The sequence below is a fragment of the Rana temporaria genome, chromosome 1, assembly GCF_905171775.1.
Source record: "Rana temporaria chromosome 1, aRanTem1.1, whole genome shotgun sequence".
NCBI classification, from domain to species: domain Eukaryota; kingdom Metazoa; phylum Chordata; class Amphibia; order Anura; family Ranidae; genus Rana; species Rana temporaria.
The window spans coordinates 406,325,435-406,469,613 of NC_053489.1; the positions used below are offsets into that span (position 1 = coordinate 406,325,435).

The 144,179-nt window shown below is 44.9% G+C and overlaps 2 protein-coding genes across 3 annotated transcripts; one reads left to right on the forward strand and one right to left on the reverse strand.

Annotated features, from left to right (window-relative positions):
- Positions 1-20,812: 20,812 nt before the first annotated feature.
- On the forward strand, positions 20,813-43,991 carry LOC120913708 (CACN subunit beta associated regulatory protein). Of its 2 annotated transcripts, none has more exons than XM_040323876.1 (10): positions 20,813-20,954; positions 26,750-26,807; positions 38,980-39,122; positions 39,205-39,266; positions 39,350-39,512; positions 39,606-39,801; positions 39,896-40,051; positions 40,159-40,351; positions 41,270-41,429; positions 41,567-43,991. In XM_040323876.1, the coding sequence occupies exons 2-10, from the start codon at positions 26,760-26,762 to the stop codon at positions 42,642-42,644; spliced, it is 2,199 nt and encodes a 732-aa protein (XP_040179810.1). In that variant the 5' UTR covers positions 20,813-20,954; positions 26,750-26,759; the 3' UTR covers positions 42,645-43,991. The 2 variants fall into 2 exon arrangements, with proteins under 2 accessions (XP_040179810.1, XP_040179802.1); XM_040323868.1 differs by lacking the exon at positions 20,813-20,954 and adding an exon at positions 21,172-21,236.
- STK11 (serine/threonine kinase 11) lies at positions 43,469-118,530 on the reverse strand. Its single transcript, XM_040323890.1, has 10 exons — positions 117,594-118,530; positions 102,296-102,379; positions 98,486-98,575; positions 92,664-92,796; positions 92,435-92,571; positions 92,139-92,266; positions 58,682-58,739; positions 55,154-55,341; positions 53,933-54,135; positions 43,469-43,890 (listed from the first exon to the last, which is right to left on the reverse strand). Exons 1-9 carry the CDS (start codon positions 117,872-117,874, stop codon positions 53,954-53,956), a joined length of 1,281 nt encoding a protein of 426 aa, XP_040179824.1. The 5' UTR covers positions 117,875-118,530; the 3' UTR covers positions 43,469-43,890; positions 53,933-53,953.
- Positions 118,531-144,179: the final 25,649 nt, after the last annotated feature.

Sequence of the window (144,179 nt, forward strand, 5' to 3'; positions counted from 1 at the left end):
TGGCACCGACCAGGAAAGCCCAAAAGGCCGCAAAAGCCTCCCAATGCGCTGCCGCCCAGCTCCATCAGCCTGCAGCTTCCCTGATTCCCTCCCCAGGGTCGGTGAATGAATCTGTCCCCCCATCTCCCCTGGCTCCATGGTATCCCCAGACAGCGGCTCTGATGCCCTAGTCCCACTGGGGGATGAAGACAATAAGGGCCATATCTGGTCACTCCCTACCAGGGAGGAACTGGAATGCTTTGCTGACAGGGTACAGCGTAAAAGGGATCGACAACGTCCCCCATCTGGTTCCTTGTCAGGCCCAGCTACCTCCAGAGACTTACACGGCGAGTCTTCATGATTGAACCGTTTTTGTCGGGGGGTGTCCCTGCTGTTGTGCTTTTGACCCCCCTGTGCCACCCAGGCTGGTTCTTGAATGATTTCACATATTGCTCAGACACCCTCCGGTGGAGTCTTGGGTTACCCACAAAGCGTGCAGACCCACCCTGATACAGTTTTTTTGTTTTCGGTCGTTTCTTGCTGATGCTGTATATGTTTGAGCTCCGAATACACTAATCTTATCTTGCCTAGTTTGAACCACAGCCTGCGGGCAGTGAGTATTGAGATAGATTCCTCCCCCTTCTTCACCTATGGCACCTCGATAGATGCGGTGGAGGGAGATGGAGATTCCTTACCCCCCCATGTTGGCACACCTTCCCCACGTAGGCCACCCTTTATTGAGTACTGATCCCTATTGGGACCCTGGGTCAGGGCTTGAGATCTTTCACCCTAGAGGGCGGGGCCCCGAACGTGACCCACAGATGTTCAGAATGTTACTATGGTTTTTGCCATACTGTTATGTCTGTTATGTTTTTACTGCTAACTTTACATGTTTGTTCTTTTTCTCCCTGTCCCCTTCTCTTTTCTCCTCTTCTTCTCCCAGTAGCGGCCTCGGTTTATTGGGCCTTTCCATATTCTTTGCAGGATTAATCTAGTGGCTTACGTGTTAGACCTTACTTCTGTTTGGTCTTCAACCGATTTACCACCTCTGTGCCACATTCTCACCCTATACAGGTTTAGAACCATGAGGAGTATGAAGCACAGTCCATTGTTGACTCCTGTAGGTTCCGTGGGCACATACTATACCTGGTGCATTGAAAAGGGTACAGACCGGAGGAATGCTCTTGAGTCTCATCCTCTGATGTACATGCCCATGTCCTCCTCTGTGATTTCCATAGATGTTTTCCCATCAAGCCTGGTGGTCCTTCAAGGGGAGGGATTGTTGAGGAGGGGGTACTGTCAGGGCTGGGCTCAGCCCCTCCTTCTCTGAGCTGGCTGTTCAGCTGTCAGCTAATTGCCAGCTCCAATCTCTCTACAGTGACTCACCTGTTGATGATGTCCTGCTCGTCAGTCCTGCCTACTTAAGCCGCCCAGCACAGATGATCTCTGCCTTCGCCTTGGTCAACATCACAGAGACTATCTCCTGCGTTTCTGTTAAAGACTTGCTTGGCTGACATTCCTTCTGGCTCCAGATCCTGCTTGATTTTCCACTACGCTGATCCCTGGCTTCCTGACTTTCTGGCTTGTCTGACTGTCCGTTCCGTTACCAAACTTTGGCTATGTTTTGACTATGTTTGTTCTATTTATGTTTATTATTAAATTTGTGTGATTTAACTGTGCTTCGGTCTTGGTCTGATTCATGGTTTCTGACACCAACCCATTTTATCACAGGTGGGAAAGCTAGGGATAACTCTCTTAGAGCAATCCAACTTATTCACCAGGCCCGTACCTGCCACGATCCTCGACCCTATATAATATTATCGACAGACGCTGAAAAAGCTTTCCTCCGTGTTGATTAGTCCTATCTGAAAGTGGTTCTAGAGACCCTGGAGCTGGGACCACGTATATTGACATCAATCATGACCTTATATTCTACTCCCTGTGCACAGGTTAAGGTGAATTACATTTTCTCCCCCTGATTCCCGGTCAGGAACAGCATGAGACAGGAGTGACCCCTTTCACCCCTCCTTTTCGCATTGGTGCTGGAGCCACTTCTAGGCGTGGTACGAGCAAGCAAGGACATTAAGGGCCTGCAGGTTGGCAATACTGAACATAAGCTGTCGCTTATGCTGGTGATGTGTTATTTCACCTCTTGGACCCCCTGATTTTGTTGCCAACCTGATGAAGGAACTCAAACATTTTGGATAGCTTTCCAACTTTAAGATTAATTACACAGTCAGAAATCCTACCTATCCAATTGACTCCCTATTTAACAAATAGCCTTCAGACTGCCTTCCCTTTCACCTGGGCTAAGTCTTCCCTTAGATATTTAGGCATACAGCTCACGGACCGCTTTGACACTCTATATGCTGCCAACTTTCCCCCGTTACTCAATGCGGTTAAATGAGACCTTTCACAATAAACGCAGACTTCTTTCACATGGCTAGGATGGGTAAATATCATAAAAAGGATCCTCAACTGACATTTTCATACTGATTCCAAGCTGTGGGTCTCCCTGGAAAAGTGCTTGGCGGGCAGTAATTTATCCTATGCAACCTCCCCATTGATGGCCCACGCTCTTTCAGTCTGGGATAGGATTAACCCAATTCTGAAAGGGGGCCCCCCTGTGTCCCTGTTGGCTCCATTGGGTGGGTTCCTGTGGTTTCCTCCTGGTGAGCAAATGGCCTTCTTTTGGACCTGGGTAGACAATGGCAATGCCAGTTGCGGTAAGCTCAAGAAGGATGGTAAGCTCTTAAATTGTGACACCCTGCAGGCTAGATATAAGGGTTCACAAATGAACTTTTGGAGATATAGAGAACTTTTTCGAGATACCTGGCGACTCAATCAGGAATCTTTTCTCCCTCACGCCTTTTTGTAGATGAAGACCTGATACCTCATATGGTATCTGAATTTTACCGACTACTGGACTCCTCCACACACGAATCTAAGTCTACATATATTCAGGTTTGGGAAAGAGATCTGGGGCGTGAACTTACCTAGACCCAATTAACCCACCTAAACCAGCTTACCCACTCATGCTCTATTGACTCTAAAACCCAGGAAATTAATTATAAGACAATGTCCCGCTGGTATCGAGTGCCAACAGATTTTGCGCGTATTTAACCCTCCATGTCTGAGCTATGCTGGTGGTGCTGTGGACACTGGGGCACACTTTTCCACATATGGTGGGAATGCCCCTTAATTAAGCCTTTTTGGAACGATATTAAGGGCCCAATAAAAGATATACTAGGGCTAGACGTCCCTCTATCCCCGATTCACTTCCTCCTGTATATCCCTCTAATTCCGATCAGTTATTACAAAAAGCGCACACTGCCTCATTTACTGAATGCAGCACAGCGCTTGCTTCCTACCTACTGGTAGCAGCCTAGAGTTCCTACCGGGGAGGAGTGGATTAGCAGGGTGAGTGACATCCAGCAAGCGGAAGACTGGACAGCGGCATGTAGGGGTTCTCGAGACCGCTTCGACGGTGTCCGGACACCCTGGATAGAATACATTTCCGACCCTGGACACGTGCCCTCTAGCTTAGACATAGCTTTGTTGGAGTTGGCAGAACCGTCCCTTCAAACCTGCATACCGCCAGGAACCTAGGGGGCCGAGAGACACTCTTCGCCGCTAAGCAACTCTCCAAGTTCCAATAGGTCACCTATTTCAATCAAGAACAGGGTGCTTAGTGTGGGCATGACAAAGGCTTCTCACAAGACTCCAGGTATGATTCGTCATCTCCTCTTTCTTTTCTTTACTATACTTTTCAGAAATTGTGTACATCCCATTATGTGGATTGTGGCTTATGTATTTCACATCATGCAATTGATGGACATAAAGCCCCAGTGCCTCATTGCTAGAGGGGAAGCCCCCTCCCTCAAGGGTGGCACTGTTTATCCCCTCGAGCATTTAGCATTAGCCTCAGGTACCCCTGGCTTATGTGGAGGGCCGAGGGAGGTCAGTTGGAGGCTATTTAGACCCCCCTTCCCCCGGTACCTAGCGCTGGCTAGGTGACCCTGTATTCACTGAGAACTTATTGATAGCACCCGCTGGCTTAGCGCTAGCGGCTGGGCTATCACGAGGAGGTTCTTTTATACACATTTCTATATGCATACAGAATATGTTCACTGTGATTATTTCCACTGAGGCTTCCCTAAATCCCTAACGGGGACAGCCCCTCGGTTATTTCGCAAAATATTCACCATTGTATTTCCTTCCTTTTCCTGTTTAGTTTGATTGTATATAATGTATATGTGATACATGTCCATTTGGATTCAAGACTTTATTCAGATACAACTGTTGAACATGACATGTTAATTGTTTTATATAAATAAAGATTATACAAAAAAATAAGGTATGTTGCAGGGCCATTTTAAAAAAAAACACAGCTACTGCACATTAGATCTACATGTAAGGAAGGGAATTACAAAGTTACATAGTTACATATTGTAGTTAGTCAGGTTAAAACAAGACACAAGTGGGTAGAGGTCTTTGGGAAGGGAGGTGGGGTTGGGCAGGGATGGGGGGGGGGGGGGGTTGGTAGATATTGTGTTTTGAGTTACTCATTTATGTATGTTTATATATGTTGAAGATGAAAAGAAAAAACTATTTTATAGTAAAGATGTTGTGTATGGAAACATTTTATAAAGAAAGTCCATCTAGTTTAACCATAAAAATAAATAAAAAATAATATAATGCAATCCCATATACCCAATCCTAGAATAGATAACACATATATATGAGTTGTTGGTGCTGCACACCCCGATTTGTAGAATTGAATGGAAGATCCCTCAAGGTTTTTTTTAGCAGCGAGATTGTATTAGAAACAAGTAACAATTCATTTCTATAAAAATGTTGTATTTATTGTATCACAATATCAAAAAAGTATATAGGCATAGATACATAGGAGTCGTAAAAAGAAATTCTGGCCATCACATAAAAAACATAACTCATCAGTAATAGGAAAAATACACATGAACTCAAATTGTAAAGGCAAGGAACTTATGTGAAATTTCACATGATTCCCTACGTGTTTTGACAAGTTTGGTTAACGGTCTTCTTCAGGGAGATTTATTTTATGTGAAAAAGAAAATAATTTTTAAATTATACTGTCAAAAAAAACATTGTTATTTATTTTTACATGGTCATTCTATTCTAATTGTAATAAAGTTGAATGTGTTTACTAGTTCCCGACGAGAAAGTTGCATTCCATGGCCAAACAAATTGCTGCTCATCTAAAAGCACACCAAGCCTTGACGATCCCGGAGTGTCCCCACATGGTTCTCTCATCCCCCACGGAGGGAGCCCCACCTCCGCACAACTTGCAAGAAATCACCCCCTTATAGGACTGGGGAAAGAGGGTTGGGGAGCGGGAAGAGGTGACTCAAAGACCACCCCCAGTTTTCTAAATTATAGAATTTGAAAAGATTTTATTTAGTTTGTTTTAACCCTCAAGGTAGTTTACAGACAGACCATTCAAGGCCTCAAGATGTATGTGCAAAAATAGGATTTTTGTACTCACCGTAAAATCCATTTCTCTGAGTTCATAGATGGACACAGCAGCAATTGACCTTAGGGTATTATCCTCCTTTCTAGGAGATTGACTAGGCAGAAAAACAGCATGTTAAGTGTTAGACACTCCACACAGTATTGTACCTCCCAGGGGGTGGTTCATGGACAGACACAGCAGCAATTGACCTTAGGGACGTCCCCAAGCAGTGTAAAAAAATCGAGGGGTGGGAAAACACAGCAAACCAACTTCACCCCAAACAAACCAGAGCTCCTCAACGGAGGAACTTCAACCTTAAACAGCCGCCTGCAAGACCTTGAGGCCGAAAGAGGCATCAGAAGATGCACTCACATCCACCTTGTAAAACTTTGAGAAGGTGTGGACTGACGACCAGGTCGCTGCCTTACACACCTGTAAAACAGACGCTTGATGGCGGAAAGCCCAAGAGGCACCAATTGCCCTGGTCGAATGTGCAGTAACCGGGAAGGGGAGCGCCCACCCCTTTAGGGCATAGGCCTGAAGCACGAACTGCCTGATCCACCTAGAAATGGTGGCCGACGAGACCGCCAGACCCTTCTTAGAACCAGTCACCGACACGAACAGTGAATCCGACCTCCGAAACTGAGCCGTAGAAGACAGGAGCCCCTTCCACAGGCAACGTGGTCGCCTTGTTCAGTCTGGACACAGGGGGGTCCACTGATGTAGGAGAGGTCTACTTCTTCAGGAAGTCCTCCTCAAAAGGATAACGGACCACAAAGCATTTTGAAACAGCAAAAACTTTTCGCGTCCGATCCCATTCCTTGTACAATTTTTTTCCAGATAAGGAACACAAGGAAACACTTTCGCAGTGCGGGCCGGCTTGCGGAACCCAAAAGGGACCGACACCTCTGATGTCTCCGCCGAATCCTCAACTTTCTGAGTATCCCGCACCGCAGTGATAAGAGCAGCCACTAGCGCCCTATCACGCGCCGACCCTGAAGCAGAGTCATTCTCACTGTCCGTGTGGACTAGGCCTGCATCCTCTGACACCTCAGAACCAGGGTCGGGAGCAGTAGCTGGGCCCGATTCCGTGTCAGAGGCATCCCCAGAAGAAGGCGGGGGGAGGGGGCGCTTTTTACCCCCCCTCTGGCCACGCACCGCTTCAATCCTGGCAAAAAACACCTCTAGGACTGCCGTCATAGCATCCACAGAAGGTACAGGCACTAAGGGTTAACTCTGGCATGTCTGGGGGAGAAGCATCCGATTCGGACGCCATGCTGACCCACCTTTTTGCCACCCTTGGAGTGCAAGGCAAGACCCACAGGCCACCCTCCCAGCCGCAGCAGAGAACAGGGGGCCCACCACCCGACCAGGCCTGTACTGCTGCTGTCTGCCCCAGAGCGCTGCTCCGTGCTGTGCCGTCCCTCAGTAAGTGTGCTGGAGCCGTTCGCGCCGTTATTTTAGCAACTAGAGGCAAAAACCCCTTCCAAAATGGCCACCGACATGCTAAAAGAGCATGTGGGCTTTAGGAAAATGGCCACGAACTCTAAAAAAGGCGCCCGGCGCCGCCAAAATGGAGGCCACGATGCACAGTAAAAAACACACACATACAGTGAACACAGTGAAAACACCCGGGACCTCCGGGCAGGCCCCCCCCGCACACACGGCAGCAATACAGCACCCCCAAGCAGACACAGCCCCCAGCCACTGGATGGAGCCCCCCAGGCGGACCCCCCACCTCACGGCCGACCCCCTCACCCAGAACGTAGGGGAAAGAGGGAGAGGAAGGGAGAGAGGAAGGGAGAGAGGAAAGCAGGGCGGACCCCCAGAAATGCACCAGCCGCACCACCCTGCCAAAGCAAGGGGACTGCTACTTACCCGTCCTGCGACCACCAGCTGGAGGCATTCCAGACAGAACCAACGTCCACGCAGTAACGGCATGGCTGTCGGCCCAGCACACTGTGACACAGACATAGAGCCCATTCATATGTGTGCCCTGGAGCGTATAGCTCACCGGCCACCCTTGGAGCAACGGGGCATGTCGTGGATGGCCCAGCGCGTAGTTAAAGGCCAGCACACGCTCAATGGCCAAACTTGGGGGGACTACAAGGATCGAGGATCCAGCCTGTCACCCAGTCGGCAGTTGATTGTAGATCTCAGGATCCAAAAATGCAGGAAAACAAAAAGAAAATAGTAAAAAAATCCCCAGAGTACATGGGCCCAGAGGAGCCATGTCATCTCCTTTGCTAGGCAGAAAAAAACTGAGGCTGCAGAGCAGAGAATGGGGGATGTACCCAGGGGAACCGCCCCCTGGGAGTTACTATACTGTGTGGAGTGTTTAACACTTAACATGCTGTTTTTCTACCTAATCAATCTCCTAGAAAGGAGGATAATACCCTAAGGTCAATTGCTGCTGTGTGCGTCCATGAATGGAAGAGAAAATAGCGATATGATATCTAATTAGAAACCTTATAGGCATATAACCAATATGTGTATATACATGCACACACATGACTTGGGGATCATTTTTTATTTTATATGTATGTGTACAATGTATATTAGTTATATAAATCTATATCAATGTATTGTATTAAAAATGTATCAAAAAACGATTAAAATTAATATAGGTGGATTAAACATAGATATCAATTCAATATGTAACCTGTAATGGAACGTCCCACACTCCGCTTGAGTGCTTCCGTCATATGCCACTTCCTATCAGTCTGGATATAGATATCAGATATTCCAGCTGCTCACAAGCACACGAGACGAGACTTGTTTGTCTGCTGAACATGGAGTGTTTAATAGAACCAAGAATACAACTTTATATACAGTTAGAGGAGGTAACCAGAACATAAATTAACATGAGCTAATTAACTAATCATTTACCGAGACTAGGCAACTAGATATGACCTTTCAGGGTAGACGTCACGTCTCCTGCTATACAATACACATTATCATAAGTGTAAACACAGGACATCTTCACACAATAGCAGGGTTAATTAGCACAAAAAACAGACAGATGGCTGGAGGTGATGGCATTAGCATCCAACAGTATGTGTCCCAACAGTATGAATGAGTCACTCTTACAATTAACCTGTTGAGTTCAGAATCAACAAACATTAAATAGTTCTTTAGATATCCTGGAATATATTGTGTATAATAATTACATAATAATCCCATCTCAGGTAGTCCAAGATATTATTTCTCAGTCATCCTATGCCCCTAATGGACATAGGACATTAGGGAGGAAGCTGAAATCATGAGGGCCCCCTTAACCCTGTTGAGGGCTACAGCTTCATACATTGCAAACGAGCTGCAACAAATTGAGCAGCGACAAAGGGGCCTGGCCCAGGATCTGATAGCATCTGTGATACAGAGGGGGAAGAAGGGGCCTGCTGACTGAGACCACACAATTCAGTGACCCGGCCCAGTCTCCTCCTCCTCCTGCTGCCACATTTCCACCACCTGCAGGGGGCCGTGGAAGGAAGGCTGCAAGGAAGACCAGAATGTGATTCCCTGGCTTCAATATGATTTGCCATAAAAATGAGGTTGTTGTAGTACCACAGCTTGGGGTCATGTATGACATCTGCTGCTGCTTCTGATATCTGGGATTTGGGGAGCACAGTGTGACCCAAATTAGAGGGACTCCTGATGTTATTGATTTTGTTGTTTATCATGGTGGAATGTGCCTTGGGTGTCCAAAGTCTGCATATATTTGTCTATTGAAAAAGGTTTGGTGTTGAAGTGGTTAAACGTTCCTAATTTACATACAGAAGTCTATTCCTTTTAATGTAAAAGTCAAATTGATACAATGTTTAGACTTAACATTCCACTGATAGAATGTTTTCAAAACTTGTCAGACTGGCCAGACTTTGACTTTTGTCTGAGAGCAGAGAGAAAATTATTTGCATACCAAAGATTGTGAAACCCTGTGTCAAGATTGCAACAGGAAAAACATTGCGATAATGATTCTTGACGATTAATTGTGCAGCTCTACTCAGGGGTAAAATAAACTCTATGTAAGAATTTCGTCTGCACAAGCTTATCGCCCGCGGAGACAACCAATTTGGGGGCACGCTCCAGACATTCCTCCCAGTCCTCCCTCTCCAGAGCCGGAATGTCTGACTTCCAGGAGTACCAGAGCCTATTCATTTTAAGGGAGTCAATTGGAAGAAATACACCATATAGAGCAGAGAGAGGTTTTGACAGGGCACTACAAGACAAGAGTTCCTCCACCGGGTCCAACCTAAGCTCCAGAGGGGCGGCAAATTGGGCCCTAGCAGAGTGGCGAAGCTGGGCATACCGGGAAAACATCCAGCCGGGTAACTTATAAGTCTGGGTCAATTGTGAGAATGACAGCAAAGTACCCGACGGCATGATATCTTTTAAGATCTGAATACCAAATCTCGCCCAGACCAGAGGGTTAGGTATGGACCGAAAATGAGGCAGGTTAGGATTTCCCCATAAAGGTTGTACCGGGGACCAACACCCCTCCCGAAAGAACCTACGTCGCGCCGCCACCCACACCCTAATCGGGTCCGGAAGACCCTCATAGGCCCTTAAACCTCTATAGGCCAAGTTCTGCAGCGCCTGCAGGGAGCCCAGCCAAGCTGCCTCCACACAAACCGTGGCATTAGAGCGCTTGGCCTCAAACCACCAGTACACTGTGACCAACATTGCAGCCCAGGAGTAGATTTTAAAGTTTGGAAGCGCCAGACCCCCAAGGTGCGTAGGGAGATGCAGCGTGGATTTTGCCAATCGGGGGACAGATAAAGGAGACAATGCACTTATCTACCTCCCGAAAGAAGGCCGCCGGGATCCAAGCCGGGCTGTTCTGAAAAGTAAGTTTAGGCAAGAGAATCATCTTTAAGATGTTAATTCGACCAATTAAGTTCAACGGAAGGCCGGACCAGGATTGACAGCGTTCCCTGAGGAGCTGGAGCAGGGGGAGCACATTAAGTGTGTAGTATTGGCAGGGGGACCTAGCCACCCTAACCCCGAGATACTTGAACTCTGTAACCCATTGCAGCGATGTGGGGGTGGACAGGGCAACAGTTTGTGGATCCAAAGGGAAAAGGACCGATTTCGACCAATTGATACCAGACAGGGATCCAAACTTATCAAACAAATCCAGAGCAGCAGATAGGGATGGGCCCGCATTATTCAAATATAGTAGGGTATCATCGGCGTAGAGGGATATCCTCTCCTCCAGTCCACCAATCTGCATACCCCGGACCTCCAGAGACTCCTGGACTAAAATCGCCAGGGGCTCCAGTGCCAGGGCAAACAGACCAGGGGACAGAGGGCACCCTTGACGCGTGCCCCTGTGGAGGTGGAAGGATTAAGAAACCCAGTCATTAGTACGTACCCTAGCCCTCGGCGCCCGATACAACAGCCGAACCCACCGGAAGAAACCAGGACCAAAACCAAAGTCCCGCAGCACCCCCCAAAGATAGTCCCATTCCACCAAGTCAAATGCCTTCTACTCTTCTCCCTTCCTGGTTACGCCATCAAAGCCACGCCCTGACGCGTTTCATCACTTTTTTTTCTATATATCAGTTTCATTTATTTATTAAAAAAATTTCTGTCATTTTTCTCTTCTTCCATTTATATATTTAATTATATATGGCAAATACCTGTTTATTTTTACTTATTATTTGACTATTGTTAGTATTTGGTAGTGATAAACGGTTTATTCCGGCATTTTCTTACCTATACCTTGATAGCTGATGCCTTCACCTGTTTTTTCCCATGTTGGGGATTCGTATTGACATTCTGTTGTTAAAACCTGGCCGATACTGAATACAACGTTTTCAGTCAGGCATTACTTATGCAAAAGAGGATCTTTTGTATGTATTGTTTTGGATGAACTTGATTGAAGTACGATCATGTGCCTTATTATGTTGTTTAATGTTTATGTGCAGTTTTTACAGTTATTGTAAATATCCCTGTGACTTGACATGGCTGACTGTCTGTCTTCCGCTCTGAAATGCACCAATAGGAGCGGGTGGGCAGCGCCGTCTTATCCAATGGCCGTGGAGGAGGGATATTAAATACTCTGTAATGACGCAGAGTAGCCACGCCCTCTGTGGAAGTCGGAAGTGACAAAACGCGTCAGTGCGTGGCTACGACGGAGTAACCAGGAAGGGAGAAGAGTGCGTTCCACCGCCTGCCATATCGTAACCAGGAAAAGGTCTCTTCAGCACTGTGCTTACAGCACAAGCACGGCCCCTGTGTTCGGAGGACAGCGGTGATTAGTTGGGTAGGGGTATCTGGGAGGACATGCCTCTCATGCAGCTGGCTCACTGCATTTGGATTGGGAAGTTGGGCCACAGCGCCGTCTGGAAACAGAAAGGCTGTGATGATCTCTTCCTGAAATTTAAGGAAGGATCCCGTTCGTCCTGACGCTTTGTATAGCACATAAGCGTTCAGCAGAGCCAGTTGAAATAGGTATACAGACACTTTTTTGTACCAGCGCCTGGCCTTACGGGCAATTAAGGACTGCGCCATCAACTGGTCATTGAGGTCCACCCCACCCATATTAAAGCGGTGGTTCACCCTCCTTAACATCATTCTAGCATTACATTCGGCATCGTAGCGCGAGCTACAGTATGCCGGTCTTACATTTTTTATCCCCGTACTCACTGTGCTATTGCACATTGAAGATTCCGACTCCCGCGGGGAATGGGCGTGCCTATGGAGAGGGAGGATGATTGACGGCCGGCTCTGGCACGTCACGCTCCCCGAAGACAGCCGGAGTAGGTCTCGGCTCCTCACGGCGCCTGCGCACAGGCTATGCGCAGGCGCCGTGAAGAGCCAAGCCTATTTTGGCTATTTCCGGAGAAGCGTGACGTGCCAGGGCCGGCCGTCAATCACCTTCTCTCACCATAGGAACGCCCATTCCCCGGAATCTTCAATGTGGAATAGCACAGTGAGTACGGGGATAAAAAATGTAAGACCGGCATACTGTAGCTCGCGCTACGATGCCGAATGTAATGCTAGAATAAAAATTTTTTTTTTTTAATAGGGTGAACCCCCGCTTTAAGGTTGTATTCGTGGATACAATGAAAACATTCTGATTATTCCTCCACTTCACTGCAAGCAAAGTATTACTTCTCAAGCATGCTCTCTCTCCCAGGCTAAGATGGGAATCTACAAGCCACTGGGGTAAACCCTGGTGATTAGATCACACAGTGCCACATGCGCCAATTCCATGATCAAACAAGTGACTAAAAGTGACTAAAAAGTGGCACGCTTGTGTAATAATTGTCCACTTACAAGTGGTACCCCTTTCCGAATATTGGTGACACCAAGTCCCAAACAATCTTGCCAGCGTTCCCTATGTAGTCTGGGCAGTTCTCGGGCTCCACGTGACCATCTCTTCCCTCGTAAACAATAACTATATGTATAGCCTGTTGCCCTGTCACAGAGCTTATACATCCCATATCTGGCACGCTTGCTGGGAAGATACTGTTTAAATGACAAGCAGCCAGAACACGTAATCGGGGACTCATCAACGTATACAACTGCAAACTGTTGGTTAAAGTGGTTTACCAGGGGCCAAATTTTGTGGAGCCGATCGTATCCAGGGTCACCCCGAGGACGACAGAGTTCATTTTCATTAAAATGCATGAACCGCAAGATCTGCTCGTATCGTGTCCTGTTCATGGAGGCAGAGAACACGGGCATATGGTGAATTGGGTCAGTGGACCAATATGACAGCAACTCACTTTTTTTAGTTATGCCCATGCAGAGGGATAGGCCCAGGAAGGTCTTAAATTTAGAAACCGTGATAGGTTTCCAGTCTCTGGCAAGGGTCAACTGGGGATTAACGGCAATGAATTGACTAGCACACAAATTGCTTTGGTCCACAATCCGATTGGAGTTAGACCACTTGGCCTTCAGGAGAAAGATTAAAACCCATCTCTTCTGAGGTCAAGGGGTTCCTTACCCTGAGAATGGATACAGCGCCCAGAGGCGATTCAGTTCGCATGTGCTGCGCTATATAAGTTTTTCACTCACTCACTCACAATAGATCTATACAGATCTTCCGTGAAAATCAGGATTGGCAAATGCAGCGGGAAGGGCACTATGGGCTCGACGGGCCTGTGCTCGAACACTTGGTGGCTGCGAGACACTACTCGTGCTAGACACCACACCAGCTTGAACTGCACTTATGGGACTCGCGATGTTACCACGTGATACTGCAGTGCTGATGTACGACCAAGATGTACTAGGCAGCTGGTGCTTGCCAGTTCACCAGAAGGTTGAGCAGCACTAGTACTGGCTCTCTGCTCAATACAAGAGGCCTGCAGTTCTTGCACCGCAACAGAAGAAGAATGGGGTCGGGTACACCTGACCTTAGCAGGGACCACTACTCCATCGTCAGAGCTATCTGTCAGGGTGCCGCTACTGTTTACTGGTTCGTATGCTTAGTCTGAATCTGACAGATGGGTGATTTCCTCTTCACTCTGATCTGTCATGCTCAGAAATGTGTAGGCCTCTTCACTACTGTACCTCTGTCTGGACATTTTGGCCTCTAAATTTACAGGTACAGCTAGTGCGACTCACAGACAAAAAGAGCACCTGATTATCAGAGCCTGCTTCAATCGCTACCAAAAAAACTGATGCTGACCCTAACTGACGCTAAAACCTAACTGATGTCACCCGCCAGAGGATCAGGGGGTTAAAGCTTTATTGGGTAATATACGCCGATGCTATAAAAACAAACTAATTAACAAGCGTCACCCGTGACACTAATACAGTGATTACTGGTGACAAGGGGTGAAAGGGTTAACTAGGGGGCAATCAGTGGGGTTAAACCTTTATTAGGGGGGCACCCTAAAGCTACCTGGGCCTACTACTAACTGCCTTAAAGCTAATTAGGTTAACAAGTGACACCAGTACAGTGATCAGTGAAAAATCTGAAAACTGCACTTGGTGACACAGTGACAGGGAGTGGAGGGTTAACTGGGGGAGGGGGGGCGATCAGGGGGTGATTTGTGGTGAAAACTGTGCCTACGTGTACTGGTGTTAATGTAGTGTTGGTACAACTCACAGTTAGATGTCCTCTCTCCTCTCTCTGGAACCGAAAATAATTCCAGGAGGGGAGAGGACACCACTTCCCCTGTCTGTGTTTACACTTACAGGCAGGGGAAGCATTTATTTCACCAGAACCCATTAAGAAGGTCCAGGCCAGAAATCATTGGCCTGTCCCTGAAGATTGATCGATTTTGGAACAAATCCAAACATCGCAGGCGCACCCCCTGCCCGCAGCAGTGAGCGCTGTACGGGTACGGGTTTTCAGCCAGCGGTGCCATTCTGCCAACATATATCGGCGTGAGCCAACCGTGAACTGGGTAAAATGGCAATTAAAAGGTTAATTTCCCACATTTGTGGCTTTGTGTCTGTGTATAAATAGTCAATGAGTTTGTTAGCTCTCACATAGATGAACTAAGCAGGCTAGACCCTGAGCCACAAGGAGGTAGAAAAGAACAGTCAAAAGACCTGCGTAATGAAACGTTCCAAAGATGGAAAAGTATAAAAAAAGATAGTAATGGCCACCAAAAAGGCCACCTTCTGAGATAGTGTCAAGAGAGGAAACTCTCTGATGTTTCTAAAGGGAGGTTCCTGAAGAACCGAGAGCACCAGATTTAAATCCCATGGGGAAAGAGGTGGTTTAAGAGGGGGAAGTATATGACGAACCCCCTGCACAAAGGCACCCACCACAGAATAGGCTGCCAAAGGCCGCTGAAAGAACACAGCCAAGGCTGAAATCTGTCCCTTAATGGTGCTTAAAGAGGAGTTCCACCCAAATTTGAACTTCCGCTTATCCCACTCCTCACCCCCTTACATGCCACATTTGGCATGTAATTTTTTTGGGGGGGGGGAGTGGGGGCTTCAGGAAGAGTGGGACTTCCTGTCCCACTTCCTCCTTCCTGTAGGCGACTAAGCTTAATCGCCTACAGGAAGGGGCTGCTGACACGTCACAGGTCCTAGGCGATCTCCTGGCCAATTACACGGCGCAGCGCCGCTCACGCATGCGCAGTGCCGCTCGCGCAGTGGGTGCCCGGCCGTGAAGCTGAAAGCTGTCACGGCCGGGTGCCCACACTGAGAATGAAGACGCCGGCCGGGGAGGGGGGGAGAGGAGCGGAGCCCCGGCCGGCGCGTCGCTGGAGCAGGTAAGTGTCTGTTTATTAAAAGCCAGCAGCTACACTTTTTGTAGCTGCTGACTTTTAATAAACATACAAATTGGCTGGAACTCCCCTTTAAGGCAAGTTTCTGATCCACTCTACGCTGTAAAAAACAGCAGGACCCTGGACACCGAGTACGTCCGTGGACACCACCCCATCTCTTCGCACAAAGAGATGTAGGCCTTCCAGGTGCGATGGTAGATCTTCCTGGAAGAAAACTTCCGTGCCCTCAGCAAGGTTGAGATGACCGAGTCGGAAAGACCCCAGTCCCTCAATACCTGGCTTTCAATAGCCATGCCGTTAAAGCCAGCGACTGTAAAGCAGGATGAAGTATGGGACCTTGAGACAGAAGGTCCTCCCGCAATGACAGCCGCCAGGGCACATCTGCCACCAGGCGCACAAGATCGGCGTATAAAAGACGCTGAGGCCAATCTGGAACAATTAGAATCATCGGGATCCCCTTGGCCTCCATTCTGCGGAGCAGCCGAGGAAGCAACTTCAATGGGGGAAAGGCATAAAGTAGCCGATACTGACCCTACGGGGCCACCAACGCGTCTGCCCAGGGATCTCTAGACCTGGCCATGAACTTCGACACCTGCGGTTGAGACGAGAGGCCAGGAGATCCACATCCGGTGTGCCCCATTCCCTGCAAAGGAGTTGAAACACCGCCGGATGCAATGATCATTCCCCCTGATCCAGCATCTGGTGACTCAAACAGTCCGTCTGCCAGTTTTCCACGCCCGGAACGTAGACGGTCGACAGAGCCGGCATGCTTCTTTCTGCACATATTAGGATATGAGCGACCTCGGACGCTGCAGTCGAGCTCCGTGTTCCCCCCTGATGGTTGACATAAGCCACCGTTGTGGCGTTGTCCGACTGAATCCTGATCGGGTGACCTTGCAACCTCCTCGACCACGAGGATAGGCATAGCCTGATCGGCCGGAGTTCTAGGACATTGATCGGCAGACTGAATTCTTCTAGAGTCCATCGACCCTGGGAGGACTGGACCCCCCAGACGCCCCCCAACCCGTGAGGCTGGCAATTCAGAGAGACTCTGACAAGTTGGCATACCTGAATCTGACGATCCAGAGATATAGGAGATTTGTACCACTTGGACATTATATCCTTCTGCAAAACACGAGTGTGGACCTGGGCATACGGTACCGCCTCGAAAGAGGCAACCATCAGGCCCAGGACTCGCACGGAGAGACGACCATTTGCGAGATGCCAAAACCTTCACTGCAGACCGAAGAGTCAGCAACTTCTCCAGGGGAAGAAAAGACCTTTGCTTCCAGAGTCCAGAATCAACCCTAGGTACTCCAAATGCTGAGTCGTTACCAGGACCGACTTCTGAATGTTTAACACCCACCCGAATTCTTGGAGGGTCTGGCTGGCTATAGACACATCTTCCCCTAATTCTGAGCCAGAAGCTGCTCTCAGAAGAAGGCCGTCTAAGTAGCCTGTGATGGCAATGCCTCGCAGTCTCAGCAAAGCTAGGATCGGTGCGAGCACCCTGGTGACGCTGACGCTAGACCAAAAAGAAGGGCCACAAACTGATAGTGGTCCTCCCCTATCGCGAAATGCAGAAACCTCTGGTGACTTATGCAAATTGGGACATGCAAGCATGCGTCCTTGATGTCCAAGGACGCTAGAAGGTCCAGCGGATGGAGCGCAGCTACCACCGAACGAATGGATTCCATGCGGAACTTCCTTATTCTCACGAAGGCATTTAGGGCTTTGAGGTCCAAAATTGAACGGACCCCATCCTTCTTCGGGACCACAAACAGATTAGAATAAAAACCCTGAAACCTCTTGTCCTGCGGAACGGGTAAAATTACCCCGCAACTTAGCAAGTCCTGCACTGCCCCTAACAGGGCAGACCGACGAGCCGGAAGGAGAGGGAGACTTGAGGGAAAGAATCTGTTCGGTGGAGAGGAAAGGAACTCCAGCTTGTACCCCGAAGAGATCACCTCGCAGACCCACTGGTCGGAGAGCATGGAGGTCCTCTGAGCTGTGAACCTGCAAAGCAGTCTCCCCACCCATGAGTCGGGCGGGGGGCAAAACTTCATGCATTGGCGGGCTTTTGTGCCGGTTTGTTCAGCTTACGCACCCAGGGACGTTTCTGTCCCCCAGCAGAGCCTTTGTCGGCCTGGGAGGGTTTACCCGCGGGCCCTGACTGACGAAAAATACCGCCTCTGAGTGGGAAAAGAAGGACCCAGCTTACGGCGGGCTCCTTCTCCCTGGTGGACTGAGGGAGGAGAGTGCTCTTACCCCCAGTGACATCCTTGATAATGTCGTCCAGTGAGGTACCAAAAAGTCTCCCACCCCTGAAGGGTAAATCTGATAGGGCTTTTTTGGATGCTTGGTCAGCAGACCAGCATTTCAGCCAAATCAGACGGCGCAAAACCACTGCCGAAACAGAAGCTCTGGATATCAAGGGGGCCGCATCCAGTGTAGCATCACAGACATATACAAGGCCCTGGACCAGCTGGTCCGCCAGCCTAATAACCAGGGCCGGATTTCCCACAAGGCCACCCGAGGCCAGGCCTCGGGGCAGCAGTGGTGAAGGGGCGGCGCCGCTTCTGCGGCGACTTTTTGGCTTTCGCGCCCCCCCCCCCGCCGCCGAGTACTTTCCCCCCTCCCTTTACAGTAACATTTCACAGCGCCGCTCCGGGACTCCTTTGCTCCAGTCTGTCCCTCTGGAGCGGCGCTGTGTCTGTGTGTGAGTGCAGGGGGGGGGGGCGGGGGATGGGAGCATACGCTACGCCATAGCGCGACCACAACAAAATGGCCACCAATGGGAATTCACAATGTAACAGCAGACTACAAAAAAATGGCGGTGAACGTGGATGAGAAGGCCTAATGAGGCCTTTCTGAGTCAAACACCCCCCCACAGAAATACACAGGCCCAGACACCCCACAGTCCCCTGGTGGGAAAAGGAGCCCCCTCACAGGTCCACCCCAGCAGTGGCAGCAGAGCAACAGAGGGAAACATGACAGAGAGCAGGGAAAGGAAGCTAGGAGGACCCCCTCACCCCAGGAATGCCCAGCCATAAGACACACCGAGGCGGGAAGGACTGTACTTACCCGTCCATGCGAGGACTCTCTGACGCATTCCTGACAGGCATACTCATGTGAGTGAGACCATTAGTGTCAGTGAGTGAACCTGAGCCACCATTAGTGTCAGTGAGCGAAACTGAGCCACCATTAGTGTCAGTGAGCGAACCTGAGCCACCATTAGTGTCAGTGAGCGAACCTGAGCCACCATTAGTGTCAGTGAGCGAACCTGAGCCACCATTAGTGTCAGTGAGCGAACCTGAGCCACCATTAGTGTCAGTGAGCGGACCTGAGCCACCATTAGTGTCTGTGAGCGGACCTGAGCCACCATTAGTGTCTGTGAGTGAACCTGAGCCACCATTAGTGTCAGTGAGGGAACCTGAGCCACCATAGTGTCAGTTAGTGAACCAGACCCACCATTAGTGTCAGTGAGGGAAACTGAGCCACCATTAGTGTCAGCGAGGGAACCTAAGCCACCATTAGTGTCAGTGAGGGAACCTAAGCCACCATTAGTGTTAGTGAGTGAACCTGGGCCACCATTGGTGTCAGCAAGGGAACCTGAGCCACCATTCGTGTTAGTGAGGGAACCTGAGCCACCATAGTGTCAATGAGGGAACCTGAGCCACCATAGTGTCAATGAGGGAACCTGAGCCACCATAGTGTCAGTGAGGGAACCTAAGCCACCATTAGTGTCAGTGAGTGAACCTGGGCCACCATTGGTGTCAGCAAGGGAACCTGAGCCACCATTCGTGTTAATGAGGAAACCTGAGCCACCATAGTGTCAATGAGGGAACCTGAGCCACCATAGTGTCAATGAGGGAACCTGAGCCACCATAGTATCAATGAGGGAACCTGAGCCACCATAGTGTCAATGAGGGAACCTGAGCCACCATAGTGTCAGTGAGGGAACCTGAGCCACCATAGTGTCAGTGAGGGAACCTGGGCCACCATTGGTGTCAGCAAGGGAACCTGAGCCACCATTCGTGTTAGTGAGGGAACCTGAGCCACCATAGTGTCAATGAGGGAACCTGAGCCACCATAGTGTCAATGAGGGAACCTGAGCCACCATAGTGTCAGTGAGGGAACCTAAGCCACCATTAGTGTCAGTGAGTGAACCTGGGCCACCATTGGTGTCAGCAAGGGAACCTGAGCCACCATTCGTGTTAGTGAGGGAACCTGAGCCACCATAGTGTCAATGAGGGAACCTGAGCCACCATATTGTCAATGAGGGAACCTGAGCCACCATAGTGTCAATGAGGGAACCTGAGCCACCATAGTGTCAATGAGGGAACCTGAGCCACCATAGTGTCAGTGAGGGAACCTGAGCCACCATAGTGTCAGTGAGGGAACCTGGGCCACCATTGGTGTCAGCAAGGGAACCTGAGCCACCATTCGTGTTAGTGAGGGAACCTGAGCCACCATAGTGTCAATGAGGGAACCTGAGCCACCATAGTGTCAATGAGGGAACCTGAGCCACCATAGTGTCAATGAGGGAACCTGAGCCACCATAGTGTCAATGAGGGAACCTGAGCCACCATAGTGTCAGTGAGTGAACCTAAGCCACCATTAGTGTCAGTGAGTGAACCTGGGCCACCATTGGTGTCAGCAAGGGGACCTGAGCCACCATTCGTGTTAGTGAGGGAACCTGAGCCACCATAGTGTCAGTGAGGGAACCTGAGACACCTCCCTGTGCTGTGAGGTGCAGTTTTCTCTCATTCTCTCCCACTCACATCTCTCCCTGTATCCCCTTCTCCTTATTTGCCACAGCCTATAAATAATCACACACAGCTATGAGTCACTGTCCCCCGTGTCAGCCCCCTCCCCGCTCACTATACCTCACCGAGCTCAGGCTGAGCTATAACAGTGCCTATAGAACAAATCGTGCATTTAGCATCCTCGCCACCAAGCATAGTGCCCAATACCTCGTGTATAGACATACAACCCACACAGCCGTCCACCTCTACCCTATTCTAGAACGTTCCTCCCTGAGGGGAACCCGGTACATGCCTTCAGGTGCTCAGCTCCCCTTCTCCTGATATCTCCCACCACCTCCCCTGCCCGCAGCCTGGCGAGAGTCACGTGTGTTGGGGGTGGGCGGGGCCTCCCCTCCGAGCTTCATTCATAAATCCTGAGGCCGGTGACTGAGCCGCAGCTCGGAGCGGGAGGTGACGAATCGAGGCAAGCCAGGCAGGAGGGCATCGGCGACCGTCGCAGGGTGTGCACGGGACCCGGTAGGTTGAATGGTGGCCCGTTCGCCCCTTTTATTTGACAAGCTCCCCTCCCCCGAGCATCCTAGTGGGCACTCCCTGGGTATGTGTTGGGGCTAAAAATCCGCATTTCCTCCGTGCCAGCGGTGCTTGTTTGGGCATAGCATCCGCGGGGCTGGGATCATTAGCATACGGGTGTTTACTGGCTGATTGGGGGGGGGGGGGGGGGATCACCCAGGTGAGAGCCGGTACCCAGGCCGGGTTGGGAGGGTTCATGTCATACGGGCTGGATGGTGAGCCAAGCAGGTAGGTGGGGCATCGCTTTTCTACAGGCGATGGGTACTGCCCTATACCATAGCAGTCCATACATTGCATGCCATCGACACACTCGTCACCCATCGATCATCCATGTATTGCTGGATACTTTCCGATTGACATCTGTCATGTATCCAGTGTGGGATCTCATACACATTGACACAGAAAGGACCTGTGAGCACTCTATTGGTCTGATCTCCCCTCTTATTATGGGTGTATTGCTGGATCTGGCAGTATACTCCTCACTTTACAAAATCCATCTGTCATGTATCCAGTGTGGGATCTCATACACATCGAAACAGAGAGGACCTGTGAGCACTCTATTGGTCTGATCTCCCCTCTTATTATGGGTGTATTGCTGGATCTGGCAGTATACTCCTCACTTTACAAAATCCATCTGTCATGTATCCAGAGTCTGATCTACATACTGTATTTACAAAAAAAAGTATTATATGAGAACTCTCAGAATCCACTTACCCATTAACATGTGTCATGTATCCAGTGTAGGATCTCTTAAATATATATTTACACAAAGAAGTAACCTGTGAGTACTTCATTGATTGATCTCCCCTCTATTGAGGGATTTCCTGCTGTGTATGTATCCAGCAATATGCTCCTCATTTTGCAACTGTCATGTATCCAATACATATTTCCCAAAACAACTATCCTGTGAGCACCCTATTGATTTGATCTCCCCTCTTATCATGCTGGATCTGGCAGTATGCCCCTAACTTTCCAATATTCATATGTCATGTATCCTGTGTGATAATTCTTAAATACCTATTTGCACTTCATTGATTGATCTCCTCTCTAATGATGGATGTATTGCTGGATACGGTTATGTATCCAGCTATATGATCCTCTCTCTCCAATTGATATCTTTCTTCTATCCAGTGTGAGATCTCTTAAATACATATTTACACAAAAAGTAACCTGTGAGCATTCTATTGATTTGATCTTCCCTCTTATTATGGATGGATGCTGGATCTGGCAGCATGCTCTTTACTTTCCATCTTTCCATCTAACATCCCGTGTCTGATCTCTTAAATACATATTTACCAAAATAAGTAACCTGTGAGCACTTCATTGATTGATCTCCCCTCCAATGATGGATGTATTGCTGTCTGTTATGTATCCAGACATATGATCCTCACTTTCCAGTTCACAGTACAGGCATACCCACTTTTAAGTACACAATGGGGATTATTTACTATCACTGGAAAGTGCAAAATCAGGCTCACTTCTGCATAGAAACCAATGAGCTTCTAACCCTAGCTTGTTCAATTAAGCCTGGTAATAAAACCTGGAAGCTCATTGGTTTCTATGCAGAAGTGAGCCTGATGTTTCACTTTACAGTGATAGTAAATAAAGCCCATTGTGTACTTAAAAGTGGGGTATGTATATCCAGTATGTGATTTTTTTTTAAATACATATTTACAAACAAAAAAAGATAATCAGTGAGCACCTCACCTTCTCTGTAGTTCTGTATGTATTGCTTTATCTAGCAATATGGTCCTCACTTTCCAGTTGATATGTGTTGTGTATAGAATAGGATCTCCTTTTAAATAGTTCCAAAAAGAGTAATAAGTGTGAGCACTTCACTGATTTGATCTTCCCTCTAGTTATGGATGTCATGTATACTGTTATGTATGTATGCTTTTCACTTTCCAAATGACATCTGTCATGTAGCATATCCAGTATATGATCTGTTGAATACATATTTACACAAAGAGTAACCTATGAGGACCCCATTGACTGATCTTCCCTCTAAATATGGATGGATTGCTGTTTACTGTTTTATATCTGGTAGCATCATCTTTACATTCTGTTTACTGTTTTATATCTGGTAGCATCATCTTTACATTCCACTTGACATCTCTTATGTGTCCACTGGGCAATCTTTTAAATAGATATAATAATAATAATAATAATAAAAAAAAAGGAACCTGTGAGAAGATCATTGATTGATCTTCCCTCTAATATTGGATGTATTGATTGCTATATGTATCTGGCGATATGGTCCTCACTTTCCAAATGACATCTGTCATGTATCCAGCATATCTGGTATGAGATTTTATGCATAAATATTAACAAAATATCCTGTGAGCACTTCACTTGTTTGATCTTCCCTACAATGGAGATCTGCTGTATATTGTTATGTATTTGGAATATTATCCTTACTTTCCAAATTGACATCTGCCACGTATTCAGAGTGTGATCTCCTTAATATATATATATTTACAAAAAAAAAGTAACCTGTGAGCACTCTATTGATTTCCCTTCCCTCTAATGGAGATCTTGCTGTATACTGTTATGTATGTGCCAACATCATCCTGACTTTCCAGTTGACATCTGTCATGTTACGTATGCAACATATTAACAACAGCAACAAAAGAAACCTGTGAGCACTTCATTGATTGACCTTACCTCTAATTATGGATGCATTGCTGGATCCTGATATGTATCGGGCAATGTGGTCCTCACTTTCCATTTGACATCTGTCATGTATCCAATATGTGATCTTCCTTTGCATAAAGATTTACAAAAAAAAAGTAACCTGTGCAATGTGTTTACACAGCATGTCCACGATTAATGCATATTAGTGATTGTCTGCTTCTGTTTTAGAATGATGTATATGGTAAACCTGCAGAATATGGCTAGTTCTGCATCATATAGTATCTCCTTAAAATGCAGGACCTAATCTGACAGTATGGTGATCTCTTACACACTGGAGACAATGAGAGGAATTTATCAAAAGAGAAACAGGCAGAATCTGGAGCAGCTGTGTATAGAAACCTATCAGAGTCTAGCCTCAGCCTGTTCAGAAAATCAAAGATAGAAACTGATTGGTTGCTATGCACATCTGCCCCAGATTCTAGCTGCCCCAGTTTTGAGAAGTTCCACTCATTCGATTCCTCCAAATTTGTAGTGGTTAAATGATCCTATTTAGTTTAACAAATGTTGTTAGGCATTGGTAGGTTATGGTGGTTACACACTCTTCGTTTTTTTATTTTCTATCTGACCAATGTGCGATCCATTTAAAGGAATTGAACCTGCAAACAATCGAACAGCCATAACTTTCCTTCCGATCGATTTAAACCAGATTTTATAAAACAGAATCAGTCACCTAGGATGGAAAATTATCAGTCATTTTGCATTGATTGGCAGCACTGAGATACTTTGTTCATGAGTATGATTGTATTTTGATTGATTATATTATGAGAATGCATGGTGGAAACTGAGACGTGATCGATAATTTACATCTATCTTGCAACTATCAACCAAAATCCACTTACCTATTTGTTGCCCATTGGCCGAATGGGTTGAAAGAGATCAATTTAAAAAGAAATTGACCATTGTTTGACACATTTGTGGCCATTATTAGAATGATTAAAGTGTTTCTAAAAGCATTTTTTACCTTAAAGTGATTGTAAAGTTATTTTTATAGGAGAAAAAAAAAACACAACATGTCATACCTGCTCTGTTGCAGTAGATTTGCACAGAGCAGCCCAGATCCTCCTCTTCTCAGGTCCCTCTTCAGTGCTCCTGGACCCTCCCTTCTGTTCAGTGCCCCCAAAGCAAGCAGCTTGCTATGGGGGCACTCAAGCCCTGTGTCCATTCAGACACGGAACCCCAAACCCAGCCCTGCCCCCTCTCTCCCCTGATTGGCTAGCTCACTTCGTGGCAGCCAATGGCACTGCTGCTGTATCTCAGCCAATCAGGAGGGAGAATCTTGGACGACTGAGACACTGGTGGACATCGCTGGACAGAAAGGGATCTCAGGTTAGTGTTTAGGGGGCCTGCCGCACACAGAAGGCTATTTATCTTAATGCTTCAAGATTAAAAAAAATTCTGCCTTTTCAACCACTTTAAAGCATTTCTTCTTTAAAGTGATTGTAAATAATCAGTTTGTAAAACAACACATTCAGTTTAAAATATAAATGAAAGACAAAACATTTTTGTATAGATACAAAAAAAAAATATATATATATATATATAGATTCCATTTTCCTTTTTTTATTTATTTTTTAAAGTGAACACGTTCCCTCTGTTCTCAGTTGCATAAGATGTGGGGGAGAAGCAGCAGCAGACTGAGATTCCCAGTGAATAGCTGTGCAGCAGGGGCGTGTCAGGACAAGTCTAATCATTGGAGGAGAGTCCACTGAGTTCCCAACATAGCTAGAGAACTGACCAGAGTGTGCTCTCCTGCTTAGTGTGGTCAGTTTTTAGGAAAGCAAGGGAACTAGCAGAAACACCAGGGATTTCACATAAAGAAAGCAAAACAAAGAGAACAGGATACTTTCTAATACAAGTACATGGTACAACAGACACATCAGGAATATGAAGTCTGCGGTAACAAAGGTTTTAAGATAAAAAAATGTCACAGTAAGTGTATCGCTCACTCACCTTCCTATAAACGTCCCTGATTCCTATATGAATCCAGCGATGTGCTCGTCTGCAGCCATCTCTGCTCTCCCTCTTTACATAGGCACGGAGGCAGCAGCAGGAGCCATCCTGCGAGGAAGAAATGGGGCGGGGTTGAGCCGCACTGTGTGTGTCAATAGACGCACACAGTCCAGCTCGGAAGTGAGCCTGCAGGTGGACCCCCATAGCAAGCTTCCTATGGTTTCACACCAACAAGAGGAGGGGCCTAGAGCGCCAGGAGGAGAGGGGCAGAAAAAGAAGATCAGAGCCACTCTGTGCAATACAATTGCACAAAGAAGGTAAGTATAACATGTTTATTATTTAAGAAAAATATATGGAAGCCTTTACCATCACTTTAATGTGAGACCACTGCTTGCTTCATGTATGGGCCATACTGTCAGTGGAGTTTAGCAAAGCTTATTTTATTACTTGTAAAAATATATGTAATTCCACAATTCAGCCTTTCTCAACCAGGGTTCCTCTGGAGGCTTCTATGGGGTTCCATGAGTTTTGGCGAATTGACCTCCATTTTTTTGGTGCCTACATAGTTCCAGAGCAAACGTCAACTGTCAGAGCCAGCATATGTGACTCCAGGGACCTTTTTAGTGGTTTAAAAGGGTGGTGATTGGGCTACCACTATAAAGGTGGCACATACAGTTGGCGATCTTATCACTTTATCTCCTGTCCTACGACTGGATTTTCTGTCAAAACTGATAAGAATAATTTTGATTAAATGGTTTGGTTTTGTTCCAAAGCAATTGATGGCACCGGTATGTGTCTTTTCAGAATTCATAGATTCAGTCATATCCAATTTTGTGAAGAATAATGTGATCCGCTTGTTACATGTATGGCCAACATAAGTGGGGAATTCTTTCAACTGATCACCAGTGTAATATTCCCCAACAATACCCTATGAATTGGTTTTAGCAGGGGTTCCCAGAGACCGGGAAATAACTTAAAGAGATCCTATGTGGTAAAAAGGTTGAGAAAGGCTGCTATACCTGATCACATAAGCTTGATGTCCCCTTTGTCTTACTATTTTATCTGCTATAACACACTCCACTTTTCTGTTTCTGCAGGTGTCAGATCATGAGCAATGAGTCACCTCCATGGGAGAATATAACGGATAGCTCCACGGTGAGAAAAAGTGCAATATTACAGGAATCTAGAAATATAGGCGATAATCGTATACTAACATTAAGGAATATATTTACCCACAAGCAGGCATGACTTAGACCCCATACACGCTATTAGATTTACTTCAGATTTACCAAAACCATATAATACGAGGTCAAACCTTAAGAGTTTTAATTTGTATGCAATCAGACAGGCCCTTGCACTACATGGTTTTGGTAAATCTGAAGACAAAAATATGTAGAAAATCGAATAGTGTGTATGGCGCCTTATATCAGTAAGAGGCACAATAGTGTCCCATCATTGGTGTCAATGGAATGAATAGTGCCCCATTGTTGCGTTGGTGTCAGTGGGAGGATAAGTGTCCTATTACTGGTTTCAGTGGGAGAAATACTGCCCCGTTGTTGATGTCAGTGGAAAATATCTGGCCTTATTGCTGGTGTCAGTTGGGGAAATGGTGCCTTAGGGGCCAGTCAAAGTCAAGCAAAGGGCCGCAGTTTGGAGACCACTGCTCAAGGGTAAAAGAGAGGGAACTAGCAATGACAGTCTCTTCTTGTTTCTGTCATCCCAGGTTTTCTGTAATGCACATGCTTGCAATACTTGATGTACTTAAAGAAATGGACTTTAGTTCATGTGTATGTGTTAGTGTGTGCATTTTACAGTGACTCTATATTGCAAGACCTGGAACTATGATAGCATAAGGCCATTAGCATAAGTCATTTTAATGCTCTGCTGTATATGGCTTTAGGCTTGTACAGGGGAGTGCACTGTACTAAACAAGAGGTGCCTAAATTGCTGATTATCTAGGGTTACCTACAGGGAAAGTAGTAGAGGCCTTAGTTATTACCACCAATTTCTCATGTCATATGTAGGTTTTCCAAAATACAGAAAAAATCCAAACAAACTGCGCAGGTTACATGCCCAAATTTCACCTCCTTTACTGCTAATATATCAGTTCCATTGTCTTTATGTTGTTCTCTTTTACTGGACAAACTCTTTAAAATTAGACTATCCATTTTTTGTTTATCTTTAGAGTAGGTACAAGTTAGGCTCCATTCACACTTGTTCGACTTGTCATGCAACTTTGGACATCAAAGTTGCATGACAAGTCGTTCCCCATGTTTTCTTTAACCACTTGACACCCGCACGCCGTCATATGACGTCCAAAACGGGGACCTGTTATCCTGGGTGGACGTCATATGACGTGATGGGCTTTGCGGGGGGGATATCTCAATGATGCCTGCACCCGGAGGCATCATTGAGATATCATTTTTTAGCGGCGGCGATCCTGCGCACCGTAAGAACGATCATAGCGGCGGTTCCGCCGCTAGATCGTTCTTACAGGCGGCGGGAGGGGACATCCCCCCCCTCCCGCCGCCATCCGGTGCTTCTCCGGGCTCTCCCGTCCCACCGGGGGCCCGGAGAGATGATCGCCGTCCGCCGGATGTTTGCCATAGAGAAGACTGGTGACCATCTGGTCACCAGTCATCTCTATGACCGTCGGAGGCCCGGGCGCGATGTGATGACGTCACGCCCGGGTCCCCGTAAGTAAACAAACCGCAATTGCGGCTAGTTTGAATGAGATCTGTGAATTTTTTTTCACGATCTCATTCTTTCCAGCCTGCAGGAGAGATGTGGGGTCTTATTGACCCTGCATCTCTCCTTAAAGAGGACCTGTCATGCACATTCCTATTACAAGGGATGTTTACATTCCTTGTAATAGGAATAAAAGCGATTAAAAAAAAAAAAGTGTAAAAAATAAAGAAATAAGTAAAATAAAAAAGAAAAAATAATAATAAAAAAATTAAAATGCCCCTGTCCCCGGTAGCTCGCGCTCAGAAGCGTACGCACACGTAAGTCCCGCCCACGTATGTAAACGTCGTTCAAACCACACATGTGAGGTGTCGCCGCGTGCGTTAGAGCGTGTGCAACAATTCTAGCACTAGACCTCCTCTGTAACTCTAAACTGGCAACCTGTAAACATTTTAAAGTGTCGCCTATGGAGATTTTTAAGTAAGGAAGTTTGGCGCCATTCCATGAGTGTACGCAATTTTAAAGCGTGACATGTTAGGTATCTAGTTACTCGGCGTAACATCATCTTTCATATTTTACCAAAAAATTGGGCTAACGTTACTGTTTTGTTATTTTTTAATTTATGAAACCGTTTTTTTTACAAAAAAAAGCCGTTTAAAAAATTATTGCGCAAATACGGTGCAAGATAAAAAGTTGCAATGACCGCCATTTTATTCCCTAGGGTGTCTGCTAAAAAAACATATATAATGTTTGGGGGTTCTGAGTAATTTTCTAGCAAAAGAATGAGGATTTTTACATGTAGGAAAGAAGTGCCAGAATAGGCCCGGGAAGGAGGTGGGTTTTAAAGCCCGGTATTGAAGTGGTTAATAACCATATATGTGAGACTTAATGTTGCACCAACATCAAAATAGTTCATGCACTACTTTGGTCTGACGTGCATGCAACCGGAGGGCCATAGTCTTTAATATTAACCCTCAAAAGTTACATAAAAATCGTACCTGAATGTTTTACAATGCAACAGTTATCCATTCACTGGTCAAAGCCAAAGTCATATACAAGTTGCACCAATCCAAAGTTGCACTCCAAAGTTGGCACAACTTTGGAGTCATACAAGTGTGAATGTAGCCTTAAAGGAGAGAAGTCCAGACTGAGCTCTTTTGGCTTGGCTTCTCCTAAGGGTCACAGGAGTGCAATTAGTTTTGCACTTCTGTGACCTGTTTTCAGCAGAGTGCGGTCTGAAGTACACTCTTTGCTGACATCACAAAGTTCCATCCAGGTACCGCGCCATCCTGACTTCGGAAGTCTGGATCCGCCAGCTGCCTGTACTGGTGGCAGTCTCAGCCTCTCAGCAAGTCGCTGAGACAGCCGCTCCCCGCCCCTCCACAGCTCAGCTCTCCAGTGAACGTGGAGGAGCAAAGCAGCTGATTGACAGCAGCTCTCCTCGGATCGATGCTGCTTCCACCTATGCAAGTATGATAAGGGGAAAAACCCCCAAACCCGTACTTCTCCTTTAAAATATATGTTAGGTGTTTATTTAGGATAGTGACCCACCTAAGGTGATTTTTTTTCCCCTCACTTCTTGTTCATGTGAAAAAGGAGGTAGTGGCTGTCAATTGGGTAGCAAAGCACTGATGGCATTAAACATTGTCAAACGTTCTAACCCTTAGGTCAGTTTTTTGGACCTGATCGGACAGGCTGTTCATCCCTGTGGACTGGCAGGTTTCCGTTTACACCGGTCTACCTCTGATTTGCTAAAAACAAATGGAAGGGAATCTGTACTTCTCTGTGTAGGCATAACAGATCGGAGGGTAGTCGGGTGTAAACAAACAGCGGAGTCCATTTTCATCCAGCCGCCCATAGAGCAGAGCTTGCTCGGTCTGTGTCCATTCTGCATAAACTGAGTGGACACTGACCTGCCACCCTCCTCGTTCCACTCAGCAGGGGATCAGTGGACAGAACAGAAGGCACCCCTGTTAAAGGGGCCTTACTCTACTATCAGTGTGTTTTAGTAGGGACACAAACAACAATAAAATCATGAGTCAGGCTTTAACACTTCTGCACTGTACTCAAATAGCTCTCTCTAAAGGCCGGCGACACTGATCAAGCAGGGAAAATCCGACAGGCTGGTTGTACAGGTAGATCAACTTCTGCACAACCAGTCTGCCCATACATGGATCAAGATTCGGCCGGTCCCCACTGAATCAGCTAAAATTCGATCCATGTATGGCCAGCTTCGTTTGCTACAGGAGCATTAAATTGCAGTCCCTGGTGTGGGCTGTGACGTAAATACTGCCAGTGCACGAATTGCAATGCATCATATTTTTACCCGTTTTTATATAACTTTATTGAAAAGTTAAAATGACAGAGTATAAAAAAAGTAGGGCACGCCCTACTTTTTTTCAGCACCCACCACCACCACTTTGTGGTGGTGAACTGAACACATAGGCCACAAGGCAGTTTGTCTTGTTTATGCAGTGGTTTGTGGTGGGCAAAGTTGACCAGCACAGTGCAACACAGCCCATTATAGTGTGAACAGGCCCCTAAGAGGAGAAAGGATCTCTGACTGTAAATAAATGGTTTATGCTGCCAGACAATGAGGGTTACATGGGGCAGACGCTAGCAAGGTAGGTTATACTACAGATAACGATAATAAATATGTATTTATGTTAGTTCCTAGTATACTGTATATATTTATACTTTATTTAGTAAGCTATGCATTATTAAGTACAACACTTTTACATTTTGTTTTGCATTAAAACAGAGCCTTATCTCATTTAGCTAGAAACATTGATCTCTTTCATTGTTATTAAATGTACATAAATTATTTATAGAATATTGACAAAGCATAGATATAAATAGCCTGTTCATTTTACTATTTCTTACCTAGTGTAATCACACTAACCTCTAAATTGTATATTCATTTGCTGCCTGTAAGCAAAATACATAGGATACACTGTGGGGTCAATTTACTAAAGGCAAATAGGCTGTTCACTTTGTAAGGGGATTTTCCAGAGTTTAGTAATTGTGGTGAAAGTTCACTTTGCAAAAAATACCCAATCACGTACAAAGAACAACACAATGGCTTTCTTTTTGCCACTCTTCCATAAAGGCCAGATTTGTGGAGTGCACAACTGAGGCTGGGTTCACACTAGTGCAAATTGGATGCAGATTTCTTTGCATCCAATTTGCATGACAGGAGATTGTGACCGGCTCTCAATGGAGCCAGTTCACACATCTCAGTGGCGGGTCCTGTGCATCTTTGACTCAGTTTCAGGTCCAAATTCAGGCAAAAATTCAGGCCCGATTTGTCCCAGAAAGAGAAAACAGAGATGCATCAGACCCCTGCTGTGAGCCACATGCAATCTTATTGTGAACCCAGCCTAATAGTTGTCCTGTGGACAGATTCTCCCACCTGAGCTGTGGATCTCTGCACCTCCCCCAGAGTTTCAATGGGCCTCTTGGCTGCTTTTCCTATTAATTCTCTCCTTGCCCGGCCTGTCAGTTTAGGTGGACGGCAATGTCTTGGTAGGTTTGCAGTTGTGCCATACTCTCCATTTTTGGATGATGGACTGAACAGTGCTCCATGAGACGTTTATATTTTTTTCATAACCTTACCCTGTTTTAAACTTTTCCACAACTGTATTCCTGACCTGTCTGGTGTGTTCCTTGGTCTCCATAATGCTGTTTGTTTATGAAGGTTCCCTAACAAATCTCAGAGGGCTTCACAGAACAGCTGTATTTATACTTAGATTAAATTAAACACAGATGGACGCTATTTACTAATTAGGTGATTTCTGAAGGAAATTGGTTCCACTAGATTTTAGTTAGCGATATCAGAGTAAAAGGGGGCTGAATACAAATGCACGCCACACTTTTTAGATATTTACTTTGTAGAACATTTTGAAAATCATTTTTTCCTTCCACTTCACAGTTAGACCAAAACACAAAGTGGCACATATCTCATAAAATCCCAATAAAATACATTTACGTTTTTGATTGTAACATGACAAAATGTGGAAAATGTCAAGGCGTATGAACACTTTTTCAATGCACGGTAATATGTATTGCAGATATAAATCAGTTACTTGAAAGCATAAAACAATACTACCACCCATCTTTAGAAGCTGCCTATACTGTGTATATATAAGATTAGAGGTTAACGAACTGAATAGGTTGAATGGGAGATTTCTTTTTTTTTTTACAAAAGCCCATCCATTTGCTCACCTTTTTACAAAGGTACAAGACTGAGATTCAGGATAATGATATTCAGAATGAGGAGAAGCATATCAAAGTAAACCTACAGGATAGAAAAATAGAGGCTGCCATTGTTGACCTTCTTCTGAAATTGTTAGCTGACTGACTTCATGAAACCCCAAACAGGAACAAGGATGCAGCACATGAAGACAAAACTCAACATCTGCCTACTAGCAACACTGGACATTTAGGTGCAAGTGGAAGTCCCACAAGCATTGTTAAACCCTACTGCTGACAGCCTTCTTGTGTTCCAGGCATTGGTCCACAAACATTTGTATCGCTAGGTGTACCATCCAGCCACAGGAGCCGTCAGCCTCTTATAGCATTTTACAGGCTGCCAGGAACGGGGCTAGACAGTGCACCTGTGCCCTCCGTCTGCACCTAAACGCACACTGTGCAGAAGGCCATTAAGCTCGCCATACATTTTGTTTTTGTCTTGTTTTGTTTTTTTGTTCAGTCAGTGGGTTAAGCAGAAAAAAAAAACAGGTTCCTCCATCCACAGAAGTGAGGTGGATGGAGGAATCCCTCATCACACTGATTAACAGCTGCAGCTACTAATCAACAAATGTTTTCCAAGCAGGGACAGCCACAAACTAACTAAAATTTGTGAGGCTTTGCTCTGGATCATTTAAGCAAATGTTTTGAGCTGACTTCAACAGGCAGGTAATGAAGGAGATTGGTAATTACTGACTCGTTAGTTTTTTCCCAGTAGGTTTACTTCCAAAGGCCCACAGCTCCCAGGGTGGTTTAGTTAGTTTTGGGGGGCTAATGTATGCATGAAGGCATCCGCCAGAGACAATTGTCAATACTCAATCTGGTTTCGCTCTTGAAACTACTTTCCTGAAACTCACAAACTATTTATTAACAGCAAAAACCAATGGACACCATTCTATACTCCTACTTCTAGACCATTCATCTGCCTTTGATATGGTTGACCGCCCCCTCCTCCTCAAAAAATTTAACTCTTTGGCCGTACTCTTCATTGGTTCTGATCCTACCTATCCCACAACACAATCAGTGTCATTTACAATTCCACTTCCTCCTCTTCTTTCTCCATTGGGGTCCCCCAAGGTTCTCTTCTTGGTCCTCTTTGCTTCTCAACTTTCTCCTCCTCCCATGGCTTTCAAGATCATTTCTACGTGGAGGGTGCCCAAACCTATCTCTCTTCCCCTCAGCTCACAAACATCTACTCAACCATCACTAATTTACTGAATTTAGCATTCTGGATGTCACACCACTTCCTAAAACTCAATATATTAAAAATTGAGCTCATACAGTGCAATGCAATAGTATTCACCCTCCCTTAGCATTTTTCATGTTTTGTTGCCTCACAACCTGGAATTAACATTGATTGTTTGAAGATTTGCATTATTTAATTTACAGAACATGCCCACAACTTTGAAGATTTTTTTTTATTGTGAAGCAAACACAAAATAGGACAAAATAACAGAAAAGGACAATGTGCATAACTATTCACCCCCCCCCCCCCCCCCAAAGTCAATACTTTGTAGAGCCACCCTTTGCAGCTATCACAGCTATGTGCTGCCTCTCTGATTAATGCCCTCCTTGCCCGGTCTGGTGTGAAGCCGTCTCTTGGCGGGCTTGTTGTTGTGCCATGTTCTTTCCATTTGGTTATGATAAGATTTAATGGTGGTCCTAGGGATCATCAAAGATTTGGATATTTTTTTTTTTATAACCTAACCCTGATTTGTATTTCTCAACATTGTCCCTTACTTGTTTGGAGAGTTCGTTGGTCTTCATGGCAGTGTTTGGTTAAAGGTGCCTGTTGCTTAGGTGTTGCAGCCACTGGGGCCTTTCAAAAAGGTGTCTATATGTAAATGACAGATCATGTGACACTTAGATTGCACACAGGTGGACATCATTTCAATAATTATATGACTTCTGAAGGTAATTGGTTGCACCAGAGCTTTTTATGGGCTTCATAATAAAGGGGGTGAATACATACACATGCCAATTAAAACTATTTTTCAGAAATAAAAAACTGATATGTATATATTTTTCTAATTTTACTTCACCAACTTAGACTATTGTGTTCTGATCCATCGCATATAATTCAGATTAAAAAAAAACATTGAACTTTATTAAAGGCTGTAATGTAACAAAATACATAAAAAGCCAGAGGGTGAATACTTTTGCAAGGAACTTGACTATTTCCTCCTTCCCTACCTGCCCCTTCTCCATCAATATCAAATGGCACAGCCATCAACCCGTCCCCCATACCAGGGTTCTAGGTGTAATCCTGGACTCTGAACTCTTTCAGCCCCACATCCAAATCACTGTCCAAAGCTTACCACCTCAACATTTTAAAATTACACCCTTCCTAACCAATGACACTACAAAGCTCCTAGTTTACTCCCTGGTCATCTCTCGCCTTGACTACTGCAACTCCCTCCTCATTGGCTTACCGTTACATAGGCTATTCACCATTCAGTCCATCGTGAATGCTGCTGCCAGACTCAACCACCTTACCAACCGTTCAGTGTCTGCTACCCCTCTCTGCCAATCCCTTCACTGGATGCCATTCACCCAACAAGTAGTCATTTCAAAATACTAACAACTTACAAAGCCATCCACAACTTAGCCCCCAGCTACATCACTAACCCGGTCTCAAAATACCAACCAAATTGTGCTCTTTTGTTCCTCCCAAGAGCTCCTGCTCTCTCGCTCCCTGGTCACCTCTACCCATGCTCAGCTCCAGAATTTTTCCCAAGCCACTCCTATCCTGTGGAATTTCCTACTCCAATCTGTCTATCTCCTACTTGGTTTGCTTTAAACGATCCCCGAAAACCATTCTCCATCAGATCATCCCCCACAGTTATTGCCATTTGGATCACTTGACCCACCCTTTTAAAATGTTATGCTCCAACAAGCAGGGCCCTCTAATTCCTCCTGCATTGACCTATAACTGTACAGTCTGCGCTCGTGCTGTAATGCACCGCGCAAATGCTTGGTGCTATATAAATCCTGTATTATAACACCACTCACTGGCAGACCCTCCAGCATGCTAAAAATACAAAATAAAGCATTAGCAATGAGAGCGATGGAAAAAAAAAAAGTCTAATTGACTATGGACTTGTGTCTTGCAAATAGAACAGTTATTATTGTGGTGAATGCTTTTACACAATATACTCCAGAGCAATAAGCTCAGAAGCACTTGAACGACCATAAGAGCTGAGGCAACTACCTCTTGGGTTTCCAAGCTATAGCAGTGAATTACTTCACACATTAGAACCAAGTATCATGGGTTTTTAAAAAGCATGGAACAAAGCCTTGTGCGTTACGAATATGAGGATCACACGACAGAACTCAAGGTTCTCTACTGACAAGCATATACTGTATGGTTTGCCCAAAAGTCTGCCCCCATTCATATTAACTTGAGGTATACAGTGCCTTAAAAAAGTATTCATACCCCTTGAATTTTTGTCATTTTACAACCAAAAACGTAAATGTATTTTTAATTTTTTTTGTGATAGACCAACACAAAGTGGCACATAATTGTGGAAGTGGAAGGAAAATGATTAATGGTTTTATTTTTTTTTATAAATATCTGAAAAGTGTGGCGTGCATTTGTATTCAGCCCCCTTTACTCTGATACCCCTAACTAAAATCTAGTGGAACCAATTGTCTTCAGAAGTCCCCTAATTGGTAAATAGTATTTAATTTAGTATAAATACAGCTGTTCTGTGAAGCCCTCAGAGGTTTGTTAGAGAACCTTTGTGAACAAACTGCATCATGAAGGCCAAGGAACACACCAGACAGGTCAGGGATAAAGTTATGGAGACGTTTAAAGCAGGGTTAGGTTAAAAAACAAAATAACCCATGCTTTGTACATCTCACAGAGCACTGTTCAATCCATCATCCCAAAATGGAAAAAGTATGGCACAACTGCAAACCTACAAAGACATGGCCGTCCGTCTAAACTGACAGGCTGGGCAAGGAGAGCATTAATCAGAGAAGCAGCCAAGAGGTCCATGGTAGCTCTGGAGGAGCTGCAGAGATCCATAGCTCAGGTGGGAGAATCTGTCCACGGGACAACTATTCGTAAATAAATCTGGCCTTTATGGAAGAGTGGCAAGAAGAAAGCCATAAGAAGTCCCATTTGCAGTTTGCAAGAAGCCATGTGGGGGACACAGCAAACATGTGGAAGAAGGTACTTCGTCAGTTGTTGAGCAAAATTAACTGCACATCACCCTGAACACACCATCTCCACCGTGAAACATGGTGGTGGCAGCATCATGTTGTGGGGATGCTTTTCTTCAGCAGGGGCAGGGAAGCTGGTCAGAGTTGATGGGGGAAGATGGATGGAGCCAAATACAGGACAATCTTAGAAAAAAACTGCTAGAGTCTACAAGACTTGAGACTTCCAGCAGAACAACAACCCTAAACATACAGCCAGAGAGACAGTGGAATGGTTTAGGTCAACGCATATTCATGTGTTAGAATGGCCCAAAGTCCACACCTAAATCCAATTGAGAACCTGTGGCAAGACTTGTAAATTGCTGTTCCAGACGTTCATCTTCCAATCTGACAGAGCTTGTGCTATTTTGCAAAGAAGAATGGGCAAAAATGTTTACGCTCTAGATGTGCAAAGCTGGTAGAGACATTCCCAAAAAGACTTGCAGCTGTAATTGCAGCAAAAAGCAAAAAGGTGGTTCGGGGGGGGGGGGGGGGGGGGGGTCTGAATACAAATGCACGCCACACTTTTCACACATTTGTAAAAAATCTTGAAAACCATTTATAATTTTCCTTCCACTTCATGTTGGTCTATCACATAAAATACATTTACATTTTTAGTTGCAACATGACAAAATGTGGACATTTTCTGCTGTACAGTTGTAGATCTATAAACTTTTAGTAACCTTTTTTGGACAGGTCAAAGTTTTTTTTACCCATAAAGTCAGCATACAGATTACTATGTAGACAGCTGTACCTGCCAAAACAAAAAGGAGAACACGGCCTACATTTTTATTATTTCATGCAGTTATTATGGCACTACCCACTCCTTTTTGTTGGTAACCTGGTGATTTTTAAACCTTCTATTACAATACAAGAGTCATTTCCAAGTACACCAACTAAAGTCTTCAGAATGCATCTATATGGAAAGCCTAATGAAAAAATAAAAATTAAAATCTTGATCACAGTTACAGTGTTTGCTGCCCAGGAAACAGAAGGTTATTTACTAAAAGGCAAATCCACTTTGAAGTGCAGTCGCTGTAGATCCGAGGGAGACATGCAAGGAAAAAAAAAAAAAAACACACAGCATTTTAGCTTGCACATGATTGGATGATAAAATCAGCAGAGCTTCCCCCTCAGATCTTCAGTGACTGCACTTTCAAGTGCACTTGTAGTGCAAAATGCATTTGCCTTTAGTAAATAACCCCCCATAGTTTCACAATAGTGTATCGCTGTTTGCATACATTCAATATATTTAATGCTTCCTTTGAAGGTATAGTTAGGGGCAACAGCACAAGCTTTTTGCGATCTGCAAACAAAAATTAACTAATCACATGTTGTTTTGACTGACAAGCACACACTATCATAGTTTTTCCATACACAAAAGAGAAGTTAAGTTATAATCTAACAGAATATGTCTAGAGGCCTTTTATGTAGTAGCAGACCAAGTGCAGGAATGCACTGAAAAGCAAGAGACATGAACCCCCCCCCCCCCCCCACACACACACAAATGCATTTAGAATTGTAAATAGACAGTAGACTTCATTGCAAAATTAATGTATTATTGTATTCCTAAAGCTGAACTCCAAGTATAGATTGTATTGCAAAGTTACATTGGTCCAGCCTGGATGCATGCAAGTATGCATTCTCCATACCTGTGGAATTAAAGTACCATGGTACCGGCATAGACATTAAAGGGGGTCAATCACTTTACACAACTGCCATTTAGAGAACCCTGCAGGTCTTTTCAATAAATGCAAAACACTCTGATTGGATGAGGTGGAGAAGTGGTCCTATGACATCACAATCTCTACCTCACCAAATCAAAGAACGTAAGAAAAATACAAGGAATTCTACGAATGGCATCCATGCCACACAGGCAGGCAACCCAAGGTGCACCAATGTAACCGTGAAATACAAACCATACCTGAAGTTCAGCTTTAAACAGAACAATCCTAAATATATAATAATTCGGTAAGCTATAAGAATTATCGCAAGGAGTTTTGGGAGGTATAGATTCCCCGCTTAAGCACTGAAGCTTTGACATCAGGCTCATTCAGCATTCCAATCTTAGTCTAGTCACAGTGAAGCATATTACAGATTATAGAATACAGAAGGGTGCATGTACAAGATAGAGATAAGAGCAAAGAAGTGTTTTTACTGTAAAGTGACATTTTACCATATAAATCTGCAGGCTGCTCCGGCTGCACCCAGTCACGATGGGTACGTCTTGCTCTTGGTCCTTCTGTCTATCTTCATCGGAGGAACACTGCTCTTACTTATCGGGGTCCTGATCCTTTGTAGACGCTGTTGTGATTCACATCTCAGGCTGTCCAGGTAAAAATCGCTACAACAAACTCCCCCAGACCCTGCCTATAATTTTTATTTTACAATTGTACTGCAATTTTTTTTTTTTTAGACCTAGCGATGATGCAGAGAAAACAAATACTTCCTATGTAGACGAGTCACAGCCAACACATGGTAAGAAGACTTCTTATTGTGAACCTTTTTCCATTAGATACAGATCTAGATATATAGCATCAAATGTCCCTTGGCCCACACAGATATCACCATCCGAATAGAAGATGCAGAATCGCTGTCCGCCTCAGGTCTTCGCGATGCAGAGTCTGAAAAGTTTTTGTGTACCGCATCCAGTGGTCGTCGCGTTTCATTCAATGAAGGAGCCTTATGTGGGCAAGAAAAAAGAGAACGTGAACGGGGAAGAAGGTGAGTGAAGAGAAAGAGAATCGCAAGGTAGAGGAGGCTAGTACAGGAAGACTATATAATGCTAATCGTCTTCTGGCTGCTGTACTTTTTCAGGTACACTTTGACTGAAGGAGATTTTCACTATCTGAAGAATGCACGGCTGACTCTCCCTCCGCTTCCCTCCCTACCGCCAACTGCTTTGCACATTCTGACCATACATGAAAGCGAAGGCGGGGAAAGTAGCAGCAGTGGAGGAGCATCTGAAACACATCACACTTCTCCCAGCAAGTCCAACATCTCTATATATCAGGTATATCATGTTTTTTTTTTTTACCTTTAAGCCTGTGACCCAGCACCATAATTTCAGATTTTAAATATGCTCTTTTTTTTCCAAATCCTGTTAGCCTCCTCGCAGTCCTCCTGCTCCACTAACTCGACTGTCGCTCAGTTTAACATCTGCGCTTCCTGGAGATGCATACAACTCTGTGGCAGATACAAGCTTTATGGGAACTCCAACCCATAGTCCTCACTCTTCAAGACAAAGCCCAGGCAAAGCTAGGGTGAGTTACAACAGAGTGGAAATAATGGGAATATGCTGGGAAACAGACAAATAGTATATAGGGTTATCATAGGTGCACCAGTTTCACACCATCCCTTCCTTCCCCAGTTTGACCACAGCAGTCATCTCCCTCCGGGTGGTGCCAGCTCTGATGTGGGTACCACCCGAAGTCATGGTGCAGTACTCCATTTCTTCAGCCGTCTACGGCGTCATGCAAGCTTGGAAGGAGCAAGCCCCTACCTAAAAATCAAGAAATGGAAACTGGGCAGTGTGCAGAGAGCAAGCAGCTTAGACACCAGAGGTGAGGGGGAGGATTGACCTGGATGCACAAGATGAAACAGAAGGAGTCTGTTACCCCAGCTATAAAGGAGGGTAAACTGGATATATAAAGTGATGAGAGGCATGCAATTTAGTTAGACTAGGAAGAGGGAAAAGCAATATATAGTAAGTTGGGACTGCATTTTGATGAGTCCACATTAATCATGGTGTTTCAGTTATGGGTGAACCTGGTGGGCTGTTTATTACCTACAGGTTTCCTATATGTCACAGGATTTCAGTGGTGAGAATTCTGTGTCATCTCTGGTCTCTGCAACCCTGGTCAATGAAGTTCTACTCCTCCAGCTGCATTATAAAATACAAAATCAGTTAAAGAATGAGATAGGGGGGAGTAATATCCCATGGAGTGGAACTGGCAAATTAAGTTTATTAATATTTCTGGAGCCAAGAGATAAGATTCAGCCTGTCACCACCTTTCAAGGCTGAAAAAATTATATATATTAAAATAGTTTTTTTTTTTTTTTAAATCAATCATTAACATTTATCTGTATAATTCTGAATATTTGAACAGGAAGTCAGCTGCGTGTAGAGAAAATATCTTTTATTTTTACTGCTCTGGAAAGTTCCATAACATTTTGAAAAATAGTTTTAAAATTCTGTTCAATTTTAATATAGGATCATACAGTAACTAACTATTTTGGGCTCATTGGTGTTAGACAGGTATGCTCTAAAACATCCATCTACCCATTGTATTCATAGGTGGGGACAAGAAGGCTAGATAAACAATCTGAATATGCAAGAGAGGGTTGTGTATTTAAAAAAAAAAAAAAAAAAATAAAAATGATATCGTAACAATAGACTTTTAGCTAAACTGATCAGACTCATGTAGTTATGCAGAAATCTGTCGATAGTTTCTGACATACTGTGTGCTTTCCTTTCACAGGTTCGCCAAAACGGCATCAGTTCCAGCGCCAGCGAGCAGCCAGTGAAAGTGCGGAGCGTGATGACATTATACAGTACATAGCACATACCCAAGAGTCCGCTTTTGCTTCAACTCAAGGATCTTACATACCACATGGAACACCATCACACTCTCTCGGCAGGTATTCTTCTATTGCCCAGTCCACATATTTCCAGACACACCTCCCAACAAATGTTTTATAATCCCTTTTTTCTCTTTGCCTATAGCCAATAAAAGGGTAGGGATCGTTTAATTAAAATTTTCTTATTTGGTTTACAGATTAGATCATGGGGAAGATGGATCGTTGGCTGATGTGGGAAGCACAGAACAGGGCCATCTCCCTCCCCAGTGTGACATTTGGAGCCTACGTGCATCATTAGAGCTTTGCGCCTCAGATCAAAGTAGTAGCAACAATGACCGGGACTCTGTTCGTAGTGATGCAGAAAGTGTGAGCTCCCTAAGTGGACTTCCTAACCTACCCTCCCAGGATCTGCCAGATGTTAGGCCTGGGAAGGGAACAGAACCAGAGTCTGGATCCCGAAAGCTCCTTCAGATGGACAGTGGCTATGCTTCTATTGAAGCCCCTTGCCGGCTACCAGAAGAATCAGCCAGCCCTCATAGGGACAAGACTGCTTCAGAAAAGCGCCTCTTTTTCACTCATGGTGGACGTAAAGGGACAGTATTTGAAAGTCTGGAGGGGCGTTTATACGAACAAGGTGCTGCAGGTGGAGAGGAAGAAACATGGTTTCCCCATCACACTCAAGCAATCAGTCCACAAGATGCTCGACGAGACTATAGCATTGATGAAAAGACAGATGCACTGTTTAATGAGTTCCTTAGGCATGATCCACAGTATGATGATTCTCCTGTGCGCATAAAGCATCGATCACGAGCACATTTGCGTAAACAATGGCAGAGGACAAAACAGTACAGTGATCCAGGCATCCGTTTCCCCCCTGCTTTAGACAGGCACCGTGCTTCCCCATTACGCAGAGGAGACAGCACTAGCTACCTTCCTGACACACGTTATCACAGTACATTACCACGTATTGCAAGCACTACAGATGAGGAAGGAGCAGACAGCTGTCCACTTAGCCCAGCTTCATTAACACCTGAAGACAAAATTCAGGCCATTGAAGAAGAACCATATGAACATGGGCCTGCTCCTGAGGAGCCCAGACCTCCAACAGAGAACCCAGATCAAGACTATGGTTATGGCCCTCAAACAACAGAGCTGCTGGATAAGATTGGAGCAGGGCTGGAGGAAAGATTGTATCCAATTGTGCAGAGGACAGCACGCAGCCCTGAGAGGCTCTGCACAGTGGCACATATCTCACCCGATCACAGTCCTGTGTAGTAGCAACATCAAGTCTCCAGCAGTTATCTAGGACAGTTAGGTGGGAATTAAAGACTGAGCAGATGTGCAACCCACTGTTCCTGGAAAGCACAGTGCCAAATAATACCCACTGTGGCACACTGTTATTTTACCCACTGCCACTTTATGTGCCATACGAAACACATGCATGACTGTAAATACATGCAACACATACACAGCACTCCAACATACAGCATGGACATACACACTGCATTATTCACAATACCTGTACAATTATCTTCCAAGCAATATAAAGTTTCTTCCTGAAGGCCCTTGGCAACTTTGCGTCAGGGAAAAGGGGGGGGGGGGCAAAGTGTGGATCCACTGGCTTTCAATGTGGCTGCTGCTGCAGATCTATGGCTCCCCATCCAAAACAGGACTTACAGGCACAAGGGATGTTTGGGGTTGGTTGGTGCAGGGTCCATTACCAGTGTGTGATGTTTATTTATTTAAATTATTTATTTAAGAAAGATGCTTTGTTCCTGGGAGATGGAGCCTTTGCTCTTGTATGTCAATGTAGCACGTGACGGGCAGGAGTTATTTGTGCTCTCCCCAAAACTGCTCTGCATTTTCCCTTATTAAAAGAAGACCGCATATTGTAATTGTCAGAGTCTGAGTGTACACTGTGTGTATGTAAGAGGGGGGAGCAAGTATACTTATGAGAAAAAATGCAAATGTTTTCATATCATTTTTTAACTTCATTTTTACATTTACAACAGACCACATATATACATGATATTTAACAGCTGCCAAAAAGCACTGCCCTGTCAGCGTATGGAGATTAAGCCAATGCTCAGAAACCAATCTAGTGGAAACCAAATAAACGTTTAATCACTAAGGAGAAAACAAACAACCTGTGATCATCAACACACAGCTTCTTTTCTCCTGATGCACACACAACAGCTGGGTTTGGTTGGAGGAGCTCCTTTTCCCTTCCCACTTTGCATTTCATTGTGTATGAGGGCTCAGATAGGGCTGATGACGGGACCTCCACCTCTTAAGTATATTACATGTAGTATACAGCCAGACAATGAAGTGGAGCCAGAATTAAGTTCAAGTCATAAAGTGCAGCAGATGCTGGACACTGCGCAAGTCCTAGAGGTCCAGAGGAGGAAGGGGGCAAAACAATTAAAAGGGCAGTTCCCTTTACTGCAGCAATTCGGCTGTAGCGTCTGTTGGGCAGAATCTCGCAGAACTGAGCCTGGGAGGAGCCTGCAGGACTGGGTCACTAGGAAAGAAAAAACAAAGACTACTTTAGTGTTATTGTTTACAAGACATGTGTACAACATATTTTTATGAAGCCACAATAAAAAGAGAGAATTAAATATTTCAAAGCTGTTTTTCTTAAACCGTGTGTCAGTAACATAGGGACCACAGACCCCCTCTGGTCCCCAACCTCATTACTCTTCCAGCAGCGTGTACTACATAGTGGTGCTTCTCCATGAGTCCCAGACTTTGGCCATAAAAGATCACATCACAAGACTGTACAAGGAAAGGTCAGCTCTGCGGTCTAGATACAAAGCAAAAGGCATCTCTAACACTACACCTTCTACGTGTTTAAAAATGGGTTTTGAAGGCTTGAGAACAATTGGTGCAGAAGAATATCTGAGCTAAATCTATAAATTTGTCTCAGCTGTTTAAATCTGGAGACATCCGACACCTTTCCTCAAATTTCTAAAATTATAATAATAAAAAAAAAAAAAAAAAAAATGCAATTCAAAACATGTAGCATGTCCAACAGAGATATCTTGAAATTAATGGGATTAATAAAAACACAACAAACATCACTGAATACAGAGTTTTGGTGAACAGATTTATTAGCAGTTAAACCCCAAAGCCAAAATGAATTATATTGCAGCTTACCAATAGTTAGATGCGGTGGCTACAAGAATTTTCTTTTAAATCTTGTTTCCTTTATTTTTAGCTGATGAACCAGCCAGTAAATCTGTTAATTTTCAACTTCCTATAGCAAACCTAGCTGTCCATCAAAATTGGAATACCTACAATGATCGGCTTTTATTCATTTATTTAAATTCTTCATATCAAAAAAGGAAACAAAAAATTGCTGTAACTGTTCAAAAAGTGTTAGCCGGAGTTACGCTTTAATTTGTTGGTCAAGTCCATCAAAATCTACTAGTGCAGTGATGGCGAACCTTGGCACCCCAGAGGTTTTGGAACTACAATTCACCTGATGCTCATGCAGTGTAGTTGAGCATAATGGAAAATGTAGTTCCAAAACATCTGGGGTGCCAAGGTTCGCCATCACTTTCCTAGTGCATCCAACATTACTCTCCACACAGATTGACAATGCTGCTGTCCAGATGCGTCTCTGCTGCTCCTCCATTCAGAGTGGAGACACCCCAAGACAGAAAGGGGGAGATTCGTTCATCAGCCTCAGTGGGTACCCGGAAACGGATACTGCGTCTGTTACAGAAAGTGAGATTAATAGACATTTGGCGAGTGACACATCCAGGAGAGCGAGATTATTCCTTTTATTCTATCCCTTATAAGATATACTCTCGTATAGACTATTATTTTATTCCACACAATCAGTTACATGCGGTTAAAGAGGTTGGAATAGGGGAAATTACATGGTCAGATCACGCACCAATCTCTCTGAAATATACATTATGGGGTTCTCGGCCTCCTGGTTGGGGAACCTGGAGGCTGAATGAGAGTCTGCTACAAGATGCTGGCGTATTGGAAGATGTACAGAGGGAAGTAAAGTGGTATTTTGAGACTAATGACACGCCGGACTGTGATTTAGGGGCGATCTGGGAGGCCCATAAGGCAGTGATAAGGGGTGTCCTGATGAAACACGGGGCAAGGATAAAGAGGGAAAGGGAATTAAAGCTAGCAACCCTTTTGACAGATATCTCACGTCTAGAAGTTATACATAAACAGAGTCCTAGCCCAGGGGTGGAAAGAGACCTCCTGGCGGCACGTAGACAAATTACAAAATTACTATTGTACAGAACGAAAAGGGCAATACAGACAGGTAGAAGGCAGAATTATGAATTTGGTAACAAATGTGGGAAGCAACTGGCTAGCTCGCTGAGGGAGCAACAAACAAGGACTTATATTCCAATGATTTTAGGGGCGGGAGGGGAGAAATTCAGTCTACCTAGAGAGATAGCACAGAGATTAGGAGACTTTTATAGCACCCTGTATAATTTACGAACAAGCTCTCAGGATCAATCTGCAACAGAAATGTATATAGCAATATCAGGGATTACGAGTCTGACGCTAGAGGTAAGGCAGGTAATGGAAAAGCCAATTACTATAGAAGAAATACAGGAAGCAGTGAAAAAAGAGGGAAGGGTGGAAAATCACCGGGCCCAGACGGGTTTACGATTCAATATTATAGACTTCTGCCGATTCTGGGGCCATTTATGGCAAAAATGTTTAATGGTCTGGGAGACACAAGTTCCTTTTATTTTGAATCCTTGAAAGTGGTGATAGCGGTTATACCCAAGGTAGGAAAGGATCCCTCCCAATGTGGGAGCTATGAACCGATATAATTACTGAATTTGGATCTGAAGCTCTTTTCTAAGATTTTGGCAACGCGGTTACAACAGCACATACCCGGCCTGGTTCATAAAGACCAGGTGGGATTTGTGTAGATGCGTGAAGCACACGACAATACAATTAAGACCCTGAACTTGGTCCATTTGGTTAACTCGTCCCGAACCCCATGTGTCTTTTTGGGGACAGATGCTGAAAAAGCATTTGATTGGATAAATTGGCAGTTTATGTTCACCGTATTGAGACACATGGGGTTCGGTGACAAGATCTCAAGTATTTATACCCATCCGACGGCCCAGGTCAGAGTGAATGGAATATTGTCTTTAGCTTTTAAGTTATGGGACAAGACAGGGGTGCCCGTTATCCCCACTTCTATTTGCTTTATCGGTGGAGCCTTTATTGAGTAGAAGGGAGGTATAGAATATAAGATTTCAGCATACGCGGATGATATGATGTATAGCCTGACTAACCCGATGGTATCCCTTCCTAATTTGCTCCAAGATCTAGAGACATATGGAGAGCTATCCAATTTTAGGATTAATTACATTAAGTCTGAAGCGATGGGGGTGGCGATTTCAGAGAAAGAACTGAAGATTTTGAAATCTAATTATAAATTTAAATGGTCAGATACAGCGCTGACATACTTGGGGACCTCCATCCCGGCGGACCCAACACAAGTGTATAAGCTCAACTTTGTACCATTATTAGCGAAAGTGCGGATCCTCCTGGATGGATGGATGGCAGAAGGGGTTTCATTCGTGGTTTGGGAGGGCTAATATCTTTAAAATTAATATCTTACCGAAATTTCTGTACCTCTTTCAGACACTCCCTATTGCAATACCGAAACCTTTTTTCAAGCAGACACAATCCTTGTTCAGCAGGTTTATATGGGCAAATAAACGTCCAAGAATTAAGGGACATATACTATCATTAGCCAAACGAGATGGAGGAGGAGTGGCAGCTCCAGATATCTATAAATATTATCAGGCGGCTACATTAAGCCAGCTGATTGATTGGAACAGACACACTGGAGAGAAAATATGGCCGTTTGGAGCAAGCTCAATGTAGCAGTATGCTCCAGCGAGCCGCATGGTGTTACAGGGAGCTGCCGACAGATATGAAAAGACATCCACCGATAGCCCATTTCCCATCCGGAGGGTAGTGCCTATTTGTGAAAGGGAAATTATCAACAATAGACTCACCTCTTTTTCCGATTTTGGGGAATCCACAGTTTGAACCAGGATTGATGAAGGGTCCGTTTAGCAGATTAATAGAACAAGGGCTGTTTCAAGCCTCTTTTTTTGAAGGCAGGAGTATGGCCTACGATTCAGGAGTTGATAACAGGAGGTACTCCACTCCAACTAGATTTATGGAGGGCACTGCAACTGCGACATTTTATGGACACTCCAAGTCTACCGAGTAGATACGAGCATAGGCTAACAAAGTTTGAGGGGTACTGTAGTGGGAGCGGGATGCTTCGGCATACCCTCTCTAAAATTAGTGATTTGTTGAACACTTCCGTGGAGGATTTTCGACTACCTTTTTTTTTTTAATAAGTGGGAGGCGGAGCTGGGCAGGACCTTTACAGAGGAGCAAAAGAATAAGATATTACGAAATGTATTTGAATCCTCAGTATGTGTAAAGGTACAAGAGATGAATTTCAAGATCCCATCACAGTGGTATCGTACCCCGGTAGTGTTAAAGAGATGTTACCCAGACATGTCAGATAGATGCTGGCAGTGTGGGAGAAAAGGAGGAACACTAATGCACATTTTTGGGGTCTGTCCCAAGATACAGTTTTTGGGAGAAGGTGCGGGAAATAGTGCAAAAGTTTAGTGAGGAGGAGCTACCGAGAGAGTGGACTTTTTACCTGTTACAGGAGTCGGATATATCGGTCAGGCGGTATAGGAAGTCAGTGGTTTGCCATTTATTGAATGCAGCAAGAGCCTGTATCCCAGCATTGTGGAAGCAGACCCATCCCCCGTCAGTAGGGATGTGGCTTAAACGAGTAGAGGATTTGAATAGAATCAAGGATTTGGTTTGGACTTCGCGGCAGAAAAGGGGGGTCTATTTGGAGACATGGGCGGAATGGAATAGTTACAAATACTCAGAGGAGGGGGAAGACCTTTATAGATGTAAATTGACTGATGTAGTGGAGTTGGGGGATGGAGAGTGCGGAGGAGAGGGAGGGGTTGGGGGGGGGGGGGGGGGTAGGGGGGTAAAAAGCAGAGGGAGATAGAATAAGAGAGGGATAGAAGTGTCCCCATCATCTCGAGGACAGAGGTTGCCGGGGGATCATATGCCCAATAATGGGTATTAGGGAACTAAAGGATTAAAAGGGGAAGTAATATGAATGGGAATGGGCCATTGATGGTTTATAATTTGAAGAGAGTTATGAGTATTTAGAGGGTAGGAGGGGTAACATGAAGTGTGAAGTATATAAACTGAATCTCTAAAGCTGGAATTGGTAAAGATATGTAATGTTTTGTTCCTCTGATGTTCCTTTTGTTATTTGTTGGTTTTAAGATCAAATGTGTGCTTCTCCTGTTTCTGTTACCTGTTTGCTTTCAAATCAAATAAAAGAAAATTAATGTAGAAAGGGGGAGATTCACTAAAACTGGTGCACGCAGAATTTGGTGCAGTTGTGCAAAGTAACCAATCGGCTTCTAATCTTAGATTGTTCATTTAAAACATGGGTGCTCAACCTGTGGTCCTCCAGCTATTACGGAACTACATGTCCCATGAGGCATTGCAAGCCACGGAAAGTTGCAAGCATGACTCCCAAAGGCAGAGGCGTGATGGGACTTCTAGTTCTGCAACAGCTGGAGGGCCACAGGTTGAGCACCCATGATTTAAAAGGTGAAGTACAGCCAAAGCTCCTGTGACCAGTTTTCAGCAGAGAGCAGGCAAAAGCTCGCCGTTGGCTGATATCACAGAGTCGGTCCAGGCTCAGGAAAGATTGTGACCATATGGTCGGAATCTGCCCACATGCCTGAACTGAGCGATCAGCGTTGTTTGATAGCTTGGTTCTCAGTCTTCGGGCTGGCGGGGGACTGATGCTGCATCCTCCTAGGTAAGAAGGATTAAAAAAATAAATAAAAAAATACAATAAAACACAGAAGCCGCCGATTGGCTACTGTGCACAGCTGCACCAATTTTAGTACATCTTCCCTGAGGTTATTAGCTGGATTACCATGTGATAAAGGGGTCTAAAAAAGTAAACGAATGCAGCCACCACATTTAAGGACTGATGAGCTGCAATACAATACAATACAGTACGGCTTTAGAAAGTCATTAAACAGCCATAGAAAAGCTAGCAGTTCATGCTGCTGCATATTGGCATCCTCTGACTAACATGTACTAATAATCAGGAGTTAAACCCGCAATGCTCCTGGTTATTAGCATTCACAAGGTCTTGGCAAATAGAGTTTTCAGTTAGGTAATGTACATGGACTGCTAAGGAAACGGAACCCAATATATATATGCACCTAGACAATAGGCATCTCTATGGAGGGGTGTTTGTTAAACTCCATGTATCCTTGGCAACAGGAAGACATGCACAAAGTAACTAACTTTAATGCATAGTAGTCTTCCATCTAAATGACCTGTTGAGGAAATATTAATGAATTAGCTGGAAGGTAGGCTGAAATAAAAATACTAAGGCCCCATGCACACGCAACGCACCTAGGAGGGACAATGCAGCATCCCACCACTGCAGGCAGCTGGTGAATGCTCTACAGAGTTGTTCCAGTGTTAGGAGCCCTGTGCATTCAGGGACAAGGTTCTGGAACACAGGTCTTCTGCATTTCTGAACTTAGTCTTGAATACACAGGGTACTAAACACTAATACCACTCAGTACAGCATTTAGAACTGCCGTAGTGGAGCTAGACGGTGCACTGTCCCTCACACTGGGGCGTTTTTCAGGCGCTTCTGGGCTTAAAATAGCACCTGTAAAATGCTTAAAAAACAGCTCCCCTGCAGTCTCAGTGTGAAAGCCTGAGGGCTTTCACACTGAGGCCATGATGCGCTGGCAGGACGTTTAAAAAAAAAAAACACTCCTGCAAGCAGCATCTTTGGAGCAGTGTGTACACCGCTCCTGCCCATTGAAATGAATGGGCAGCATGGCCAATCCGCCAGCAAAGAACCAGCAAAGCGCCGCTGCAGGCGGGCCGTTTTAACCCTTTTTTCGATCGTCAACGGGGGTTAAAAGCACCCCGCTAGCAGACGAAAACCTCAGCAAAAACAACGGTAAAGCGATGCTAAAAATAGCGGCGCTTTACCGCCGATGTCTCGGTGTGAAAGCAGCCTTAGGGACTTCAGTTATGTAATCTCTCTAGCACTAAACATCTGTTGTGCCAATTACACTGGGCACCTACTCTACCAGCTAGGTTTTCCATTAATTTTGTGATGGAGGTATAAAAATACCCATTTTGGAGTGACTCAAAATAAATTTATAGGTGCAGCTTAAGGCTCCATCAGGTCCTCTTATGTAGCAGCTTCTTGGTGTGAAGACGAGGACAGAGCTGGTCTCAACTCTAGACATCGAATGGAAAAGAAGGTGTACGATAGCCTCAGCCCGGGCTCCAACCAGGCCAATCCCCCAATGAGTTTCACTCTTCCCACAGAGCTTAGTCATTTCCCCTTGACTAAATTCAATGGGTGGAGTGAAACACATTGGGGTCGTGGCCTGGCTGGAGATGTATGAGGCTGCGATACATAAATCTTAAACTGCACAGCTTTGTAAAATGGTCATTTATTTTATTGTCATATCTGTAGGCCATTTGGGACTCCCTGTAAGCCTGGATAAAAAAACTCACAAATTTCAATCCTCATGTCTTGCCTTGTTGTCAAGTTTTAGAAACTGTTGGCTTTCAATCATGTATTGCTGGGAGTGACCGTCCAGCAGCTTCCAACAAAGCAGGAACACATGCCTACAGGCAAGACGATAATATTAACCCACATTTTAAAAAGCTGCACAGCTTTTTTTTTTTTTAATACCTGCTGGGGCCCCTTGAATACATAGACTGTTTTCTGGAAAAAGGTAAAGTTAGGCTTTAAAGCAGAACTCTTGGCAATTTTTTCTTCTTCCATGCAGTGGGACGGTGCCTGAACTGCATGGGGAAACTGCTCGTTTTTGTCTAGGGGATTGGAGAGCCAAGATATACTCATTTAATCCTCCAATCCTCCCAGTGCAAGATGGGGCCCCTGTGGTCGTCGTCCCGTTCCCCCACCGGCCAAGCAGTCTTGGGCGGTGGAATGTCCCTGAAGTCATCACGCCCATAGACCAACTCTGGACATGAAGACATCAGGAACAGTCCACCGCTGGGCATGGAGGTGGGGGGCGCCGCTTTACAGAGAATAGAAGGATCGGTTGAGTATAGGCTCAGTGTTCACCCCTAGACAAAACAAACTGTTACCCGTGCAGTGCGGTCACAATCCCACTGCATGGGAATTTTTTTTTTTTTTTTGATCGACTTGGGATTTAAATACCACACATACATATATACATACATACACATACACACACACACACATCTAAAAATGTTCTGCTGAAGTGGAAGGTAAATAGGCAGGTATTTCTTTTAAGTCTGAACCAGCTTTAACATATTTGTCAAGATAATTCCTAAAACAATGATTTTATGTATAAAAAAAAGGAGAAGGCAAAAAGTGGGAAGTAAACTCCTCTAGGTCTGGAGTCACAACGTAGCATTTTATATAACGAACCACTGAGATGGGAGAGAAGAGAAAAATCACATGAAATGGAAGTGAATATGCAGAGAGTCAGAGAAACTGCGGATGGAGGAGAATCAACGTCAGACAAGACCTGCTGTCATTGGCAAAAGCTATGACTCATTCCCTGCAGGATGTGAATGAAGACACCTCTTTATTCAGAGCTCATTATCTCTGCTGATGCCTCTCGATCCCCCTGCCGCCCACATGCTGTCTCTGTGTTGGGGCACACGATCAGACCCTCCCCCACACCATGAATCTCTTTACTGAAGCAGGCAAGGAGGTGCCATTACCCACTACATTTTAACCCATAGCTCATCGGAAAGAACTGCATTAGCTGGCAAACTGGAATATGAGCAAATGATGGCAGAAACATAGCAAATCATTTGCACGCTGACAATTTTAGAATGCATCATATACAATAAATCGTTTCCCTAATACAAAATTTTAGTACAATATAAAAACAAATGATTAACAGTGTTGTAGCCATGACCTCAAATGTTAGCATAGCCGAAATGACCATTTACTGCCTTGCTAAACTTAAGGGTCAGGATAAAAACACATTCTTAGCAGATTGTTCCATTGTTCCCCACACCCAAAATAAGCAACATATTTGGGGATCCTAATTGGTTTCAGATTTACCGATTTTTCATGTCTTATGTGTGAAAGCTCATAAAGGAATGATCAACGCTTCACTTTCAGTCTCCTTTGCGGGATTTGCAGCCATTCCTGTGCATTTCCTGCATCATATCACAATTACACTCTGTTTATGCCAACAGCTGTGGGTGTCAATGTTAAGTTAACGACACCCCAAATACGATTTGCAAAACGCAGTGCGATTGGCTGAATTGGATTCCATGGGTGTGTACACCCATGCGATCCGATTAATCTGCAGCAAAACAAGTTGCATCATCTTTTTCATGCGGGTGTGACGCAATTTGAGTCATACAAAATGAATGGTCTCAATTTGCACTGCAAAGATTTGCATGCAATTTAAACAGGAATGCGGTGCAATTCCTAGCTGAATCATATGCGGTTCCCTGTGGTGTGAACCTAGGCTAAAAGTAAAAACCACCTATCAGGGCTTTTTCCTTTCTTGGAAAAATCAAAGGTATGCTGTGGTACCTGGCAGCAAGCCTTCAGTAGCAAATGTTTTAAGTCCAGTAAATTTTGCAAGGCGCCCCTCCATGGATCTCACCAATTTCTCCAGCGCATCCCACAGATGCTTGATTGGATTCAGATCTAGAGAAAATGGAGGCCAAGTCATCATCTCAAACTCTTTGTTGTGTTCCTCAAACTATTTTAGAATATATCAGACCAATCCACCTTCTTCCATTGCTCCGCGGTCCAGTTCTAATGCTCATAGTAGGTGCTTTTGACTGTGGACCCGGATTCATTGGCACCCTGACCAGTCTGCGGCTACGCAGCTCCATACACAAACTGTAATGCACTGTGTGTTTTGAAAACTATCGAGGACATTCACTTTTTCAGCAATTTGAGCTACAGTAGCTCTTCTATTGGATAGCCTTTGCTCTCCATATGCATCAATGAGCCTAGGCCAGCCATGACCCCGTTGATGGTTTTTTTCTCTTGTAAACACATTTTTGTAGGTCATGACCACTGCAGACAGGGATATGGCACAAGAGCTACAGATTTGGAGTGCTCTGACCCAGTTGTCTACCCATTGTAGTTTGGCTCTTGTCAAAGTCACTCAAATCCTTACACTTGCACAATTGTTCTGCTTTCAACACATCAGTTTCAGGGGCAACATGTTAATTAGCTGCCAAATATAGCCTACCCACTTTTATGTAACATTATAACAAGATAAACATGTTATTCACTTTACCGGTCAGTGGCCATAATATCATGCATGATCCATTATATGATACAGTTTGATACATTTTTTTGTTACATATTCATATTATATGCAGGGATTGCCTTCAGATGGGGTGAGAATCTATTTTATGGCGCAGACCATTCACACTCATATTTCCTGAAGGTCATTTTAAACTACCTTGTAGAGAAGACTTTCAGGTCACTGTTGCTTGCAGGCCGACAGCTTGCGTACTTTGCCCCCCATTGTGCTGGCCTTACGCTGGGATGCAGAACTAACTCTTCTCTCTGCCTTGAGTTGATTCTCTGTGCCATTCATACACAGTTGTTTGGTAGTAGCACTGCCCTGTGTCTGTGCAAACATGTCCTCTTCAGGCACCTGCCCTGAGAAGGAGAACAAAGTACTTGTTAAGAGAGGGAACATGATTCCTCTATATGGGATGGATTATATTATCCTGAATGGCTCTTGGTTGGCATTCGCCATAAACGGGGAAGCACTAAACTTGAATAAACAAGAAAATCCTCCCTATTTTTTACAACTGCACCTTTGGTTTCACATCACAATAAATATGGTTTTGGCTTTTCAATAAACAACGGAAAGGAAAATGGCTAGCGAGAGTGTCCATGTTTGCATTAAAAAAATGTTTTCCTGTCAAACAACCCAAACCCTTTACTGTCAAAGTCAATGCTGCATGAACAATTGGGGATTTCTTCTTTTCATGAACATTTATCTAAATTAATTTCCAGTCTTGACTGTTAGAAAAGAAAAAAAAAAAAGGAGGGGGGGGGGGTCTTATCTCTAGCATTTGCAATTTTTTCTGCAATTACTTTCTCTTATTAATACATTAGCACTTTTTTGGAGGAGAGGACAGAATATGCGGGGGGGGGGGGGGGGAATGCGGGGGAAAAAAATCAAACCATAAAATACAAAAATAAAAATGTTGTTTTCTTTAAATAGCACTGAAGAAAGCTAGCACCCGTTATCTTTTTAATGCTGCTTATGCCCCTTTTGCGTTCTTCTCCACACTTCCTGTCTGGTGAGGAAGCATCTCTAAGCACTTTTGGTAGTAGTAAAAACCTGAAAAGGGCTTGTAACACTTTTATGCTCTATCCCAAAATTAAAACGCAAAACAAAATGTTTTAGCTGAAGTTGCATAATAAATACGACACTACAAAAAATCCTGGTAACATCGTGAAAAACTACAGACCCTAAATGGAGTACAAGTCCTTTGAAAAACCTCAATGTACCACTACCGTATGATCTTGTTCCTCTTGAGAAGGAATTTGAATTACTATTCAAACTATCTGGAAAAATATTCTGAAAATGACTGGCTTTCAGAAGAACCCCAACTACAATCTCCATTGGTGCTGGTGTCAAGGGTTGAGTGGAAGCCCGCTTTACCTGGAACTGTGAAATCTTGTGTGTAGATGATTTCATCCTCTAAGTCACAGAGGTCCTCATCTTCACTATACCCGTGTAGATCCTCCAGGTAAGGCACAACTGTCAGACTCCTCCAACGGTCCTTGGTTTCTGAAGTAGGGGGAATGGGTACAGGGGGATCCATCTGTGGATGCTTCTTTCGGAACCAGCTGCAATGTTAAATAATGTAAGATCATAAAATATGCTCATATAAATACACAGTAAAAATGGATAAGGCAGACACCCCACGCTATACATGAGTAGTTACTATTATCAATAAATTAATGATGCTCAGGATGCAAAACTATCTACAAGTGCCACACTCTACTCATATTCTCATTCCAACTTTAGTACGGTCTTTTGCATTCTTTTTTTTTTTGTTTTAATTCACCTCTTTTGCGGTCTTGTCCACATCTAATGTTTATTACCTTTTAATTTTTCTTATAATCACATATTGCTCACATCCACACAATTAACTATTTATAGTGTCTGCCTAAACCATCATATACTTTGCCAACTAGGTCAGCATTCAGCAAGCTAAGGGGCAATCTTATGCATAGTGGACAATACACAAAATCATACAAAAATGGATGTTGACAAAGCAGAAGCTGTGAAATATTGGAATGCCCTGCTCCTGAGAGCTGATCTAGAAACTCCCATGCCTTGTTCCTGGTTCTTTTCCCTCTGACGGCGTGCAGCACGCAGAGAGGTGACCCAGTTGCCGTGGCAACCAGCTGAGGATGGAGGGGGGGTTGCTGCTGTTACTCTGCACATCTTTCCACGCTCAGTAGATGAGTCACACAGTATCTTCTAAGCACCCTGTCACTAAAAAGGGGGGGGGGTGCTTGAAAGCAATAGAGGGAGGGTGAAAGTTTCAGCAGATAGAAGTATAAAGGAGAGATACATAAAAAAAAGCAAAGAGATGGAGAGAACCAAATCAAGAGAAGGCGATGCATGCGTATTCCATAGAGAAGCTGAGGAGGAGAGAGTAGTTATAAGTAAAAGACTTAATTAGGCCATTGTCACATGGGACTGAAAAGAAGTTAAATAAAAATGAAAAAGGCGTTGGGTATTAAAAAAATAAAAATAATAATTACATCCTAATCTGTACACGAACACCTTATGTAGAGTGCAGCAAGTTCTGCAGATCAATATTTGTTCAGATAATAAGTACTAAAGTCTAAACACCCAACTTTCCAATGGTTGACTATACACATGGCAAGTTGGAAGTTCTAAACTTTTTCAATCAGCTTTGGATTGCAGAAGAAAATCTTACAAATCAAGGTAACCTACCACCATCCCTGCCATATTTTATACATTTAAAGCGGAACTAAAAAGGCAGTTTATACTTACCTTTATTCCAATGGTCCTGTTCCTTCGCCAGCATCTTGACCCGTGTGCCGGTTTCCGGCCATCTTCATTAGCTGGCATGGGAAGACATCTACCCCCCTGCATATATGCTGGAGACCGTCATTGCTGGCACACAATGATGACTGGGCAGGCTGCTGTAAAGCAGAGCTGCACATGCACAGCTCAGTTTACGTGGCAGGGGATGCTGTAAACCGGCAGGTTAAGGGTGTGATTGCATGTCTCTTCTGCCCCCCCCCCCCCTGCCAGAACACTCTGGTTGGTGCTCAGTCATTGGCTGAGAGTGCTGATCGAGTGGCGGCAGGCTGCTGGTTTTCCTGACACGGGCCAAATGTCGGCCGGTTTTTATTGAACCAGCCAATGACTTTCAACATTTGGCCAGTGTTTACTAGGCATAACTGTTAACTTCTGCTGTATAAGCAGACATTAACAGTAAATTGGAAAAAACATTTCAACCTACTATGCTTCTGAGCCATTCTTCTCCCAATACAGTTGTTCATGCACAGTATGTATGTTCATATTGTTCAAAAATCCCAGTACAATACCTCATTCTGTCCCAATATCGCTGTTCATTTGCTTCAAAACGGGTTCTACATACTTAAACAAGTCTAAATAAATGCAACACTCACTTGATACAGGTCAAATGTAGGTTTACAAGAAGATCAAAATGCCCCCAATAGTGATATCTGAATGATCTAAGAAAAGTCTAAAACTTATACCATCAACACAAGCCCAAAGCTTGTGGACACAGGCTCTAATGCCTGGTACATGCAGGCAGATTTGTTTTGTTCAACCCAATGGGCTGAACAAAAAAAGACCTGAAGGGCTTGTTGTACTAACTGTGCGATGTTAGTATGGCAATTTCCTCTCTGTGTTTTGACAGTACAGCACTACCATTGGTGGTAAGCGCTGATCGGATGCCAATCAGTTGCTGGTTTCCAGCATGCCCATTCGACAAAGCTGGACGTTAGGCCAGCTTCTGTCGGAACGGCTGCTGTACACACTGGCTGAATGTCGGCTGGTTTCTGTTGAACTGGCCGATACTGGTAGATATTCAGCCCATGTGTAGGCTTAAATGTGTGTGCACAAATTGCTTTCATTGTCCTCCCAAAGGTACCAAGGGTGACCAAGGGAGTAAAAGCTCAGATGTCAATATCTTTCAATGCTGATAAGATTTTGCACAAATGAAAAATTAAGTATCTTTCCAAATGAAGACAAAAAAAATAAATGTATACTCACCTGGGGGATGCAGCATTGATCCGATGCTGCATCTGTCCCCTGCCGCCTCTGCACTGAGAACCGATAGCTCAAGTTCTCCCCTCCACTTTGAGCAGACAGCCATGACGATCAGTCACCAGCTCTCAGTTCAGCCCCTTCAGCACTCACTGGAGCACCAGGCTGTGCAAGGGTCAGGAGCAGCTGGCTCAGTCTCCCAGCCTTCTGGGTGGATCCCGAATGTAAAGTCGGGATCGATCCAGCATCTATACTGGCTGAGGGAAGCAAGCCGACAGAAAAATCTTCACTCCTCTGATCCATAGGAGAAGTAGGGCTAAAAAAAGCTTCGGCCATACTTTTCTTTCAATCTGACCCTTTGATGAACCTATCAAATATCAGGAATTAAGTGGAATCCTTAAAATTAACCACAACAATTTAAAGAGAATTTTTCACCAATGGAAAAAAAGGGGGGGGGGGGGATCCTGCAAATGAAGACCATTTATACTTACCTGTCCCAACATCATTTCTCTAATCTTCACTAATCTTCTGCCACTCATAATGACATAAAAACAGGTTAAAAAAAAAAAAAAAAGAAGGAAGAACAGGCAAAGGAAGGAAAATAATGAATGATGTAAAAATTATGACATGGTGAAAGGACATAATCAAGACCGGAATCATGGAGGCTTAAAGAAACCAAACGAAAATGGAAACAAACATGCATGGAGCATGAACTTAGAAATGCACTACTATCACTGTAGTAGTTAGCAAGAGAAGCTAAAGAGTTTTAAAATGCAAGCCAAGTATTCCCCCTTTAACCACTATCTGTTTAGTAGTCACACATGTCCATCATCATCCACTGACTCAGACCAAACATTTCTGTAACAATGAGGTGCTATAGTTCTGATGACAGCAAGAAATTGAACCCACTTGTGACGACGAATCTGCTGTATTGAAAACCTCTTGGTTGGGTCATATTCCAACATTCCTAGGGGAAAAGAAAAGAAAGAGTATGAATAATTAATCTATCAAAAGCATAGTTGGGGTATTGAACATCTGAAACAGCAGTTATGGTAAATGCTCTAAAAAATTAATGACAGTAAACTTTAAAAATATTTTGAAAATTTAGCTGGGCCTGAGATCTTACAATACAGATCAGTAAGCAGATCTTACAAAAAGGAGCAGTCAATGCACGCTGTGCAGCAAGCTGAACACGGCAGTTGGCAATCATGATCAGCACAGGCAGCCCTCGTGAGGCACGCGTTTGTCAATATTTTCTAGCGATTTGGTTTATAGTAAATCTTAATTTGCGATCCACACGCGGTTTAGTCTGGTAAATTACATCACACGTCTGGCCACCATCATATTACTAATACACTGCTTGATGAAGAATTGGAGAGAGGCCTCTCATACAAACTTGTATGTCCTGTAAACCGCATTACTACAAAATATTATGCAGCACTAAAATGGTTTTTAATTAGTTAAAAAAAAGGGGGGGGAGATCCTATACACATTCTCAATAACATACTCTGCAGTAAATACAGAACAGGAAAAATAATCCTGCCAGATTATTTCTGAACATCATACTATTACATTTCTAACATCTAAGGACCGGTTCATAATTCTGATGGGTTCCAGGCATGTTGTGGATTTTTGGGAGCATTGCCACTGAACTTTATGCAAGAGGTTGTGTGGGAAATCAGATCATAGATGAAGAAAACAGTCCTCTTTTCAACACAGTGCACCCACGACACACCTAGAACATGCAGCTATGAACACCGCCTACATCGGGGGTTGACATTACTCACTGAGCGTGGCAACAAAGCATAACTGAAGGCTAACTAAAAAGGTATTGTGAAGCCAATATTCATTTTAAAAGGTATATTGTGTCTTAAGGCTCCGTTCACACCATGGCGTTCAGGATCATGGGTAAACATGATGCGCTGCAGTTTGGGTGCTGTTGAAAGTAATGGGGATTGCAAATGTGTCCCGTGATCCGGAAAGCCATGGTGTGAATGGAGCCTTACTAGTAACTGTTCTGCCACTACTGTCATTCGCCCTAATACATGCAACAACTGTTCTCCCTCCAACTGTCATTGTGCTAGCTCCATATTGAGCAGATCTGTATTGGGAACACCATTACAGTAGTTCTTTTAGAGCACTGCACCGAGTAGTGCTCAATGTACTCAAAGTAATGCAGTAAAGAAGGGAGCTAAAAGGTGCACAGTACGTATAATTGGCCATGTCTCCTATGTAACAAATACCTGTTCGTTTTCAAGATAAAATTTGAAAAATCAGTTGAAACAGACCACTTTTCCACACTATACATGCAAGTTCCTTTCGGTTTTCCCAATTTACACACGGAAAATACTTAAAACCCTTTGGTTTAAATCGGCTCAATACGATTTCAGGTTTATCCAAACCAAGGGTGTGAAAAGTCTTTAGATTTTGTTGTTTTCTAGAGAAAGCATCTGCAGCTTGAGTAGAAAAGCCTGTGCCTAGACAGGATGCTGTTAAGGATTCTTGCACTGTGTGTGAAAGCAGTGGTCTCACTACAAAGGTCCACCAAACCATCCGCTGATTCAGAGCTAGAGCTCTCCAATCAGCACTTATGCTCCATGCTTATTGGCTAGTTCTGGCTGTAGCTGTCAGAAGAACTAAACAGGGTCCAATTGGATGCAGGCACTAAATCGGCTGGGAATTTGGCACTCACCTCTTTTGACAAAATTAAAAAATAAATGATATACACAGACACACATATATATATATATATATATATATATATATATATATACACATATACACACATACATACATACATACACATACATATACATACACACACACACACACACACACACACACACACACACACACACGCACACATACACATATATACATACATACACACACTTTTGTTCAGCTAGACAGTGCCAACAGGGCCACCCACAGAACAAAATTATGTCAGCAGAAAAATCACCCACAATTTGATCAGTGTATTAGAACTTTCCACCTGCAATGATTTAAAAAAAAAAAGTATTGATTGAAAGGTGTGGCACACAGGCAAGGAGAAAGCAACGAAATACAGCACTGTCAACAATGCACAAAATTCTGACTGTCATCAGTAAAAAGTGGCCAACGTCACAAACGGGTGTTTTACGAGAACCATATAAGAACTTCTGCTGGCTGCAGGCTCCGGCCACTGTTTGCTTGGCCATACTGCTGGGGGTAACGAAAAGAGGAAGGAAGCCAAGCCCAAAACTAGGCTAAGCTCAGTGAGAGCTATACAAAGCAACAGATTCCTCAGAAAATAAAAGTAGTGTCAGGGGTCTAACAGTATGAGGTAATAAGTGCAATTATTGTCAAATAAAATGGGGATGGGGGGTGAAGAGAGACAAGCATACAAGATGAGGGAAAGAGAAACCCAAAAGGCTACAATAATTGTCTAATTATGTAGGAAGGGCAAACATTTAGGAGAATCAAAAAACTTGATCCAAGAATACCACAAGTCCCTAAACTTAGTAAAGTTTTCCTTGGCTTTGGCCAATATCTTCTCCATGTGCATCATGTAGTTCAGTGATCTATTCCCGGACAGTAGGAGTCATGGGGGACTTCCAATGTTTAAGAATCAGAGCACGGCCCACCATAATTATGAATCAGAACAGATTCTTTTAATGTGCTTTATGCATCTGGGGAACATAGAAAACAGGGTTACTTCTGGAATGTTCTAAACGGGGGCACAGACAGCAAAACAAATTTTACAGGGGTGATAACCCTTCCCTATACTATCCAAAAAGCTTAAAAATCCTTTTTTTGGCTGGAGCTACACTTAATTTTTTTTTACCTGTTCCAACTTACAAACAGATTTAACTTAAGAACAAGCCTACAGTCCCCATCGTGTTTGTAACCCAGGACCCCTGGGACTCCGTTATATAAAAAAAGGATAAGTTTGGGTTATTTATAAAAACAAAAAAACAGCTATACTGCATAAACCGGTGTAATGCTACAGCTGTGTCCTGTTGGCTCTAAGACAAAAGAACTGAGTGATCACATGACTCCCGATTGCTCAGTTATAGGCTTTCTCAGAGCAGAGATCAGTGACCGTCAGTCACTGCTCTCCACTCTGCTCCTCCAGCACTCACTGGAGCAACAGGCTGGAGAGGGATGGGATCAATACAGTTGGGATCCTTCCAGAGCTTGTAGTGGCTATGGGGCACCTGCTGTCAGCTGATTCTGGGTCACAGGATAACAAATGAAAGTGCCTACTGTGACCCAGAAGTGAAATTTTGCAAAAAAAAATAAAGCTTTGGTCATACTTTCCATTCAACATGCCATCTTTCTGTTTTACTGTCTTTGAGAAATTATAACATATTTGTCTCTCTCCAGAGATGGACTAAAACTTTCTGACAAATGCTAAAATAGTTTAACATTTTGGCATCATATAAAATTGATTAGCAGAATTAGTACCACACAGCTACACTCACCAACTGACAGTACTATGAGCCACATTGCGACAGTATGACATTGACTAGAGCTCTCATTGTCTAAAGATTGATTGTGTGTGAGTAAAAATATATATAAATATAGTAAATCACTCTACCATTTTCCGCTTTAATTTTATAGCTTCTAGTGTCATCTGCTTGTTCACTTGATTATGAATCTGCAGCCTCATAGCATGGATTCATTGTCTAATGAACAAGCTGTAGACATAAAATGTGACACAGGAAGCTAAAAAACGGAACTAGGAATAGTGGAGTTCTCTTTCTGGCTGTACACTGTGGTAGAGGAATGTGAATCATAGGGGAAAAAAAACAAAAACATATGTATAGCCGCCGACCATCCTGTCCCCAGGATTTTGCTATCGAGTACTTTTGTGGAACACAGAAAATGGCAAGGGAGCAGGATGGGGGAAAAAAAAAATCTTGAATAAATTTCGAATGTGGTTTACATTCAGGAAATTACATTCATTCAAAAACCTTTTATCAAGTCATCACGAGGGTGAACGTTCATTTTGAAAAGCTACCAGTGAATGGCTAGCTTAACAAATCAAAGCTGAAGAGCAGTTTATGGTTTATGTAGGGTTTTTAGATGGAAACCGCAAAGCCCCTAAGCCCGGGTTCACAATGGTACGACATGGCAGTCATCCCACTTTTCCCGTGCGACAATCGGTCCTACTTCCATCTGACTTGAACAGGATAAGATTTTGCTCTGACTTTGAAATTGTCCTTAGAACAATCAAAACAGTCCCAGTGTAACAAATTCCTTTTCCTGTTGCTGCAATCACCATGTCGGATGTCACAAGTCGGATGGTTAGGACGAGGAGTCTACTTTGATCCGACTTCAGCGATATTAATTGGGCTGAAAATGGACCAAAGTAGTGCAGGAACCTTTTCTAAAGTCGGACCTACTTGTGTCAGACCAGTTAAGACGGCTCTTATTAGGGAACCATTGATTTGTACACATCATGAGACATATGCTCCCAAAGTCGGACTGTATGCCACACCAGTGTGAACCAGGCCTAAGGCTTCATTCACACTTGCAAATGGGGCCACTACTTATTACATGTGGAGGACCCAGCTGCAGGCAGCAGCCCCAAAGAAAGCTACAGGAGGGAGACTGCTTCCACAGTTAACTTTGGCCTCTCCTATGTAAACTGCTCATGGAGCAATTACCTTCAATGGTCAATCATCGCAGGTAATCACCCCATAAGCGATTACATGGGAGTGGCCATGATTAGCTGTGGGAGCAGTCAGCCCCCTGTTGCTTACAAAGGGGCTGCGGCCCACAACTACATTTCTAGGAGCCCACTCCATGTAAATTGGTAACAGGCCCATTCAAAACTGTTACAGGGGCCTATAGCTGGCTATACACCAACTGAAATCTTTCTGGAGCGGCCAAATTCAGTGTGTGGCCACCCCCCTTATGCTGCCGAGTGGTTGCAGCCACGGATCAGTACATCCTGACAGCAGCTGTCAGAATACAATGTCCCCAGGCAATTCTTATTTAGGAAGCAAAAGAACAGATTCACAAACAAGCCCCCCCATTTTCTTCATTCTGGGTGGTAGTTTGTAGGAAGCTCCTATTCTCACAACACTGATTATCTAATCACATAATCTCCACATTCGTTTTGGCAACCTTTTTTTTTTTTAAACAGTAAAAAAATGAAAAAATAAAATTCTAAACCTTTGTTTTCCAATCAACCATCTATACCATACAAGCTTACATAAGGTGTCCCTATATACTACATTCATACCCTAATTTCATTCTTAACACAGGTTACCATAATACCGCTTTAAACGTATTGCAAAGGCTGCCTTTTTTTATCCCTGCTTAAAATTCTCAAAGCAGAAAAAATGAATCAGTGATTACTCAGGGAACCTATTTAGATTCCACAAGCATACGGGCTTCTCTGAGACTCCAACCACTGCAAGCCAAGGCTCTCCTCCTTCCTATCCAATACACCCACACAAAGACACGCAGCTCTGCACCACTGAATGAAGGTTTACATTAATAACCTCTATGGAGTTTGCTATGAATGAAAAGACGTCAGAGCTGATCCTGTACAGACTGAGGAGGGGTGCTTCATCGCATATTAAACATTCAGGTACATCTTGGCGTGATAAGGCAGCTCCACACACTGTGCTGTATGGGTATTGCAGAACATCCAAAGTAAGCTTTAAAAAAATAAAATAAAAGCTGATACAGTTAATATATTTTAGATGAAGAATGCACCCAGAGCAGGGCTTTTGCAATGCAAAAAACACATAAGCAGCTAGTATAAGGGGACAGGTAAGCTCACCTGAAAGTTTACTGTTCCCTAAAAATGCTATGGTACTATTCGAAGGTCTACCTGCTGTTCTGGCATGTACTCCATCTTACAAAAATCTACGGTTCCCCAGCAGAGCAACCTTAAGTATGTTACCCCAACACTGCAGATTCTCGATATGTGCCTGCTGTACCATGTACTTGTATGAGATAGTATCCTGTTCTCTTTCTATTGCTTCCTTTGTGTAAAATCCCTGGTGCTCCCTCTGCTTTCTTAAAAACTGACCATGCAAGGCATGAGAGCACAACGCAGTCAGTTCTAGCTGTGCTGGGAACTTCGCCTGCTCTCCTCCAAAAGATCAGACTTGCCCGGACAAGTGCCCCATTGATGGCATTACTAAGGAAATGGGTGACCCATTGCAGGGGTCAGTGTTAGAAATTGTTTGTACCAGAGGAAGGAATAGTACCCCAAAGATCAGTTAAAGGCAAGCAAGAAAACTGCATCCAACCCATGGTCTCCAGTTTAGGAGACACCGATCTACATTATCACAGTTGATTCCATTTTTTGGTAACCAATCTGACATGTGGACCACACAATTTAAAGACAATTTTTTTTTTTTTTTTAAGGATATTTTAATTAGGTTTAAGACAAACCAACAAACAGAAAGAAACATACAAAAAAAACACCAGACAACCTGGTCATAAACGTTAGGCAATACACTCAAACATAGAAAAATAAACATTAGTTTAGTTAGTTAGTGCAAAATATAAAAGTAGGCACAGTGGTAAAAGCATCAGGTATAATACCGGGATACAGCAAAAGCAGAGGTCCAGACATTAGAGATCCATGAGGCACGGCCCATCAATGGTCAAGCATGAGTAGTACAATCAGTGCTGGGAGAGGGTTAGCTGACTAGCCAACCATCTAACCCAAATTTTGTGGAAGGTTTTGTTCCGTTTGCGGAGTTCAAAAGTAAGTTTATACAAGGGAATAGTGTCATTAATAAGTTTTAACCAGAGGGATTTCAGAGAGGTCTGGAGTACCAGCGATTGGGATCAGGAAGCGAGTATAGTTCCTGCAGATTAGGGTTTAACCACAGGGGGTTGTTGGGAGATTTCAGCCAGGTGTGCCTGGATACTTTTGGGACAATATAATGGAAAGAGGAAAGGGAAGTGGCAAGTAGGGAGGTTTTGGGGCGATCGGGGACCCGGCCTCTGTAGATAATACTATGTAGGGTTTCCAGAGAAGATGTGATGGCTCCCTCCGTGGGGGTACAGCCAATCGTGGATGTGCACCAACTGGGATGCCAAATAATATAGAAAGAAGTTGGGAAATGCCAGGCCTGCCAAGTGCGCTGGCAACCGTAGGGTTTCAAGTGCTACCTTGGGGGAGCCACCCTTCCACAGGAAAGTAGTACATATTAAATCTATGCGTTTAAAAATAGATTTAGGTATTATGTAAGGGGAATTGGCAAGGATATAGAGTAATCTCAGAAGGTAGATCATTTTGAGGACGTTGGCCCTCCCCATAAGATCCAGAAGCAGATCCATCCACTGCTTGGTCTGCTCCTGAAGGCGGACCAATAGAGGATCTAAGTTATTGGCGACATATAAAGATAAAGGGGTCTGCACCAGAACCCCAAGGTACCTAAAGGAGGAAACCACTTGAAGCTTGGAATCTGGGTGAATCAGGGGAGGCTCAGCCACATCTAGGAGGAAAAGACTAGACTTATCCCAATTCACCCGGAAGCCATAATAGTCTCCAAAGTTATTAATCTCCACCAACAGGGCCTGAAGTGATTCATTAGTATCAGCCAAATACACCAATGTGTCATCCGCATAAAGTGAAATGCGCTCCTCTATATTAGCAATTGTGAGTCCTTTAAATCGAGAGGGAGGAGCGAAACGGAACCGCAAGCGGCTCCATGGCCAGGGCAAACAAGAGGGGTGACAACGGGCACCCCTGTTGTGTGTCCCTAGTAATCGGAAAGGGGCCAGTGAAAGAGGAATTGACCCGTACCCGAGCTACAGGGGAGTAGAGCTGCACGATTCTGGTCAAAATGAGAATCGCGATTCTTTTGCTTAGACTAAAGATCACGATTCTCAAAAACTGAATGCCAGAACCCCCCCCCAAATAAATAAATAAACCTGGGATTTATCTGAAAATATGAATATATAAAAAACAGACCAGTGATATGTCTATAATGTTAAAGACCATATAACTTATGAAAAAGGCAGAATCAAACTTTGATTCTGCTTTTTTCATAGGAGTTATATGGTCTTTAACATTATAGACATATCACTGGTCTCTTTTTTTATACACCAGAAGCAGTACCGCCAGCAATCATTGGGTGGCGTATGGATACACACAGTTGTACAGAACTGTGAGAAAGATTAATACATCAGAAGCAGTACCGCCGGCAACCACTGGGTGGCGCATGGATACACACTACAGTTGTACAGATCTGCAAGAGAAGCCCAGGCATCCATCCAGCGGCGCAGGCTGCCGACGTCGGTTCCGATATCGGCGCCATTTGCGTTCCACGCTGGTTACGTGGAACCGGCCGTGAAACAGAAGAATCGCGAGTCATCCCACGGGGAGATCGCAGGCGGGGAGAATCGAGATCGCGTTTCTCTCCGCGATTAATCGTGCAGCTCTACAGGGGAGGTGTAAAGGAGTTTTATTCATGCTACAGCACGGGGGCCAAAGCCATACATCTGTAACACCTGAAACAGATATGGCCATGCCAATGCCTTGCAAGTGTCCAAAGACACAATAGCACGAGTGGGAGGACAGTCATGCAGATATTGCAGGTTGTGAAACAGCCTGCGGATATTCATTCTGGTGGACCTGCTGGGGATAAAGCCCCCTTGGTCACTATTGACCAAGGACGTGACTACAGTGATCAAACGGTTTTCCAATATTTTGGCCAGAATCTTAACGTCCACATTAATAAGAGAAATTGGACTGTAAGGCCGCGTACACACGACCGAGAAACTCGACGGGCGAAACACATCGTTTTCCCCGGCGAGTTCCTTGTTCGGCTGTCAAAACTCGTCGAGCCAAATTTTCCCATTGCCCGTCGAGGAAATAGAGAACATGCTCTTTTTGGCTTGATGAGTTTCCCGACGGGTTCCTCGGCGAAAAGTGTACACACGACCGGTTTTCTCGACGGAATACGTCTCCCATCGAGTTTCTTGCTGGATTCTGCCGAGAAAACCGGTCATGTGTAAGCGGCCTAAGATTCGCATTTAAGTGGGTCCTTAAGGGGTTTTAATAGAAGTACACAATCAAAGCATCTCGGATCGTTGGGGGGAGGATCCCAACATCTATAGCTTTGTTATAGGTTCGCAAAAGAAAGGGGCACAAAAAAATCGTCTAAGCCCTGAGACTTATGTGCAGGCATTTGTGAAATGGCTGCAGCAATTTCCTCAAACGAGATAGGTGCATCCAGCACTTCACGCCCCTCCATAATTTGCCGCGCATACATGACAGTGTAAGACTCTCAGCGCAGGGGCACTTCTTTTCTCTCCTGGTATTCTCTTCTTGTTTGCGCTGTTCGGCCAGGCCAAGATGGAGGTCACTCAAGAGCTTGCACATGGGAATCGCATCACTATGACACAGAGCTCTGTGCATCACCACTGACATTCAGGAGTAAGTATTATGACAGAGGGTTGAGAGAAAAAAAAAAAAAAAAAAAAGGAGAAGAAAAGCATATTCTGTGTGGACATGGATAGCATTTATGCCGCGTACACACGATCATTTTTCAGCATGAAAAAACGTTGTTTTTAAAAAATGTAATTTTAAATGATCGTGTGTGGGCTTCACATCATTTTTCAGGTTCTGAAGAACGAAAAAAAAAATTCCCGAACATGCTACATTTTTTAACATCGTTTTAAACTATGTAGTTTTTCAGGTTGTAAAAAATGATCGTGTGTGGGCTAAAACAACGTTAAAAATCCGCGCATGCTCAGAAGCAAGTTATGAGACGGGAGCGCTCGTTTTGGTAAAACTACCATTCATAATGGAGTAAGCACATTCATCACGCTGTAACAGACAGAAAAGCGTGAATCGTCTTTTACTAACACGGAATCAGCTAAAGCAGCCCAAAGGCGAATGGAACTTCCCCTTTATAGTGCTGTCGTACGTGTTGTACATCACCGTGCTTTGCTAGAGCATTTTTTAAAAACAATGGTGTGTGGGCAACGTCGTTTTAATGATGAAGTTGGAAAAACTATGTTTTTTTTTCATGCCGAAAAATGATCGTGTGTACGCGGCATTAGGGCCAGTTTTGTGTGCTTTTTTTCCTGCACAAAATGCATGCATAGTGTTTTCCATGTATTCCAATGGCTCTAGTTGGCTTTAGTTCACACCATGCAGTCAGTTTTCGGTCAGTTTCTGTACCGGAAACTGACTGCATGGTGTGAACTAAAGCCAACTAGAGCCATTGGAAAACACTGTGCATGCATTTTTAGTGCAGAAAAAATGCACACGAAACTGTGTCTGGTGTAAACTGACCCTTAAAGCGGAACTGCAGTAATTTTTTCAACTTTCCATCTATTAAATCTTCTGCCCTTGTAGTTTTAACTTTGGATAGTAAAACATTTTTTTTTTCTGCAAGTTAATACCTTACACAGCGCACTTTGTTTGCCTGGTATAAAGCCTAGGCTTATGACATCATGCACAGCTCTCTCACTCTCATGAGTGTTTGCCAGGAAGTGAGGAGGGCGAGTCATAGGAGGGCCAATGAGAGCTGGAGGTGTTTCCGTGTAAACCTAGGAAGTGAACAGGCAGCAGCTTAAGATGCCCACAGTTAAAATGTTTGCAACCAGACTCAGTGGAGGGAGATTTCTGCAGCAGAATTTGGCAAGTACAGAATCACAGTATCTATAAAAAATAGTGGTTGGAGGGCAGTTCCAGAATGGCAAAGATGTTTTTATTACAAATTATGTGAGCAGACTGCAGTTCCTCTTTAACATCTCAGTGAAACCCTTCCCAACAGGGACACAGACATTTAAAACTCAAAATAGGATGCAACTCTTCTCCATTCCTCTATTGGTCACAGAGGTTTTGGCGTTTAGCAACCAAGACAGAAATAGGACATGATCCAGACTTGGGTAGTCGTTGAGGCTCCATGCCCAGCCTGGGCCAAGGATCCAGTGGGTTTCAGAGTCACACAGCAACAGATGACGAAAATTTGCTTTAGTACTTTTGGCATCTTAGAAACGCTTCACGCCGGGTCCCTACTGCGCATGTGCGAGGCACCGCTGCGCTCTCCTACTGGCCCGGCGGTGGGGTAAGGAGGGGGCCGAGCCGCTGACGTAATTCCCTGCGGTTCAGACTCCCGGAAGTGGGGACAGAATAAAGGCTGTGATTTTTACTAGGGTTGCACCGATACCACATTTTTTTTTTTTTTAGCAACCAGTAGCGATACTTTAGGTCAAGTACTCACCATTCCCGAGTACTGCTACTTTGCGATGTGATTTGCGTCAATACAAAAAAGTTGGTGCAAATTGCACTGCAAAGAATCACATTTGAACAGAAATTCAGTGCGATTCCTGTCCAAATCGCATGCGATTTCCCCACCGCTCCTGTGTGTGTGTCTAGAAAGGAATTGAAGCGCCATCTAGTCAGTTTAAACAATGTTAGAACTCAAAGCAGAGGTGTAGTTGAAGCTTGTGGGCCTTGATGCAAAATTTGACCTGGGGCCCCCTCACTGCTTCCACTGTGTGCCAAAATACTCCCACACTTGCCAAATAATTATTGCCGTCTCATCTCTCTCTCCTGCGTCTGGCTGCATGTGCACACACGGTGGGAGTAGACAGGCCACACTCTGTAAAAGAGGAAACTCAATGGGCCTGGCCTGGGCTAGACAGGCCCTCCGACATATAGATTCACTTACAAGCCCGCTGTTTTCACCCAGCAACTCAGAGTGGCCTGTCTGCCAACCCCCTTGTGTGCACATGCAGGGTTGAGCAAGGCAGGAGGAGGGTACTGTACTGTTGCTGGGCAGGGTAAGAGAGTGGTTGCCACTGGGGATATTATACCTTTCTTTTATAAATTATTAAACAGCACCCAGTTACCTCTCTCATGTCCAAGCTGAAGTGATGTGGAGGTGCAGGATGTTGGGGAAAGGTGATAAAAACAACCCCCTTCCGCCTCCTTCTGGTAATGACAGATGACCCCCCCCCTTTCCTCAACCAGGTAAAGACAGATGAACTCTCCCCCACCAGGTAATGAAATGACGGACGACCCCCCCCCCCCCCCAGCCCCCAGGTAATGATAGATGGCCCTTTCCCCTCCTTCCCCAAGTTAATGACAGATGACCTCCCACCACCAGGTAATTAATGACCGAAGACCCCCCCCCCCCCCCCCCTACATATCCTGCTAACACTAACACAGTAAAATCTGCCGCCTCTCAGGAGGTGTTGGGTAACTTGTGTGACGATTTTTCAGCAGGTGTTTTTTGGGAGGGTAAAGCAGTGTTGCCAACCGTCCGTATTTTTACGGACAGTCCGTAAAAACTGGCACCCCTCATCCGTAAATGTCCGTAGTTGCGGGAATGTGCCAGTAAAAATAGCCGAGATCGGTTCGGCTTGGAACTGCACATACACAGCTCTGGAGCTTTCCGAGCATGTGCTGTATTCGGCTGGTGGGGGGCGGATTTCACAGAGCCTGTGTCGCGCTGTGCTGGCGAGTGATGTATTCGGACATCCCGCCAGGCGCACGCGGGCCAGAATTTTAAATCTGTAACCAGCTAGGTCGGAGGAGCACAGCACTGGAGCAGGAGTCAGGACTCGGAGGCTAAGCAGCACGCGGCAGCAGAATTGAGGAGCCTGCTGCATCCAGGCAATACAAAGTTCACAGGGGAGTCGGAGACGGACAGAGTGACAGACAGCCCAGCCAACAGTGACATCAGGTGATGGTGACAGAGGGGGATCCGATGGAGGCAGGGGGGTGATGGTGGCACCACAGAAGGGGACGATGGAGGCAGGGGGTGATGTGACAAAATAATTTGCCATTATTATATCAAAAATAATAGAAATATGTTTTTTTACCTTAAATCACATTGCTATTTGCCTAGAGTACTTGTTTGTAGCCTAAATACTGAAATGTGCACCTAAAAATTTAAATTTTGTAACTTTTGTTAAATGCCAGTAAAAACGTGGCTGCGCCAGTAAATTTCGGGTGTCGTGACGGTAAATTTCAATCTGGTAGGTTGGCAACACTGGGGTAGAGCAGTGTACGTGTTTGTGCACAGATCTGACCATTGACTTACCTCATTGATGACAGCGGTTCTGACTGCCAGACAGTGCTCTCCTCGCTCAGGCTTGTGACAGCTCGGTGTCCGTCCCTGACCGGTCATCAGCACTTACATTTTCCTGTCCCGGGCAGGCCGTTCCCGTCTTTTCTTCACTAGCTATGGAGGGAACATTTTTTTACTGCCCACTAGATGGCACTAATCCCTTTTAATACACACACACACACACACACACACACACACACAGTGAGGGAAATCGCATGGGATCCAGACAGGAATCACACGCGATTTTTTACAGTGTGATTTGCACCCATTCATTTTGTATTGACACAAAGCTCACCGCAAAGTATCATTTGAAGTATCCCCAGCATTTGAGCGAGTACCGATACCAGTATTGGTGCATTCCTAATTTTTATATACAGGTAAGTTTATAATAAAGCTTTCCTGTAGGTAAAAATGAATATCTCCTAAACGTGCACAATTTAGGAGATAGTTGCAATATTTTTTTCTTAAAGGGTAACTTTATTGTACATAAAAATTTCCAGATACAAAATAAAAAATGGAAAATAGAGCAAAGTGTCCATTTAATACACTTACAGCAAGTATTAAAGTAGTTGTAAACCCTTTACAACCACTTTATGCTACAGGTAAGAATATAATAAGGCTTACCTGTAGCTACCCAGGATATCTCCTAAACCTGCACGGCTTAGGAGATATCCCCGGTCATCGGCACATGCGCACTAGAGCAAACTGCTTCAGTCAGTGTGACGTTACTGGCAGCTGCCGCGCGCATGCACGAGAGGGACGTCTTTGCGGCTCCGGTCAATCACAGCGACAGAGCCACGATACCGGAAGCAACCCCCGGGAGAGATGTCGCCGGCCGGAGGGGGTACGAGAACCGCTGCGGGGGCTTCGATGTGAGGCAAGCAATTTATAATGAGCTAGCATGCTATGCATACTAGTTCATTATGCCTTTGTCTTGCAGGTTTTTTTTTTTTTTTCATAGGGTTTACAACCACTTTAAGGAAATAGTTACAGTATACAACACAAACTCATCTATAATCATAAAGATACATACCATATATACTCGAGTATAAGCCGACCCGAATATATGCCGAGGCACCTAATTTTACCACAAAAAACTGAAACCTTATTGACGCGAGTATAAGCCTAGGGTGTCCATCTGCATGCCTCACTGTGCCCATGCCTAGACTGACGTTTAACATGGGAGTCTATGGAAGGGGTGCCCGGCTTTGAAAAGTCGGGCACCGGCCGTAGGTCCCCCGGACAACAAACTTTGCACACTTGTAGAGGAAGAAAAAAAAATGGGCTGAAAAACTTGGCTTATACTTGAGTATGGAAGAGAGGTGCAGTGAAAAAAATAGATTTTTAATACAGCTTACCTGTAAAATCTTTTTCTTGGAGTACATCACGGGACACAGAGCGGCATTCATTACTATATGGGTTATATGGAGTACCTTCAGGTGTTGACACTGGCAATCTCAAACAGGAAATGCCCCTCCCTATATAACCCCCTCCCATAGGAGGAGTACCTCAGTTTTGTAGCAAGCAGTATGCCTCCCAAAATGGTCCCCAAAAGAGGGGTGGGAGCTCTGTGTCCCGTGATGTACTCCAAGAAAAAGATTTTACAGGTAAGCTGTATTAAAAATCTCTTTTTCTTTATCGTTACATCACGGGACACAGAGCGGCATTCATTACTATATGGGATGTCCCAAAGCAATGTTTACAATGAGGGGAGGGAGAACATCTCCAAGACAAAAGGATTTAATTTAGAGAAATACTCAAATCATAATAAATCCAACTTAGTTGAGAAAAATAATCTTAAATTTTAAATTTAACTCAAAAAAAGAGGAGCCCCCGGAATCCGAGGGTCTCAAACTGCAGCCTGCAGCACTGCCTGCCCAAAGGCTGTATCAGAATTCCTTCTTACGTCCAACTGGTAGAATTTTGTAAACGTGTGGACAGAAGACCAGGTTGCCGCCTTGCAAACTTGAGCCATAGAGATCTGGTGGTGTGCTGCCCAGGAGGCGCCCATGGCCCTAGTAGAATGAGCCTTTAATGATACTGGAGGAGGCAACCCCTTCAAGCCGTAGGCCTGAGTGATTAATTGCTTAATCCTCCTAGAAATGGTGGACTTTGCAGCTGCCTGCCCCTTCTTGGGCCCATCCGGTAAAATGAACAGCACATCTGTTTTCCGGATCTTCTTTGTAGCTTTAAGATAGGCCTTCATGGCCCTGACAATATCCAAGGTATGCAGCAACCCTTCCTTTCTGGAAGTAGGTTTAGGGAAGAAGGATGGTAATACCAGATCCTGGTTCAAATGAAAACTGGATATAACCTTCGGTAGGAAGGAAGGATGAGGGCGGAGAACGACCCTGTCCTTATGAAAAATAAGATATGGTTCCTTACAGGATAAGGCCGCCAGTTCCGATACTCTTCTTGCGGAAACTATGGCGACCAAAAATACTAACTTCCTTGTCAGTAAAACCAAAGGAATTTCAGCCAACGGCTCAAACGGTTGTTTCTGTAAACTTGACAGAACAAGATTTAAATCCCACGGGCAAAGCGGGGATTTAACTGGAGGTTTAATACGCAAGACCCCTTGAAGGAAGGTCTTAACCAGCGAGTGGGTGGCCAGCGGCCGCTGAAACCACACTGACAGAGCAGAAATCTGTCCCTTGATTGTGCTTAATGCCAATCCTTTATCCACTCCTAGCTGGAGAAAACTTAAAACTCTATCAATGGTGAATTTGCGAGGAAGCCATAGCTTGGACTCACACCAGCCTACATAGGCCTTCCAGACCCTGTGATAAATCACCCTAGAGACCGGTTTCCTGGCTCTGATTAGGGTAGAGATTACTTTCTGAGACAGACCTCTACCCCTGAGAATCAGGGATTCAGCCTCCAGGCCGTCAAATTTAGATGCCGTAAGGCAGGGTGGAGGATCGGACCTTGCGATAGCAGGTCTGGCCGTAGAGGAAGAGTCCAAGGGTCTCCCACTACCATCTTTAAGATTAGTGAGTACCATGCCCTTCTGGGCCATGCTGGAGCTACCAGGATAACTGGTATGTGCTCCACCCTGATCCTGCGCAGCAGGCGGGGTAGTAACTGGAGCGGGGGAAACGCATAAAGAAGTTTGAACTGATGCCAAGGGCAAACCAGCGCATCGGTTCCGCAGGCCATCGGATCCCTTGAGCGGGACATGAACTTGTCTAGCTTCTTGTTGAGTCTCGATGCCATGATATCCACGTCCGGCACTCCCCATCTTTGGCAGAGTGCTTGAAAGATCTGTGGATGCAGAGACCATTCCCCCGGCCATAGAGTCTGGCGGCTTAAGAAGTCCGCCTGAAAGTTGTCCACTCCGGGAATGAATATTGCCGATATGCAGGGCACATGAGCCTCTGCCCATAGGAGAATCAAGCTCACCTCTCTCTGAGCGGCTTGACTCCTGGTTCCCCCTTGGTGATTTATGTATGCCACGGCCGTGGCATTGTCCGATTGAATTCTCACCGGGAACCCCTGCAATTTTGACGTCCAAGCCCTGAGGGCTAGTCGAGCAGCTCTGAGCTCCAAGATGTTGATGGGTAATTGCTTCTCTAGCTTTGCCCAAGTACCCTGGCGAGTGCAACCATCCAAAATTGCTCCCCAGCCTGTCAGGCTGGCGTCTGTGGTCACTATCTTCCAAGCCACTGGGCTGAAAGATCTCCCTTTCAGTAGATTCTGAGGGTCTAACCACCAACACAGACTTTGTCGGACTCTTGATGAGGGCGGCAACGGGATATCCAAGGCCTGTGGCCTTCTGCTCCATGCTGACAGGATGGCTGCCTGCAGGATGGGAGTGTGACTCTGGGCGTATGGTACCGCCTCGAATGTGGCCACCATCTTGCCTAGTAATCTCATACATAGGCGAATAGTCGGTTCCTTTTTGCTTAGAACCAGTAGGATTAATTCCTTGATGGCTTTGACCTTCCTCAGAGGTAGAAACACTCTTTGTTGTTCTGTGTCTAATCTCATGCCGAGATATTCCAACTGCCTTGTGGGCAGGAAAGCCGACTTTTCTCGATTTAGGACCCAGCCGAACTTCGAGGTATTGGACCGTGAGGGCCACTGCTCGCTCCAAGCCGGGAGACGAGTGATCTATGACTAGGAGGTCGTCCAGGTATGCTAGGATCGTGACCCCCTGGATCCTTAGTTTGGCTAGGATTGGAGCTAGGACCTTCGTGAACACCCGGGGGGCCGTAGCCAACCCGAAGGGAAGCGCCACGAATTGGAAGTGACGCGAAGCCACCATGAAGCGTAGATATCTTTGATGTGGCTGATAAATTGGAACATGAAGGTAGGCATCCTTTATGTCTATGGACGCCATGAAGTCGTCCTTTTGGAGTGTGGCAGCTGCTGACCGCACGGATTCCATCCGAAATGAGCGGATCTTTAGGTATGCATTTACCATCTTTAGGTCCAAAATTGGCCTGACATCTCCATTGGACTTCGGGATGATGAATAGGTTGGAGTAGAAACCTAGCCCCTGTTCCAGGACTGGTACCTCTACTATTACTTCCTGGGAAAGTAGATGATTTAATGCCGACATTAATGCGGCTCCTTTCTCCGGATCGTTTGGAATCCTCGACTCCTGGAAATGAGGAGGAGGAAACTTTAGGAAATCTAATTTGTAGCCCGTGGCCACGGAAGACCGTACCCACTCGTCGGGAATGCTGGCTTCCCAAACCTCTGAAAAGAGTCGCAGCCTTCCCCCCACCTTCGTGGGTGGGGGCGCCCCTTCATAAGGTTGGCTTGGGGGCTGGTTTTGCTGGTTTGCGAAACCACTGCTTTCTGCCTCTAGCAGCCTGTCCTTGAGACTTGCTGTTGAAGCCGAAGTTTGCTTTCGCAGGAGGCCGTCGATACTGTTTGGCATTAGAGGGCCCCTGCCCAGGGGAGTACTGTCGTTTAAACGCAGGCCCCTGAAACTTCTTCTTAGTTGGCAAGAGAGTACTTTTGCCGTTTGAAATGGTTTGAATGTATTTATCTAGGTCTTCTCCGAAGAGTCGTCCTCCATGGAAGGGGAACCCTACCAGGAGCTTCTTGCATGGGGGTTCGGCCTCCCAGCTTTTTAACCATAAGAGTCTTCTCATATGGATAAGGGATAACGATAAACGTGACGCTTGCTGGACAGAATCCTTAATTGCGTCTACCGTAAAACATATGGCCTTAGGGACATCCGAAAATTCTTCTGCCTGCTGGGCAGGAATAAGTTTAAGCATCTGCTTAATTTGATCCGATAACGCTTGAGCAACCCCAATCGCAGCCACAGCTGGCTGTACTACTGCCCCTGCAGTAGTGAAGGAGTTCTTAAGTAGTGCTTCCAAGCGTTTATCAACTGGATCCTTGAATACCTGTATGTTTTCTACAGGGCATGTTAACGACTTGTTAACACATGAGATGGCTGCGTCCACTGCAGGAGTAGCCCATTTCTTGGAAAATGTATCTTCCATAGGATATAGGGCAGAGAATCTTTTAGGTGGTAAGAAGATTTTATCTGGCTTGTTCCAATCTTGGAACAAAACTCCCTCTAATAGAGGGTGGATCGGAAACACTGCATTGCTTTGAGGCGCCCTCAGTGAGCCCAAAGCTGAGACCGTCGATACCTGGAGATCTGGTACTGGCAAGTTGAATGCATTATGGACCAAGTCCGTTAAGGCTTGAATCCACCAGCTCTCCCCTTGGGAGACTGCTTCAGACTCCTCTGTATCCGGATCTTCGATCCCTGAACCTACTTGGTCCTTGTCCAAGAGGTCGTCCAATTCCCCTGAGGAAAGGACCTCCTCTTCTGAGGGTCCACGCTCGGGCGACGGAGATCTACTCCGTTTACTGCCCCGCATAGCTGTGGCTATCATTTTTCCCATTCTTTTCTCCATCTCTCTTAAAGAGGTGAGTAATACCTCGTCCGTGACCATCTTAGGGTTGGATTGACCCGCTCCAGCCCCAGATCCCGATGGCCCCAAGGCTCCCTTTGGGGAAAGCAGCGGCATAGCTTTGTCCGAGACCTCAGACTCTCTGGGGGAATCCCCACCTCTTGTACCCTCTGACCCGGATGCCATGGTACAATACCGAGGTACACCTGCCACTTATTGGTACTTGGAACTATAAAAGTTAATTGCCCAAACACCTGTTTGGGGGAACAAAAAAATGCTTCCTCTTCCCTAGATGACCTTTTTTTTTTTTTTTTTTTCCAATCTTTTTTCTTTTTTTTTGTTTTTGTTTCAAATCCAGGAAAGAAAAAGCATTCTGTCCCCCTGAGTAGTATTGCAAGAAAAAACTATGAGATGGAAAAGAAACAGCCTATTTCTAGGCTTGAAAACAGTCTTCTGAAGACTGCAATATTCTTTCTGGCCACTGTGTGTCCTCGGCGCCCCGTGCTGCCGCTCTGGTCTTTCCTCCCCAGTTCCAATGTATTGAATGAGCTGTTTGGAACGAAAAAGGAAGGGCCGCCCCTTCCTTAAACCACTGACCCGCCCTTCCCCCCTCAGCTAAACGGCGCGAATTGCGCCTATAACACGTGAACGCGCGCGCGCGCCCGCCGATAGGGGGGGGGGGTTGGGGGGAAGGGAGCCTCTCTGCTCCAGCTGGAACCACGAGGAGGTCAGCGTTCTGCCTGCTTGCAGGCTCTGAGGAGGAAGACTGATGGAGCATCGCCTGGAGGCTTGCAGGTAAGCATAGCTCTCTGACACACACATACACTTTATATTACACAGGCCCCACTCAATGCTTTTCCAACACTACAAGGGAGGTCACTTCTTATGGGGAAAAAATACACATAGAGCCATCCTATCATTAAGATATGTGACTAGTTTGCCAGATGCAGCGCATAACTTTAGGCATGTCCCCTGTGACCCCCCAGAAAAAACCTGCTAAGAACCAAGTTCCGCAAGTTTTCCCCTCACTTACCTGCTCCATGCCGCAGGACTTTGCCAAGCAAGAGGCCCAATCTTCCCCCATCTCCGTGGGGATGTCTAGACCTTCAGGCCCTGGGTTCCTATGAAGGATCCACTGTCCTGGGCCCATATAGCACTCTGGCAACAGAAAACATTAGGCACCCAAAGGTTTCTAAGTCCTGGGCCCAGGGTCCAGCTCTCTAAAAAGAAAAGCATTATGGGCTATACCCCAAGGGTTTGGGGTCCGGTTACTGACCACTTTAGCGCTGAGGCCTTTGGACAGAACCGGTTAGCTCACCTAATCCCAAGGATGCGGAGGCAAGCTAAACCATGACCAACACCTAAGACACTGGCGTAAAAACTGAGGTACTCCTCCTATGGGAGGGGGTTATATAGGGAGGGGCATTTCCTGTTTGAGATTGCCAGTGTCAACACCTGAAGGTACTCCATATAACCCATATAGTAATGAATGCCGCTCTGTGTCCCGTGATGTAACGATAAAGAAAGGCCTACTAATGCACTTCCGGCGCCAGGTGGCTATATAACTACTTCACCCTAGTGACAGTGAGGTGGGGTAAGGACTATCAATAAAATGTATAATAATATATACAAATGACACCAAAGAGTGGAATTGGTGTTGTTTAAAAAGAGCAGCTATTTAAAATTAAATGGAAAACCATTTAGACATGTATAGAAAGTATCGTGAACGTAAACTTGTGTTCAAACAGATAAAAACAGCGCTCAGAGTAGAAGTGATCTAACTCAAATTAAAAGAGTGATAAATCCTAATGATCGGTGATTTGAGGTGGGTGATCGAACAATGGTATATGTGCACCAAATACCTATGGATACACCATCAAGTGTGGATAAATCCCCTAAACGGGGTAAGCTTACCACAGCAAGTCACTAAAAAAACTTGCTCTCAAATCAGTTGATCATCCAGGGGTGTAGGGGTTAAGCAGCCCAAGCGGAGGTACATGAAAGGACAAAAGAACAAAGATCTCTCATAGTGCAATAAAGAATTGAGGAGCCTGCTGCATCCAGGCAATACAAAGTTCACAGGGGAGTCGGAGACGGACAGAGTGACAGACAGCCCAGCCAACAGTGACATCAGGTGATGGTGACAGAGGGGGATCCGATGGAGGCAGGGGGGTGATGGTGGCACCACAGAAGGGGACGATGGAGGCAGGGGGTGATGTGACAAAATAAAATAAGGTTTCACCGCCGTCACCGAAGACCTTCTGCCCGAAGGGGCCGCGCGAGTGCTGCGGATGTCTGTAGAGGCCCTCAGTTGAAGTCGGAAGTGACGAAACGCGTCAGGGCGTGGCTACAGACAGCGCTACACAGAAGTCTTGTTTGCGTTCCATCGCGCTCCACCATCGACCATCGACCATCGACCATCGACAGCGAGGAAAACCTACACAACGCATCCGCAGCACTCGCGCGGCCCCTTCGGGCAGGAGGTCTTCGGTGACGGCGGTGAAACCTTTTTCATTTATGTTTATACACAGCACACATATTGTACGGGCATTTACTAGTGGGCTTCACCCATCCTATTCGGGGTTATTGTAGGGCAATATTGCACTATGAGAGATCTTTGTTCTTTTGTCCTTTCATGTACCTCCGCTTGGGCTGCTTAACCCCTACACCCCTGGATGATCAACTGATTTGAGAGCAAGTTTTTTTAGTGACTTGCTGTGGTAAGCTTACCCCGTTTAGGGGATTTATCCACACTTGATGGTGTATCCATAGGTATTTGGTGCACATATACCATTGTTCGATCACCCACCTCAAATCACCGATCATTAGGATTTATACTTGAGTATATACGCAAAAAAAATCAAAGAATTCTGCACGTAGTCCCTATCTCCAGATAATACCTCAAGTATCATGTGGTATAATACTGGTAGAATTTACCCATGGATCCCAGCCTCTAGCCTCATATGTCAATTTGTATAATGGGAGCGCCAAATTAATAGGGGTAAACTAGAAAGCTATAGTAGGGGGAGCTTGAGACTTCCAATGCATGGCGATAAGCAAGGATTCATCATCAATATATTAAAATGGGCACCTTAAGGGATTACAGATATTAGGTATTTGAGTAATCGAGTTGATGAAAGGGGTGACCTCAGACCAAAATGCTTTAACCACTTAAGACCCGGACCAAAATGCAGGTAAACGACCCGGACAGTTTTTGCGATTCGGCACTGCGTCGCTTTAACTGACAATTGCGCGGTCGTGCGACGTGGCTCCCAAACAAAATTTGCGTCCTTTTTTCCCCCACAAATAGAGCTTTCTTTTGGTGGTATTTGATCACCTCTGCGGTTTTTATTTTTTGCGCTATAAACAAAAATAGAGCGACAATTTTGAAAAAAATTCAATATTTTTTCCTTTTTGCTATAATAAATATCCCCCAAAAATAGATAAAACGTTTTTTTCCCTCAGTTTAGGCCGATACGTATTCTTCTACCTAGTTTTGGTAAAAAAAAAAAAAAAATCGCAATAAGCGTTTATCGATTGGTTTGCGCAAAATTTATAGTGTTTACAAAACAGGGGATAGTTATATTGCATTTTTATTAATAATTTTTTTTTTTTACTACCAATGGCGGTAATCAGTGATTATTTTTGTGACCGCGACATTATAGCGGACACATCGGACAATTTTGACACATTTTTGGAACAATTGTCATTTTCACAGCAAAAAAATCTAAAAAAATGCATTGTTTACTGTGAAAATTGCAATTGCAGTTTGGGAGTTAAATACTAGGGGGCGCTGAGGGGTTAAGTGTGACCTCATATGTGTTTCTAACTGTAGGGGGGCAGGGCTGGATGTGTGACATCATTGATCGCGTTTTCCTATATCAGGGAACACACCATCAAAGACAGCGCCACAGTGAAGAACGGGGAAGCTATGTTTACACACAGCTCACCTCGTTCTGCAGCTCCGGGAACCGATTGCGGGACTCCAGCGGCGATCGGACCCGCGGTCACGGAGCTTCGGACCGGGTCGCGGGTGCGCACCCCACAGCAGGGCACTTAAAGAGGATGTACCGGTACGTGCTTGTGCCCAGCCGTACCATTCTGCCGACTTATATGTGCAGGAGGCGGTCCTTAAGTGGTTAAAGAGGTTGTATACCCTTCTTAAATTTTTACCTACAGGCAAGCCTACAATAAGAAGGCTTACCTGTAGGTAAAATGAATACCCTGTATGGTTTAGGAGATATTCACTTTGCATGCAGCTGCTGACATGAGCTGTGAAGGCCCGGCAGATGCTGCCGGACCTTGGGGGAAAGAATACTCCCGCGTGCATGTGGCCACTCACAGTGCCGGAAACACAAACCTGGAAGAAATGCAGAAGGCAAAATGTCAGCTCCCTCGGCGTAGACCGGGATGCGATACAGGGACTTTGTTCAAAGGTGAGCATTTCATAATAAGCCAATTGGCAGTGCATACTAGCTCATTATGCCTTTGCCTTACAGGGTTTTGTTCTTTTTTTTGTATGTGTTTTTTTCCCTATGTGCGGGTATACAACCGCTTTAAAAAGGTGGGCATTGAAAATACTATGTGATAAAAACATGCCATCTGCTGAGGAGGATTTGGTACAGATAGAGGGCAACCTCTTCAAAACAAGAAAGGAGATAGAGAGTATAAGACAACATATATAGAAACTTGGTCAGGATAACTTTATCCCTAGAGGAGAGAAACACAGGGACCTGTAGCGTGAGAATTTCTCCACAACTTCTGATATGTCTGAGCGCCATCTGGAATCCGTAAAATTAAGTCTGTCGGTTCTAGAGTGAAGTAGGGAAGAATAATATGTAGAAATTCGTTTAAAATGAGAAAAATCATTCAAGAGGTGTTTCAAAAGGTGAGGGATGTAAAGAGATATTACGCAGGCCAAATTGAGCTACAGCCATATGTACTAATTGTAGATACCAATAATAAGCTGTGGATGGGAGATATAAAAAAAAACAAAAAAAACAAACAAACACATACACACAAAAAAGGAGCGAAAGGTATCCGATAAAAATAAGTGTAAAATCTATTTTACAGTCAGTACAGTCTATTTTAGTCATGGATAAAATACTTGTACTCTCCCTGCCCATAGTGTTTTGGCGGTGAATTCAATTTTGTAGGGGATTCACAAGATGTATGATGCCCAGGCTGAGACTGCATTAATAATTTCAGGAGAGAACCATCAATAAGCATGAGCCAAATGAAAGGCAATTTAATAGGTTTGGAGGTTGGAGACTGCAAAGCCCCCCTTCCAGAACAGGCAGCTACAGCATGTCCCTAGCGATTCCAACAACTCTACCTCCCAAAATAAAGGATACAAGGATAGAGTCAGTCTCATGAAGCAGTGTTAATGGATATACACTGTGGAATTACCTAGTACATAGAGGAAGTGAGGCAGGAAAATTATTTTGAATATATTCACCCTACATAATAAAAAGGTCAAGGGAAGATTGGACAAAACTTTTAGAGTTAACCAGTGAGAGGGTCCAAATTATTCTTAAAGGGTCACTAAAGGAATTTGTTTTTTCTTTAAAATAACAAACATGTTATACTTACCTTCACTGTGCAGTTCGTTTTGCACAGTGTGGCCCGGATCCACGTATTCTGGGGTCCCTCGTGGCTGTCTCTGGTCCTCCCGGCGAATACTCCCCACAGTCATGCGAGCGCTCGCATGGTGGTCAGTAATTGTGAGCGCGCGCCCGTGATACAGCGAGCGGCCATAGCCGCGTCACTGGATGTGATTGAAAGCAGCGCCAGCCAATGGCTGCGCTGCTCTCAATCCATCCGCTCTAGCCAATCAGTGGCCAGGCTGATCGGCGAAGAAGATCTCAGGGCCGTGCGCGGGACATTCGAGGAGTCAGGTAAGTATAACGGGGGCTCAGGGGGGGCCGGCAGCATCAGATGTTTTTTCACCTTATTGCATAGATTGCATTAAGGTGAAAAAACATTTTCCTTTACAACTCCTTTAATGTATGAGGAAAGAGGTTGTTAGATTATTATGCTTAGATAACAGAAACTAGAGACAATTTTGATATTTGCTCTTTTGGCAGCCAGTGAGGTTACCAGCGCATGTGCTACGAAAGAACAGCATACCTGTACCATTCCTTCAGAGCACTGTGCCGTGGCCATGCCTCCGGCACCCATTCAAGCTGCTAGAGCCCACAAACCCGAAAAAAAAAAAAAAAAAAGACAGGATATAGATGCAAGTCGCCCTGTCAGCTGTGAAAGGACACCGCTAGAGGGCTTTATTCAAGATAAGCATTTCATAGTGTGCTAGTATGCAATGCATACTAGCACATTATGCCATTGCAGGGCATTTGTTTTAATTGTTTTAACTGCCGTGGTTTAGTACCACTTTGGGTTAGAACATAAAGAATTAAAATGCATCTATGGTCAAAAAGAAAAATCATAATTATATATATATATATATATATATATATATATATATATATATATATATATATATATATATATTTTGGGTCCACACTGTATTTCAGTTATTTATTTCCAGTCTACTCCTGCTGTTCTGAATATTGAAGTTTGTAAACTTACTTTGTGAAGGTTCCTAAAAAAATTACTTGCTCAAATTCTGTGACGCTCTTGCAATGTGTTGGCACTTGAGAATTCCTATAAAGTTATGTCTAGATGGTAGTACACTCCCGATAGCATTGCTTGTTACCTCCCAACACATCCCTTAACTTTCTTTCAGAGCTGCTCAGACCTTGGTGATATGAAGCACATTACACTGGGTTAACCTGACCCAAAGTTAAGAGGTTATGGATCCAGGTGTACACAATGGTTGATAAAATCCATGGGAGGCTCTCGCACATCAGCTGATACTAAATGTCTCTTGTCGGGAGTGCACACTCATAACCTACATCTTCATGGCCATCAAAAAATAGCGATAGAACACCAACACTTAGACCCCTTTCACATTGAGCTGCCCATAGAGTCTGCGGTAAAAAGCCGCCATTTTTACCGCCGACGCTATGGGCGGATTTGCGGCGCATTTTAGCCACTAGCAGGGCGCATTTAACCCCCGCTAGTGGCCGAGAAAGGGTTAAAACTGCCCGCAATGCGCTGCTGAAGAAGCGCATTGCGGGCGGTATAGCCGCGCTGTCCCATTGATTTTAATGGGCAGCAGCGGTAAACACACCACTTCTTCACCGCTTCAAAGATGCGGCGAGCAGGACTTTTTTTACCGTCCTGCTAGCGCAACGCTCCAGTGTTAAAGCCCGGACAATAGAGCAGCACTTTTAGGGCGGATTGCAGGGGCTACTTTTAACGCTATAGTGCCTGCAATACGCCCTCAGTGTGAAAGGGGTCTAAGCTTCAAAGAGGTAAAAAAAAGAAGAGAATATTAAAAAGGTACAAATAAAGGTAAAAATAAAAATCTTACGCTGGTCTTTAATGGCACACATGATAAATATCTGCGCACCTGGAAGCCTTGGTTAGATTACTATACGCCCTCCTGATTTACAATGCGCCTTTTGGATTTATACCTAGGAGTACAAGCCCCTTGAGGGCAGGGACTGATGTGAATGTACAAAGTATATGCAAAAGCGCTGTGTAAATTGACAGCGCTATACAAGTACCTGAAATAAATAAAATAAAAGCCGATTCCAAGATCACACTAGCCTCTAGGGCAGGGGTGTCAAACTCAATTTCATCATGGGCCGCATCAGCATTATGATTGCCCTCAAAAGGCCTGGTAGTATCTGTAAGATTAGATGTCCAGCGCATCCCCTCCCCTTACATTAGATGTCAAGAGCCACCCCACCATCAGAAGTTGAGTCCCCCACTCTACCTTACATCACAGCGCACCCCCTTTCCTTATTCTGCTGCTGGGAAGAAGCTGGATGCATAGTTTGAAAGCAAAAAGTAAGGGTCCAGAGGAGGACCAGAGGAGGGCTGGAGCTCTCCTGCAGCTGAAGTGCGAGGGCCACGTGAAATGGCCTGGAGGGCCAGATTCGGCCCCCGTGCCTTGTGTTTGCCACGTATGCTCTAGGGGTTTCACTCCGCCCCCACCAACCCCTTACTATTTCCCCCCTTTCCTTCTCTTTCTTTTTCCCTCGTCTTGTTCTTTTCTTCACAGATTTTTCTGCAGGGAATCCAGTAAATGGTGTAAAGAGATGGCCAGTAGACGGGCAACATTCATAATATGAAAGGGGATTTTTCAAGCAATATTATATTGGATTGTTAAAAATTACTGTTTATGTTATTACAATATTGAGGTTATAAAATAAAAAAAGTGTATACTGTATAGTGTACCAAAGATTTTAAAGAATATATGAACCCAAAACTTTTTGAGAGTGAAGAGCTGAAACCCCGGTAAGGTTTTTAATGACCCCCCACATCCCCACTGGAGAAACGCACTCTCGCCACTTTTCCTGGCAAGCGTAGTCAATGGGAAAGAAAGTATAAAGCCCTGTACACACCACTAGGTTTTTTTTCGTTCAACTCACTCAGGTGAGCCGCTGTACCCAAATCTGATGTTAGTACAGCGATCGCCCCTGCTGAGTTATCGTGTTTGGACAGGGATATGGCCCCCCTGCCAGAACACGCCGGTCAGCGCTCTCAGCCACTGGCTGAGAGTGCTGATCGGGAGCTGGTCGACAGACTTTTTGACAGAACAGCTTCTGCTGGTCCGGCTGCCACACACACGGCCCGAATGTCGGCTGGTTTTTATTTAACCGGCCGATGTCAGACAGCATTCGGCTTGTGTGTACTAGGCTTTAGGGAAATCCAAAATGTTACAGTTGTCACCTGAATAGATGGTGTGGTTGGGAAAGATAATTAAAGGAACATACCCTAACCACGGGCTAGGGTTGCACCGATACAAGTATCAGTGCGGATACCGAGCCTTTGCACGAGTACATGTATTCGTGCAAATGCTCCAATGCCAAATCTGTGTCCTCAGCGTGGCAGGAAGTGGGCACCAATAGGTGTGGGCAGTTACAAGCACCGATCTGTGTGGCTTTCAATAAAACAGCTAACAAAAAAGTCTTGTACATGTTAATTCTGTTCAAAAGTTTAAACATGAAAATTGAAAAATGTTAGTGTGAAACAGCCAGCTCCTTACATATGACTGAAGAGAGTTGGGGGCAGCATTATTACTTTTGAATGTCTTTTTTTTTCCCGTCACTGTAAAATATTTAGAGTGATCCATCGAGCCTGTCTGCTTAATACTTTTTTTTTTTGTTTTGTTTTTGTTAACGTTAAGATCTAGGCTTGTCCCATGCATGTTTAAAACCACTTACTACTGACCCTCTACCTCTACTGGAAGTTTATTTCAAGAATCATTCTACCCTTTCAGCAAAATAATACTTTCCAAGATTAGTTTTGAACTTCCCTCCAGTTAGTTTGAGGTCATGTCTTTGTGTTCTTGATTTGGTTTCATATTGAAAAAACTGCCCTCCGCACTAAAATTGGGCGCACTCATGGAATGGCCACAAACTACGGTACTTAAACATCTCCATATGCAACGTTTAAAAACTGTTACTAGTTTAGAGTTACAGAGAAGGTCTTTTGCTTGAATTATTGCTCTCGCTCCGACGATCGCAGCGATACATCACATGTGTGATTTGAACACAGTTCACATTTGCGGGCGCAACTTACATATGCGCTTTCATTGGTGAGCATCAAATCCCTCCTTTGCAAAACACCGAAATCTGCATTTTGGAATACTAGGGATTTTTATTTTTTACAATCTGTGCTATTGGCAGCCTCGATTTCGGCTTTGTTCGGGACACCGGCCAGCTAGCAGGTCGCTCAGGTCTCCCGGTGGGGACATCCCCTCCTGCTCCTTGTGATAACGGCTGAGTGGCTGCTGAGCCGCATCGGTTGTCATCACCATAAAGCCGCCCGCCAGCTCTAAAAAACAGCTTCACCCCGGTACAACCACTTCCTCAAAACATCGTACAGATGAACGTACAGAGCCTGGTCTAGTGACTGGTCTCTGTTCTGAGTGAACCCCATTTACAACCATACTATGGTATCCATCCTTTAGTCAACTGCATATCCAATGAACCACTCAAATGGTTAAGTCCCAACTTGAACAACTTTTGCATTAGATCATTAATTGGAACTGTATCAAATGCCTTGCTGAAATCAACATATGCTATGTCCACAGTACCACCCTGGTCCAAAACATTGGTAAAATAGTCAAAAAAATAGTCAAAAAATTCAATCAGATTAGTCAATAATCTGCCCTCAGTAAAGTAATGCTGCTTTGGGCCGGGAAAGTTGTGTAATTTTAAGCGATCAATGATCCTTTTTCCAGGAGCGATTCCATTAACTTGACTACAACCAATGTTAAACTCACTGGCCTATAATTGCCAGCGTCTACCTTGCTGCCCTTCTTGTGGACAGGTACAATATTAGCTGGCTTCCAATCATGAGGAACTTCTCCTGTTAGAAGAGATTGATTAAAAAGATCCATCACTGGTCCAACAACTATACCTCAAAGTTCTCTTAAACCCTGATGGTATTCATTCCAGAGTTCTATTAGGCTTTAATCAAGCCAGTTCCTCGGCTACCTCGGTCTCCAGAAATCCTAAAAATGAACCATCATTACTAGTCATTAGTGGTGGTCTGAAATCCAGTAATTGTTCTGTGATTTTCTGTTGTACAAAATACAAAAATACTGTAAGTTTTTTGTATTTTTGGAGTCCAAATTCTGATTGGGGTATGTTCTTAGTTTTCCACACTCAGGTCCTGGAGCAGAAGATTAGTTAGGTATTGTTTCTTCATGTTTTTTAATTGAAAGTCTGTTATTTCTAACCTTATGACAATATTGTATATAAGATTGTACTGCCTACATGTTCAGGTACTACCTTAGGTTTATGACTCTACAGAAAGAGTATGTTATTGAAGGTAGAAGTAACTGGCTTAGCCAACACTTTATCTGCTAGAGAAAGCAACAATTGTGGCCCAGATTCTGAAAGGACTTATGACGGCGCAGCGCCATGTACGCCGTCGTAAGTCCTAATCCGAGCCGTCGTATCTATGCGCCTGATTCTTAGAATCAGTTACGCATAGATATCCATTAGATCCGACATGCGTAAGTCTCTTACGCCGTCGGATCGTAACTTCATTTTTCCGCTGGCCGCTAGGGGCGTGCAAGCCGATTTACTCGTCAAAATATGTAAATCAGCTAGATACGCGAATTCACGAACGTATGCCCGGCCGACGCAGTAAAGTTACAACGTTTACGTTAGGCTTTTCCCGGCGTATAGTTGCCCCTGCTATATGAGGCATAAGTGCGGCGTAACAATGTTAAGTATGGCCGTCGTTCCCGCGTCGAAATTTGAAAAAGTTACGTCGTTTGCGTAAGTCGTCCGTGAATGGGGCTGGACAACATTTACGTTCACGTCTAAACCAATGACGTCCTTGCGGCGTACTTTGAAGCAATGCACACTGGGAAATTCCACGGACGGCGCATGCGCCGTTCGGGAAAAACGTCAATCACGTCGGGTCACAGTAGATTTACATAAAACACGCCCCCCTGATCCAAATTTGAATTAGGCAGGCTTACGCCGGCCGATTTATGCTGCGCCGCTGCAACTTACGGAGCAAGTGCTTTGAGAATACAGCACTTGCCCGTCTAAGTTGCGGCGGCGTAACGTAATACGGATACGTTACGCCGCCGCAGAGATACGCCGCTGGACGAGAATCTGGCCCTGTGTTTGCAAAACTGGTGTAACCACGTGTCTATTGGAGAGCAGAATTCTAAGCCTAGAAGCGTTAAACTATCCATACACTGATAGAAATTTGGCCAAACCAACAGGGGCAGCTGAAGTTCGATCAGTGTGTGGGCTCTCCAGCTCGACAGAATTGGATTGTTTAATCGACTTCTGACGAAGGGACATGCCGAGGGATTCCTTCATCCACATCCACGTACAAAAATGAAAATTCATTACAGTCAAGACTGGAGAGAAGAGATTGTATGTTGCATGTTCAGTGTTAACGTTGTTGTAAACCCTTTACTACCACTTTTACCTACAGGTAAGCCTATAATAAGGCTTACCTGCAGGTACCGTGAATATCTTCTAAACTTGCACCGTTTAGGAGATATTAACTATATCCGCATGTGCCAACGTCATCGGCACATGCGCACTGAACAAACGGTGGCATTTGTACACGGGAGTGACGTCATCACAGCCCTGACCAATCAGCGCCGGAGCCACGAATCCAGAAGCAACTCTGGTGGAAGATGTTCACGCTGTGCTCGGAGGGCTGACACCGATCTAGGGCATCGTTCTAAGGTAAGTATTTCATAGTGAGCTAGTATGTGATGCATACTAGCTCATTATGCCTTTGTTCTGCAGGGTTTGTTTGATATTTTTTCCCCTCTGAGGTTTACAACCTCTTTGGGCTTTACAGAAAAATGTCTACTTATCCAATCAAGGGTTCATTCAAAAAAAAAATGTTGACGCACTGCGTCATTTGTGCACTTACACACATTTTGTTGTATATACACACACAATTATATCCATCTACAGTATCTAAGCTCAATGTCCCGTTTTATACTCTGTACCCTTCGGACTTTACCACATCTGCTAAAACCTTTATTGTACAATTGGATTGTTACATGTGTAATACACAGTACGCCAACACTGTATGCACTGCACGGCTTACATTTTAGGTTTCTAAAGCCACCTTCTTGCATTTTGACAGCCAAGGGCATGCTAAACGTCATAGCTACCCCTTTCAGTTGGCTGACACACAGGGGTTGATTTACTATATCTGGACAGTGCAAAATCTGGCACAGTTCTGCATAGAAATCAGCTTCCATGTTTTCTTGTCAGAGCTTAACTGAACAAGCTGAATTTAGAAGCCGATTGGCTACCATGCACAACTGCACCAGAGTTTGTACTCTCCCGTTTTACCCACAGAATACACTCAGGCTCTCCAATGGGCATGAAATGACTAGTCGTTCAATAAGTTCGACACACTTAAAGATACACGTTGTTGAGTAGTGGGGGGCTAAACCGTTGCACGTGTGAAGTGTAAAATTCTCTAGTGGTGCCTGCACATAGTTGCAACAGCCTCCCAAACACTCTTGTCACAGCCAAAAGCAAGACCTACAGGAATAGCTCAGACACATCCAGGTAGCGTCAAATTTTGGTGATAAGCCCCAACCTTCTCACACATTCCAATTAATCTCTATCATGCCCAACCTCACATGCTGTAAAAAGTCATCATTACAGACTACTTTTTTCTTTTTATCAGGATTTAATTGCAGTTTCTGCTTCTGTTCTACAGATAATTTATAGGGATGGGTTCAGGCATGTTTGGATCGTAGTCCCAACCCACCTGAGCACTCCTGCCAGGAAGCAGGCACTGCACAACGCCAAGACAGCGAGGCATTTCCCAGTCCGCAGCTGCACATACACACACACTTCTCATGATTGGCGATGTGCAGCGATGGCATGCAGACTGGATGGCTCAGGTGGGTTGGGACTAGGATCCAAACACACCCGAGCCCACCTCTAATAATGAAAGGCTACCTTTAAAAATAAAAGTGCTTGCTAAAAAAAAGTGTGCCAAGGAGGAAAGTATACCTTTACTAGAATCATATAAGCAGTATGTGTTCTAAAAAACCCAGGGACTGGTACCTGAAAATATGTTACCAAATATAAAAAGGCCTAGTGAAGTTAATTGCTAGGGATGCAACTGCAAATAAACTCTCTGCAGACTTCTAAGAGGGGTAGAAAGCTAGTTGCAAGGTGGAAAAGGGAATGAAGCATAACATTGTCCGAGACAGGCTTCATTTCCTGTCAATTTTTCAGGAGTATGAAAACAAGATAAAATGGCATGTTTTGCCTGGGGATAGCCTATAAAACACAAAATGATGCCAACATACTAAGCGGAAAAAAATAAAATAAAAATGTAGCTAGCTTCTCAGTCACGGGCCTTGGATTAACCCTTTGATCTCATAACTTAGAACCTCAAAATCTGACCAATTCAGCAATCACTGAAACCTTTCAATTAAATATTTTACTGCAGACAGGAAGGAATAAAAAGCGCACACAAACACACACGCGCCATTAAAAAGAAACTGTACATGTCCTGATCAGACAAGCATGCTAGCTTGTGTCTTCCTAATGGCTGCCGCTTTGGGCAAAGGATTTTGATATATTCTTCATTTTAGGCACTGATAACTTTTACATACACAAGTACATTTTCATTGCAGATATACATTTGCTTCAAACAGTTCTATGGAGTATAGAAATGACAAACCACAAAATGACCTTGTACTCTAGTTATTAATCGTAGTAAACCTCAGCATGAATATCCATGGCCTCATTCGTTGTACTACCCTATAAATGCTGCATATGATATGATTGTTCTCTTTTGTCTGTATGTTATGCTTCTATAGTAAATTCTTACCTCCCAGCAGATCAGACAGTAGTGGCCCGCACTCCTCAGGTATTGAGTAGTCTCCCTTTCCAATATTTTCAAATAGTTTGTATATATTATCCCCTTCAAAGGGGTACAGCCCAGTAGTGATATTATACCTATGCAAAGAGATACAGGTTAAAAACTTGTAATTTTTTAAGCGATTAAAACAGCTAAAATTCCATCAACAATATGGCTGTTTAAACCAAGCCAATTGTAAAGAAAATGGAGGGGTAATTGGTATACGCATGGATTGTCCACAAGTAATTGCACACTGGTAAACTCACAAGGTCACGCCTGCTGACCAGATATCCACTTTGAACCCTGAGAAGGTGTCCAGGCCATTCGCAATCTCTGGAGGCTGAAATGCAGGCGACCCCTGGCTGGTCTTGCACGTGTCACCCTCTGCAAACGGGTGTAAGGCCTGTGGAGAGAAAGGAGGTGACCCCATATTGCCTTACCCCACTGCTGGAGTGGCTTATCCTAGGAGTAACCCCCTGATCTCTCACAACCTACCTCTGCAACACCTAGATCTGAGATTTTGAGCGTCCCGTCTGTTGTGAGCAGCAAGTTCCCAGGTTTGATGTCTTTATGCACAATTCCCTGACTATGAAGATACTCCAGACCATCCACTAGCTGGCAGAAATAACTGAAAGAAAAAAAGGAAAGAAAAAAAAAAGTTCCTAAAATCAAAATAACTACAAATAATAAAAAACATACAAAAATAAAAAAAAATATGTCACATATAGAATGCATGGACTAAAAAAATTACACTGAAAATGGAAAACAGTGACCAGAAAAAAAAAAAAAGAATTTTAAAGTACGTATAGCCAATTTATTGTTGTTTTTTTCCATTTTGGACAGAAGTAGAAATTTATAAGAATCCCTATCATTTTGACTGTCGACACTGCCATAAATGTTCCTGATGAAGAAGGCAATGGCAGATCTGATCTGTTCCATTCAGACTTTGTGCACCTAAATAAAGACATGTAAGGCCCAGAGTTCAAGGATGGTGGGCACCTTTGTGTTCGTAAACAGGCTGGACTAAAACAGGGTTTGACAGATTTTCTTGGAATCTATGAGCCAGCTAAAAAAAGTTAGGAGCCAAAAAACGCACCCCGTCCCGCCAAGCTTGCGCGCAGAAGCGAGCGCATACGTGAGTAGCGCCCGCATATGTAAATGGTATTCAAACCACACGTGAGGTATCGCTGCGATTGGTAGAGCGAGAGCAATAATTCTAGCTCTAGACCTCCTCTAACTCAAAACATGCAACCTGTAGATTTTTTTAAACGTCGCCAACGGAGATTTTAAAGGGTAAAAGTTTGTCGCTATTCCACGAGCGGACGCAATTTTGAAGTGTGACATGTTGGGTATCAATTTACTCAGCGTAACTTTATCTTTCACAATATAAAAAAAATTGGGCCAACTTTACTGTCGTCTTATTTTTTTTAATTAAAAAAAAAAAGTGTATTTTTCCCCCCAACAAAGTTCTAATTAGAGGGAAGGAGATGGAAGTGAAAAGAGTGAAAAACACATTAGAACTGCTGTTTTTCTACTTGTAACGTAATCTGTAATGCCAACGACCACCACAAGATGGCACCAGATCACAGAAGGAAGATGAGGTCTGCAGAAGGCCGCGGCCGGTAAATGGGGCCACGGGTTTGTGGCCTTCTGCAGGCCTCGGCTTCCTTCTGTGAAGGCCGCGGCCTCAATTACCGGCAGGCCCGCCACGATCGCGCGCCGGCCAGTAATTGAGTCCACTGCTTTGCGGCCTTCTGCTGGCTTAAGCTTCCCCCAGGCGCCAGGTCACAATTTCTTGTCGCAGTTGCAACCACTCCTTAGCAGTGACCAAAGTTTTGACTTTTTGCTCCAGAAGGTCCCTGAGACCTTGATTGGAATCTGCCAATCTAAGGAAACACAGGAAGTATTGCTGTGCCCGATCCAAAATGTCCAGTCCAGCATTTTAGCCTAAGTGTTCTACACAGACAGACTAATACAAAAAACAAGGCAAGAGGCTTCTAGCAAGCCATCAAAGGGAACCAAATGTTCAACAAGCGTAGTGCAAACAGCAGTGACTGTTACATTACATCTGACTGGAAGAATCTCTTAAAAAGGGATCCAATGGAGGTGGCACAAACAAGCAAACCTTCCTGGATCCAACTCCACTCCTTGGGCGAGAGGCCCTCTCTGCTCTCTGTTTTTCTCCCTTTCTCCCCCTTACCTCCAGCTTTTCCTGATCTGGGGACATCTATACCCAACACCCCCTCCCCCTCTGGTTATTCTCTCTTTTCTACTCTTTTTTTTTGGGACCCAAATGATGGGATCTGCTTTTCAGATATAGTACATATGCTGGTCTACATTTGGCTTTTAGATTGCCCCATCCCTGGGTTTACCAGGCCTAAGGGAAGTACCATTTCCCAGGAAGTTAATTGAAAAGTTCCAATCTAAGGTTACTTCATCTTATTATATATTTTACTGTTTTTTTTTTTGCATTAAAGCGTATATGCCATGGTCCTCTTTATAAATGTATGATGGACATCCCAGCGAGATGCACTGAGCACCATCTTCAAACGTATTGTTGTTATGTATGTGCAACACTGGGCTTGCCGTTTTCCGATGTGACCTTTGTGTACCCAATTGTTATCTAATTGAGATACTGTAAACACTGCTCCCTTTGGCTGTTACTTGTAACTTACTTTGGTAAATAAAAGGAATAAAAAAAAGAATAAAAAAGGGGGGGGGGAGAGATCTGAAAAAAAATAATAATATATATATATATATATTATATATATATATATACACATATATATATATATATATATATATATATATATATATACACACATATACATACATATACATACATATACATATACATATACACACATATATATATCACAGCCAAAATTGGGACACAAGGAGAACATGGTTCTATAAAAGGGCTTCTGACGCCCCCAAGTTCTTAAATGTAGTCACATCTTTTACCGAATTGGTAGGAGACCACAATAAATAAGAAATGGCCAAACACACAGAGGGAACAGAATACTTATCAACAAAGTACCACTTTGGGTTAACGCACATCGCCTTACTAACATTGGAGCAATATGTAGAGATAGAAAGACTCCTTAGGGGTAAACTTATCGAACAAGGACTTGAGTAATCTAGGATTAGAGTCTCTGCAGCCAATTGTCAGGCGCTGACAATCCCACAGGCAATTCCTATACAGAATCTGCTGGGGAGGGAGCAGAAGCATGGTAACGGTCTCTCTGCTCAGTCAGAAAAAGAACCGAGTAACTTGAATCCTGAACGACAGTAAAATCCCCAGCCGGAAAGGCAGAGGACCAGGTAGACCAAGACCGACTCTGAAGATGAGAGACTGACAACATCACTTCAGGTTGTAGACAACACCCTCAATAGGCACACTATAAACAGCCCCTAACCCATTAGTAAAAAGGGAGTGGAGGGGCACCTGGTACAGTAGGACTGTAGTACCCTATGCATCTAGAATTAAACATGTTGCAACTGCAATACAGTTAAGCAATGTACAGGCTCTGGGTAAGGCCTTAAGTACCCATGAACTTCAGACAGCTGGCAGCAGGTGAGGGTTAGTGACCTGAGTGACAAATGGCTGGAGGTGACCAAAGTCACTGTAGGCAAAAAGTAAAATTTAATAGACAATCGATGTTCCATGTGGCTCGTTGCAATAGTAGCAGGTCATTTTCCATTGGATTTTATCTTATCAGATATATCATTACTAGCGATTGTTTTTGGATTCTCTCCAGTATTGCACTAATTGATGATGCTTAGTTATGTTACTGCTGAGGTAGAGGTGACAGTCATTTCATTTGCCATGGTTTTGTCTTTCTATTGCAACTGTTGGTATTCTGTCAGCCTTTGTAACTTGCCTGACCTTTGCTAAAAAAAATACTAAAAAACAGGAGTAGAGAAAAGTGCGGTGCAGACATATGACACTCTGCCAAGTGGATGAAATCAGCAATCTGTCCCACAATGTTAACCCCCTGTACAGCAAAACTGGTGGTAATTGGGGAATAATGGTGCCCAGCGGCCAATGAAAAGGAGGCAATGCCTGGTACGTGCTCCGACTGCCCTACTCATAAAGAAAATCTTCAGATACAGAGCAAGCATAGGGGCAATGCCAGTGTCCCAAGACCTAGGTAGCGCTTCACAGCCAACGTAACCAGGACCAAGTTTGGAAAGTGCCCAATATGGAACTTTGTGCCTGAAGGTCACTTACAGGCTAGACCCACAACATCCAACTCCGTGGGATCTGGGTAACGGTGATTGGCAAGATAGCTGCAGATCAGTGGGGAAACCTTCAGCAGCTGTGTTGAAGACAACTCTTTATTGAAGGAAAAAATAAAAATAAAGAAGAAACTGCTAGAAAAATTACAGGTTGGGTTTTACCCAACTTTTTGCTGTGGTCTTGCAAGCTTGCAGTTTGGTAACATTATTTTCTGCTGGCCTGTAAGCTGTTATTTCAGTAGCTTTAAGCCTTGTTATGCCTGTGTGAACCAAGGTTGCCCACCTATTTTTTCTTTATTTTTGTGAAATGCTTTGTTTGTCCACCCTGGTATAATTAACATAAAATGCTGTGTCACTCAGTGGATGCCAAGAAAAACATTTTTGGCAAGTACAAATACCCTGCAACAGTTGAGCTTAGTCCCACCTTTCTCACCAGTGTGCGTGATCTCCAGCCTTCTAGAACAGAGTTTTTATTTATTTCAGGCATTTACAGGTATATAGCTTTGGCAATTTCCATGGCGTTTTACATACTTGTACACTAATATTTGTCCCTGTCTTCAAGGAGCTCGTCTAAGATCCCTAGATCACATGCATACATACATGCAAACACAGTAGAGTCAATTAACCCAACAGTAGGCTAGTGTATAGGAATCTCAAGTACCCATAGGAAACACACCCAAGGCAATTCAGGCCAAACACACAAAGTAGAAGCTACCTTTAGTGAAAGCTGTGTCAACATTAACAGATTTTTGTTTGTAGGAAAAAAGTCTATATTGGTCTGACCTCCTCATGGCACAGTTAAATGGGTTTTCCACCTTTTTTTAAGTTTATTAAAAGTCAGCAGCTACAAAAAGTGTAGCTGCTGGCTTTTAATAAACTGACACTTACCTGCTCCACGGCTCCAGCGACGTGCTGGCCGGGGCTCCGCTCCCCCACCCCCCCTTTGCCGGCCGGCGTCTTCATTCTTAGTGTGGGCACCCGGCAGTGACAGCTTTCGGCTTCACGGCCGGGCACCCACTGCGCATGCACGAGCGGCGCCGTCCGATTGGACAGGCGCTCGCCTACAGGGAGGAGCTGTGAAAAGGCAATTAAGCTAATCGCCTTTCCAGCCCCTCGGCGGAAGGAGGAAGTGGGACAGAAAGTCCCCTTCTCCTGAAGCCCCCACTCCCCCCCCCCCCAAAAAAAATTACATGCCAAATGTGGCATGTAAGGGGGCGAGGAGTGGTGGGTTAAGCACAAGTTCAATTTTTAGGTGGAACTCCTCTTTAATGTGATGGACATTCTCCCTAAACAGCGATTTCTTGTGTGTAGAATGACATGTTTTGAATGCATAATTTCTTAATGCAAAAAGTGTTCTTTTCTTCACAAGTTACCTTTTTACTTTCTGTTAGGGTACAGTTTGCTCAAAATGTAAAAATCAATAAACACACACACACACACACACACACACACACACGCTCAACTTTTGCAGGATTTTGGTACTTACCATAAAATGTTTTTCTTGGCATTCACGTATTGACACAGCATTTTATATTAAAAGGTACAGCCAAAGCTAGTCTTTGGTGCTAGGGAGGTCTTTATTAGTGAACGTGTTGCTTTGCATGGGCCAAAGCACAAATTCACTTTAAAAAGGTAATCTTTATTTAAAAAAATAAATGCACACATTTTTGCAGGTTTTCCTTTTTTTCTGCAGTACTGCATCCACACACTCTTCCCTCTAGCTTTCTGCCCGTACCTCTGCACAGGCTTTCAGTTTGAAAGCTGCAGGAAGTGTGAATGGACTACGAAGGCGCTCGTCGGAACGCTTACAGTCCATTAAAACTACAAGCATGTCTGCTGTCGTGGAAGATGGGAACTGCAGTTTATTCATTCACATATATACCGCTGTGAATGAATGACATGACAGGAAAGGGGGGGGGGGGGGGGTTAAGTGGAGGTGTTGAACATGTTACACCCTTAATAAAATATGTAAGGTGTTCAAAAGGTGAATTCAATTCTTACAGAAAACCTAAGAGCGGTGCATCAAAAAATCCTGGAATAATCAGTAAAAATATCAGGAAACAAAAAGGACTTACCCATGCGCCTGAAAGATGGGGAATCTTTTCTCTGGTACACTATCCAGCATTTCCTGCATTCCACACACACAGTACTCCATGACCATATACGTATATTAAAAATTAAGGATCAACATAGTTTCAAAGTATTCAATGCAAGAACTTTTAGAATTGTTGTTGTCTCAGCTGTATTTTCCTTCCAATATTTAGCTCTAAACAACAGATTACTGCAGCACACATTGCATAGTCTCAAACTAATCTTATACCACTTTGATCAGCTCATTCTCCACAGTTACAGCCTTTTGTACCACCTGCCCCATCCTATTAGATTGTAAGCTCTTCTGAGCAGGGTCCACTTAATCCTCTTGTATTTTATTGTATTATAACTGTATTGTCTCCCTTTTATATTGTAAAGCGCTGTGTAAAGTATTGGCGCTATATAAATCCAACAACACATCTGTGTATAGCTGCTATACTGTATAAAAAAACAAAACAAGCATACTGTCAATACCTTTTTTTCTAGTCTTGAAAAGAAAGTGCAGAAGCAGCACATGTCTGAGGGACTGTGGCATGGTTTAGCTGTGAGGAAGTGAACCTGGTTTTACTGAGCACTTGCAGTCATTGCAATACCCCTGAAGCAGACAAGAACCCCCATACCCTAGTGTGGGACTGGTATAGTTGTGGTGAGTCATTCTTGCGTTTTCCCATTATACCAGAGATAGAGACTATTTTGCGTTTGCTGAAGAAAGAAGTTTTTGGGTTTCGGTTTCAGTTTTTGTATATATATATATATATATATATATATATATATATATATATATATATATATATATATATATATATATATATATATATATAGATATATATATATAGATATATAGATAGAGATATATATATATATATATATAAATAATTTAGAACTCTGGATCCCCTCCAGCTGCCAATTAAATATAAAAAAACACACACCTATAGGTTTTGGTTTAGGGGAGTTGTCTTCACTAGGAAAGAGCAGAAAATAGAGGGAATATGTAAAAAGAACAGATTTTAAATTGAAGGTAAACCATCTCTGACCTGAGATGAGATTCGGGTTATCTGTAAAAACGTAGAAGAAGTTTTAAGATGGACAAGATTTCTTCTCAGCAAACAGGACACAATCTGGCAGAGCTTACTCTAGTGGAGCAGCCAGGAAAAATATAGCACAACCACTATACAGCACTTGTGATCATAAGGGGACTTTCCCCAGCTTTTGTATGGCTAAAGACAGTCACAGATGGAAGTCTGATGCATACTGTCATTTATAGTCCAAGGCTAGCTTTTTGTAAATGATTTCTCCGCAGCAATGTCCCGTCGCGGCCGCTGATAGGCTGAGCGCACTATGAGTCACCGACACGCAGGAAGCGGAAGAGACCGGGACGGCGATATCGGAACAACGGGGGATCGTAGGCAGGTAAGTGAAAGTTTATTTTGTATAGTTTTACAGCCCGGGCACAGCGGGGGTTAAAAGTTTTAGGTCAGAGAACTCCTTTAACCATTTTAAAAATGCCCAAGGCACATGTACTGCAGCGAGACGGCGTGAAATAACGTACATGTACGTTGTTTCTGTAATAGATAAAGGGCTCTCGCGCACCGCCGCTCGAGAGACGATGAGCATGCCCAGGGGCCACGACGTCTGCCGGCCACCCGTGATTGATCTTCAAAGAGGCAGAATGGGGATCTGCCTATGTAAACAAGTCCATCCCCCCGACAGTTAGAAAGCACCTCCCTGGGGAACACTTAACCCTTTGATCACCCTGTTAACCCCTTCCCCGTCAGTGCCATTTATACAGTGATCAGTGCCTTTTTATAGCACGGATCACTATTTGTGTCACTGGTCACCAAAGAGTGTCGCTTAGTCAGATTTGTCTACCGCAATCCCGTTAAAAATCGCTGATCTCCTTCATTACTTGTAAAAATGAAAAATAAATAAAAGCCCTTAAATCTTTCGCCTATTTCGTAGTCGCTATAACTTTAGCGCAAACCAAATATACGCTTATTGGGATAAATAAAAAGTAAAAAAAAAAAATATATATATATTTTCGTCAGTTTAGGCCAGTATGTATTTTTCTCCATATTTTTGGTAAGAAAATCCCAATGACCGTATATTGATTGGTTTTAGTAAAAACTGTATTATAGCAAAAAGAAAAAAATAGTTAATTTTTTATTCAAAATTGACGCTCTAATTTTGTTTATAGTGCAAATAAAAACCGCAGATGTGAGCAAATACCACAACATCAGTTTTATTTGGGTACAGCATTGCATGTCTGCGCAATTGTCGGTTAAAGTAACGCAGTGCCGTATCACAAAAAAGGGCCTCGTCGTTAAGGGGGGTAAATCCTGCCGGGGCTTAAGTGGTTAAACATGCATTTGCATATTGGCCAGAGCTCAGACACCAATTTTGTTTCAGGAGCAAATGGGCATTTAAAAAAGAAGAAAAAAAAAACGGGCCCAACTGATAATTACTTCAGTGCGCAGATCCCCTGCTGAAGTGTTTTGACATTCGTGGCCCTCCAGTTTGTGGCCGGCGGAGACATGACAACTCCATTGTCCATTTACATCACTTTTAGGCTCGCAATAACGGAAAAGGATGCAGTCTTTTTTTTTCCAGCACCTGGACAAACTCAGAGGTAGACGGGTGTAAACAGACACAAGGCCGGTAACACCTGCCTGTCCATAGGGCTTTCAATCAGGTTCACCTAAAAAATGGACAGCCAGGCCTGATCAGAACGTCCATGTGAAAGGGGCCTTAGGAGTGTGTAATTTTACAGTACTTACAGACATTGTGACTGATTCAATCTGGCCTAAAAGCAGTCAGTCAATGACCATGGGCTGTAAATGGGTATTTTTAGAAAACGCAGCTCTGAATCTCAAAAGGAAAGTGAACTCTGCTTTTAAGCCTGTTTTACATGGCTTCAGCTTGTACAATAGTATGAACAGTAAAAACTTTTATGAAACTTTTAGCAAGCTTTGAGCCTCTTTCTCCAAATTTTAAAGCGCCCTTTAACTCGTGTTTGAAAATGTTATACACAGCTCCTAAAGGGAGTGCCGATTATCACTTTAAACAAGCTTCAGCAGGCTTTCAACAAACTTCAAGTGGTGCTGAAACCTGCCAACAGATTGTCCCCTAACCAATCAGCACTCCCTTTAAGATCTGTGTAGAACATTCCTCAACTGGAGCTAAAGGGTGCTTTAAAAGCTTCACCAAAGCTTGCTGAAAGCTCTGCAAATGCTGTTCACACTGCCCTTATACAGGCTGAAGCCTGTGTCTAACAAGCCTTAGTGACCACAAGTAAATACAGTTCCAATTAGAACAGTTGATTGTGTAAGGCACAAATCAAGAGGAATGCTTGCAATAACTGGGCACGGCACCCTTGAGGTGGAAATGAATACCTCTTCACATCAGAGGTTTTCACTAAACACATACAAAGACCTTCCTAAGGCTGTACAAGTTGGTTATATCCTTGCTTCTGGTCAAAATACCGCATAGACACCACTATTAAGAAAGAAAGAAAAGAAAAAGAAAAAGAAAAAAAAGCTCCTTTCTTTCCCCCTTTTTCTAACAGTTGAGCAGAAAAAGACCAAGCCTATCTGTCTGACATTATCAGGGAGATAGTTCTCCATTCTATGGTCATTCTTGGTCCGAGTTTGCTTGAGACACAAGTATATCAAATCATTACTATAGTCATTCTCCAGTTGAGCTAGTCAAACCTAAACAGCTTTTACAAGGAAAGAAACCACAAACATAAGCTGGCACCAAATTCATTATCTACAGGAAACGGACACTGAGAAGGATATATCTTTTGCTTTTCTTCATTGTATAAAACATCTACCAGCTGGATCACATTGCGATGCCTCAAGCGCCTCAGTAGCTGAATTTCTCTGAAAAAAAAAAAAATAGCAGTATTATCATATTAGATAGAAGCAAAGTACACAAGAGAGACAGGATGTTAAAACATACAAAAGACAGCAGGAAGTGATGATTGTTAACACCTTTGTTTTATAAAAATATAAATATATTATTTTTTTAGGTTTACAAAAAAATTCTTACACATTTTTGAAGCAACATTAATAGAACATACATATGAAAAGTATTCAATTTGTTTACATTGCAAATGTGTGCTCTTGTATTCAGATGGTAATTTTATAATTTAGGGGTACCCATCCAGTGGCCCGCTGAGCCCTCCGATGTGGCCTGTGCCCTCCTGCTCTGGGATGGCAGGTTGGCAAGTCCAGATCGCAGGTTGCCGAGCCGCCATCCAAGAGCATCAGTGTTGTGAATGAATATGGCAGTAGAGGAGGCAAGTAGCTGCAGAGCAGAGCCGAATAAGCAGATGCTTCCTGTATAGCGCCTTGGACAGCAACAGCCAGCGGGCGATACCTGAATGGAAAACGGTTATTAAAAGGGCACGTTTATTACCAACGTCACAAACATATTATATATCACACACACACACAGGGTTTGACAAACTTGCTTGGAATCTAGGAGCTAAAAAAGTTGGGAGCCAGAAAACGTGCCCCGTCTCGCCGAGCTCGTGCGCAGAAGAGAACGCATATGTGAGTAGTGCCCGCATATGTAAATGGTGTTCAAACCACACGTGTGAGGTATCTCCGCGATTGGTAGAGCGAGAGCAATAATTATAGCCCTAGACCTCCTCTGTAACTCATAACATGTAACCTGGAGAATTTTTTTAAACGTCGCCTATGGAGATTTTAAAGGGTAAAATGTTGTCCCTATTCCTCGAGCGGACGCAATTTTGAAGCGTGACATGTTGGGTATCAATTTATTCGGTGTAACATTAGCTTTCACAATATAAAAAAAAATTGGGCTAACATTACTGTTGTCTTATTTGTTTAATTAAAAAGCGCTTGCAAGACCGCTGCGCAAATTCGGTGTGACAGAAATTATTGCAACGACCGCTATTTTATTCTCAATGGTGTTAGAATATAAAAAAATTATATATATATATATATATATATATATATATATATATATATATATATATATATATATATATATATATATATATATATATATTATACATACACACACACACACACACACACACACACACATACATACATACATACATACATACATACACACACACACACACATACACGTATGTATGGGGTTAGCTCGGTAGCGGGGTGTGTGACCCCTTGGATGGGTTCACTACACACTGAACGATACAGAGAAACAGCCAAAGACGGTTGAAAACAAAAAAATTGGTTTATTCTTCCATCTTGCTGGAAACAAGTGCAAGCATCCAAACAGCATAAACAAAATCAAACATAAAATAAACCCTGGCCACTTGGGGCGTCTACCTTCACCACACAGGAACCTATATATGGAGTCTGGCACAGCCTACTGCTGAGCAGACACTGCTGGTCATACAGCAGAAAAACAAATAGTCTTTTTGATTTTTATCACACAGAAAAAGCAACAACACCTCACCTCTCCTTCACTCAAAAAGCCTCAGGATGCAGCAATCAGTAGTAATCCTCTGGATTACTTAGAGGCCTTAATTGCCTCATTCTGAACAGCTGAAGTTTTTCAACGAACACCTGCAGATTGCTTGCACTGAGCCTACCTGTGCACCACACCTGCAGGATATAATAGAAGTCTATGGCAAAGTGCTGCTACCCAGGAAAGTCAAATGTGCACTGCGTTGCACCCGAGGTGTTGGTAAACACCCACCTACAGCCAATCCGATATAAAAAAAATAAAAAAAACATAGAAGTGGGATCCGTCTCCTTCCATCTGGGCAGATCGAGTTGGAGGGCCCATAGAGTAAAGCGGGCTGTGTCGGTTTCCGCTCTGCATATATCTGCCCACTCCACGACTGGTTACCAAGCTGCTTAAGTGGCCCTTTGCCCAAAAGGTTGGGCACCCATTATAGATCACATGACTAAGCGACACTCCAAATAACCATCATCATGAAATAATGGAAAGAAAAATAAAATGTAAAAAAAAAAAGTGAAAAACTTTAAGATACTAATGCGAATTGTAGTGTATGAGATTATAAAATTGCACCTGAACTGGACTGAAATTGCACAGAACTCTTTTCAAATCACACAATGGCTGCCTGCACATGTGAACAGGCTGTAAAAACTCACTGAAAACTGATGCCTCTGCAAGTGAAATCTGTGCAGATTTCATGCATGTATGGTGTGAACGAGCCCATAAACTGTCAGGTTACACTAAAAATAGTAATTGGTATCGGCAAGTACTTGAGTAGAACTATCGGTACTCGTACTTCGTTGTAAACTGGTAATCGGTGCATCCCTATTTTACAGTGTTTCAACCAGTAAAGGAGAGCACCGCTCAATTAGGGAATGCGATTAGGCTGTCCATGTAAGCCCCAGTTCACATATGTGGTGCGGGAAACAGTGACTCAAGAGTTTTCCGCACTGCATTGAAATTGCACTCCGTTCACGCGATCTGCCACCGGTATCAATGTTAAAATTAGGATACCCAAAAACAGGTCTCAAAATGCAGTGCAATTGCAAAAATCGAATCGCATGGGTGTTTGAAGATTCCGGCGTAGCAAAGAAAAAAAAAAAAAAAAAAGTCTGCACCTTTTCGTGCAGGGCCAATTAAGTCCATACAAAATGAATGGGCTCAAATCGAAGTGCAAAGAATCAAATCCTTTTTCTCAAATAACTTTTTATTGAATAGAAAAAAAATTAGGTTGCATACAGTATACAAGAACATATGACACAGCATAAGGGTAGACAGGATAATAAGGCACGCGTCTGCCTGTGTGACATGTATTTAAGTAATAAGTAACACAGGTGAATCAAATCCTTTTTGAATACGAATGTAGTGCCATTTCTTATCCAAATCAAATGCAGCGTCTCGCACAGCACAAGTGTAAACCGAGGCCAACAGTTCAAAAACTTTCCAACATAGACTTAAAAAGCAATACAAATCTGACAGAGGTCATGTCCTTGTCCAATCTACTGGAATATTGTGGTTATTGCCATCTGTCTCAATGTCCTTCTGACATGCAATCAAATGTGAGGGGACATCTCCCAAACAAGGATACAAAATAAGAATAGAAGGCAATAAAAAGATGGCAGGGGTTCTAACCTATCCTCGCACTATTAAAACAAGAATTGTGAAGCAAACAAATAGGACAAAATAACAGAAGAGGTCAATGTGCATAACTATTCACCCCCCTAAAGTCAATACTTTGTAGAGCCACCTTTTGCGGCTATCACGGCTCCAAGTCACTTTGGACAAGTCTTTAGGAGCTTGCCACATCTTACCCCTTGGATTTATGCCCATTCTTCCTTGAAAAACTGCTTCAGCTCTTTCAAGTTGGATGGTTTGTGCGTGCGAACAGCAATCCAAGTCTGACCACAGATTTTCTATTGGATTGAGGTCTGGGCTTTGACTAGGCCATTCCAACACATTTACATTTCCCTTTAAACCACTCAAGTGTTGCTTTAGCAGTGTGTTTGAGGTCATTGTCCTGCTGGAAGATGAACCTCCATCCTAGCCTCAAATCACACACAGAGTGGTACAGGTTTTGCTCAAGAATATCCCTGTATTTAGTTAGCACCATCCATCTTTCCCTCAACTCTGATCAGTTTACCAGTCCCGACTGCTGAAAAACATCCCCACGGCATGATGCTGCCACCACCATGTTTCACTGTGGGGATGGTGTTCTTTGGGTGTTGGTTTTCTTTGATGGCCAAAAAGTAAAATTTTAGTCTCAGACCAGAGCACCTTCCTCCATTAATTTTGGGAGTCTCCAACATGCCTTTTTGTAAACTCAAAAACGTGCCATTTTGTTTTTTTTGCTGAAAGTAATGGCTTTCTTCTGGCCACTCTGCCATAAAGCCCAACTCTATGAAGCGTACGGCCTATTTTCGTCCTATGTACCGAGTCTCTGCTGTGGCCCTCTGCAGCTCCTCCAGGGTTACCTTAGGTCTCTGTGCTGCCTCTCTGATTAATGCCCTCCTTGCTTTATGGTGTGCGGCTGTTTCTTGGCAGGTTTGCCATTTGGTTATGATAGATTTGATGGTGCTCCTAGGGATTAAAGATCTGGATAGAGATATATATATATATATATATATACACATATATATATATACACACACATACACATACACACTTATATATATAGTATATGTATGTTATAACCTAACCCTGACTTGTACTTCTCAACAACATTGTCCCTTACTTGTTTGGAGAGTTCCTTGGTCTTCGTGGCAGTGTTTGGTTAGTAGTGCCTCTTGCTTAGGTGTTGCAGCCTCTGGGGCCTTTCAAAAAAGGTGTGTATGGCCCCTTTCACATGTGCGGATCCGTTTTTAGGCTTCCGTTTTCACTTGCTCAGCGGGGATCAACGGATGATGAGTCCGTCTCTGCACACTGTGCAGAAATGGCCCAGTCAGATCTCTGCTCTCCTCTATGGGGGATGAAAACGGACAGACAGTTCTGATCCACCAGACGGATGCAAAATAGGGTTTGCATCCATCACACTTTAGTGGAGAGGACCGGATCAGGGCTGATAGGCGTCAGCGGACGTGTCACCGCTGATATCCGATGCTCCGCTCAGGTCCGCCTGATAAAACGGACATGTGGATCTGAATGGTCGGCACATGTGAAAGGGGTCTTAATGTAATGATAGATCATTTAACACTTGGATTGCACACAGGTGGTCATCATTTCACTAAATGATGTGACTTCTGAAGGTAATTGGTTGCACCAGAGCTTTTTATGGGCTTCATAAAAAAGGGGGTGAATACATGCGCACATGCCAATTATGATATTTTTTTTTTTTTTATGTATATATTTTTCTAATTTTACTTCACCAACTTAGACTATTGTGTTCTGATCCATTCAGATTAAAAAAACATTGACTTAAAGTCTGTAATGTAACAAAATAGGTAAAAAGCCAAGGGGGGTGAATACTTTTGCAAGGCACTGTATCCTTCTTTCATAAAAATTGTCATGGAGTAGAGCAGAGTTAAAAGATTTACATAATCTGAATGCATGACAGAAATTCAACAATGAATGTTAAACTATTATGACATCTCCACTATCAAAAAGATATGCAGCTTTGCTGAAACCCAAAACAGAATCCAGTTCCTACATGTTAAATGTCATTTACATTTTTTAACGTGAGGACTTGCACAGACATGATAGGAGTATCCATCTGTTTGCCATAGAGATGAATGGAGGCCCACACACAGCCGTTTAATTCTGCACAGGGAATGTCCTAACCATAAATAAATAAAAATATTATAATATATATATATATATATATATATATATATATATGAAAATATCTCCTAAAACGTGAGCCATTTAGGAGATAATTTACCTTGTAGTGCGCTGATGTCATTGGCGCATGCACTGTGAAGAAACGGACCTCTGTGCCGTTTCTTCACTCGCAAGTGCCGTGACTGACGGCTTCACGCATGTATGACAGTGGCAGTGACGTCAAGCGGCTCTGGCCAGTTACAAAGCCGGAGTGCCGGAGGGAAGACGGGCGAAGATGGATGTTGCCACCAGTGAGGACATCGCAGGCTTTGTTTGCGGGCAAGTGCCACATAATGGTCTAGTATGTAATGCATAGTAACCCATTATGCTTTTACTTTGCAGGGGAAATAAAACCCATCAGGGTTTACTTCCTCTTTAAAAGGTGGCAATGCTTACTTACTGTATTCTCTGGAGGGCCAGTGCTGTCACCATGGGACGAGGAAGTGTTTGAGGACTACAAAACACATCGCCCTCTCTTCTGTAACAGAGTGCGAAAGTAGTCTATAGTACTTGAGAGAGATATCTGCTAACGGATAAAAGCACAGCTGGGACGCGATCTCACTAGATTTCTGGCAGAATTTATTTGCACTTCTCAAACAGATAGAACAAAAACTTTTTGTAGTATATTTAAGGCTTCCTTTACACGAGTGTTTGGCCACATAACCTAGATTCCAGCGCAAAGATTCTTTAGATTGGAATAACAGGGGCATGCAAACAGCAGTGGCCGGTCAAACAATACAATGTATTGACCGGCGGATAGCAGCCATCGCTGCTTGTATGCAACTGCAAACCAAGCAGTGACCTGCGGTTAGGGAAAGGTGCCCAATCCTGGAAGCGGCAAGATGCCTCCAGGCTTGGACACCTGTCCCTTAGCACAGGTAACTGCTGGGTGTGCGGTTACGCGTGAACAGCAATGGCTGCTGTAAGCCTATCAAAACTTTGCACAAACTGAGCGTGGCTGCCATTTGCATGCATCTGTCATTCTAGCCATAAGAACCTGCTGAATTATTGCGCTGCAATCCAGCGAAAGAGACAGATTGCTGTACATTCCGTGAATGAAGTGTACATTTTGTACAATTAAAGTGGAGGTTTACCCTAAAAACGTTTTTTTACATTAAAAAGTAAAATAGTAAGGATTACATTACATTACATTTTGGCAGTTTTTTTTTGCTCTGTACTTACCTTTATATCCGGATTTTGTCCAGGGCTTCCGCGTTCTGACGACTTCGAGACTGGGCGTTCCTATCCCTGCCTCAGGCTTCCGATGCTTGCGGGACTGGGCGTTCCTATCCTTTCGTTGGATGATTGACGGCTTGTGAAACAGGTGACCTGTCGCACAGCGAGCGTCACCAGACTTCCGGAAATACCCGAGCTAAGAGTCGGCACTATACGGCGCCTGCGCCCGCCGTGTAGAGCTGACTGCGCAGGCGCCGTATAGTGCCGACTCGCAGCTCGGCTCTTTCCCGACGTCTGGTGACACGCATTGTGCGACAGGTCACCTGTTTCACAAGACGTCAATCATCGAACGGAAGGATAGGAACGCCCAGTCACGCAGTCATCGGAACCCGGAAGCCCTGGACAACATCAGGATATAAAAAAGGTATGTACCGAGAAAAAAAAAATGCCGAAATGTAATGTCCTTAGTATACTGGCTCTGCCAGATGCAATTCAAATGTTTTATTTTTTTTGGGTGAACCCCCCGCTTTAAAGTTGGAACAAATGAAAAAGAAAAAAAAGAAAAAAAGGGGCCCGTTTTGCCGCGAATTTCACAGCGTTTTACCGCGTTTGCGTTTATAAGCGTTTAGTTAAGAATCATTATAAGACCCTCCCCAAGCTCAAAAAACAGTATTTAACCATTTCAGCCATTTTGAGAGACCAGAGTGAGTAGCAGCTGAGAGAGCAGCAGTGTACTTATATTTAGCGTGTCACTTGTCACATCACCTGCCACAAGCTGCGGATTGTCCACTTGCCACGTTACCTGGCCACGTCACCTGCCACAAATTGTGGATTGTCCACTTGCCACGTCACCTGGCCGCGTCACCTGCCATGTCTCCTGTTCACATTACCTGGCCATAAGTTGTGGATTGTCCACGTCACTTGCCACATCACCTGGCCACAAGTTGTGGATTGTTCACTGGCCATGTCACCTGCCACGTCAACTGGCCACATCACCTGTCACAAGTTGTGGAATGTCCACTTGCCATGTCACCTGGCCACGTCACCTGCCACAAGTTGTGGACTATCCACTTGCCAAATCACCTGGTCACGTCACCTGCCACAAGTTGTAGATTGTCCACTTGCCACGTCACCTGGCTACGTCACCTGGCCGCGTCACCTGGCCACAAGTTGTGGATTGTCCACTGGCTACGTCACCTGGCCACAAGTTGTGGATTGTCCACCTGCCACAAGTTGTGGATTGTCCACTGGCCACGTCACCTTCCACAAGTTGTGGGTTGTCCACAATGCAATGCAAGCAATTACAGTTTTTTTTTTTCATGTTTATTTAATGGTTTTTCATCATTTGCCATCATTGAGATTTTCAATGTAAAAAAATAGGTCACCTTTAAAAATGCCTATAAACAAAATTGCGGCAAAACGCTGGTACCGCGTTTCGCGTCTGAACCCATTTTTTTGCTTCTGAAAAAACGAGGATAAACGCAACTGCCGAAAAACGCTGAAAAACCTGACTGTGTTCATGGACACATAGGATAACATTGAATGTGTTCAGGGGCAGTTGAAAAAGCTGTCCAACTGCCTCTAAACACGTGTTTACCAGCATTTACCCGCGTCTCGTGTGCATGGGGCCTAAAGGGTAACTAAAAACATATATGCAACATTGTATCGCTCACCAATCACTGAATTTGCTTGCTGTATTAGTTTCCTGTTTTTCAGGCTTTTAAATCCTTTTTTTAATCTGTTGACACCTGTTTTAGGGAGCAACAATGCCACCCTTGGACAGCAGCATTGTCAATCAGTGGACATGGTGGTGTTGGGTAGACTAGTAGATTTAGATGGCTTTGACTAACAATTTAAAGCCCAACTCCATCCAACACGTTTTAAGCAGTTACAGCAATATTTTTATTTCTTTGGGATAAAGGTTTTATATATGTGAATAAAAGATCAATATTGTAAGGCCCCCTGTCAGTTATAAATAGATGGTCTCAACCCTCTGACACTTTTGCTGGACAGCTTGGTCTGTTTAAAAAAAAAAAATGGAAAAAAAACAACAGACATACAGGAGCGCTTACCCCATATTTACATTTGTAGGGCTCCTTCACACATGCTTTGCTCTCTAAAGAACGATTCGCACGCGGATCGCTCTTCAGAGAGCATTTGACAAGCGGTGAGCAGGAGTTGTAGCGCCTTGATCACTCCACTTGAACGGTTAAGAGACGATTGCAGAGTGGCCCCATTCACTTGAAAATGACAGAGGGGTATATTTTCTGCTGCAGCATGTGTACAACCCAGCTAAAGAGCAGCAGTTGGGGCAGTAAAAATGCAATTCAATCGTGGGATTTTATTGCCCCTAAACCACTAGTGTGAATGAGCCCTATGTCAGCGAGTCCGAGATCATTTGAAGTGTGACAGTTGCTGTTCAGTCAACTGCTTGGCCCCACAAAATCTCTCATCTCAGGCAGTTAATAGCTGGCAACTGTCGATCACCAGGTGACACTACCATCAAAGCTTTGTTCCAACAAGTAAAGGCAGCCATACACGGTTCGAATTTCGAAAGAATTTTCTTTCGAAAATCGCATGAAAGAATTTTCGTTCGTATTTCGCACCGTTCGTGGGCTGCAACAACAGACGATTTTCGTGCAGCAAGCAAATTTAAGAAATCCGACATGTTGGAAATTTTTAGAAAAACAAACGATTTTCTGATCAATGATGGGAGAATCGTGCGAGAAATGTAATAGAAAAAAAAAAAAAAGCGCATGTGCAAGAAAAGAATATTCCCGGAGAGAAACGAACATTCCCGGCAACATTATATATATTTTGTCGGCCGAATTTCGAAAATCAATGGTGGCATCATTGGATCACAAAAAAAAAAAAAGAACTTTCCGATTTTGAAAAGAAAATTTGTTCGAAATTCGACCGTGTGGCCTGCTTTAGTGTACATCACAGTCTGTCTGAAAGACCCCACCCCCCTATTGCGTTTGACCAAATAGGGGGTAATCTCAGTGACTAAACTCAATTAGAGTAAAATGCGTTTAGAAGCAGGTCTTTCCGGCAGAGACATGAATGTACACTGTCTTGTTGGAATAAAGCTTGGAAGGAAGCAACGTCACTGGTGATCAGCCTGTGTTTAAAATTATGGTGCTTGCATGTGAGAACAGGCTCCAAAGACCTACATTCTAGACGCCCACATGGGGGACAGAATTTAGACAGCAGACTTATAAAGCCTTCTACTGTAATACCAAAATTAATTAAGTGAAATTAAAGTGCCACATCCTTAAAATAGTACATCTAGGAGAGGCTACAAAAGTTTAAACAGGACTTTTAAGGAGCAGCATTTTTTGTCTAAAATTACAAGTTTATTGGCTCAAATTTATAAAATCCTATAACACCATCATCATCATTTCACATAAAAGCGTGTTGTAATATCACAATACAAAGTTTAAAAAAACATAACACTACAGTGATCATTTTCAAAAGTGATGATCTGAAGGCTCAACGCGTTTTCTTGAACTTAATCCACTTCTTCAGGAGCCAATGGTGTAAAGTGAATATAAAAAAAAAAGTCTACAGAATGACCTGCACTCGAAGTACAGCCAAACAAGCTTTAGAAGTCCTATTTTAACTTTTGTAGTCCCTCTAGATCAGTGGTTCTCAACCTGTCTAGTGTCGTGACCCCTTGATAACATTTCCCAAGTTGTGGGGACCCCTAAAAGTAAACATTTTCATAGTGTGGGTTGTCAGCACTCAATGCAAGACAAGTCATTTTAGCGCTCCCTGGGTCCCTTCCACTCATACAGTATTAAAACCCCTTATCGTACATTTCAGGATGTACCACTCTTTCTCTTTTTGTTCTCCTTTCTTTCCGTTTTCTCTCTCTCTATTCCAATTTCTTTCTTCCCCCCCCCCCCCCATCTCTGTCTCTAGCCGTCTTTCTTGTTCTCTTTTATTCTCTCTCCTTTTTTCTTTTCCTCTCCCTTCCATGTAATTCTCTATTTGTATTCTTTCTCTTACTCCTTGGTAGAGGTCGACCGATATGGGTTTTTCTCTGGCCGATGCCGATATTTGGAAATCGGGGCGGCCGATGGCCGATATGTGTTGCCGATTTTTGCGGCCGATATGTGTTGCCGATTTTTGCGGCCGATATTTTAGGCCGATTTTTTTTTTCTCATCAAAAAACCTAGGGTGGAGAGGTGGGGAGGAGATAATTGTTTAGGGTGGAGAGGAGGGGTGCAGCCTGTCAGTGCCACATCAGTGCCCACCAGTGCAGCCCATCATTGCCCACCAGCGCATATCACATCAGTGCCAACCAGTGCGTCACCACATTAGTGCCAGCCAACCAGTGCGTCACCACATTAGTGCCTGCCAACCAGTGCGTCACCACATTAGTGCCTGCCAACCAGTGCGTCACCACATTAGTGCCTGCCAACCAGTGCGTCACCACATTAGTGCCTGCCAACCAGTGCGTCACCACATTAGTGCCAACCAGTGCGTCACCACATTAGTGCCAACCAGTGCGTCACCACATTAGTGCCAACCAGTGCATCACCTCATCAGTGCCAACCAGTGCATCACCTCATCAGTGCCAACCAGTTTCCACCAGTACAGCCCAATGTCAGTCATTTATCAATGCCCACCAGCCTAGCACAAGACTCCATTCATCCCTGACGTGCTGCCCCGCCTCTGCCTACAATCCCCAGAATGCAGAGCGGGCCGGTAACAGCCAATCAGCGGCCGCCGCTGCCGACATCCTCCACTCTGGGAAAAAAAACGGCCCCTGACTGCTGCGCGCCCTGCCTCTGCCTACAAGCACCAGAATGCAGCACGGGCCGGTAACTGACGGCCCTCGCTGCATTCTGGGGTTACAGGCCCGCTGCCGACTTCCTAAAACTAATAAAACTAAAAAAAAAAAAAAAAAAAAAACCAGCAGATAGCAGCGAGCAGGCCCCTCCTCCTCTGGGTGTAAACAGAGGGAAGGGCCGCCACGCTGGGTGTACCAAGATGGCCGCGGCTCCAGAGCTAGGCCGAAGCCGCGGCCTAGCTCCGGAGCCGAGGCACCGCTAACAGCCATGTTAAATATCGGCCTAATTTGGATGAAAATCGGGCCGATTTCTCCAAAACGGCCAAATATCGGCCGATATATCGGCCTGCCGATATTTATCGGTCGACCTCTACTCCTTGGTGGGGGTTGGGGGGAATGGGATCAGTGGCAGTGCTGGCGGGGAGTTGGGATCAGTGGCAGTGCTGGAGGGGAGTTCTGATCAGCCAACTTAGGTTCTCTTCATCAAGGTTATCTGCTGGTCTGAGAACTGTAGTGGGGACTTTTAATGGCAACTATAATCACAGGTAGTGTTACTCACTGTGTCTGTGACTTTGTTATATCTCGTAGCAGTGACACCTATGCTGAAATCAGGAGATCGGGTCTCCTCCAGCCCCTTACACTTCACATTCCTCACCAGTCAGCTGACCTCTAGTCTCTGCCCCTATGCCGTGAACTGAATGGGCGGCTGTAAAGAGGCTGAGTGGTCAGGCCCGTGCTCCAGGGACAGCCCAGCTGGGCGGCCTCAGGGACAGCCCAGCTGGGCGGCCTCAGGGACAGCCCAGCTGGGCGGCCGCAAAAAGGCTGGGAGAGTGGTGCAGGCTTTAGGAACTGCCCAGGATTCGGTGACCCCTGGCAAATCATCATTCAACCCCCGAGGGGGTCCCGACACCCAGGTTGAGAACCACTGCTCTAGATGATAGCCTTCTGCGAAAATAAATCAATCCCTTTTTTTCTAGCAAATATTTAGGCACACTGCACGTGCAGTAGTCACTCTGCCTGCACGAGGACAACCAAACCACAAATCCTTCAAACCCATGATATACCAGCCACTCAACTGTGGAAAGCAGAATACACATCGAGAGATCTCCAATGCCTCCCTTAATCTCAGTCATGTGTCTATGATATACTGTGTTTACAGGCATAATGCAAAAAAAATATTTACAATGGGATGGGCCTGGCATCACAGCTCTCAAACAACAAGGAAACAAAATGCAATGGTAAGATAGTACATTTGTAAAGTTGCTAATAGTCCCTGCATACATTATACCTGATATCCTCTCGGCGATCTTGTGGACGTTTCCATCATAGCTGTGGGCATGTGAAGCCCAGTGCCTGTGTCTTCCTGGTTATTCAGAGAGATGCATGCTGGGTAACCAGCATGCACCTCTCGATCTCGCGCATGCGCAGTAGAACAGCGCTCATAGCGCCGTTAGTTTTGTTGTCATGACAACGTGCGGCAAGGGAGGAACGTCCTGCCCGTTGTTATGACAACACAGATGACAGAATCCAGACCTCTTAATCGCGTAATTTCTTGTATGGAAATAAAGCAATTTTTCGGCCGAGTAAAGCGCACAGACGCCTGGGAAATTATGACACTCATTTCCCCAGGAGGCCAGGCGGCTTAGGAAGGGAAGAAGACCCACCGCGGTCCAGGAACTTGGCAGATTAGCAAATCTGCCTAATAACTGCAATTTGCAGGCAAGAAAACATTTTTAATTTTAACAGTTTAATATTAGGGTGGACCTCCGCTTTAAAAAATACACCTATGATAACAATTATAGACCCTTCATTTCTTTGCACGTGGTCACACTTACAAAATCTGCAGGGGATCAAATTATTATTTTCACCATTGCAGACAAAGCACACCAAACTTTAATGACACATAAGCCACTTGTATTTTGACAGATTTCGCTTGTCCTAGAGTTCAGCTTTAAAGCTGATCTCCACCCTCCCCATGCCTTTTTTTTCCCCCAATGGGTGTAACCATTTCAAACACTCACATGCTCTAATGGTCTCCTGCAGAATCCTCTCAAAAATCTGCCCAGTGCCATCATCTTCTTATGTGAGGTCATTGTGAGGCCTGCTGTGGTTCTTCCAGGTTCAGCTGCAGCATCTCACGATGACATGCCGCTAGACCTGCCCCCTTCTCTGCAGTGTCTCCGTCCCACCGATGATGGCAAACCACAGCCGCTGGAGGTGCTCACAGGGCTGGAGGAGATGTAGAGGCAGGTCCACCCCCAAGGTGACATCACTTCCACCTTATACCCACAGAAGTCCTGGAACTTCTCCAGTCCCGTGAGAACCTCCGGCCGTGGCTCGCTATCATCAGTGGGAGAAGGACACTGCAGATATGGATTTGACTAGATGTTCTAACTCACAAAGTAACTATCAAGTCAAACTGATATCTGCAGTGTCCTTGTGATGCCGATGATAGTAAACCACAGCCGCTGGAGGAGCAGTTTTGCGACTCCTGTGGGTACAAGGTGGAAGGCATGTCACCTTGGGGGTGGACAGCCGGACATCTCCTCCAGGAGCCGTGGCTCGCTATCATTGGTGGGATCGGGGATCTGTGCTGACAGTATGCTCACTGAGCACTCCCAGCACAGTGAACTTGCTGTCAAAGATATCCTCTTGGACCAGTCTTGTCTATATTCACATCACACATGTTCCTGCATTACAGGCTCATCTGTAGCAGGTGCTATAGCGATTACCAGCTGGATCCTGGATATATCACAGATCAGTACAGATATTCACAAGCACACCATGGATCTTCAATTGCAATCCAACTGATAGATCACATGCCTGACAAATGGGCCCTGTGTGGCTCCGAAACTTTGGACCGATTCTTTTGTGATGTGATCTTTCTGCAATAAAAGTTTTGGTCTGCAATTGAAGAGCCATGAAGTGTGCTGGCGAATATGTGTACTGATCCTCTTGGACCAGACGCTCAAGTCGCAGACAGGATCCGCTCCTGATCAGGTGACCACTAACAGTAGTCACATCACTGTCAATTAGGGTTGCCACCTCATCCCTTTAAACCCAAACACATATGAATTGCACAGGTTCTGTGGCTGATTAAGGTGGTAATTAAAGGGGTTGTAAACCATCATGTGGATGCATTAAGGTGAAAAAGCTTCTGTCACTGACCACCACCCCCTCCGTTTTACTCACCTGAGATGCGCTCCTCCCCACTGCCCGTTGTATCGGCTCTTGATTGGATAGATTGACAGCAGAGCAGCCATTGGCTCACACTGCTGTCAATCAAATCCAATTATGCAGGCGATGGGGCCAAGTCGGGCATTCTGCATCTATGGATGCAAATGCTGGACTCGGGAGCGCGCCCACAAGGTAAACCCCCAGGAGAGCGCTTCTCCTAGGGGGTTATACGATGCGGGGGGGGGGGGGGAAGGTCCAAGAACCACCGGGGGACCCCAGAAGTCAAGGACAGGGGCCACTCTGTGCAAAATTAACTGCACATTGGAGGAAAGTTTTAAAAAAATAAATACAAAGCCTTACAATCACTTTTAACTTACTTGGTGCCTTTTCTGCATTCGTTTCAGAACCCGAGACATAATTCATATATGTTCGGGTTTAAAGGGATGAGGTGGCAGCCCTACTGCCAATCCTTCCCAACCGCCAGGTGTTAGGAACTTTTTAGAAGGATGCCAGGGCATGTGCTAAGGGGTTAAATATGGTAACTATTGATGATATACATTGCTTTGGAAAACAAAATAGGATTTGGTTAGCGTTCACATCTGTCAGCAGGCTGATCTGTTTGAGAAAGGCAAAAAAAAAAACAATTAGCCCTTTTGGTAAACACTTACTTCTTAACATTTGCCTCTCCGTTGGGGATCCGACGCAGTTTTTTCTTCTTGAGAATTTTCACAGCACGGCGACACAGCGTATCGGAGTCCAGCATCTCTTTTACCTTGCCGTAGGATCCCTCTCCCAGCAGGTCACCCATCAGGTACTTCCCCACCAACTTTGCCCGTTTCCGTCGCGGTTGGTAGATCACCTCGGTGGAGTCAATGCGGTGAATAAACGTGTCCATCCCCACAGACAAGTCTTCCAAAAACTCCATTTCTTTACACTCCCCCTCATCCATAATGGCTTGACACAAACCTGACCTCTTCAGTAGTGTCACACCCTGAGAAAGCAGCTCAGGGGGTCCCCCAGCCCAAGCTTGCTAACGTCCCAAAATACTCACAAGACACCCCAAAGTCACAGGCCAAGCATCTTCACTCCACTAGGCACCGCTTCCCAAAAGATTCAGCTTGTGATGTCACTGCAGCCAGGAGCCTAAACCAAACAGTGGACGAACCTGTCACTTCTCCCCAGTGACGACAGTGCCACCCGTCCCCTAGTCCAACCGCATAGTGACCTACTGTCCCGGAGGCGCAGCATTTCCCGGGACACGAGCGATTTTTAACGACCAATCCCGCAAATATGTTATCCCGGTTTCTAAACTGTCATGGGCCACCGCGCAGGCGCAGCACTCGATGCACATAGCGCATGTGCGAAGGGCTCAGCTATTCGCGCACGCGCGCCGGGCGAGCTGTAACAAGCCGCAACGCACTCTGCTGTCCGTGATGTGCCCGTACAGAAATAACGTTACAGGTTTAGCGCGGTCGTTAAAATTTGTCGTTAGCCTCAATGCTGTCAACTGTTACCGAGAATGTCGTTGCGGCAGGAATAGTCGTGAATTATCAGGAGAGCAGACAGCCCGGCAGGGGTCCTTCTGTGAGAACGGGGGGCGGAGCCAAGCAGCGTGTATTGTGGGTAGTATGCGGCAGGGGCGGAGCTGGGGGGCTGATAGCGAGGGGATGTGTTGGAGGTTACATAAGAAGTTCACTTTTGGGGGGGAAGCTGGCAATGGCAGAAGGAGCTTCAAAGTGGTTGTAAACCCTTCCATATACTCAGTGAAGGAACCATCTTCAGGTAATACACAGAGATGAAACCAATCCTCTTACATAAGTTGTATATGTTTATCAGCATGCTTCCCTAAGCCCCCTTTCACACTGGGGGTGCGCTGACGGTATAGCGGCACTATACCGCTGGAATTGTGGTATTTAACCCCCGCTAGCGGCGGAAAAAGGGTTAATACCGCCCGCAATGCACCTCTGCAGAGACACATTGCTGGCAGTATTACTGCGGTGTCCCATTGTTTTCAATGGGGAGGAGCGGTAAACGCACCGCTCCAAAGATGCTGCTGGCAGGGCTTTCACATTGAGACTACAGGGCAGGAGTTTTTCAGGCGGTATTTAGGCGCCGTTTTTTGGTTCCTCAGTGTGAAAGGGGTCTAAGTGTTGAATTTATAAGCTTGTCTGAGAATTCAGAAAAAAGGAGAGCTGATTGGAGGGAAGGGACACACCCCCCCCTCCACATAGCATGCATGAGCAAGCTGAGGCTGTCAATCTTTTGGAGGTCCCTCCCCTGTCACCTTTTTTTATGTTGTCAGAAGTGACTCATGCTGATAGCAGAGGAGCAAAGCAGCAAACAGAAATGACATTTAGTACACACTATAGAGCAGGGATCTTCAAACTATGGCCCTCCAGCTGTTGTGGAACTACATGGTCCGTGAGCCTTTGTAAAACTGACATTCACAGTCATGACTAGGCATGATGGGAATTGTAGTTTCTGGAGGACCATACAGTGGGGATCGAAAGTTTGGGCACACCAGGTAAAAATTTGTATTAATGTGCATAACGAAGCCAAGGAAAGATGGACAATAGAAGCTGATTGGTTATCATGCACAGCTGTTGCAGTTTCTGTCTGCTCCAGTTTAGCCAGTTCAAGACCAAGCCTATTTCTTACATTCGTTGTTTACAAGTTAGAATCAATATTTTTTGCTAGATTACTTAGAACCCCAAACATTTATTTATTTTTATATATTTATATATATATATATATATATATATATATATATATATATATATATATATATATATTCAGAGACCCTAGAGATTAAAATGGTGGCATCAGAATGGGAAAGAAAGGGGATTTAAGTGACTTGAACGTGGCATGGTTGTTGGTGCCAGACATGCTGGACTGAGTATTTCAAAAACTGCTGATCTACTGGTGGTATTTTCACCCACTTCCATCTCTAGGATTTACAGAAAATGGTCCGAAAAAGAAAATATCCAGTAAGTGGCAGTTGTATGAACGATAACACCTTGTTGATGTCAGAGGAGAGTAGGCAGACTGGTTTGAGATGATAGAAAGGCAACAATAACTCAAATAACCACTCGTTACAACCAAAGTATGCAGAATACCATCCCTGAATGCACAACACATCGAAGCAGATGGCCTACAGCAGCAGAAGACCACATCGGGTGCCACTCCTGTCTCCTAAGGACAGGAAACGGTGACTACAATTTCGCGCACAGGCTCACCAAAATTGGACAATAGAAGATTGGTTTAAAGAACAGGAAAGCATGAATCCATCCTGCCTTTTATAAAAGGTTCAGGCTGGGGGTGTAATGTTGTGGGGGATATTTTCTGGGCACACTTTGGACCCCCTTAGTACAAATTGAGCATCATTTAAATGCCACGGCCTATCTGAGTATTGTTGCTGACCATGTCCATCCCTTTATGACTACAGTGTATCTATCTTCTGATGGCTACTTCCAGCAGGATAATGCACAATGTCACAAAGCTCAAATCATCTCACCTAGGGCTGAAACGATTAATCGATATTATCGATAATGAAAGTCGTCAACGATTTCCATTATCGATTAGTTGGTCCGTCCGCACCTTGCTTTACTTCCGTCCGTCCATAAAAATCCTCCTGTCCCGTCTTACTATTGTCCTGTGTAAGGCGTCGCTGTATGACGAGGCACGTCCGCGCCGCACGTCCTGTGTTTGCGATTGTGTAACAAGGCGCTGCCGTATGACGAGGCACGTCCGCGCCGCCTCTCCTCTGACATCGGCTCCCCACTGATCTCAGCCCCGCCCGCTGCTGCCTCGAGGGAACAGAGGCAAGAAGCAGCCGTGAGGAGAGCGCGGAGCTGTGAAAGGTAGAAAACCGAACAGTAACAGTACATTATTTGCATTTTGATGACAATTCCCCATACTCCCATCATTGGTGTTCCGGGGGGTGGGTGGAATAGTAGTGCCCCATCATTGGTTTTCTTGGGAGGGGGGAATAGTGCCCCATTGGTGTTCCGAGGGGAGGGAATATTGCCCCATTGGTGTTCCTGGGAGGGGTAGGGGAATAGTGCCCCCATCATTGGTGTTCCCGGGAGGAATAGTAGTACCCCATCATTTGGTGTTCCTGGGAGGAATAGTGCCCCAGCATTGGTGTTCCTGGGAGGAATAGTGCCCCAGTTATTGGTGTTCCTGGGAGGAATAGTGCCCCAGTATTGGTGTTCCTGGGAGGAATAGTGCCCCAGTATTGGTGTTCCTGGGAGGAATAGTGCCTCATCATTTGGTGTTCCTGGGAGGAATAGTGCCCCAGTTATTGGTGTTCCTGGGAGGAATAGTGCCCCAGTATTGGTGTTCCTGGGAGGAATAGTGCCCCAGTATTGGTGTTCCTGGGAGGAATAGTGCCGCAGTATTGGTGTTCCTGGGAGGAATAGTGCCCCAGTATTGGTGTTCATGGGAGGAATAGTGCCCCATCATTGCCGTTTGAGTGTAACACTCGAACAACGAAAAAATTCCACTTTACGTTTTTTTTATGATTTTATCCGATTAATCGAAAAAATAATCGGCCGATTAATCGATTATGAAAATAATCGTTAGTTGCAGCCCTAATCTCACCACTGGTTTCTTGAACATGACAATGAGATCACTGTACTCCAATGGCCTTCACAGTCACCAGATCTCAATTCAGTAGGGATATTCGGATCATGGAAATGCACCCAACCAATCTGCAGCAACTGTGTGATGCTATCATGTCAATATGGACCAAAATCTCTGAGGAATGTTTCCAGCACCTTCTATGAATCTATTCCACAAAGAATGAAGGCAAAGGGGGGTCCAACCCAGTACTAGCAAGTTGTACCTAATAAAGTGGCCTGTGAGTGTAGATCAGACCCAAATGAGGAGGAAAGAGGGACAGTCCCTTGAAATTAGTGACAGGTGGGAGCTATGTTAAAAAGCTTACCTGTAGGTACAATGAATATCTCCTAAATGTGCACCATTACTGAGATATTCACATTTGTAGCAGCTGGTGACATCACTGTCACACTGTGCTCTGAATGGACGGCACAATAGAGTCATCTCGTGTGCGTGGGAGTGAGGTCATCATGGTTCGGCCATTAAAACTGTGACGGCTCGCGCTAGAGAGATCCACTTTAGGCCCCATTCATTCTACGTGTAACAGGAACTTGCGTTCTCATTCATGGTGTGTTGACACTCGTGTGCCGCGCATAGGTCAGCCCATTTACTTGAATGGGCTGCTCTCTGCGTGATTGCGGATCCAAAGAAACTGAGGGACTAACTTTTGGGCCTGAGCTAGGAGCGATTTTGCTGTGGCTCTCGCACGTTTTATTGTTTGACAAGCGCAGCACCGCATTTGACGATTCTGCCTGCGATTCCAAATCGCCCATATGTGATCAGGGCCTTGCAGGCAATTCTGTCAAAATGTGCTAGTATGCCATGCCTACTAGCACATTTTTTCTAACAGTTCACTATTGCTTTAAGCCTTCACACTAGTACATTTTTCTCATGCAGTTGTTGCACTGCACAACAATGGAAATCTCGCTATTCTTTACTGTGCCCGTTCACATCAATGCAGCATACCCGCAGCGTGTTTTTGGGAAAGGCACATGTTCTGCTTTGGTACAGTTGCAGAGTGATTTTGGCCCCATAGACTTCAATGGAAATGCACTGACATTTTTAGTGTGAGTTTTGTGAATAAAATTCAGTCTCCTTTCCTACAAAAACAAATGCATGAGCATAAAAAAAGTGCCAAAAACACTCAATGTTGCACTACAAAAACACACAGAAATTTTTTATCGCATTTTTGACAGTTTTGTGTATACAAATCCAGTCTCTTTTCCTACAAAAAAATGCATCAACATAAAAACATGCAATGTTGCGCTACAAAACACATTGAGGGTGAGCTGGTGCATCTGTGCAAAGTAACCAATCAGCTTCTAGGTTTTATTGCTAAGGCCCCTTTCACACTTGTTCTATGCCAAAGTCACAAGATTTTGACAAAACAGTCATACGACTGGATATGAATTTGCCCTGCGACTTGAAGTACCACTTCAATGACCAGGGACGTGACTTTGATCCCCCAATAATTAGTGGGGAACTCCACTCCATTTAAAAAAAAATAACGGCATGGTTTCCCCCTTCATGAGCATACCAGGCCCTTCGGTCTAGTATGGATTTTAAGGGGAACCCCCACGCTGAAAAAACTGCATTGGGGGTCCCCCAAAATCAATACCAGCCAACCTAAATCTACTACAAACTACAAGAGCAAACGAGAACGAAGATTTGCAGTCCAAGGACCTCGACTGTGGAACTCATTACCATCTCGTTTACGAATGGAAGAAAATCACCAGGCCTTCAGGAAAAAATTCAAGACCCATCTTTTCTGAAGGCTAAAAAGGGATGCCAAGCGTCTTGAGGCGATTCAGTTCGCATTTGTAGCGCTATATAAGTTATTCATTCACTCACTCACTTATCCGAGCACGCAGGCAGGTGAGGAAAGGGGCCGGGGATGAGCGAGGGCCCCCCTGAACCGTACCAGGACGCATGCCCTCAACATGGGGGGAGGGTGCTTTGGAGCAGGGGTGCCCTGCGCCCCCCACCCCAGAGCACCTTGCCCCCATATTGATAAGGACAAGGGCCCCTTCCCAACAACCCTGGCCTTGGTTGTTGGGGTCTGCGGGCAGGGGGCTTATCGGAATCTGGGAGCCCCCTTTAATAAGGGGTCCCCCGGATCCCGGCCCCCCACCCTATGTGAATGAGTATGGGGTATATTGTACCCCTACCCATTCACCTGGAAAAAAAAAGTGTCAACAATAAAAAACACTGCACAGGTTTTTAAAGTAATTTATTACAGCGGGAGAGAGCGTCAAGTCAACATCGGAAAAAGAGCAGAGGGAAGAAGACAACGGAGAAGACCGGGCAAGAGCTGGCAAAAGAGCAGAAGAACCTGGCAGAAGACACGGTTGACACCCCATACTAATTCATCTGGGGGTCTCCTTATTAAAGGGGGCTCCCCGATAACCCCCCCACCCGCAGACCACGACAACCAACGGCCAGGGTTGCAGGAGGAGAGAAGTCCTGGTAGAACAGTCTGCATGAGATACGCAGAGAAGGAGAAATAGTCTGTATGGTGATGCAGGGCAAGTGACTGTAGATATTATCTGTGCATCAGTACTTCAAGGCCCAATTAAATTACAAGTTATTTAATATGATAGCAAAGAAACATGTTCTATGGGCATCCCATATCCCCCTTTCCACAACAGTTATATCCCCCAATAAACTAAAACCAAAAAATGCAAATGGCTGTTTATTGTCTCTGAGGTGATAGATGGAGGTCTGGCAGCAGGGTGATATGGTGGATGTTAGTTACTAGTAGCAACCAAGCACTACACCTGTAATAAATAAATAAAATAGAGGGCTACGGTGGTTAAAGGCTCATTTAGACAGGTGATTAGTCCCGTCCTTTATGCAGAGCTGCTGGAAAATGCATGTGCATCCAACTCAGAACTGCATGCAGGTAGCCCATAGAAGTAGATGCATACAAATCAGCTATATGGACACAATTGCATGTCAAAGTTTGACATGTGGGCAGGAGCAGGTGCACAGATCCAAAAGCAAACACTGTGTGGAGAGGGCTTGTGCTAAAAGGGAAGGGTTTGAATTTAAAGTTCAACCTCCCCAACCCCCCTCTAGCACAAGTAGTCTCATCTCCCAAAGCGTGCTGCCAGCACATATCCTACCCCCCTCCCCTAGAGATACCATCTGCCATATAGGACGCCATCACGGTGTCTCGGACCCTCGGCACCCCACAAGAGATTCTGGGCATGTGTTGTGGGTGCCCACACTAGTGCAGCCCTGCCACCCCCTTGCTGGGAGGAGGAATTGGGATAGGAGGGATTTGTGCTTCTGGGAAGGGGTATTGGGGGTAAAGAGGATTTGTGCTGGGGGAATTTGGATGTAGAAATTATGTGGGGGAGGATTTGTACTGAAATGGGGGTTGTGCTGGGAGGGAGGATTTGGGGGCGATAGAGGACATATTTTGGAAGGGTGATTAGGGAAGTGTATTTATGTTGGGAGGGGGAATTGAGGAAGGTAGGGATTTGTGCTAGGATGGACAAGAAGGGGAATTGTTCTGGGGGACGGGGGGGGGGGAGATTTGGGGGTGGAGTAGGATTTGTGCTGAGGAATAGGGAAGAAAATGTTCCCTTCTATTGGTTGTACTAGATAGACTTGTGACTTAGATGTAGCACCCTCTACTTAGGTACAGTGCCTTGCGAAAGTATTCGGCCTACCTTGAACTTTGCAAACTTTTGCAACATTTCAGGCTTCAAACATAAAGATATAAAACTGTAATTTTTTTTTTTGAAGAATCAGCAACAAGTGGGACACAATCATGAAGTGGAACGAAATTTATTGGATATTTCAAACTTTTTTAACAAATAAAAAAACTGAAAAATTGGGCGTGCAAAATTATTCAGCCCCTTTACTTTCAGTGCAGCAAACTCTTTCCAGAAGTTCAGTGAGGATCTCTGAATGATCCAATGTTGACCTAAATTACTAATGATGATAAATAGAATCCACCTGTGTGTAATCAAGTCTCCGTATAAATGCACCTGCACTGTGATAGTCTCAGAGGTCCGTTTAAAGCGCAGAGAGCATCATGAAGAACAAGTAACACACCAGGCAGGTCTGAGATACTGTTGTGGAGAAGTTTTAAAGTCGGATTTGGATACAAAAAGATTTCCCAAGCTTTAAACATCCCAAGGAGCACTGTGCAAGCGATAATGAAATGGAAGGAGTATCAGACCACTGCAAATCTACGAAGACCTGGCCGTCCCTCTAAACTTTCAGCTCATACAAGAAGACTGATCAGAGATGCAGCCAAGAGGCCCATGATCACTCTGGATGAACTGCAGAGATCTACAGCTGAGGTGGGAGACACTGCACAAATCTGGCCTTTATGGAAGAGTGGCAAGAAGAAAGCCATTTCTTAAAGATATCCATAAAAAGTGTCCTTTTAAAGTTTGCCACAAGCCACCTGGGAGACACACCAAACATGTGGAAGAAGGTGCTCTGGTCAGATGAAACCAAAATCGAACTTTTTGGCAACAATGCAAAACGTTATGTTTGGCGTAAAAGCAACACAGCTCATCACCCTGAACACACCATCCCCACTGTCAAACATGGTGGTGGCAGCATCATGGTTTGGGCCTGCTTTTCTTTAGCAGGGACAGGGAAGGTGGTTAAAATTGATGAGAAGATGGATGGAGCCAAATACAGGACCATTCTGGAAGGAAACCTGATGGAGTCTGCAAAAGACCTGAGACTGGGACGGAGATTTGTCTTCCAACAAGACAATGATCCAAAACATAAAGCAAAATCTACAATGGAATGGTTTTACAAATAAACATATCCAGGTGTTAGAATGGCCAAGTCAAAGTCCAGACCTGAATCCAATCAAGAATCTGTGGAAAGAACTGAAAACTGCTGTTTACAAACGCTCTCCATCCAACCTCACTGAGCTCAAGCTGTTTTGCAAGGAGGAATGGGCAAAAATGTCAGTCTCTCGATGTGCAAAACTGATAGAGACATACCCCAAGCGACTTACAGCTGTAATCACAGCAAAAGGTGGCGCTACAAAGTATTAACTTAAGAGGGCTGAATAATTTTGCACGCCCAATTTTTCAGTTTTTTTATTTGTTAAAGTTTGAAATATCCAATAAATTTCGTTCCACTTCATGATTGTGTCCCACTTGTTGATTCTTCAAAAAAAATTACAGATTTATATCTTTATGTTTGAAGCCTGAAATGTGGCAAAAGGTCGCAAAGTTCAAGGGGGCCGAATACTTTCGCAAGGCACTGTAGGTGCTAGAAGTTAGGATTATTTGTAGTACAGGCACATTTAGGCAGGCCTAGCTTGAAGCTAGGCCTGTTTGTTTTGATCTGTGTGGGCTGGGAGTGACCTGAGAGTAGCAGCTGTGACTCACAGACAGCATCACTTCACAGTCACCTCCCTCTTTGTTCTGGAGGATTCTATAAGAGGGGAGGAGGGGTGGAGCTGGCTGGGGTGTCTCAGGAAGCCCTGAGCAATTCTCAACCAGGATTGGCAGGGGGCAGGCCTCCTTGAAATACCCAGGGTCAGCCCAGCTGGGAAGGAGTTGTCCGGTGGAAGAACTGAGGATGGAGTACTAGGCTGTCAAGGCCTATGAGGGAGCTCCCCAGGCTAGGGGGGGTGGGTGAATTTGGGCCTGGGACTCAGGTGCAGTACAGAGCCCTTCAAGAAAGCATAAGAGGACAGCAGGAGCTAGTACTGCCGGGCAAATCTTCAGGAGTAAACCACCGGTTGCAGCCAGGAGGGCTGGAAAGGGATGCCAGAGAGGACTGAGAGAAAATAGTCAGATCTGGGTGTGGAGTCAGTAGGGAGGATTGCAATGACACGTGCAGTGATTTCGGGCAGCTTCAGCCAGGAGGGCTGGCAGGGCCTGAAGAGGATTGACTGGGAGCAGTAGTCCACCGGAAGAACAGCTAGCACTAATAGGACTTACATATTTTCTGCTACGCTATAGGGACCCGTGGCCCCTGCCTGCAAAGGGCAATTTCTAAGGCCTGGGTGAGCCAGTGTCAGGCCTCAACATGTGCTAGCTGCTCCTAGAGACAGAGAATAGTAGTCTGCAAGCAGGAGTTGTGCAGGAGGAGTTTGAAGGAGTGTATATAGCAATTTTACTGGGCATCCCATATTTCCCATACCCCATCCATGTTGAATTCCCCCAATAAAATAACAAAAACAAAGCAATGGACTGTTCATTGTCTTGGAGTGTCTGGGAAGTGAATGCCGGGCCAGGCAGGGTGACAGGTGGGCCACATCACTTAGCAGCCCCTACGGGGGTACCGCTACATAGACTTACTATGTATGTAATTGTGCTGGGAGGGGGATTTGTTCTGGGAGGTGGAGAGAGGGTTTGTGCTGGAGGGGACTAAGATTTCCTCTGGGAGTGGTAAATATATATAATTATTTTTTTCTGTATTGGTGGAATGGAGTGGGAATTTTGCTGTAAGCGTAAGCCCTGGTTCACACTGGGTACGATTTGGAACGATTTGAGATGCGATTTGACATGTCAAATCGCATCTCAAATCGGCGGCAATTGTCGGCAATGGCACTGTCCTAATCAGTGCGACGCCGCATCTGCGATTTCAAAAAGTAGTTCCTGTACTACTTTTTGCGATTTCGGGCCGCGATTTACATTAAATTGCGGCCAAAATCGCAGCCACGAAATCGCGGTAAAATCGCGCATTTTACCGCGATTTTGAATTCGCAGCAGTGTGAACCTAGGCTTAATTGGGGGATACATGCAGGCATCTCAACAGTTACTGGTTTCTAAGCAGTCCCTGGGTATTTTTAATGACATTTTTTTGTAAGGTAGGCTCGTACACAGTGCTCTATTTTGTGAAAACCATATATAATGGAAGTGTGTTGTTTTTTATTTATTGTGCTGGAGTTATTTGTCTGTGAGATTCTTGCTTATGGCCCAGCAATCTAAGCTTATTTTATGGATACAAGGAAGCCCACATTTTGTTTAGCCATGCCCATTAATCCCCCCCCCCCCCACTGTTAAGTTTAGCCACAACCCACTGTTTGCTGCGGCGTAGCACGGTGCAGGTCACTTCCTTCTTCAAATATCCTTCATTCTAAAGTTGGGGGGTACATGGAGAAACACTTGTTGGCATTGGCAATTACAGAGGTCAAATGTTTCTTGTAGTTTCTTTGCATGTGCTTTTTTGAGCAGGAGGACCTTGTGGGCACTGCAGGATTTCAGTCCTTCACGGCGTAGTGTGTTACCAATTGTTTTCTTGGTACCTATGGTCTCAGCTGCCTTGAGATCATTGACAAGGTTCTCCCATGTAGTTCTGGGCTGATTCCTCCCCGTTCTCATGATGTAAGAAACCTTGAATCAGACCGAGACAGAAGTACACTTAAATCACACTTGTTTAATAATAAAAGTAAATAAAACAAACGTAGTCAAAATATAGGCAAAGTTCGGTAACCGGAACGGATAGTCAGACAAGTCAAGAAGCCAGGGATCGGCATAGTGGAACAACGAGCAGGATCAGGTGCCAGAAGGAATTTCAGCCAATCAAGTCTTTAACAGGATTGCAGGAGATCTCTCTGTGATGTTGATCAAGGTGAAGGCGGAGATCATCCGGGCTGGACGGCTTAAGGCGGAGGTCCGCCTAAAAAAAAAAAAAATATTACAAATACTGCAGCTTCTGACTTTTTTAATAAATGGACACTTACCTGTCCAGGGTGCCCGTGATGCCGGCAGCTTAAGACGAGCAATCGCTCGGCTCTCGGCTGCCCCCACCGGCATCCTCGGTGAGGGAATCAGGAAGTGAAGCGTTGCATCGAACTGCGCATCCTAACTGGTCCCCGCTGTCTCCTGGGACCAGTGTGTTTCCCAGAAGACATCGGCGGGGACAGGAAGGGGCGTGACTCCCGCGGGAGTCTATGCCCGGAAGTGGGTGCAAATACCTGTATTATACAGGTATCTTCCCTCCCCCCCCCCGAAAGGTGCCAAATGTGACACCAGAGGGGGGGGAGGGTTCTGAAAAGCAGAGGTTCGCTTTTTGTGTGGACCTCCTTTAAGTAGGCAGGACTGACGAGCAGGATATCATAAACAGGTAAGTCACTGTGGAGAGATAGGAGCTGGCAATTAGCCGACAGCTGAGCGGCCAGCTCAGAGAAGGAAGGGCTGAGCCCAGCCCTGACACATGATCATTGAAAGTCCACAAGGTGAGATCTTGCATGGAGTGTTTCTTCCATTTGTGAAAAAAAATCGCATCAACTGTTGTCACCCTCTCACCAAGCTGCTTGGTGATGGTCGTGTAGCCCATTCCAGCCTTGTGTAGGTCTACAATCTTATCACTGACATCCTTGGACAGCTCTTTGGTCTTGCCCATGGTGGAGAGGTTGTCTTTTATACACAGGTAACAAGCTGAGATTAGGAGTACTCCCTTTAAGAGAGTGCTTCTTTTCTCAGCTCATTTCCTGTTTAGAAGACACCTGGGAGCCAGAAATGTTGCTAATAGGGGATTAAATACTTATTTCACTCATTAAAACTCAAATCAATTTTATAACTTTTTTGAAATAAGTTTTTCTGGATATTTTTGTTATTCTGTCTCTCACTGTTAAAAAAAACTACCATTAAAATTATAGACTGATCATTTCTTTGTCAGCGTGCAAATGTACAAAATCAGCAGGGGATCAAATCATTTTTTACCTCATTGTATGTATGCCATGCAGCTGCTCCGAGATGGATGCACTTGCATCTTTCAGCAGTTCTGCACAGAGGAAGGCACTAACCACCCGCCTGAATGAGCCCTAAAGTAGAACTAAACCTCCTATCCTTTACAGCCATCTAAGGCCGGCCATACAGTGTTCGAATCTCAGCCGGTTTAGCAGGAACTGGACGAGATTTGAACTGTTAATGGGCAAGCTGAATATACAGTGCCTTGAAAGAGTATTCATACCCCTTGAAATTTAACACACTTTGTCATGTTCCAATTAAAAATTTAAAATGTATTTTGTTGGGATTTTATGTAATAGACCAATATAAAATGGCACATAATTGCGAAGTGGAAGGAATATGATAAATGGTTTTCAAAGTTGTTTACACATAAATATCTGAAAAGTATGGCGTGTATTTGTATTCAGCCCCCTTTACTCTGATACCCCTTACCTAAAATCTAGTGGAACCAATTGCCTTCAGAAGTCGCCTAATTCTTAAAAAGAGACCACCTGTGTGTAATTTAATCTCAGTATAAATACAGCTGTTCTGTGAAGCCCTCATAGGTTTATTAGAGAACCTTAGTGAACAAACAGTATCATGAAGGCCAAAAAAACACACCAGACAGCCCAGGGATAAACTTGTGGAGAAGTTTAAAACAAGGTTAGGTTATAAAAAAATATCCCAAGCTTTGAACATCTCATGGAACACTGTTCAATCGTTTCGAAAACGGAAAGAGTATGGCACAACTGCATACCTACCAAGACATGCCCGTCCACCTAAACTGACAGGCCGGGCAAGGAGAGCATTAATCAGAGAAGCAGCCAATAGGCCCATGGTAACTTTGGAGGCGCTGTAGAGATCCACAGCTCGGGTGGGAGAATCTCTCCACAGGACAACCATTAGTCGTGAATTGGAAATAGCTGGAAGGTATGGACTTTATAGGCACCACTGATAAAAAAAAATATTATATTTTATTGAAACACACCACGTAGGGTTAAAAAATCACAATTAAAACAACAAAAATTGGAATAGTTCACAGTATCAAAAATATGTCTCCAAAAGATAGCCGCCTAGTAGAGGAATGCGATAATGGCAATCCTGATGACTACATCACGGCTTTACAAAGAAAATTAATGAAAGGAAGATTGCCATTATTGCATTCTTGTACTAGGCAGCTATCTTTTGGAGACATATTTTGATACTGTGAACTATTCAAATTGTTGTTTTAATTGTGATTTTTAACCCTATGTGGTGTGTTAAAAAAATATTACTTTTTTTTTTTTTAATCAGTGGTGCCTATAAGGTCCTTTACTTTCAGCTATTTCCAATTCTCTATTCAATAGGATGTGGCACTTTGCTACTCTATTATACACCCTCAGTACCATCCTATGATGGTGTATATAGCTTTTCTAGTGAACTATTAGGCCTCATTCACACTTAGGGCCGTTCGGGTCCGTCCGTCTGCTTCGCTATGGAGCGTCGGATGTCAGCGGAGACATGTCCACTGACATCCGACCCGCTAAAAACAGACGTATGTGGGCCACGTCCCCATCCGTCCATGCGGATCGGGTAAGATCTGATGAAAACGCATGCTGTCCGTTTTCATCAGATTGCTCCATAGGACACAGCGGTGCCCGACAAGCCCCTTCCGGCTCAGTGAGCAGAGAGGAGCTTGTCATCCGTCGGCTCAGCGGAGATCTGCGGACTGATCTCCCGCTGAGCCGACAGGAGCAGGCGGACTCCGTAGCGAGAGAGTCCACCAAGCGTGAATGAGGTTTTAGTCATGCACTCCACAAATATGGCCTTTATAGAAGAGTGGCAATAAGAAAGCCATTGTTAAAAGAAAGCCATAAGAAGTCCCGTTTGCAGTTTGCGAGAAGTCATGTGGGGGACACAGCAAACATGTGGAAGAAGGTGCTCTGGTCAGATGAGACCAAAATTGAACTTTATGGATTAAAGAAAAACTCTATATGTGGCAGAAAACTAACACTGCACATCACCTCAGCTGAATACACCATCCCCACCATGAAACATGGTGGTGGCAGCATCATGTAGTGGGGAAGCTTTCCTTCAGCAGGGACAGGGAATCTGTTCAGAGTTGACGGGAAGATGGATGGAGCCAAATACATGGCAATGTTCAGAGTTGACGGGAAGATGGATGGAGCCAAATACATGGCAATCTTGAAAGACAACCTGTTGAGCCCTGTACACCCGCTCGGTTTTCCCGGCGGTAAAAAGTCAGCTGGGAAAACTGAGGGGAAAGCCGAGAACCCGGCAGGAAAACTGCCATGAGAGCTTTGACTGGGAATCCCGGCTCTGTGTATGCTCCATCGGCACTGCCTCGCAGTGTTTACCAAAAGTATTAGTAAATCTGGCGGAAAAAGAACGCCGCCGGGATTCGCGACGGAAAAATACAGAGCAGGTTCTCTATTTTCCCACCAGGATTCCCGGCTGTTTTCCTGTCGGGAAAACTGCGAGGAAGCATACACACGTCCGGTCTTCCCCCGGCCAAAAGCTCTCTTGGCAGTTCACCTGGCAGGAAAACCGGTCGTGTGTACAGGGCTTCAGAGTCTGCAAAAGATTTGAGACTTGGGCAGAGGTTGACCTTCCAGCAAGCTAACAACCCTAAACATACAGCCAGAGCTTCAATGAAATGGTTTAGATCAAAGCATATTCATGTGTTAGAACAGTGGCGGCTGGTGCTCAAAATTTTGGGGGCGCAAACAAAAACAAGAAGAAAAAATTGCAGCCTCACTGTGCCCATCAAATGCAGCCACTGTGCCATCAATTGTCACCATTGTGCCATGCCATCAAACGCAGCCACTGTGCCATCAATTGTCATCACTGTGCCATGCCATCAAATGCAGCCACTGTGGCATCAATTGTCACCACTGTGCCATGCCATCAAACGCAGCCACTGTGTCCCTCAATTGTCGCCACTGTGCCAATTGTCACCACTGTGCCCATTGTTGCCACTGTGCATGTCACTGTGCCCTTTAATTGTTGCCACTGTGCCCTTTGTCACCACTGTGCCCATTGTTGCCACTGTGCATGTCACTGTGCCCTTTAATTGATGCCACTGTGTCCTTTGTTGCCACTGTGCCCTTTGTCACCACTGTACCCATTGATGCCACTGTGCCCTTTGTCGCCTCTATGCCCATTGTCGCCGCTGTGCCCTGTAAAATGCACTTACCTTTCTGCTTCCACGTCCCTCGATGTCCTCTCCCGCCCTCGATGACGCTTCAGCCAATCAGGTTACCAATAACCAGAATCGGTGAACCTGATTGGCTGAGACGGCCGTCAGTCTTATCCAAGGGACGCGGGCCCCGTACGTTCCGAGGATAAGACATCCGGGAGCCGAGGGGATGTACTCTGAAAACCTATCAGAGCCTTCCGCACAGCCAACCAGCTGCCGTTATTCAGGTAGCCGTCGCCCTATGTCCGGCTATCTGAATAGAACAGCGGCTGCTGGCCACAATAACATACATTCATGCAATGCATGAATGTATGTTATTTGCGAGAGCCAGAGGGGGCGGCGCTGCAGAACGACATTCTTAATGTCTTAAAGGGCCCGTTTTTTTTTTTTTTTTTATGACTACAGGGGGGACCCAGTCAAAGTCCAGACCTAAATCCAATTTAGAATATATGACAAGAATTGACATTTGCTGTTCCCAGACACTCTCCATCCAATCTGACAGAGCTTGTGCTATTTTGCAAAGAAGAATGGGCAAATATTTCACTCTCTAGATGTGCAAAGCTGGTAGAGACCTACTTAACCACTTCAATACCGGGCTTTAAAACCCACCTCCTTCCCGGGCCTATTCTGGCACTTCTCTCCTACATGTACAAATCATCATTCTTTTGCTAGAAAATTACTCAGAACCCCCAAACATTATATATGTTTTTTTAGCAGACACCCTAGGGAATAAAATGGCGGTCATTGCAACTTTATCTTGCACCGTATTTGCGCAATAATTTTTCAAACGGCTTTTTTTTGTAAAAAAAATGGTTTCATAAATAAAAAAATAACAAAACAGTAACGTTAGCCCAATTTTTTGGTAAAATATGAAAGATGATGTTACGCCGAGTAACTAGATACCTAACATGTCACGCTTTAAAATTGCGTACACTCATGGAATGGCGTCAAACTTCGTTACTTAAAAATCTCCATAGGCTACACTTTAAATTTTTTACAAGTTGCCAGTTTAGGGTTACAGAGGAGGTCTAGTGCTAGAATTGTTGCACACGCTCTAACGCACGCGGCGACACCTCACATGTGTGGTTTGAACGACGTTTACATACGTGGGCGGGACTTACGTGTGCGTACGCTTCTGAGCGCGAGCTACCGGGGACAGGGGCATTTAAATTTTTTAATTTTTTATTTTTTATTTTACATATTTCTTTATTTTTTACACTTTTTTTTACACTTTTTTTTTTTTTTCAATCGCTTTTATTCCTATTACAAGGAATGTAAACATCCCTTGTAATAGGAATGTGTGTGACAGGTCCTCTTTAAGGAGAGATGCGGGGTCAATAAGACCTCACATCTCTCCTCCAGGCTGGAAAGAATGAGATCGTGAAAAAAAATTCACAGATCTCATTCAAACTAGCCGCAATTGCGGTTTGTTTACTTACGGGGACCCGGGCGTGACGTCATCACATCGCGCCCAGGCCTCCGACGGTCATAGAGATGACTGGTGACCAGATGGTCACCAGTCTTCTCTATCGCAAACATCCGGCGGACGGCGATCATCTCTCCGGGCCCCCGGTGGGACGGGAGAGCCCGGAGAAGCACCGGATGGCGGCGGGAGGGGGGATGTCCCCTCCCGCCGCCTGTAAGAACGATCTAGCGGTGGAACCGCCGCTATGATCGTTCTTACGGTGCGCAGGATCGCCGCCGCTAAAAAATGATATCTCAATGATGCCTCCGGGTGCAGGCATCATTGAGATATCCCCCCGCAAAGCCCAGGACGTCATATGACGTCCACCCAGGATAACAGGTCCCCGTTTTGGACGTCGTATGACGGCGTGCGGGTGTCAAGTGGTTAAGACTTGCAGCTGTAATTGCAGCGAAAGGTAGGTCTACAAAGTATTGACTCAGGAAGGCTGAATACAAATGCACACCACACTTTTCACATATTTATTTGTAAAAAAAAAAATGAAAATCATTTTCTTTCTACTTTACAATTATGTGCCACTTTGTGTTGGTCTATCACATAAAATCCCAATAAAATACATTTACGTTTTTGGTTGTGCAATGACAAAATGTGGAAAATTTCAAGGGGTATGAATACTTTTTCAAGGCATTGTACCAAGTTGATGAATCAACTTAGGTACAACTAGCCTGCCGGATTCTCTTACAATTATTAATAGTGGCTGCTATAGACCCTAGCGATAATCACTGTCCTTTGCCAGCGGGGATGGCTTCCCCCAACCACCCCTTGGGAGAAGACAATGTTCCAACAGCAGGGATTCCCACATCAGCACTGTCTGTGTTGATGGGTCAATCGAGCACGGTTGCAGGAAAGAAATTTGCTCTGTGTATGGCTGGCCTTATCCTCTTTTTGATCTATATTTGCTACGGTGCTGCACATGTGATCAGCTAGGACACTAGTCTTTGAGGGCTTGACAGGTCGGTTGAGAGCTAACATAAACACATTGGCAACTGTGGCAGTTATCGTTCATGGCATGCCTTGAATGTAACTGTTTTGGGAAACCGTTAAATCAGTTGGTTTAGTTCAGCATTACAAGCTGTCTGCTGTTGCTAGGAATATTTGCTTAGTTGCTGGGAAGATCTTCAGTCAGGTAATGTTGCGCACGTTGTGGGTGGACAGTGGTTGGTAAACGATATTGCTGCTTGAGTCTTGGTGACTCATACCTCCCAACTTTTGAACTTCAGAATGAGGGACACTTGAGAGAGGAAGTGTCACTACGCACACTGCGGCAAAAATGGGTGTGGCCAAATTCACACAAGCGGGGGGGGGGGCTTATGGGGCCAGTTAAACAAAGCTCGGGCTTCCTGTTTTGATTGCTGTCCCACGAACAAGAGTCTAAAAAAAAAACACAAACCCCAGCACAATCTTTTAAAAAAAAGAATAAAAAGATTCCATTAAAAAGATTCCATTACTAATTGTTTTGCACACATTGTGGAAGAGTGTGTTAGACAGTGTGAAAGAATTCAGAAGTGCATTACATACAGAGTGTGAGGTTCAGGAATGTGTTACGTACAGAGTGTGAGGTTCAGGAGTGCGTTATGTACAAAGTGTGAGGTTTAGGAATGTGTTACGTACGTACAGAGTGTGAGGTTCAGGAGTGCATTACGTATATATAGTCCTGTGTTATATGCATACAGGAACTTCTAATTTCCCTGTAACTCAGGATATGCTGACAGTTGTAGTCCCCCTGACATTATGGTCATGCTGGCAGTTGTAGTCCCCCTGTAAGTTGCACATGCTGGTAGCTGTAGTCCACCTGTCATGGTCATGCTGGCAGTTGTAGCCCCCCTGCCACGGTCATGCTGGTAGTTGTAGTCCCCCTGTCAGTTGGGCATGCTGGTAGCTGTAGTCCCCCTGTCATGGTCATGCTGGCAGTTGTAGCCACTCACCCTCTGCAGCTCCCTTTTGATTTCCCCGACCTTGGTAATGATGGGCCCTCTCATAGCATACTGCACCGCTGCCAGCACCTGGGGTTAAGAGATTTCAGGGTGAGGATCTGGCTCCCCACCGCGGGGGCCTCCGGACCGTCACCAAACCACTCTTGGCACTCCTGTGGGCCCTGATGTCCATCCTCCTCAGCCCGCCGAGCAGCACCGACCTCACAGGACCTTCATGTCACAAGGTGACCGCTGCTCTGTAAAGGGCAGCGTTGAAAGGATGGGCAAGGTTCCGCTCTGTGATGATCAGAGAAGGGAGGAGGAGCAGGGTTTCCCTCTGTGGTGAGCAGGGGCAGGGTTCCGCTCTGTGATGACCAGAGAAAGGAGGAGGAGGAGCAGGGTTCCCCATTGAAGTGGGGATTCAGGAGGCAGTTTGAGCATAGTGTGCCTGACGAAGAGGGTGGGACACCTGATTGGCCCACCCATCCCGACATAGAGGCAGAATCTGTCAGCTACACTTTGCCTCATTGAATTCGGCCGTACCCCAGCCGGCTTTCCCACATATCCCTGGCTGTGCTAGATGTACTATACACTGCTGCAGGTCCTGCTCTTCTGTTATGGTGTTACCATATAATGGAGTAATATAGGAATGCGGGACAAAGCCCCTGTACTCCAGGACTGCAGGACAAAGGTTAAAATGCGGGACAGTCCCGCCAAATCTGGGATTGTTGGGAGGTATGGTGACTAAACATGTTGGTCTGTTAATAGTTAATGGGGGTTCTGTTTGGTAATAAAGGTGAATCTTTATTTCCTAATTAACTGTATTAAACCCAATAAAGGGGCTGTGGCAAACCTAGCCACTTCTGGAACGCTGGATGTTACATGTCAAAGGGTTGTCTGTATTATATGCTATGTATTCTGCTGGGTCTTATGTGGGCATGGTAATTCGTATGCTAGCAGCCGTAAGCCACTAGCATTCAAGTACTTCGTTTTATGTTGCCCAATCGGTGTTTGGCAGTTTTTAACCGAACTCTCAAAACGCATAACCCCAGACCCCAGCTATCAACCGACTGTTCCCTCGTGCAGCAATGCCTGATGGGAGAATTATCCAAAATGTTAAGTTCCCCATGTGGTCCCCACTGTATTACCCCTGCTAAATCTGTTTGGCTGTTTGGAAACCCCTTGCATGGGGAATTATATAAATATGGAAGCCTGTGAATAAAAAGTCAGTTGACTCCCAGAGCTGTGTTTCGTCTGGTTACTGGGGGGATTTGGAGCATTGCCTTACTGTTCAGCGCTGACTGTGGAGTTACCCTGGTTACCAGCGGAGATCGTGGATTTTAAAATTGCACTCCGTTACAATTGGTGGCAATCCACCAACCTTACAGCCAAAAAGCGCAATTCGTGCAATGTGAACTACCGATGTAAATGGAGACGGATTATTCTACGCTAAAGCGGCAGACATTAAAGGAACTGCTAGAAGCCAGGGTAGCCATAAGGTAGCCAGCAACAAATCCAAAGCTGTACTAACTGCCAAGCTGATGGAGGGAGACAGAGCCCGCAGCGCTACACCACCAGCAGCCATGGAAGAAACCCTCTACCAGAGAGAAATGAGGACCAGGCTGGAATTTTTGCAACAGCCTATATCAGATGCCATGCTGCACATGGTAATGGCGAATGTGCAGGAGTACGTGATGGCACACATTCTGCAGCATACACCGTCTCGAGCAGAATCCACTACTGGGTCACTCTACAACCAGGTAAAACCCAAAATTCCCTATCATGCCTTTAAAATGTTTTGCGGGGAGAAGGATGAGATTGATGGGTATTTACAGGATTTTGAGAGACTGTGTGATTTACATGACTTGGAACGGACGGTATGGGTCCCATTGCTAGCAGGCAAGCTGGCAGGTCGGGCAGCAGAAGCATATCGCGCTGTACCCAGTGAGGACAGCAAGGATTATGATAAAGTGAAGCAAGCGATATTAGAGAGATACGCCATTACTCCAGAGGCATACCGGCGCAAGTTTAGAAACCTGCGCAAACCAGTGAAAGATTCACATGCTGAATGGGCACACAAGCTGGACCAAGCTTCCCAAGGGTGGATTCAAGCCAGCCAAGCCACTACTATGGAAGAATTGAGACAGTTAATGCTGTTGGAGCAATTCTTCAACGGTTTGTCCCCAGAGGCACAAGAATGGGTGCGAGACAGGAAACCTCTCACCCTAACCGAAGCGGCTCGATTATCGGATCAGCATTTTGATGCGAGGAGACATCATGGGCCCCTAACCAAGAGTTATCCTCGACCCGCGGGACCACCCAGTACTCTACCACCCCCCGCTCTCACAGCCTCCCCTTTTCGTCAATCCCAAGGAACTTTACCACCACCCTCCAGATATAACAGACGTGCCAACATCCAATGCCACACCTGCAAACAGTGGGGACATATGGCACGCGAGTGCACCCAAAACCGGGGCAGACCCGCCTGGAACCAAGGCCGACCGAACCCGGCACCAAGGGCTGCTGCCCATCATTATCAACGGGAGCCGGCCGCTCAAGAGATGTTGAGCATTCCAACGGAAGAACCCCTGGGAATCTTGCATGAGGTGATGACAGTCCGAGCCATGGATAACCAACAGCATCATCGACAGCTGGCGACCTTAGAGGGGAAAGAAGTCCAGGGGCTTCGGGATTCAGGAGCTACTTTAAAATGATAGCACCCCATTTGGTCCCTGACTCGGCGCACACACTGGCGGATCCATGGCAGTACGAGTGGCAGGGGGAGCAGTGTACCGACTACCCACTGCCAAAGTACATTTGGATTGGGGTGTGGGAGGGGGGATGGTAGAAGTGGGCCTCATGCAAAATTTACCAGCAGATGTTGTGCTGGGAAATGACTTGGGCCAGATGACCTCTGCTTTTGTACCCCAGGCTCCATACCAGGAAGCCCATCCAGTGACCACACGGCAACAGGCTCGCACCACGGTTCCACCGACACACTCTGAGGCTCCGGTAAGAGACCATGACCCCCACACGACACGTATGTCCTGGGATACCCCGCCTAAGTTTGAGGCCGAGATGAGGTCAGACCCCACGCTACAGGTATACAGTGACGGGGTACACGCTGACCAGGCTGGGCTAGAGGGGGAGCGGTACACCTGGGAGAAAGGGCTACTTTACCGCATTGCTGAAAGAGGAGTGGGAGGGTCGACCACAGTAACGACTAAACAGTTAGTGGTTCCCCAGAAGTATAGGCAAGAACTGCTTCGGATTGCCCACGACATTCCCCTGTCTGGGCATCTGGGGATGACACGTACCCGATACAGATTGACATACGCTTTCTTCTGGTCAGGGATCTCTAAGGATGTGAGGCAATACTGCACCTCCTGTGACATTTGCCAGCGAGTAGGGAATCGAGGTGACCGCCACAAAGCCAAGTTATGTCCTCTTCCCATTATTGAAGAACCCTTCAGTAGGGTGGCCGTAGATATAGTGGGGCCCTTACCAAAACCCAGTCCCTCCGGGAAAAGATATATTTTAACTGTAGTGGACTATGCCACCCGGTACCCCGAGGCTATAGCCCTCACCAACATTCATCCCGAAACTGTGGCAGAGGCCTTAATGAAAATATTTTCCAGGGTGGGGTTTCCCCAAGAAATCATATCCGATAGGGGCACCCAGTTCACCGCCGAGGTAACCCAACAACTATGGAAGATATGTGGCATTAAGCCAATAGTAAATTTGGCGTACCACCCCCAGTCCAATGGTCTATGCGAAAGGTTTAATGGTACGCTGAAGCAGATGCTCCGTACATTTGGAGGGGCTCATAAAGACTGGGAGCGCTTTCTACCCCATCTGCTCTTCGCCAATAGTCAACAGGGTTTTCCCCTTTTGAATTACTGTTTGGGAGAAGGGTACGAGGGCCACTAGACCTAATTAGAGAGCATTGGGAGGGGGAGAGTAGCCCAGACGGAACCCCTATTGTATCCTACGTACTGGAGTTCAGGGACCGTCTGGAGGCGCTAACCCAGGCTGTGCGCACCAACCTCCGGGCGGCCCAACAACGTCAGCGCCGCTGGTACGATAGGGGAGCCACAGACCGCAGCTTTCAGGTGGGACAAAAGGTTTTGATTTTAAAACCGGTCCGCACAGACAAGCTGCAGGCCATCTGGCAAGGCCCATACCAGGTGGTGGAACAGAGATGTGACACCACCTATGTGATTGGCCCCTGCTCAGGGGTAGGGGAGAGACGCATGCTCCATGTGAATATGCTCAAACCATACCATGAGAGGATAGAGGACGTGGCCGTCATATGCGCTTCTGCCTCGGAGGATCAGGAGAATCTGCCACTACCTGACCTCTTAGAACAGGAGGGACAGACAGAGCACTCCAAGGGGGTTCAGCTGGGGGAGCGGCTAAGCCCTTAGGAGCGTGCCCAGGTACAAGAGCTGATTGTAGCTAAAGGGGCTACCTTCTCCAATTTACCTGGGTACACTCCGCTGGCCACTCACGAGTCGAGACCCCGGGACAGCTACCTATGCGGCAAACCCAATATCGTGTCCCTGAAGCAGTCAGGACGCATATGAAGACTGAGATTGACAAGATGTTGCAGCTAGGGGTTATCGAACCTTCCGATAGCCCCTGGGCATCGCCGGTAGTGCTGGTACCAAAGAAGGACGGCACGACACGTTTCTGTGTCGACTATCGGAGGCTAAATGACAAAACGGTGTCTGATGCCTATCCGATGCCCCGGATAGACGAGCTGCTGGATAAGATGGCACGGGGCCAGTATCTCACTACCATAGACTTATGTAAGGGATACTGGCAGATTCCACTGGCCGAGGAGGCCATTCCCAAGTCGGCGTTTGTCACCCCGTTTGGCCTGTATCAATTTCGGGTCATGCCATTCGGGATGAACGCTCCGGCAACTTTTCAGCGGATGGTCGATCGGTTATTGGACGGATTCCAGGAATATGCATGTGCCTATTTAGACGACATCGCCATATTTAGCCAGACCTGGGAAGAGCACCTACAACACATAGGGGCCATTCTAGATCGTATTGGAGAGGCAGGGTTAACACTGAAACCCAGCAAGTGTCATATAGGGATGGCCGAAGTGCAGTACTTGGGCCACCGGGTGGGGAGCGGGCGACAGAAACCCGAACCAGCTAAAGTTGAAGCCGTAGCTAAATGGCCCACCCCCAGGACGAAAACCCAAGTGCTAGCGTTTCTAGGTACCGCGGGGTACTATAGAAAATTCGTACCCAATTATAGTGCCCTGGCCAAACCCTTAACTGACTTGACACGCAAGAACCTAACCCGACAGGTTGTCTGGGCCCCAGAGTGTGATCAGGCATTCCAACAACTAAAGACTGCTCTAACTAATGCCCCTGTACTTGCTGCTCCTGATTCAACTAAAAGATTTCTTGTCCACACAGATGCTTCAATGTTTGGATTGGGAGCAGTGCTGAGCCAAGTGGGAGCCGATGGCGGAGAACACCCCGTAGCTTACCTGAGCCGAAAGTTATTGCCACGAGAAGTAAGCTACGCCGCCATTGAGAAGGAATGCCTGGCCGTGGTGTGGGCCCTCAAAAAGTTGCAGCCGTATTTGTATGGACAACCTACTCGCAGATCACAACCCGTTGGTGTGGCTAAACCGTGTGGCGGGAGACAATGCCCGGCTGCTGCGCTGGAGTTTGGCGCTGCAGCCGTTTGACTTTACAATCCACTACCGACCAGGGAAGCAAAACGGTAACGCCGACGGGTTATCTAGACAAACTGAACTTGAAAAGTGATCTGTGAGTACTTCCCCGGACATCCCCAAGCCGATCCGTTGGGATCAGACTGTGTATGTTGGCTTGATTCTGGGGGAGCATTGTGGCAAACCTAGCCACTTCTGGAACGCTGGACGTTACATGTCAAAGGGTTGTCTGTATTATATGCTATGTATTCTGCTGGGTCTTATGTGGGAATGGTAATTCGTATGCTAGCAGCCGTAAGCCACTAGCATTCAAGTACTTCGTTTTATGTTGCCCAATCGGTGTTTGGCAGTTTTAAACCGAACTCTCACAACACATAACCCCAGCTATCAACCGACTTTTCCCTCATGTAGCAATGCCTGATGGGAGAATTATCCAAAATGTTTAGTTCCCCATGTGGTCCTCACTGTATTACCCCTGCTAAATCTGTTTGGCTGTTTGTAAACCCCTTGCATGGGGAATTATATAAATATGGAATCCTGTGAATAAAAAGTCAGTTGACTCCCAGAGCTGTGTTTCGTCTGGTTACTGGGGGGATTTGGGGCATTGCCTTACTGTTCAGCGCTAACTGTGGAGTTACCCTGGTTACCAGCGGAGATCGTGGATTTTAAAATTGCACTCCGTTACAGGGGCCTTGGCCTAAAGTTTTCCCACAACCTTTATTATGTGTTTACATTATTATTTAGGTATGTTATTATGGTATGATGGGTGTTAACGGAGTGTACAATCCCATGTGTATACACCTTTAGTAGTATACAATACATATTCATGAACAATGAGTGAATTAATAAATGATCAATGCACCTGGAATTGCTCAACTCTGAGCATTTCCGGGTTCAAAGCTGTCAGAATCACTGCTGAAAATGCTGGGTAAACAGCCGATCAAGCACAGTGCTGTGCTGTAGTGGAGGGCACAGGGGACATTAACCACTAGAGTACCGGGCCATCGTCAAATGACGGCTCCACGGTTACTCTGAAAATTCAACAGGACGTCATATGATGTCCTGTATTCTTGCGGCCACTGGGGGGCGCGCCGGCGGCCGCGCGCGCGGCGCGTCCCCGAGATGCCGATGCGCGTGCCTGGCGGTCGCGATGTCCGCCAGGCACTCGGAATCGGCGGCTACAGGGACAAGACGTGGAGCTCTGTGTGTAAACACAGAGCTCCACGTCCTGTCAGGGGAGAGAGGAGACCGATCTGTGTCCCTTGTACATAGGGACATAGATCGGTCACCTCCCCCAGTCACCCCCCTTTCCCCACAGTTAGAACACAATTTAGGTATACATATTAACCCCTCCCTCACCCCCTAGTGTTAACCCCTTGAATGCCAGTCACATTTATACAGTAATTAGTGCATATTTATCGCATTAATCGCTGTATAAATGTGAATGGCGCCAAAAACGTGTCAACAGTGTCCGATGTGTTAGCCGCAATGTCACGGTGACAGTAAAAAAAATCGCAAATCGCCGCCAACACTAGTAAAAAAATTAATAAAATAAAAATGCCATAAATCTATCAGCTATTTTGTAAACGCTATAACTTTTGCGCAAACCAATCAATATATGATCATTGCGATTTTGTTTTACTAAAAATATGTAGAAGAATACATATCGGCC

What these genes read in the sequence shown, in the direction of transcription:
- LOC120913708 (XM_040323868.1), top strand. Translation starts at nt 21,205, where the DNA reads ATGTCATACGGGCTGGATGGTGAGCCAAGCAG. An exon ending in AAGCAGCTTAGACACCAGAG is followed by an intron (nt 40,352 to 41,269) that starts GTGAGGGGGAGG and finishes TTCCTTTCACAG; the next exon opens with GTTCGCCAAAACGGCATCAG. An exon ending in CCATCACACTCTCTCGGCAG is followed by an intron (nt 41,430 to 41,566) that starts GTATTCTTCTAT and finishes TTTGGTTTACAG; the next exon opens with ATTAGATCATGGGGAAGATG.
- STK11 (XM_040323890.1), bottom strand. Translation starts at nt 117,874, where the DNA reads ATGGATGAGGGGGAGTGTAAAGAAATGGAGTTTTTGGAAGACTTGTCT. An exon ending in CCCATCTTTCAGGCGCATGG is followed by an intron (nt 92,797 to 98,485) that starts GTAAGTCCTTTT and finishes TTTTTCTTTCAG; the next exon opens with TTATTTCTGCCAGCTAGTGG. An exon ending in CAGATCTAGGTGTTGCAGAG is followed by an intron (nt 92,572 to 92,663) that starts GTAGGTTGTGAG and finishes TTCTCTCCACAG; the next exon opens with GCCTTACACCCGTTTGCAGA.